This window comes from Thunnus maccoyii, chromosome 13, assembly GCF_910596095.1.
Source record: "Thunnus maccoyii chromosome 13, fThuMac1.1, whole genome shotgun sequence".
Classification (NCBI taxonomy): domain Eukaryota; kingdom Metazoa; phylum Chordata; class Actinopteri; order Scombriformes; family Scombridae; genus Thunnus; species Thunnus maccoyii.
Genome location: NC_056545.1, coordinates 31,305,487 through 31,449,665, shown reverse-complemented (window position 1 = coordinate 31,449,665; position 144,179 = coordinate 31,305,487). Strand labels below are relative to the sequence as shown.

Here is a 144,179-nt window from a genome sequence, read left to right as displayed (position 1 = left end):
AATAGGCCCTAGACATGATGCTGAAGAAAACTTAAAATGACGGTGGAACTGTATGCATACCTTTAAAGTGAACAGCACACAATAGGTTTGAAGAGTAGTGGGAGGAAGATAGAGGGAGAGAAGAACAAACCAGTGCAGACAGTGGGATGAGTGTTATGATTGTGCCCCTAGGCTACACCAGTTAGCGCGAGGCCGCCACTATTTCTTGGTCTCTGTAAAATAGTTTTACTGATTCTAGGAGCCTTAGTGCATGATACCTTGAAAATGGGGTGAAGTCTTGAGCACCATAGAGAATGGTTCAATCGCCATGGCGAAGAGTAGCGGAGATAACAGGCATCCCTGATGTGTCCCCCTGGATAGTGGAATATATGGCGAGTGTATAGAGTTGGTAGTGACACAGGATCACAAGATACTTTTTATTCAAAGTATTTGTGTAATAGTGTCATTCCCTCCTTTTCCATTATTATTTTGGTATATTTCATCATGAAATAAAGGGTCAGGTTGACACATGCACTGTGCTGCACTGAAAAGCCCACTGAGATAGTCTGCATGCATAATCAGAAATTCTTTCTCATTAGTGACACCTGTGGCCGTTAAATGAGCTGTACACTCATCCTGGTGCTCACGCTCACGTGGTTGCACACGTGTTTGCAGCACGAGACTATTGCAGGTGATGTCTTTTTCCTCGCTTACACTTCTCATAATTACATAAAAGATGTCTAATGTGTTTTGCACCGTGTTTCAGCAAAGCATCAGTCAGTCCCCCCTTGCTGTATGTACGTGCACTCGCTCACTCACACGCAAACACACGCACAGAGGCTCCTGCTGCGCTGAGGATGCTGGCCCATGAGAGCCAATCTGCACCGCCCTTCTCGCACAAATATGCGTTAATCAACCACCCGAACCCAACCCGACCTGCACACCGCCACCCTCTTTTTACCAACCATGTTCACTAAACACTGTTAGGCTCAGTGAGCTGTGGTTGGTCAGCAATGAGCTGTGGCTGGGGAGCAACGCGCTGCGGTTTTGTTCAATCAATCAATCAATCAATCTTTATTTATATAGCGCCATATCACAACAGAAGTCATCTCAAGGCACTTTTCACATAGAGCAGGTCAAGACCGTACTCTTTAATTTACAGAGACCCAACAATTCCCCCATGAGCAAGCACTTGGCGACAGCGGTAAGGAAAAACTCCCCTTTAACGGGTAGAAACCTCAAGCAGACCCCGGCTCTTGGTGGGCGGCCATCTGCTTTGACCGGTTGGGTTGAGAGAGAGAAAGAGAGAGGGAAAGGGGGAGGGGGGACAGAAGAAAAACAATGACAACAACAAACAACAACAAGCACAAGCAGCAACAGCCAGGGAAGGATGCCATCAGGACTGTGAAGGACCGCGAAGGTTCGGCCCGGGAGTCAGGTTTTTCTGTGAGATGAGAAAGCACAAAAAACTCCGGGGAAGAAGCAAAGTTAGTGACATGCATTGCTGTTACATGAATGCATACAGATGGAGAGGAGGAGGAGGAGAGAGGAGCTCAGTGCATCATGGGAAGTCCCCCAGTAGTCTAGGCCTATAGCAGCATAACTAAGGGCTGATCCAAGGCGAGCCTGGTCGGCCCTAACTATAAGCTTTATCAAAAAGGAAAGTTTTAAGCCTACTCTTAAACATAGAGAGGGTGTCTGCACCCCGGACTGAATCCGGTAGATGGTTCCATAGAAGAGGAGCCTGATAGCTGAAGGCTCTGCCTCCCATTCTACTTTTAAAGACTGTAGGGACCACCAGTAAGCCTGCATACTGGGAGCGCAGTGTTCTAGTGGGATAATACGGTATTATGAGCTCTTCAAGATATGATGGTGCCTGACCATTAAGGGCTTTGTAAGTTAGGAGAAGGATTTTAAATTCTATTCTAGATTTTACAGGAAGCCAATGTAGTGAAGCTAAAATGGGAGAAATGTGGTCTCTTTTTCTAGTTTTAGTCAATACACGTGCAGCTGCGTTCTGGACCAGCTGGAGAGTCTTTAGAGACTTGTTAGGGCAGCCTGATAATAAGGAATTGCAATAATCCAGCCTAGAAGTAACAAATGCGTGAACTAGTTTTTCTGCATCTTTTAGGGACAGGATGTGCCTGATTTTTGTGATATTACGTAAGTGAAAAAAGGCAGTCCTTGAAATTTGATTTATGTGGGAGTTAAAGGACATATCCTGATCAAAGATAACTCCCAGATTCCTTACGGTGGTGCTGGAGGCCAGGGTAATGCCATCCAGAATAGCTTTATCATTAGATAATGTGTTTCTAAGGTGTTTAGGGCCAAGCACAATAACTTCAGTTTTATCTGAATTTAGTAGTAGAAAATTGCAGGTCATCCAGGTCTTTATGTCGTTAAGGCATGTTTGGAGTTTGTTTAACTGATTGGGTTCATCTGGCTTCATTGATAAATATAATTGGGTATCGTCTGCGTAACAATGAAAATTTATGGAGTGTTTCCTAATAATATTACCTAAAGGAAGCATATATAAGGTGAAAAGAATTGGTCCAAGTACAGAACCTTGTGGAACTCCGTGTCTAACTTTTGCCTTCACGGAGGATTCATCATTCACATGTACAAACTGAAATCGGTCTGATAAATAGGACTTAAACCAGGTTAATGCAGTTCCTTTAATGCCAATTAAATGTTCCAGTCTCTGCAAAAGGATTTGATGGTCAATTGTGTCAAATGCAGCACTAAGATCTAACAGGACAAGTATAGAGACAAATCCTTTGTCTGATGCAGTTAGGAGGTCATTTGTGACTTTCACCAGTGCTGTTTCTGTGCTATGATGCGCTCTAAATCCTGACTGAAAATCCTCAAATAAACTATTGTTATGTAGAAAGTCACATAACTGATTAGAGACTGCTTTCTCAAGGATCTTGGATAGAAATGGAAGGTTAGATATAGGTCTATAATTGGCTAAAACACCTGAATCAAGAGTAGGCTTCTTAAGAAGAGGTTTAATTACAGCTACTTTAAAGGACTGTGGTACATAGCCTGTTACTAAAGACAGATTGATCATATCTAGTAAAGAAGTGCTCACTAAGGGTAAGGCTTCCTTAAGCAGCCTAGTTGGGATGGGATCTAAGAGACAGGTTGATGGTTTAGCTGAACAAATCATTGAAGTCAGTTCAGACAAGTCTACTGGAGAAAAACAGTCCAAATATATGTCAGGATTTACTGCCGTTACCAAGGTTCCTGTGTTTTCGGGAGAGAACGGTGCCTGTTGAGGCCAGGAGATGGTTCATTTTGTCTCTAATAGTTAGAATTTTATCATTAAAGAAGCTCATAAAGTCGTTACTACTGAGAGCTATAGGAATACATGGATCAGTAGAGTTATGACTCTTTGTCAGCCTGGCCAAAGTGCTGAAAAGGAACCTAGGGCAGTTTTTATTCTCTTCTATTAATGCTGAGTAATAGGCGGCTCTGGCATTACAGAGGGCCTTCCTATATGTTTTAAGACTATCTTGCCAGACTAAGCGAGAATCTTCTACTTTGGTGGAACGCCAAATCCTTTCCAATTAGCGATGTTTGCTTTAATTTGCGGGTTTGGGAGTTATACCATGGAGCTAACCTCTTACGTTTTATTATCTTCTTTTTTAAGGGGGCGATGGAGTCGAGTGTTTGTCTTAGTGAGCCTGCAGCACTATCAATAAGATTATCAATTTGGGAGGGACTAAAGTTAACATAAGAGTCCTCTGTAGTATTGAGACATGGCAGTGAATTCAGTATTGACGGAATTGCTTCCTTAAATTTATCTACAACACTATCAGATAGACATCTAGTGAGGACATTTTTATCTAATGGTGTGTAATCCAGTAATAGGAATTCAAAAGTTATTAAAAAATGATCTGATAAAATAGGATTTTGTGGAAAAATTATTAAATGTTCAATTTCAATCCCATAAGTTAGAACAAGGTCTAGGGTGTGGTTAAGACGGTGAGTGGGATTATTTACACACTGAGAGAAGCCAATTGAGTCTAATAATGAGAGAAATGCAGTGCTGAGACTGTCACTATCAACGTCCACATGAATATTAAAATCACCTACTATAATTACTTTATCTGTACTAAGGACTAAATACGACAAAAACTCTGAGAATTCAGATAGGAATTCAGAGTACGGGCCAGGAGGACGATACACTATAACAAATAGAACTGGCTGTAAAGTTTTCCAGGTTGGCTGGGAGAGACTAAGAACAAGGCTTTCGAATGAGTTATAATTAAATTTAGGTCTAGGGTTGATGATTAGGCTTGAGTTGAAAATGGCTGCAACTCCTCCTCCTCGGCCAGTGTCTCGAGGATTATGAGTATTAATATGACTGGGGGGAGTGGATTCATTAAGGCTGACATATTCTTCATGACACAGCCAGGTTTCAGTGAGACAAAATAAATCAATACGATGATCTGAAATTAAATCGTTTACTAAAACTGCTTTAGATGAAAGAGATCTAATGTTCAAGAGTCCACATTTAATTATCTTATTTTGTTGTACTATTGCAGCGGTGGTTTTAATTTTTACTAGATTTTCATGAATGACTCTTCTTTTATATACTTTGGATTTAATTGATTTATGTGGTCGGGGGACAGACACAGTCTCTATGTGGTTTTGGGTGGGTAACTGCTCTAATGGAAGCGCAGAGAAGCGTGTAGGACTGCAGCTCTGCCTCCTGGTCTCAACTCTGGGTTGTCATGGTTTTGGTTTACTAATAAACTTGGCCATATTTCTGGATATCAGAGCAGCTCCATCCAAAGTGGGATGTATGCCGTCTCTCCTAATCAGACCAGGTCTTCCCCAGAAAGTCTGCCAATTATCTATGAAGCCCACATCGTTTGCTGGACACCACCTCGACAGCCAGCGGTTGAATTGTGACATGCGGCTATACATGTCATCACTGGTCAGGTTAGGCAGCGGTCCAGAGAAAATTACGGAGTCCGACATTGTTTTAGCAAATGTACACACCGACTCAACATTAATTTTGGTGACTTCTGATTGGCGTAATCGGGAGTCGTTGCCGCCGACATGGATGACGATCGTACCATATTTACGCTTATTCTTAGCCAGCAGTTTTAAATTTGACTCAATGTCGCCCGCTCTGGCCCCAGGAATACATTTAACTATAGCTGCTGGTGTCGCTATCTTCACGTTTCTGACTATGGAGCTGCCAATAATCAGAGTTTGTTTCTCAGCGGGTGTGTCGCTGAGTGGGGAGAACCTGTTAGAAACATGAACTGGTTGGTGGTGAACCGTGGGCTTCTGCTTAGGGCTATGCTTCCTTTGGACAGTCACCCAGCCGCCCTGGCTTCCCGGCTGCTCGGGAGCTACCGGGGGAGTGGGAGCTACGCTAGGTCGGCCCGCACCGGATACTAGGGGCTGGCTAACTATATTAGCAGCTGATTGTTTTTCCATGGTGCGGAGCCGCGCTTCCAATTCACTAAGCCTTGCCTCCAGTGCTGCAAATAGACTACACTTATTACACTTATCACTATCACTAAAGGAGGCAGAGGAGTAACTGAACATTTGGCACACCGAGCAAGAGAGAGCAGGAGAACGAGAGGGAGAGAGAGAAGCCATCGCTAACTGCTTAGTTTGAGTTAGCTGCTAGTGCTAGCTGCAGAGCTAAAGTGACTAACAACTTGTGCGATTAGCGAGAAAAGTCGTTAAGAGAAAAGCGCTGAGAGTGCTTGTGTAAAACTAGCGAAAGTTTAAATATACAGCAGATATTAATCAACAGTAATGTGATATATATAGGAAAATCAACTGAGATGAGAGCAGCAACAACGCTATCAGTATACACAGTCGGCAACCGGAAATGATACAATACGCTTACCGTAGCACGTACCAAAGCACTTTAGTGAACAATGAGTGTGCAGACTTTTGGCATGTAGCTATCTGTCTCTGTCCTTTTGCCAAAGGAAATGTGTGTTGGGGAGGATTCAACGTCTGTTGAGGTCCATGTGAACGTGCTACAAAGTTAGTATCAGAAGACACATCCAGACATTGTTGTGAAATGTGTGCTTATTACGACCTTTGGACTACCAACAAGAAAAACAAAAGGAGTAAGCTGTGTTCTGCTATCGCTCTGGATTTTGTTTTCTGCTCCTTTGTTTGTTGAGGAAATAATGTTGTTTTAGCTGTGTGTGCTCAGGAGTGGGCGAGTTGTTGTTGAATGTTGTGAAATGTGTAGTGGTTGATGGAGGCAGCTAGCTGTCTCATTAGCCGAGGAGCTAATATCTGCAGGGTGTTTCTAGTTGGATAGCGCCGTTTTTGTTGTGTTGTTGTGTCGTTATGCCAGTTGTTTGTTGACGTTAGCGGGAGAGAGGCAAGGCACTCAGGAGCATGCAAAAACTTCACTACTGTTGGATTTTCACAGAACATGAACACAAATGAGACACAGGAGGTTTTCTGTGAATGATACACATCCAGTGTGTTTTGGAGTCAGTGTAACTCTGAATATTTAGGAGAACAAATCAGTTTTCTTTCATCTTCTGGGGTAATCTGATGTTCAGTCAATTACAAATACTGAGGAGCAACAAATTTCCACGTTTCATATATTGAGGTCTAAACTGTGTTGATAGATGATTGGTTTAAATGTAATTACATAATGAAATTAAGACTGTGTAACATTTAAGTATACTGTACAGGCCCAGCAGAAAATATAACAGTGCTGTGACTCATTCTCAAAATGTTTCACAGCGTTTCCATGTTCACCAGTCGTGTCTTCTCACAGAGCATGGTTGCCATTTTGTATTGACTACACTGCAGAGAGACAGACAGACACTGCATCTGGACTGGTCACATGTACCACCTGGTGGTTGTTGATATGCAGTGCAGCTACTCCTGAATAAATTATCCCACCCCCCTTCACTGCCGCCGCAGCATTACCATGGTATCTTGCGGTATCACTGCAGTAATCACGTCAATTGAAATGAGTTACATCTGCAATTAACATTCTAAATGTGAACCCCAATCAAATATGCAAGTTCTGTTGGCTTGCATTAGGTGACTGTAAAAGGTTTGCGGTACATTGTTTCCATCTCAATCACCACACACAACCTTGTTGAGCTTGTTAGTGGGCATCAGAGCGCCTGTTTCCCTCTGACGAAAAACTGACGAATCTGGTGTTTTGTTTATTGAGGAAGTAACTCTCTGAATGACATGTCCAGTCAGTGACCAGTCCAGTGAACAGTTTTGAATGACTATATGGATGAGGCGGAAGTAGATTATGGTGCAGGAGCAGAGGTGGTTGTTATGAATGTTTCGTTTCCTTTTTCGCTCATGAAAACAGATCATCATGCAATCCACTGGCATTGCAAGGGGTTAGCATTTGATGCTCAAAAGGCAGATTTGGGGTAGAATTGCTTATCATAAGTATGTAAGTAAAGGAAAGGAAGTTAACTCCAGGTGTTTGGGAGGCTTGATGCTTATGGAGACAGCCCTGAGGCCAGAAGCTCACAGGTTCAGTCTGCAGTTCATCTGATCATCCTTCTGCTCTGTAAAAGCAGAAATCCTACCCCCACATTCCACAGTATTTCTGCCTGCAAAAAGATCCCATGTGAGTGGAAATTACTGTCAAAAAAAGGAGTTGGAGAACAAAGGTCGAATGCTGAAGACCTGAAGAATGGAAGAGGGGGAGAAGAAAAGACTGAGGATGTGGAACACTGAGCAGGGGAATTAGGGCTGGAGGGGAAAAGGACTGGAGGTGGAGGGGAGAGTAGATAAGGGCAGTTTAAAGTGGATATATAGGTCATCCACAGGGGTCATGGCAACATTTAGTGGTACTTTGAGACATCTCGGCCTGTCTCTATGGGCTACCACATGGACATTCTCTAACATACACATTGTTCACATGTCACTCCAACAGTTCTTACTTAGAGCTGCACTGATTCTTTACAACAACTACCTTCACATTCAACTTTAATCGAAAATTCTGAGTTTGGTAGAGTTCTAAACTGGATAAATGCTTATGTGTGTCAGTCTCAATGAAAGCATTAACACCATGCAATAAAATCAGCCAAATTTGTCTATATACAATTTGCATGTGAAACATTATATTTCAAATGAAAAATATCCCAAAACAACATGTGCCTATATGTGAATTTCTCATGTGATTTTTTTCATGTGAGAAATTTGTTTTGTTTCATATGTAATACATTCATATGTTCTTTTTCAAAGACTTGAACCCATGAGTTAAAGAATGACATGATTTTAAAAAAAGCAAAAGTTACTCCTCCCCGTGTTTGACAGTAGAGAGCGTCCAGCTTCACTGTCTGTTTGAAGCGTTTGTTCAGGCTATTTCTTCTGCAAGGCTGATGCAACTATCAAAGGGGCACTGAATGGGCATCCTTGTCAGCTCATTAAGTATCTCTGGTGGATAGTTGACCCTTTCTGGGTATTTGGCCTCTGGCTTGACCCTAAGAGCATGTTGTAAACACACCAGTGACTGCTGCTCATCACTGCACATTCACTGAGAGCCTGCAGCGGAAAGCTGGGAGCTCCCTAGAAGTTGGAGAAGGAAGTTGTTGACAGACAGATGGAAATGTTTCAAATGTTTTGTACTGAAGGAAAATGAAGGACAACTTATGGTATGCATTTATCAGATTTACAGTTTTCACCTTACCTAAGAAACTACTGTGGCATTGACTCTAGTTCCTTACATTCTCCTTCGCACTGCAAGGTGAAGTCTCACATCTCTGATATGCATGGATTCTGTCACAAAGATGACCTTTGAACCTGGTGGCTGTATTTACACCTTATCAGACTGACAAATGGCTAACCCCTGACCAGCCTGGTCTTCTGCTTTTCCTGCACTGTGATTTGTTGATACTAATTCAAGTTGGCACTGCAGGGGCCTCTGAAAACACATTGGCTACAAAGATTTGGCATCGTCTGCAAGATAGGCACTTCCCATATCCCAGGTGAGCTGCTGGTAATTGTTAAGTGTTGATATGCAGCTGAATACGTAATTTGTGATAGAATAAAGGGAGGAATGATGCTTTCACAGCAGTTGTGTGGCTGAGTGTGCCCACTCTTCCTTTCTTCTCTCTCTCCCCACCAATCCAACTGATGGATCACTACAGATGGGATTCTTTTTCTGAGGCTCCTCTGGTTTGTTTTGTATTCCCCCCTCTCTCTCTTTCACCACCCACTGATCTGCTTATTCAAAGTCCTTACTAACCCCCATCCTCTTATTCATTTAACATTCATGCCAGGCTCGCAGTCTGCCCACATTGTTCATAAGCAGAGCAGTTTGAATATTGCTAATGATTAGTCTTTTCTTTCTTCTTTCTCTTTTAAATATGCTAATAGTCTAATGCACCTGTAGGTTGTTTCATTTGCTTTGAACCTAAATTGAACATTCACCCTGTACCTTTGCACAATTAAAAGTGAACACATGTTTCTAAACCAAGGTGACATGGATTGAAGTGCATCTGGATTTTAGTTACTTGTCATCTCACAAGGTGGAACTTTCAAATAGAAATTCCATTATGTTTTACTTTATCTCATCTCACGTTCTGATCCCCATCTCACCTCAAACAGCCTTTTCATTTTCATCCATATTTTTTGGCATCGCACTCGATCCTCTCCTCTTAAGTGCTACTGAAAGATAGTCACCATAAAGCCAAGCGATAAGATTTTACTTCCTAGTGTTGAAGGAAAATCCATTTATTTTGGACTCCAAAGTGTTGTCTCCAGCTAAGAGGGCTGATGCCTTGATTACATTCCAAGTGCTATAATACCCAAAGTGCTTGGATAGAAAGGGGATGTCCCTCCCCTCTCCAGAGTTTAATGAAAATAGATCAGGTATGCATTTTAATCACAGGAGGATGGGAGGTAGGAAAAGGGGACAGGGGAAGATTAAGTTGAAAAGGAATGAGTGGAACTAATTTGGATATTAGAATTTTTTCATAAACATTGACATTTAATGAGAAAGTTGTGCTCTATTTTTCTACAATTATTCAACATTATTTCTCCACTTGCTTTCATGTTTGACAAATGCCTCAGTGTTCTGCTTTAATGGCATTTCAGCTCATCTGTTTCTAGTTCCATTCATTACAATATGTCTGTAGGGAGGCCCCTCAGTTTCTCTTCTGTTGATAGATATGTCTAGATAGGTATTGATAGGTATGTCTGCTGAGTGATGTCACTCCAAATGAATAAAGCATTGACCCGGGAGGACTGTCAGTCCAGATCTTCCATCTTTCTCTCTCTCACAAACACAGCCTATTTGATGATAGGGTTCTGGCACAGCATCTCCAATGTTGATTTAGTCTGCTGTAGGGCTTTGGGAGGTGATATGTGAAAAGAGAGCCATGTGGGGAAGTAAAGGAAGTGACGGGAGAGAAGGGAGAGAGGGTTGGGTTGTGTTGGGAAGCTTTAGTCTGACCATTCATCTGGTTCCAATCACTCTACCTCTCCTGCCTCCTGCTGTCAGACCTGCCTGAATGTAGGACAGGAACCGTGATCAGCCATTGTGTGTATTTGTGTGTGTGTGTGTGTGTGTGAGTGTGAGTGGGTTGAGGGGTGGGAAGGAGGTTGTTGTTCATTTGCCAGGGGATGTGTGTTTTTCTGGTGTGTGTCCACATGGTGGGAAGTCTTCCCGTGTGCCAACTTACAGTATGTGTTGTGTGTGCAAGCATAGGGGTTTCCAAATGTTTGTGTTGCCTGTGTGCCAGTAATATCTACAGTGCAGTAGTCGGGGTGTGAAATAAGATGAAGGGAAAAAAGAAATGAATCCACCAGGTTAAAAAAGATTTGTCTCCTTGGTTATAAATGGGATCTGTTATTTTATACAAGGCTAAAAGTTTGTAGCCACACCTTGTAAAGCTGCTCATACACACTGGAAAACAAAATTGTTAGATGGATGAAAAAAAGGAGTCCACAATTTGTTATTCTTAAATTATTAAAACAAATGGGGCAAAAATGTAAGGTGTGCCCGGAAGGTTGTGCTAAAAGAAAGCAAGAGATGTAGCATTTTTTCCCCTTCCCTAAAACCTTTATTTAAAATGAACTTTATTTAAATAGATGCGTCATTAAAGGTGTACTATGCATGATTTTTTAAAAACAATATATGGACTCATACAAAAATAATCCCTCTCATTCATCACTAATGACCCACTAGAAATGTGTGGCGGTGTATGTATCTGCAGAGCCCCTGCTCTCTGCCTGTATTTTCTTATTATTTTGCTGTGTTCGGGACATTTCCGGGTGTCAACCTTTGAGCAGTGGGTGTGTAGCTCCCAGCCAATAACAGCACACAGGTGAGGTGAGGTCAGGACTCATAGCATAGCGACCAGGTAACATCACTGTCTCCGTCTCTCTCCTCTGCTCCACTCTGCTCTCTGTCTCTGTGTCATGGATGTATAAAGAGCTGCAGGTCTGTGTGTCTGTTTGACTGAGGGCGGGCTGAGTTACACACACACAGAGCAGAGAGGCCACAGTGGACAGGATGCAGCTCTGCATTCACACAAAATCCAGCAATGTGGCACCTTCCCACAGGGGTGTGCAGAGGTGTGGGTGTGTCCATTGTGCTTGAGAACGTAATTGCCGTGAAACACCAGGAAATAATGTTTCATTTATCTGATTCACGGCTTTGTCCTTGCCAGTGCCATTCGTTGTCATCATTCAAGTGAAGTGAAGAAATGTTTTTTAAACAATGACAAAGATATAATTTAATATAAACATATGTTTGTATCAATTTTAATCTAGACTACAGTTTGCAGTTAGCAGCTTTAAAGCTGTTACATCATCTCACATTTCATATCATGTTATGCTTCCCCACAACATGTTTTGATAAGCTGACCAACATGTAGCTGCTTCAAACATGTTTAAGTATGTGTTGTCCAAGTTACAGACTCAGGGTGTCATGTCATTCGTCTCCTAAAACATCAATCTGGCTCTATGCATCCAGCGGGTGTGGGGCCCCAGGGAAGACCTTTATTCACCCTGCTGAGTCTAGTTCCTGTCCTGCTGCCTCTCGCAGTGTGAGGAGGACAAGGTCCAGACCACTGGGGCCTTAATCCATCTGCTGAGATAAAGAGGCCAGAAGGAATGTGTGTGTGTGTGTATGTGTGTGTGTGTATGTGTGTGTGTGTGTGTGTGTGTGTGTGTGTGTGTGTGTGTGTGTGTGTGTGTGTGTGAGTGAGTGAGTGAGTGTAGGGGCTGATGAATCTTAAAGATTGATTCAACATTTCCTCACTTACTTACTTATACCTTCAATTCTTGAATTAACTGAATTTATAAACTTAATAGGTTTTAGGTTTTCAGTTGAATGTGTCCACAGTTTTTCTTCAATGTTCGTGGTTGTGTCTGTAGGGGTGTAGTTAGGTATTGGATGCAATGCTTCATCCTTTCAACAAGCCAGGATTGTTTTCTTTTTAATGGCTTTGAATAAGAAATAAGTCATCAAAGTTCTGCTCTGCTCCAGTTCAGTTTCATGCAGCTCTAATTGCTGTGGACCTCAGTCTGTTTTACAGCCATGTATGGTCTAGTTCATGGTTGGTTGGGGTGCCATCCAGCCAACTTCTCCTCCTAATTAGTCATATTTTTACACCATGATGTCTGCAGTGTTCAGGTCTGTTTTACAGCCTCTCTGCAAGTGGTTAAAGAATGTAATACTGTGTCAAGCTGCCCCAGGGCTGTTGCAACAGACTTAATGAAAACCAAACCTACTTTGTGGATTTTGATAATTAGCAAACTTTTAAAACAACTAAGGAGTCAATTGAAAGGTGGTCTTAGTGGCATATAGAGTAGGTTCTGCACTATGACACACATAAGTGCTAACAGAAGTGCTTTGACAGAGACATTATTTTAAATAATATATTTGGGTCTGTGTGACGGCCCCTCTGCTTTGTGCTCCTTGTTGCTGCTGTGTTCTTTGTTTGCAGGGGCAGGTTCCTGAGCACACTGATTAGCAGGATGGGACACACCTGGGCCTGGTGTGCCCCATATATAAAGTCAGAGAAGCTGCCAGTTCAGATCCTCTCTCCTCTCCCCCACACTCTCCTGCGTTGCTTTTTGGTTCCTTTTCTTTTGTTTATACAACACCCACACAGCATACATTCACTCATCCACTCCCTAAATGACTGATTTTACAGACTAACCCTACCTATTGTTATTTTTTGTTTGTTTTGAGTAATTTTGTGTTAAATAAATTTACTTTTGTATTATTGAATACCCATGTGACTTCCCTTTTCCACAGTCTAGAGCCGGGCTGTGACAGTCTGCATAATTAAATAATAACTGCATAAAATCAAACAATTTAAATGTTTAAAGACATTTAAGTATGTAAAAACAAACACTGAACAGAATATTCTTTGCAGTGTTTTTGGACTAGATCTCCAAGTGTAAAGCTGTAACAGTCACCTTTTCCTATGAAAAATCCAAGAAGTCCTCTTAAACAACCAAATGCATCGTATGACCATGTGATTCAAGAAAGACATATAGGAGCATTTTCTAATTTGGCGTCCCTATTGGCAATAATCTGTAGGACAACATAATTTGCCTGTGTTTTCCAAAACCGTTGCACATTACTGTTAAAAATAATGTTTTATGATGTGACAACACTATGGTTAAAGGAAAATTCCAGTTTTTTTCAACCTGATGTATTTCCCATAAATGTGACCATTATTGCTCTATGTATCATGCTAATTTTGCTGTGTCCGGCGACTCACAAAAAGACGTACATCGCACTCAACGATGAACATCAGGGTAAGCTGCTGAGACTCCTACAGCTTTCCAAATAAATATGATTTTTACATGAATCATTTAAAATGTTTATCTCTGAGTCTGAACAAAAGTAAACACAGAAACTAGCAGCCATTATGACTAACTGCATAGAGATCTTTATCTGGGACAACTTACCGAACCATCCACATATTCATCCACGCATACCAATTTGTTGACATGTATGAGGCTGACTTTCACAGCGGTTAGACTGTAAGGAAACTCAAAAACTAAGTGCAGTGACAGATTATCCTGTGGATTAGTATGAGTCATTTCACTTTGATGGCCAACCGTGTTTTTTTGAGCCAGAGTACAGAGAGGAGCTAAAACAACTGGAAGAGGAAACACAAAGAATGAAGGCAGAATGGCAACAGGAATGTCAGGAAATACAGCATACATTAACGGTTACCTCGGAGAAACTGCTGATGTTCCTGCGGTCACTGTTCTCCTCTTTTGTCGAGTGAGGAGGAAAATGGTTGCTGCAGAGAGTCACCTGACTCGGAAAATCTAGAAGTGTCCACAGATCAGAGGAATCCCAGCTGTTTACAAATGGATAGTTGATACATTTGCAGCATGTATCAGCAAAGTCCAGGAGACTGTTTCACCTCCACAAAATCAGCCAAACACAACATTGGCTGGACCAAACACTCAGCCTCACATGGTAAGAAAAATGCGAGTACACTATGTAAATCTCTATTGTCCAGTGGTAATCCATTAAACTGCACAATGTATATCTTGTCATTTTATCCTTGCAGCTTGGAAACTTGCAGGCATGAACCATTTTATTTCATCTACTAAGTTACTACTTCTATAGCAGGAAGTGATGCTGAGCTATCCACAGCCTCAGACGTAAACAAACCAACGTGTAAGTTGTTCTGAATATAGACATCTCTGCAGCCATAATGGTTGCTACAGATGGCTAGTTTCTGTATTTACTTCTGTGCAGACCAAGAAACAAACTTTTGTAGTGATTCATGTAAAAACCATGTTTATTTGGAAAGCTGTAGGAGTCTCAACAACTTGCCCTGATGATCGTCATTTTGTGCGATACGTCTTCTTGTGAATCACCAGAATCTCTATAAAGGAGCTGGAGAGAGCAAAATTAGCATGACACAGAGAACCACAATGGCCACATTTATGGGAAATACATCAGGTTGAAATAAACTGGAATTTTCCTTTAAGGTCTAGTTAGGTTTAGGCACAAAAACCTCTTGGTTAGGTTTAGGGAAAGATTATGGTTTGGGTTAAAATGATCACTTTGTTAAGGTCAGAGAAACATGTGGTGTGGGCTAAAGTTACAATTTCCTTAAACTTAGGTGATCTTTGTCATCATGACAATAATAATAGCAACTGGGTTAAGGTTAGGGGGTGAACGTAGTTCTGTTTTTTTTTTAAAACTGTCCCAATTCACGGCTGAAAATGAAGGTTACAATATTGTGACCCTAGTTCTATAAGCACAGGCAGATCCCTTTACAGGACTCTATTGGAAATACTCTCCTCCAATCACACACATGCAGTCGCCCACTGAAATTTGCATGTATGTAGCTGGCTAATCAGGACACGCCTACTGATTATGTGTGTCTCACACAGTATATAAGGCAGCGCTTCGCTGCCACTTTCATCCCAAAACCATTAAAGCAAACGGTGTAGGAGCAGATGGGTCCATAGTTAGAGGGCTTTGCCTGTGTTTATAGAACTAGGGTTACAATATTGTAACCTTCGTTCTATCTTACACAGGCTCTGCCCTCTACTGGACTCTATGGGAACAGTAGGTGGAGCCAAATGAATGTTTGCCCTGCCGTGACATGTCATCAGACTGCCTCACTGAGTCCAGTGAGGCAGTGTCCCTCTCCGAAACCAAGCCTTGAGAGGTTGGCCCAATGTAGGCAGCGCACCTATCAAGCCCGCCTCCTGGGACAGGATCCCCAGACCTGGGGGAAGGATCAGGGATGGGCCGCCAACATCTGGGTCATCTCTGTGTAGTATCAGGATGACCGACAACTGCTCTTGTTTCACTCTCTCCAACAGCATGAGACAAAGAGAAGGAAAGGTGTAAAGCAGCCTCCTTGGCCAGGGCACATGTGCAAACATGTATACTCCCATTGGTGGATCATCTAGCGGCATCAGGGAGAACCAGAGTGGGTAATGGGTGTTGTTCTGACTGGTGAACAGGTCCGCTTCTGCTTTCCTGTACTACCTTGGGGTGCAGCCTCCACTCATCTGCCAGAGGGCCGCATCTTGACATGAAGACAGTGTCCCTGTTTTCCAGAACTGGAATGTAGACGGTTGTCTGTTCTCATGCACATATTCAAGATTCAAGATTCATTTATTATCATTTTACAACACAAAATGTATAACGAAATGTAGTTTGTAGTCCCTTAATGCTACTCACAAAAACAGAAATTATATAAATGGATTAATAAATAGTAAGTCGTAGAAATAAAATGATTTTTTATATTGGAGTGCAAAGGATGAATTGAGGATTCTCACAGCCTGAGGAAAAAAGCTGCTCTGTAGTCTGGTGGTACCACAGCGGATACTTCTGTATCCCTTGCCAGACAGTAGCAGGGTGAACAGGCTGTGGTTGGGGTTGGCATTGTCTTTTAGTATCCTTTCGGCTCTGTCTAGGCTTTGTGCAGGCTCCTCACCTCACCGATATCACTGATGCTTGGTAGATGGGTACCGATGATGTTCTGGGCAGTTTTAATCACCCGCTACAGAGCCTTCCTGTCTTGGAACATGTACATCCCATGCCAATTTGTGATGTTTCCAGTCAGGATGCTTTCTATTGCTCCTCTGTAAAAGTTAACAAGAACTTGGGACAGGAATTTTGCCTTCTTAAGTTTCCTTAAGAAGTACAGTTGTTGAGTTGAGATGTGTGATGTCCATGACAGGTTGTCTGTGATGCAGATACCCAGGAACTTAAAACTGTTCACCTGCTCCACTGATGTAGACAGGGCTGTATGTCTTTGCCTCCCTTTTTCCTAAAATCAACAATCAGCTTCTTGGTTTTGTTGATGTTGAGCAGTAGGTTGTTCTCTGTGCACCATTCTGCAAGATTTTTGATTTCCTCCTGATATGAACTCTCGTCCAGAAATTTCACAACAGAGTTCTCTCCATGGCGGGGGTTGCAGTCATGGGTGTAGAGCATGAATAGGAGGGGGCTGAGCGCATGGTGGGATGGAGCCAGGTCTCTGCAAAGATGTGGACACAACAGTCTCTGATTTCCTGTTGTTGAGTTAGCCTGAGTCTGTTTTATCCATTTTATTTTCTTGTGACCGGACATTAGCCAGAAGTAGGTTGGGTAAAGGAATAGCCTTGGATCCGAGCTTTGTTAGTTTGGCTTTGATCCCAGCTCCCTCCCCTCTCTTTCTGGGGCAATCGCACCACTTGCAGTGACGTTTGGTCTGGCTTATCCAGCTGGGTGTTCGGGAGACACCGTTGGCAGTGATTGTTTCAAGGTCCACTGCACTTAATCCAATCCCTGTACTTCCTTTTCCAATGTTGATGAGTGTATTTCTGTCATGAGTAATACGCGCTTCATTAATAAAGGTGAAAAAATAGCAAATTAAAATAAAAATGTAGCAAAGTTTTAGGGAGCTACTGGCTGCTGCATCTTTTGATGTTTGGTGTGTTGGCTTTCCCCTGAAGGCCACACACCATCTATCTCTCTCCTCAGGCTGGTGCCTGGCGAAACCAGGTTAGGCGCAGCACCAACTTGGCTGTGTGGTCCATTCCCTCGCCCTGGCCATGACAATGAGGTTGTTTAATTGGAAGAAAACCCTCATAACCTGGCCGTGCAGTGGCTGCAGTGCTGTGTTCACACTTGCTGAATGTGCGGGGAGCCAGGGAGTAGCCAAATGGTAGCCTGTTGTACTCAGCCTGAGGCATTACTCCCTAAGGAGGAGATAAAGCTGTCAGCCGCTCCCTCATTAACCCGAAGGATAAGCTGCGTATGCTGGTCCCTTGACGGATAGCGGTGAGAACAAGATAGGGGTTAGCCCCAGTGACACTCAACACTCCCAGGTTGTTGGCTGCTACGACCAGCTGCGTGCCCAGCCGGAAAATTTTCTCAAAATATTCCAGTGTGTCCCTATCTTGCACCAGTGGAGGAAGCAGCTTCCTGCTCACTGACCAGCCAGTTGAGTGAGGAATCAGGAGGGCTGCAATCTGAGGAGGAGGGGGGGCGCACCAGGACAGCCTGTCTCTGTGTGACCCTGCACTCTCAGGAAGGAAATCAATCCCACAACTGGTGACTTCATTTTCAGTGGCTCCTTCTAGGACACTTCAACACACTGCCAAATGTCCGAGAGAGGAGGCAAAACAAAGGCTGGTTGAGCCAGATGAACTGGCCGTCAGAAAGGTGGAAGTCCTCAGCAGTGCCTCAACCGAGGCACTTGAAACAGAGGAGATGTCCGTCTGCAGCAGAGATGAAGCTGGGGCATAATGGGCAGAAGCAAGTTTGCTGGAGTGGCGACTCCATTTGTGGAGGGGTAAGATCAGTGAGCAGAAGCAAGTTTGCTGGAGTGGCGACTCCATCTGTGGAGAGGTAAGGTCAGTGAGCAGATTCGCTGTCGCTGGAGTGAGAAGGATGAGAGCTGCAGCAAAGCACTGCCTTATATACTGTGTAAGACATATGTAATCGGTAGGTGTGTTCTGATTGGCCAACTACGTACAGGGGTGATTGCGTGTGTGTGATAGGAGGAGAGTATTATCCATAGAACGTAGTGGAGGGCAGAGCTGTGTAAGATAGAACAGGAAACGAACAGCAGTCTTCTGTAGCAAAGTCCACTGTTGGGTTAATGCCTGCATCCACCCCTAGTCCTCCCCTAGCAATGAGGAAAATTGTCAACTTCTATTTATGTCATCTGAAATGCACCGCTGCTCTGGGTCAGAAATACGACGACTGCTAGATAGTGTCCATCACTCAAACATTACTATATGTCATTTTTGGGTGACTGACATTACGATCTGTTGTGTCGTTTTTCTTGGGAGGGCAGTCTCAAAAAATTACCATCGGCTCACAGCGACCCCTGACATGTGCAGTTAAGAACTGATAATTTGTCAGTCTATGTGACAAGCCGCGTTTTACTTAAGGGGCAAAAGGGAGCCTGTGTTAATAATAACCTCTTCTCTTGGCTAGTAAAAGACAGAAGTGACATCTGATGTATTGAGAATATGTCTGACTGTGAGCCATTTTTACATCAAATGTGTTAGTGAGGGAATCAACATTTCTGCCTCCTCAGAGTTCTCTTCATATATGTCACTCATTAGCTGTTCTGATGGACTTTAACACTCAAGATGTTCTGTTACACATGGCTGAATGAGCATGTCTGTGTGTGATCCCTAGAGCTCTTGCTGCAAATGTACGGGTATGAATATAGTCTGACCAGACTGTCTCAGGGACACATCCTGAAGAACACTACAACAATATCACTTATTATAGCCTCACACATGACAGACTCAATCAACTTTTCTATGACACAGTGTCAATACAAACTGAATATTAAAGCTTCAAAAACATAATGTTGTTGGGTGATGGCTATTGTGTTAGATTGCACTAAATAGTACATGCTTTCCTAATAAACTGGTACTGTAAACTGCAGTGTGTGTGGTAAAGGTGGTAAAACTCCTTCTCCTGCAAATATAAAGTGTGATGAAAGAAAGTTTAGACAACTTTGCCCTCAACTACATCCCTTTTCTCAGCAGGTTGCAAGTATGCAACACCTGAAATCTAGCTCTGACAGTAAAGCGGAGGATGTCCTCGCCTGTGGCAGCATCGTACTACATGGAGTGTGACACCTAAAAAAATCAGCAAACTCCAGGGAGTGAGTCTCCCCTGCAGCCACGGTCTGCAATGTTGTGTTATCCCCTATTACTTCCATAATAGGGAGAACTCTCATCTGCAATTTATGTTATAGTATGTGTTAGGACAACACACAGTCAGCACCATTTCCCACCCAATGGGCACAGAACTTGCAAATTGCAGCAAAAAAGGACTTGCAGTTCTAAAGTGTATTACATATATTGATTGGGGAGGGTCAATGCTATATAACCAGCAGTTCTGCTTCCTTGTAGCAGCAGGTGCTGAAAACTCCATATATACAGCAGCAGTGACGTGTCACTGGGTCTCAGACTCAAGAACTGACAGTATGTTATATAGCACTTTTATTTAGTGCATGAAATCTGAGGGACAATTTTGCAGAAATTGTGAATTACACCATCAGTGATGCCAAATGGTGCAATTTTGATCGTAACACATTTCTCTTAATGATTGTTGCCAAGATGCACAGTCAGCAAAATGTATATAAAACTTAGTACTTGTAGTAGCATGTTAGTGCTGACAAGGGCGTCTGGACTTTGGTGCTGCTGAAAAATGAAATAAATGATGAATTTAAGCATCAAACCTAATGATCCATTGGCATGAGAATCCAAATGGCTCTCATTTTATCGCTCAGTGGCAAGATCTTATTGGCTGTGCATTAGTGTGTTAGAGGTGAAGTTAGGTGCTTTTAAGCATGAGCATTTAGGGCAGTGGTTCTCAACCTTTTTTGGGCAAGTGCCCCCCTATCCATTTTCCAGGTCCCTTACCACCCCTATCACTTAAAATGTGGGCTAATTGTCTTCCCTCAGTATTAATGTTGATTATTATTCTGTGTTATAACATTAAAAAGCATGTCACTGGATTCCAAATAACAGATTTGTTTAACTGGATAGTTGGAATATCATTATCATTAGTTTCCCAGGGAGAAAAAAGCCATGTGAATTATATTTATGGGTGTTAACAAATGCAACGGTTAGAAATTTGACATTCAAATTTTAATTAGGTCTTGTTATTGATCACGAACAGCAGCCAATCAGAAAGCGGTAATTAGGTGCTGGTGCCAACTGAGAAGAATTCTTATTAATTGTTCCAACGGAAATCAAGAGCAGCCTACCAAGAAAGAAGTCTGAGACTACTGGGAAAAAAGCAGAAGAATATGTATCTATAGCTAAGGGGTTCAACAGAATATTTCCTTGTTTTGCGCCATTTTGCTGATATGATATGATTGTTGTTTTTTATGATGCTATCCAGTTGATTAAATAATCATACTTGCAACTGTCTGGCAGACAGCGTCAAATAAAATAACCAGGTCAAAGGCCCACAGGGGTTTTGGTTGGGGAGTTTGGGGGTCCTCCTCCAAGAAAATTTGATGTTATTTGACTAAAAACTACAAATTTTTACATATTTTTGGACTATTATCATTACAATATTTATTTAAAAAAAATGCACTCTGTGCCATAAAAAATGATAATCACACATTGGTAGAACAGGCTTATAGTGAATGGATTTGAACTGCAATTTTCTTATCCTCCCATAGTCAGTCCTGCACTTATCAGTCCGATTCCTTACCTCTTATCAGTTCTTTTTCATTGCTAAGGAATTGTTTTTTTTATTGTTATTATCTTTTTAGAAAAATAATAAATTCAGTACAGGATTAGAATAGATTTCTAAATATGACAAAATATTGTTTCTACAGAATTGTTTCTACCATCAGCAAAGTTACTATATAAAAGTCTAACAAACGGCTGTTGTTGTGCTGTGTCGCTCCCGAAATGAGATTTTAAAACTCTCTATACTGTAAAATAGATTTATCTGGCAGTGATGGGCTTAATCAACATTGTGTGAACTCATTTTGCTAGGGCTTGAATGTAACATATGTAAAAGTTCCACATTGAGTTGGGGAAGTTTACAGCTATTTGGGTATTCATCAGGCTTAAAGTAACTGCAGTTTGTTTTTTACGTCCCAATGGAATTTACATATGACTCAGGAATAAAGTATGACTACTTTATATATAGTAGTAGTAGTAGTAGTAGTAGTAGTAGTAGTAGTAGTAGTAGTATTTGTGTCTGATATGGTTTATCCACAGTTATTTCAATTATCTAGTGAAAGTTATTTTTTTATTACATCTCCTTTTCCCTCATTGAAAAATCTATCTATAAATCTGCAAATATTTTTCATTTCAAAAGCTGAACTGCTGAGCACAAGATGTTTCCTTCTTCACTGAAAAGTTGATTTTCAGTATATGTGCACTGAAGGCTTCAAGTTTGCAGTCAGATGATCACACTGGTTGTAAACAAACCCCTAGCTTAGTCAACATTATTTGGAAAGAGAGAAAAGAAAAGAAAAGGTGAACAAAGTTTAAATTATTACTCAAACTATCTGTTTAAACATGCATCATAGTTTACACTTCTTGGTTCTACTGTTTTTATATTAGTTGTGTATTAGTTTCCCCCAGACACACTGTTGTTTTTTTTACAACCTGTCTGATCATCTGACTGCTTGTGTTTCTTGATCCATTGGACTTCATTATAGGGATGCTGCCATGTTTTGGATCCCTGAAATTAGTTTGGAGAGTACAGTTTTATCATAACCAATAGAAATGATGACCAAAGAAACAAGACAGGTCAAAACCTAGTATATGGCTGGACTGTGTATGGTCAATGTGTGTAATTATGGCCAATTTGTTACAGGGATAGTCAGTGGTAGTGTCTATAATATGAATTCCTAGATATTAAATGTTCATCTGCAATTATCTGTAGTGGTCCCAGTAATATTTGTAGTGTAGCATATCACATGACATAGTTAAGTAACTTTCGAGTTTAAAAAAGGGATATAAATGAGTTGCAAGAACAATACTTTCCACTCATATCTTGGCATGTTTGAGTTGAAAGAGAACTCATCCATATGCTTACATAGGATTAGCATGCTAGGCTAACAGTCCATCAGCTGTGTGACTTTATATCCACACTGTGACATCTTTCAGAGCACACCAACACTGTAAACACACCTGTCACCTGCCCAGCATGGTGCTGTTAAACTGGAAATACTGTGGCTACACCTTGATTTTATAGTCTATGGGTTACACACAGCACAACACAGTTATCCATGCTAACTAGCTGTTAGCCGCCATGCAGGCTGGTAAAATGGATCCGTTGCGTCTCTTTGTATCCATGGGTCGGTGCTCCTGTCAATGTTGGAGCCTATATGTGAGACACATTGATCCCAGCTGATAAGTCCAGGGCTGAATTTCTTTCCCAGTACACCCCTCTCACCCCTACACAAATTCCAGCTAAAGTATATCATGTGCAAGGGCGTTGGTCGGTCAATATTTTCAATAATATCATTATGGTCTTAAGACAGGTGTTATGTATCATTGGCCAGTGTGGTATTTCTGTAGCAGTACAATTAAGATAGTTCACATGTCAAGTCAAAATATTTACAGGGCAGATGAACTGGATTTTTTTAATTATATGTATTCAAAACACCATCTGATTTTGGTGTCAGAATCAAAGAACCTGATTTTCTTGAGATGTGATTTTATTCTGACATTCTGCAATCTTACAAAGAGAAATTCATTGGAGGAGAGAGACACATATACTGTACACCAAGATGAGCCTCAGTGTGATGCCAGTCAGCAACACAACTCTACCTTCCACCTCCACAATAAACCCACAGCTGAATTATCTTGCTTACAAGTTCTTATTTTTAGGATTTTTTTTTTTTCTTGCATATACCCACATGCAAACCTAGGATCAAAAAGCTTCATGTCCTTCTCTGGGGGTTGTCAGAAAGTCATTGTGGGAAATATAAGACTGACTGACTGAAGTAGAAGCTGAGGTAGGTTTATGAAAAGAACCCTAAAAGAACCCTAACCCTAACCCTAACAAAAAGTCAATTATCACAACATTTTATCACAAAATAGCTAGCAGACTGTGATACCACAGTGAAAATATCCGTGGATGGACCTCTGCTTTATACCAGAAGAGCAGATGGATACAGTTTGTACTGTATGTGTTTATTGTGTATCATTCTTTGTAAGTCTGTGTATATGGTGGAAGGTAGAGATCACCATTGATTAAACACCCATATATAGCATAAACCTTTGGAAAGCAGAGATATTGGAACTATGATCAAACTGTAAGCCTGAAGTTTCACATTACAACTTATAGTAGAAGGTGGCTTAAATTCTTCTGATCCAATAAGATCTCTATCCAAAAGTGACTTTACACTTGTTTTATTTTCCTTTATGAGCATCTTGCAATTCCTACATTACAAACTATCTGCATAGTTTGACATTGTTGCACAGATAATACATTAAACTGGGATGTTTTTCATTCATTCAGGCTGAAGCAATAGCAATGGTAGCAAGAGATATAAAAGATGATTCATTCTGAGCACTGGTTCCCCTGCTTCTCCTCAAGTTTTCAAAGCTGCAGTCAAATGATTACATGCTTCAGGGAGCAGCTAATGTGCAGAGAAACAGGTACAGCAGGGTGGAGAGACGTCAGATAACATAACATATACATACATTATTCACTGCTTGTCAGACTACCTCCCTGTAAGCTGCAAACATTCACATCTACAACTAATTATTATTTTTTAACTTTTCCTTGGAATCTCCTCTTGGAGGTTGTTTGAGTAAATGTCAGAAATGAAAACCATTTATTTGCAAGATGTACATTAATTCTTTTTATCCTTTTATGTCTCTCTCTTTGCTTTCTGACCTCTCACTCCTTTTCCACCTCTCTCAGATAGTTTGCTAGAAGTTGTCTTTAACACAAAGTTGAAAAGAGCTTATGGATTTATCTCTTTACTGTCAAACTCTCAGTTTCAGTTTAGCAAAAAGTTACACGTGGATTTGGCTGAAATTTGATAGACAGCAACTTTTTTTATTTGTAGCCATAACTATTTGTGTGCTGCTGGGAGAGTTTGAGCTCTGCTTGTATTCCAGAGGCTGCAGATTTTTACAGTAAGTACAGCTGTTAGCATAGGCTTGTCCTCCTCATAGAGCCTTCTAATGTTGATTGTGTGTCTGGTTTCCATTTTTGGGTCATGAAGATACTTGACATTTACTTTCTGTCCCTCATAGTCCTGCGCAGTGTGGTGCAGTGTAGCAACACTCTCTGCACTGTGTTGTGAGGGAATGGTTGCCAGATCTTGGCTGACACAAAATCTTCTTGGTTGAGATGCTGCAGGCGAGTCCATGGTGCACTCTAGTTTACAGTACAGACAGTATGTGCTGTTACTGTTGGCACAGTGTAATGAAAACATCCAGGCTCTCTTGAGAATGTAGTTCATGAAGTATAGTAGGTCTTTTCATGTTTGCTGAGACACCGGCTGCAGTATATCTTCAAATTCCAATCAAAAGTGAAGAGATGACATTGTTACTGTTTGTACATACAGGATATCAGCTACAGTTCCACAGCTTGAAGATAAAAGCAAAGAAATGTGTTGTTCAGATACACTGAAAGCAACAACAAGCAACAAGTCACAGCATTTCAGTCATAACTTAGAATTGGAGCATCAAGGCAGGTTGACACATACACCCATTTAAAACTATTCAATAAATGGCCAGCCTCTAGTGCATTTTGGCCTTTAATGATTTTAAATGTATTGCAGTAGTGCACCAGTTAATTTCCATGCAGCTACATCAGACTCCTTATGAGAAATGTGTGGTTTGTGTGGCATTCATATCATATGTAATTGTCAATTATTTTTTCAGAACTATTAAAGCAAGAATATAAACTTTTTTCCGTCTAAGAAATTGTATCAATATGTGTCACTGCTGTTCAGCCTGTCTAACTGGGATTCCAGCCGCTGCATGAGCAGCTGGAAGACAAGCTGCTAATACAGTACCATTTCTGACCTGAAGATGTATTTCAAGGTAACCCGCTATCAAGAACAATTTTTCAGCCCACCATTGCTATCATATTGTATTTGTGCTTTATTAGATTGTGCCCAGCAGAGAGTGACAGGAAACATGGGCAGAGATGACAGGCCACTGAGGTCATCAGCTGCATTTGAACCCTTGATGTCATGAACACACAGCACAAGCCGTTGGAATCACCTTAACTGTTCTGATGGACTTTAACACTCAAGATTTTATACATGTTACACATGGTTGAGTGAGCACACACACATGTGTGTATGGGTGTATGTGTGTATTTCCAAAGAGCTCCTGCTGTACATGCATTAGTGTGAATACAATCTGAGCAGACTGTGTCTCATGACAAGTCATCAGGCCACTAAATAGACTGCAAAAATAAAATAAAATAAAAAAATTGGATTCTGTTGTGCCTTAAGCTGTTTGCTGTACAGAGACAGATTTATTTTGTTTTACAGAGCTGTCTGTCATCATGTATGTTCTTCCAAAATGAAACTAATTTCACATTTCTGATTGGAAGAGTGTGCCTATGTTAAATGAGTCATCGGATCTGTCCTTGATGGACACGTGTGAGACTGTCCTCACCAGGAAAACAAGAAACAACAGAAATGTTTGGCAGATAAACTGTTGTTGTCCTGACAAACAACCTCTTGCTGTCATTGGAAAAAAAAGTCATTTCACAGTATCAGAGGCAAAGTGCTGTTGTATTGTCATGCTGCAACAAAACCTCCCAGGACAGAGGTGGATGGTTGGGTGTACAAAGCAGTCTCCTGCTTTGTGCATCCTTCTAAGTTTATGCCAAGAAAATTATCTTTCTGTGACCTTCACCAAGTAGTACGGTAGAAAACACTCATGCATTTTCTTTGAAAAGATCATATGAGTTGTTTTGAAAGGAACCTTAGATATGGGGACTTACTGCACATTTCATTCAGACAGTGAAACTAGAATGTGTACTATTTCACCTAACCATACTATACCATAAAAAAAGGAAGGCACTGTAGATGTAGGACTGAATTATCTTCTATCTCCATTCAAGGGCATAGTTGTACTTGGAAATGTGGCCTGTTTCATATTGTGAGGAAATAGTTCCAAGAACTTCATTACCCTGAAATCCTTGATGTCTGCAAAGGGGGAATGCCCACTGTCTTCTTGCCTGATGGGGTTAGCAGCAATCACTGATGAATCTAACTCTCTGGACAGATTGTTCACTCACTGCTGTTTCTCAGAGAGAGAGAGAAGAATCGCTTTAGGGTGTGCATATCAGACTTTAACATTTAATTTTACATTTTAGATAAAACTTTGTCGAATGCAAAGACCCAGGAAATCAGTTTCTGGGCCTTTGGCTCTGCTTCCATCCTGACCAGGCAGTAGAGACATTATAGAGATGCACGTTTCACTTCATTTTAAGTTTAGCATGACTAATATCAGCAACTAATAACCACACTATCAAATTACAGAACAATAGCCAATGAAATAATAGCTGATAGAGATATTTATGTGGCTGAACCCATGGTTTAAACATCCTATCAAATACATGCTGCAGAATATGCTGAGATTTTTTAATTTTTTAATTATCTATAATTTGCTTTTGTTCTTAGTTTAAGCCATTATATGTATTTAGTACTTCTATTGTAGTTTATATTGATGTAGTAACCATGGATTACTGAAGCTTCTGGTTAGATCAGCAATCTTTTATACATGTATTAGCCGGAAAGCTGCCTGAGATCCTCAGGCAAGAGTCTCAGCCATGCAGAGTCCAGGTTAAACTCAAAGAACAATAATGTTTGTGTTGGAATTTGCAATGTGTGGCATGAGAGGATGTGTCTAACCCTATCCCTTAAGCATGAAATGCCTTCCCTTATGCTTTACCCTAGCCATGAAACAACCAGAGTTCTAAACCTCAGTTACCGGTTGTTATGGAAAGCCTTTAGAATGTGTTTTTCGTAGTCCATCTTATATTTTCTTGTACAAGTTAAACAGTGAGTTTCACATGTGCTCAGCTCAACTCTTCAGGGCTCACTGTCTGTCTATACTGCTATTGATTTGATGGGTTATTTATCATTACTACTTGCAATTATTTAATCAGACACCAAACAGCAGGATAACAATAACCAGATTGATTGTAAGAGCTAAAATTACAGCTGAAATATAACACAAGCATGAAAGAGAGAAAGGCACTTAATTTAGTTGATGCTTCTTTTAATAAAAGAATGCATCACCACCCAACAAGAGGAAGAAGAAAGAAACAATTAGGAGATCTTGGAGAAGTGAGCTTGGAGGCTGGAGTTTGTCCTCCTTTCCTTTTTTATTTTTCTATTTTAAGTGTTTTTCCATAGATCAGAGCTTTCTGTGGTACCAACCCCAGAGCAGGCGATGTGCTGACTTGCATATGAGCAAGCAGGCAGGAAGGCGATGTGACTTTCGACAGTTTGAAGGGTAACTGGGTCCGTGCTGCGTCCCACCGGCTCCCAGTGCTACTATAATTGGTCCAGTGAGAAGTCTACTGGGAGGAGCAGGAGTAAGTTTACTGGAGCACAGCTCACTCCAGGGCTTCTTCACAGAAACAAAGCTCTCAATGCCTCTTTTCAGTGAGCCTCCCCACCAGCCAACAGGCTCCAGACCTTTTGTGGCGATAATCGCTCACAGACAGGAGTGTGCCTGCATATGTGCCACATGCATGCACACACAGAGACACACACAGCATAAATATACAAAAAAAATGCACTCAGTGGCATTGTATTCATAAAAATGCACACACATAGCTCATTCTGGACACATGCCTGTTTGAAATTACCCATATACAGTATGTTCTACAGCAAATGGACATATTCCTAGATGTCATGCATGTTCAACACTTGACCTCACCACCACACACACATACAATTGCATGTTGGTACACACAAACATAGACCTGCATATTCTATAGCTAAGACACAAACAGTCAAAACAGAAATATACAAAAACATCAAATATGTACAAGTTCTGTAGGTGAAACACACTAACTGTACACACACTTGCAGAACACATATTCATTCATCATCTGCTGAGGATCACACACACACACACACACACACACACACAGAGAGAGAGAGGCACTGGCACACAGTAAAACTGGAATACATTATTAACACTATTGTGGAGGAATGCTGATCAATGGTCAATTCATCAGGTAGAACAAAGTTTCCAGAAGCCTTGATGTCTTATACTGAGAATATTTATTGAACACTTGGCCAAGCGGAGAACAGAAACAGTAAACATCAAGGTGTTCTGCACTAAGATACTGTCTCTTCCTGTTCTGCCCTCTGAAAGTCAGACTTTTGGTCTTTAACCCCAACAGATCAGCCTACAATATGAAAGATTAGTCTATTGGTTCATTTAGTTTCTAAACAAGGAACTGCACTTTGCCCATGAGTCTATGCATTCACCTATCTGTGTTGTCAAGGGATTCTCAAGCAATCTCCCTGACCTTGGTTACCGGGACAATGCCGGTTCACTCTTTAACAGAGTGGCTGCTGCTTTCCCCAAACAGCCAGACGGTTACTCTGAGTTTCAAGGACAGGAGAGAATGTTTCCTTCTGCTTAAGAAATGTAGTGTGACCTCAAGGCCCATGCTTGACCCAGTGTAACCCACTTTGTATCCCCTAAAGTAAGATTTTTCCATAACAAACACAACACAGTGCCAGTTTATACTCAAGTACATGCACACACTCTGAGGCTATCCACACACACAGACACACACATTTTCTGTTCTATTTTTGCATGCCAGGCACAAATGTGTCTGGCTAGCAGGACATCACAGTCCATACAGTTGATCAGTGTCCAAAGAAAGATAAATGAATAAAAGAGGAAACAACTGGCAGCTCAGGCTTTCATCCTCAGCCTCTTGGTAATTCTACCCCAGTCAGCAGTGCCAGTATCACTCTGTGTCCTGCTGTGGTTGGTAAGCTGATATCCCCTCTGGATCTTACCCATTGTGCTATGTATCCTCTTTGTTTTAGGCTTATTATTAGTGTAACCTGGTGTGGACTGTGGGGTTCTGTGTGTATGTGTGTGTGTGTGTGTGTATGTGTGTGTGTACCAATGGTGACTCTGTGAGGCATTTATGGTTGAAAGTCGATATGTAATATAAGTGGGTTTAACTGTATCTGTTGTGTGGTGGCACTTCATAGAAACTATTTACCATAGGTGAAATGTCCTCCATTCTCATCCACATTGGTTTAATCCCCCTAACTATGCATTTACTGGGTCACCCTGTGATTGGATTTGATCATTTCATTCAAGCTCTTGCCGCTGACCCATGCTATAACTAAAAAAATCTGTGACATAATCAAATACCTCATTTTTCAACATTCAGTTTACAGAAATCATGATGTTACTTGAAAACAATCCATCCAGAAAACAATGTTTCTTATATCTGTTGTCTGGCATGGCATAGCTCATATGTCATTTCCTATACAATTGTACTATAACTGTATTGATTAGGTTGGTGTTTGTCTTGACATGTAAAAATGAATCGCATGGAAACTTCAGAAAGACCAAGCTTGTTTGTAATGAGAAATACAATTTATGTGGACCGTATTGGATTTAAGTCACCATTGAATATCAGTGGAAAAGCATAGATTGTCATGACAATGATTCACCATTTCTTTAAAATGTGTGTTTGTGAAAAAAGAGAAAATGCTATTACTTGCTGCAGAATTACTATGAAATCGCCAGCAGACAGAAGCAAATTCTGCCGTCACATGCTGCTCATGAGCTCTGTAAATCTGTTTACATCAGTGCCTGACACCACTTCCATGCACTGTTCCATTTGTCCCTACAGACAGGCCTCTGTCCATGTAAAGTGACTGTTAATATTTAGTCATTTGTTATGATGAATTCATACGGGATGTGAGGTACTTTTCATTTTAACCACCTAATGTGAAGGTAATATTGTTGGAAAGTGACATTGCTGTGGGCAAATCATCCACACATTTAGCCTGTGAAATGCTAAAACTAAAATAAAGCCCCCTGCCACCTTCACTTGTGTTTGTCTTTCAGCAGTTCAGTGTCTGAATCACACCTGGAGCTGTACTACTCTATCAATATTTAATATCTTATGCAGTAATCTTGAACTGGTCTGTCTCTCTACAGTCCTGCTGGGTGTGCTGACAACATGCGCCCAGACGGAGATGAAGAGGGTTGTTGGAGACAATGCCACGCTTCCCTGCCACCATCAGTTCTGGGTGGGTGATGACCCCACGCTGGACATTGAGTGGCTACTTCTCAAGCCAACCAATAAGAAGAGAGTGGTGAGTGTTGCTCCATGCAAGAGGGTAAACGTTTATTCAGGATAGAACACTAGAGAACATGGTCTTATTTGTTTATGTAATTACCATAAGCAGACAAAACCATGGCCAAAAAGACTGCAATCTCTAGTGGAGTCTTCAGTTTTGCATTTTGAAGCACCAGATCAAGTTTGTATGTACGTGGCATGAGAATCAACACTGCCCTGCAAAGCTAAAACGCAGTTCTACATATGTGGTCAAAATTGAAACTGACATTTTGAAATCTGTTTTACCACATAAAGAATCATTACATCATACACGTGTATAATTTCCTTGAAAATAGCATGTGAAATTTGCATTTACAGAGCCAAAAACCAAACCATACAGCTGGAGTTTCAGTCTGGTTTTGTTAATCTAAACAACCCTCCACCACACTACATTCTGTCACAGAGGAACAGCTAAGTGGTGAGATAGCCTTGGCTTGCCTTAGCTAAAGCTAAAACTAAATTAATGTATTGATTGTTTCCTGCCTGTTATCAGTAGTTGAAATATATCTATTTTGATAAACCAACTTCTCGGTTATTCAGTTTGTTATCCTACATAACTAAATAGGCAGTAGCGGACTCCAGTTATGATGGAGGAAGGCATACATACTACTTCATATTCAAAAGTTTCATTGGGTTTTTGAACATTTACATACAACTTCAAAGCCCCTAGTTCCCAGCTCCCACCCAGTCCCCTGGAGGATGGGCAAACACACACAAACATGAACTCACAAGCAGGACATACAGGAATCTTCTGGACGTTCTAATATAAATTAAAATTATCACTAAATGAAATATACATGTACAATATAAATATCTGTTGCACAGTTTGTCAGCCAGTCTGAAGATGTACTGCCTCTGTAGGAGGTACTGTTATCTGCCTTTGTATAGCAGAACCAAATTTTAGGGACTTACCAACTCTGTTCAAGGACAGCAAGACCTCACATAGACAGCAAAACTGTGCAAAGCATATTGTAAATCATCCATAATATATTGTACATCAAATTGCAAATACATTTAGAATTTAGTGATTCAAGTTTTACTTGTAACACATCTGCTCAGGCATTCTGAAAAGATAAGATGCAAAAAATAATTATTAGACAAAATGAGCATAGATATACAGGGGATTGGAAGGGGTCATGTTTTCTAAAGTAAAAATGTACAGTCTGTATACATTATCTTTACCCATGTTCTATCTGGCTGTGTACTCTGTATGAGTTTAATTACTAGTTGGCAGAGAGATTCATTTTGAAATATATCCTTGTTGTTGCATTTTCTACCTTGTTTACCCCATCACAACCCACCCACCTGTTTCACTTCCCTCACCAGGTGATCACTTATTTCGCTGGACGGGTTTTTGACCCCAATGAAGAAGAGCGTGGCCGCGTGGCTTTCGCTGGAGAGTACTTGAAAGGTGATGCCTCTCTGCTGATCAGTGACTTGTCTCTGATAGACTCAGGAGAGTACAGCTGCAAAGTCAAGACTGGTGCACAATACCACTGGAGCACCATCAGCCTCATAGTGCTGGGTAAGTGCACATTGGTTCAATAAGAGAAACCACAGAGAGAGAGGACTCATGAGAACACTGTGCACATGGAAGCGCCATGAAACCCCAAAGCTCTTAGCACTTGAGCTGTCATTAAATGTAGACCATAGTGTGTGTTTGAAAATTCAGTCCAGTAATATATAGGAGATTATTTTAATGCAGGGGGATCTCCTCAACTTACTATGTATTGGCAGAATATGCAAGAGCAAACAGGGATGAATTGTTTTTCTCATGCTCTGTGATTGTCTTGTCTTGTGTTAAGTCGATAAATATGTAAAAGTTAAGAATGTATAATTTCCTATTTCTACATATTCCTGATCAAAAACCATCACTCTTTAGGCATATGACATGCTCGCTATGCATTTCATTAAAAGGGCCAGAGTGCAGAGTTGGCTCAACAAAGTGTTTAAAATTCAGTTAGAAGACCCCCTCATCAATTAGCTGACTCTGATTGCTTATACAATCTGTTGGTATTAAATCTGTAAAGGAAAACAGCACATCTATAATGCATACAGATCCATAAGAAGAGCAAACACCTCTTTACTATCCAATACATCACTGGCATAAACAAACCCCAGCAGTAACCCTTTTTAAATTATGTATTGCTTTCTCTTCCAGTCTACTGAAGCCACTCCATTTCCCAGAGGCAGCTGGACATTCACACATTAAGCATCGAGTCACTTATTAAAGCAGTGCAACTCCATTCTTTACTCCATCATAGTGATCCTCAGATCTCACATAATAATTGTACACCAGTTTCTCTTCATTTCTAGCTTTATACCAGATGTCAAGCATGCTTCTTGTTTACTAAGCCCCACTCTCCTCATCCTCCTTTCTCACTAAACAAACCCCTTGGTCTAGAGATAACACCTGTAGAATATGAAATCGACCAGCCTCACATTTCCTGGAATATGTATCACCAGTACAGTCTGTTTGTATAAGATTTTATATATAATTTTCAGGTCACATAACTTCAAGATCCAAATGGTAGATTGCAGATCTTACCATATCATAATATTCCTACAATGAAGACACCCTCCCTGAATCACTGGCGAGTGAAGCTCTCCTTCAGCATGTGTTTTTTATATTTCATCCATTCATTAGCTTGCAACGCTAATACAATACATAGGCCATTGTGTATCCTTGCAAAACATGACACACATGGAGACCAACAATTGACACAGCCAAAGGGAAAAAGAGCAATTTTAATTTATTTTAATCAATTACTTTTGGAAAAGGCTAAACCTAAACCTGCACCAAACTTTACACTGTAGCAATACATATGCCTGAACAGAAGCACAACTCATAACATTTTCCAGATGAGACCTTATTTGAGTACAAGGAGCACTCACATTATCCCTAAAAGACACTTCTACCTTCTGCCTACTATCCTGTAAAGTTAAACCAATTCAACGTCAAATGATGTCTGTTAACTTTGAAGGTCTTCCAGTACCTAAGTAAGAACTGTTCATCTGACATACATATGGCCAGTCATCTTACAAAAATAGCATGGTACTGCAAGAACTGGCATGGCAATTTGGTCACTGCCATGATGCTACAATTCCATTGTAATCCCATGGTACACCATGGAACTGTACCATCATGGTACTGACCAAATTACTATGCCTCTGGTACAACAGTAACACTAAACATTTCTGAAGTCACCAAGTGACTTGGGAATTATCTTCTATCTTCCTCTGATACTGTTCATTAACACAAATCAGACCTGCATCATCACTCCAACATATTCAACTTTTTGGCTAAAGCACCGTATAGCTCCTTCTGTAGTCACCTACCTAAGTGCTGATAAATCCTAAGCATCCAATACTTCCCTGAGGAGACATCCACCTAAAGCTCCACTTTGCTGGTCTGCAGCTGCTAACTGACAGAATGTTCTTTTGTCTCAAAAATTAACATTGGTAATATTGATAATGGACCATCAATGCCTATCTGTAACTGGCTGATGTACAGTCTGACTGTTTTACTTTGATGTGTCTACTTTGATGTGATTATATGTCTACAATGAGGAACGAACCCATATATTTGTTTATGTCTGATTGTCTATCCACAGAGAAGCCTTCCAAGCCGCGGTGCTGGATGGAGGGAAAACTGTTAGAGGGCGGTGATGTTAAGATGAGCTGCAAGTCCGCTGATGGCTCTGATCCCATCCACTACAAATGGGAGAGGGTGCTGGACAAGGGCAAGTACATTGGCAAGCTGCCTCCACTAGCCCTGATAGGTATGTCCACTCTAATACTGTTGGAGTATGTGCCTGCCTGTCAGATATACCGAGATTTCTACTTAGATACCAAGTTTAAGGTTAAAATCCAATACAAACAAGGCACTACAGCTAGGAAGTGATTTGGACAGATTTGTAGCAGTGATGGTGTTTTGATTTATCAGCTGGGTGTCTCTCTTTATCAGCTCTATATGCAAAATACTTTTTGTCAGTCTGCTCAGGTGGACAGAGATTCAGTTCAACAAATGCTGGACCGTGTTGTCATGCCTCAGCTCTTTGCCTTTATTTCTTTTTGCGCTGACTTCTGTAGTTTGCTGTCATAAGCTAGACAGAGGTTCTGTCTATTCGAATTCATCTTTGTCCTCTCCTTCCTCCTTCCGCCTCTGCTTCTTCTGACCACCCTCATACAAGACCTCAGAAATGGACAACAAAATCAGTTTCACCTTGCATAAAGCATTTGGCAAAAGCATGTATCTTTAAAGTGGAAATAGACAACTTTTTTGCTTTAACTTATCATAATGAAGTAAATGTTGATTGCACAATATAATGGTTATAGAATAATGACACAATCTGCGTTTAGATTGGTTCCATACAAGCCTTGCTTTCACTATTTCATTCTGTCTGCCACTGGGTATGATCTCCCAGGAAAATGAAGGCTCAATTTACGGCACAAAGGAAGTGCATCGACCATTGTTCAATCAAAAAAGGAAGAGGATGGTGCTTTTGTTTTCCCCGGTAGGTTAATAATTTGTTAGGTGGCCAACCTCTTTCTATTGTCTTATTGCTATATTGCACAGGCAAATCTGATGACACACTACTTATATCTGCGTACGCTATGTTTTAGTTGTATACTACCTGAATAAACTTCTCTGTTGATTTATACAGGGCTTTCTTCCCGTTAGTTACCACAGCTAATGGGAAGAAAGCCCTCTAGAATTCAGTTTGCTAAGCTACCAGCCCTACAGCCACAGAACACTGCATCGGTATCTAGACAGGCTGGATGTCAGGCTGATCTGCTTGTTCATATGGAAATCATATGAACAAATATATATAATAATGAATGAATGAATGAATGAATAAATAAATAAATGACTAAATAAATAAGTTATAAGGAAACCCAGACATCCTTCACCTCAGCAATGCTCTCCAGCTCCTCCTGGATCCAAAAACACTCCCAGGCCAGAAGAGATATGTAGTCTCTCCAGCGTCAACCTGGGTCTGCCCTGGGTCTCTTACCTGGAACACCTCCAGAGGGAGGCATTCAGGTGGCATCCTAATCAGGTGCCCAAATCACCTCAGCTGGCTCCTTTTGATGTGAAGGAGCAGTGGCTTTACTCCGAGCTCCCCTGGATTCTTTCATTTTGTAAAAATATAAAAATGCTACCAACCCAATTCACTTTTTTCAACACATACTAAAAGTTTCTTTCTGCTTTCATGTCTCATTATAGACTAAATGAATGAACAAACTCATGCTTTGCTCCTAATGTTTTCTTCTAACATTACTCCCCCCTCCGCCCTGATGCCAACCCAGGCTGTAGTTACTTGTTTGTGTGAAGCAATAATGTCACTCAAACTATGTTATTACTATGCAATGCACATCATTACAATAGCTTTTGCCTGTATCCCAAAATCAGTACAAAATTGTGACAATTTCAGTTTACCTCTTCCGTGAACATGCTTCTTCTTTCTTTTTTCCAAAGTGGTGTAGGTCATTTCCTCACAGGGCTAGTCTCTGAGGAAAATGGAAAGTGATTCAGTTGTCTTTGCGACATTGGCGCAGACAATAATACCACTTGGAAATGCTAGGGAGGGAAAGTTGAGAAGTTGTCTGTTTCCACTTGAAAAAAAAACAACTGTCATATCTGTAAGCTCAAGTGTACAAACATTTTAACAACACAAATCTAATCTTAAATTTACACCACAATCAAAAACAACAGTACAGTTGTATGTCCTTTTTTCAGATTTGAAAAACCCAGAGATTGTGACACTGAGGAACTTGACCAAGGACAGTACTGGTGTGTATAAATGCACAGCCAGCAATGATGTGGGAGAAGAGAGCTGCACAGTGGAGGTCAAGATGCACTGTAAGTAGACAACACTCACTGAACACTGAACATTGAAGGGCCAAAAAATCTGCAACTTTTAATTTAGAAGATGAGGTTGATTGCACATATGTTCCTTTCCCACAGTTTCTGTCCCAATATTTGCACCCACAAATTATTTTCACACACTCCTGCCCATAATCCCACAGTGAAACATTAATTTAACTTGATTTAAATAATAAACATTTCACTTTGATATGTGGCTGACCACAAACAATGCTTTGGACTTTGGACAGTATTAAAAATAACTTAAATACATTGGTGTCCCATTATCTACAGTCATACTTCCATGGAAACTTAAAAGATAAGGCTGATTATTAATATTGTTTTTCTTTTTGAAAGCCCATGAAAAGACCAAAATCAATATTGTCATAGTTAGTCTGTCAGTACTTCCTAACTTCTCTACCCTGTCTGTGTCGCTAAGTCCCTAGAACATTGGTTCCAACTGATGATGTAAATCTTTAAGAATAGCTTACAAATACAATAAATTTTTTTAAAAGGTTCAGTAATTTCCTAAAACAGCTGGTCACTGTACTTTTCACAAATGTTACTGGAACAGGAGGAAATGGTGCATTTGTTGACTATTTTCAGCAGAGTAATCCAAATTTGGTGCTTGAGTATTTCTGGCAGCAGGTCGGTGTGTGTGGGTCAAAATAAACTACAGTGTGTGTGTTCATGGTAATGAAGGAACATGTCAACCAGTGCAGGGGTGTGGCTCACCAATGTGTTTTTAATACTTTAAGGACAACAATGGAGCATATGGCCCATCCTGTTTTATGAAATTTGTTGACAATAAGAAAAAAGGATATTCACCCAATTCATCCTTTAAACTGTCCTCCAGTAGTCTTGACTGTATGAACATGTGATAATTGAAAATTATCCAAAACATGAACAATGAACACAACTACATTAATAATGGTGGAGTAATAATACTTAAATAATGTTGCAGTGGTAAAACTGACAGCACTGAACAGAGCCTAATATCCAAAATGGTGCTGGATGTAAAATCCAAAATGTTTCTGGATAGATCGCATTTTTCACCAGCACATTTTACCAATGCAAATCTTTTGTACACTGTGGGCTTCACTTGCTTCTCTACTGTAGTAAAGTTCTATTGCTCCCATGTGAGTTTACCACAAGTTACACAATGCCAAACCTCAAGACCCGTAAAGGCAGGATTCTAGAAAACAAAGTACCTGCAAATATAATAACTCATGTACAGTAAGACTTTTGGGACAACTTGTGGAAACTCTAAAGTGTTGAGGTTGTAGTATTCACAGTTAGAATAGTGAAAGCATCATTTGTAATTATTTTACAGATTAATATCCTTAAATAAATATATCACAATGGAAACTGTGTTTAGTGTCATTTTTACCTTTAATCTCAATATCAGCATACTCTTTCTTACATAACTGTGTGTGTTTTGTACTTTTGTGTGTACAGATGTAAGGGGAATGGGTGTGGTAGCGGGGGCAGTGGTTGGTGTATCCTTCGGTGTCCTTCTCATTATCCTCATCATCTGGTTGGTGTTTCGCAAAAAGGAGATGAAGAAATATGAAGAAGAAGAGACTCCAAATGAAATCAGGTTTGAATGAAGAGAAACTTTCTCTACCAGTCATAACCACACATGTTGTCATAGCCACAACATGAATTTTCACATTCTTATGATTAAGAATGGAGAATGGCGATGTTTGTTGCCATATACAAGAGCATCCTCAGAGGTAACATAGCATAAGACACCTGAAGCTGTACAGTTGAGTGAATCTCGATGTTGATCTCTTTTTTTAACCGTTCATTGTCAGTCTTACAATGTTATAGGAATACTACGCTAAATTGGTGGATTGGTAAGTGTAAGTGTCTGGATGAATGATGCAGGCAGGCTGATGGCAAGGCCATCAGAAGTAGGGGATCCAAGGGGCCATTATCCCCCTCACCCCAACTTTAATGTCCTACATTATTTTTATGTCACAAATCACTGTATCACCCCAAAAAGCCCTATATTGCAACATTTATGGTCAAAAGATGTCTCAATCATTACTGTCCACTCTAGAACATTAGGTAAAATAAAGCCAGCCCATAGGCAAAACCTATTTGGCACACGCAGCCAGTCAACACACACGTTTTGAAAGTTCACATGAATTGGTTCATTCATGATATTGCATTGAAATGACAAGTCCAAAGTATTTCCTTTTTTGAGTAAAGGCAGTCAAGGTGCACCAAAAGTTTATTTAGGCTATTGTAGGCTATGACAACACAACACAACAGCATGGCATGTTTATAATTTGCAATGGTGGAGCAGTAGAAAAGTAATATTTTTTTCTGATTTACTGTTAAATATGGATTTAGGGCATGACTGCTTACAACACAAGGACAACGTTAACTTTCCTATTGCCTGCTTGCTGCTACTCAGCTGCAGCATTGTTACTGTCCTATAAACTCATAGTTTTGGGTAATTGAACAAAAAACTATCTAATCCCACAAGCACTAGTTAGCTGCTTTGTATTTGGAATTATACTGCCACCCTGTGGTGCAAGCAAGTTATAGTTACTCTGCAAAAGTTGCAAAAGTGAGAGTCTATCTGCCACTACAGACATACACACACACACACACACACACACACACTACCACACACACACACAGAGAGACTTTTTGGCCCCTGTACTTCTTAATTAATTAGGAATTAATTAATTAAATCTGGCGGCCCTGGCTGGTTGGGATTGCTTCCTATCAATAATGTAGCCAGTGATGCAGCAAGGATGATGATTGAAACATATGTCTGTTGTCTCCAGCTAAGTAGTAAAAATATAAAACAATGTTTGTAATGTTTACTGTATATAACTTAAGACTGACATATACGTTACTTAACCTGAATATGACAATGCAGAGTTAGTAATCATTTGTCCAGGCCAATTTCAATTTCACTTTCACTCTACTAGCAAATGTTAATATGATCTGTTGAGGGCACTCTTTGAAATCATTTCAGGGAGGATGCAGAGGCTCCCAAAGCCAAACTAGTGAAGCCCAATTCCCTGTCCTCGTCCCGCTCTGGCAGCTCTCGCTCAGGCACCTCCTCCACCCAGTCCATGGTACACAACATGGCACACAGAAGCCAACGAGCTTGTGTTCCTGCTGTGGCGGCCCTCAAGGAGAACTGCCAAGCCTCCACCTTCGCTCAGTCACCACCTGGCTACAATCAGATAGTCCCCAAGACCCCTGAACCCCGTTCTACACTCACCTCCATGTCTACCTCCAACTTCAACTCCAACTCCAAGCCCAGCCCTCCCCCTAAACTGAGCCCAGGGAACCTGACCCGTATGGGGGCCACCCCTGTTATGATCCCTGCCCAAACAAAGGCCTTTCAGACTGTGTAGAAGAGATGGAAAGTGGACTGTAATCAGACACGGGCTGCCTCAGGACATGGCAACCAGCTGAATCCAAGAGTTGGTCTTGATAAGGATCCTGTCATATTATCTAGATATATTCTCACCATTCACAATCTGATGGACACTTTCAGCAATTTAACTCTTGGAGAATCTCTGCTTTACACTAACACTATAGGAACACCTTCTTGTGTTGTCTTGTCTGTCATCTGAGCAACATCTCTGATGAAGATCATATTTTATGGATCATGATTTTGAATGACAAGGAGGTGTTGAAACTGAAGCTGCAGGTGGTTGCTCATTGAAGAAGAGGTGCGCACCAACCAGAGAGTAAATGGGATGCAATTGGAAAGTGTGAGACAGACTGGAATCGCATAAAATGAAGACATTGCATGGCAACTTCATTCTCTTTGCAGAGGACAACAGACTGCTCACAGACACAGTTGAAGAGGTTATAATAGTTCAAAAGGTAAAAGCAAAAAAAGAACACTCACCTCTTCTACAGTATGTTCTTACCAATCTAACAATCTTGAACACCTTCCTGCATACAGTACACCACCACTTTGCAAATTAAAATACCCTGCGCCTATGACTGAACTGATGAAAGTAGCTTAACTGTAGGTTGTTATGTAAATGGGATGAATGGCTCTGATTGTATAAACAGACTTCTTGTGCACACTTCATATATCCATCGATCCCTGTGTCAGTCACATGTTGTAACACCAACATAAAGTAAATGATTACCTTTGTCACTGCTTCCTCTACCAACTCAACAATGGTGTACATGTATGTGTAGATGTACACAACTTTCCATTTTCAGTAGTTTAATAATGGATTGATTCTGGACACTTGTATGTTGCCACTGTTCAAACCTGACATGTAAAGATCCGAAGAGAATTCAGAGAAGCATGTGAGTTTTTTTTTGTGAGATTTCATTTACAGGATCATGGAGTACTGATATTTTTGAAGATTGTTACAGGGTTAAGCAGAAGCCCTACTGAGAAATTGTCACATTATGATGGTTTACATTTATTTGTTTTTTTCATTCTGTTTTGTGTGTAGCATAACTTCATTTTTAATCCAAGAATGCAAAGCTGTATGAATGTGATGCTAAATGAGATGTGTTATGTACAGTATTTTTTCTGAGCAATAAGTTGAACTCTCCCATGTTAAAATGTTTTGAGAGTTTTAAATGACTCACTGAATCATTTATATATAGAGAAAATACCATCACCTTCTGCACTCTTAATACATTAATATACTTAATACATTAGAAGTAAAGAGTGCCTTTGGTCATATTTGTGCCCATTGTAACGATTAAACACATACAGTACAATTGTCTGTACAACTCATTGCAAATTAGTTGTCTTTCACAAGGAACATGACGCTAATCAGAGTTAATGTAGGTTTGGGGGGAGAGCTCCATTTATATCTGACCTACTCCATACCAGCCATAGCCAGCAGACTGACAGACGCACAAGACAGAGTGAATCCTGCTCTTGTGCCTCATCTCCCATTCAGGAGAGAGGACAAACCTGATCCTTCTCCATTCCTCATTCTTCAATCACATTCCTTCCCTTCAATACATAATCTGCCTCTTATCCCTTTTCCTCTTTCAACTTGTCTTGTGAGTCTCACCACCACCTCGCCCCTCTCCCATGACACTGTACTTGATTCTAGTTTGCATGGTGGGGGGAGTTATGCAAAGCCTTGATCCAAGGACAGAGCGTTCTCATTGTTGTGTTCAAAGCCAAAGTTGTTGTACAACGACTTAGAGATACGTACTTTTCAGATGTCCATATTGTTAGTTAATTATGGCGTGACTTTGCACCAGTGATGACACCTCTCTGTCTTATACTGGAATGTGATTGCCACCTCTAAACTAGCACCTAGCCCACTTAGGTGGGACAGAGCAATACCTGTGTCACTTAATACTGCCATCTTCATGTCCTTTTAGTGACTCTCCTGCGTTTGCAAACCACAGTGCAGGTAGAATTTACCATCACCAGTGTTGCTACATTCCATACACCCTAGTTAAGGTTTACATATCCTCTTCTTGTGGTTTAGGGCAGTCCAATCAATATTCAGGAACATAAACAGTTCTTTCCCATAGCTAATAAAACCCTGGAGCTGTTCTGTGGACTGTAAATTGGTATGATGATTATATGGACTGAAGAAACGCTGTCAGGTCAGCAGTAGACAAGGTGCCCTTATCCTCAGATAACCTCAAGGCATTATTCTGATGAAACAGAAGTATTTTAGTTCTATCTCTTACAGTAATGTCTTATAAATTATGCCAGTCTCCTAAACTGCCAGATGCACACAAACCATAATTTAAGATTACTCACCATTTAGCTTTAGTGTCTTAACATGGTGCACTGGAGGTAACAGGACAGTTGTGATGGTGTGTTTTCTGTGTTTTGATCACTCATTGGCTGAGGTGACTAGCTGACAATCGACCAAATACTTCAAATATTCACTTAAAGCTCTGCTTCAATGTAATTTAAAAAGTCTGAGTTTTTTAAAAATGTTTTCCAAAGCTGAATGAAAGAACCCACTCTTCTGGGTTGGAGACTGATATTTCAAAACCTGGACAAATATCTGCATGACTAGATAAAATATGAGGTTTTTTTGAAATGTGACTGAAATTACCCTTTCAGACCAACTTCAGAAAAAAAATGAGAACGTCTGTTTCCAGGGACTCTTGTAAGATTTTCCATAAATGCATGGGATATTCATCAAATAACCAGTTAGATAGTACTTCCCTCTTTCCCCATCACCACACATTTGGTCGATAGACAAGCTAGGAGCTCCATATTGGATCAAACCAAGAGCAGAAAGGATTAGATGTGTCATCATAACTAGACAAAATACAACTCATCACTTTAAAAACTTGTTGAGAAATAGTTTTACACCGCAGATTTTTGGATTATATCAAGTGAAATACTACTATTATCGTTTGAGTCATGGGCCATTACCAGGCCAGCTAGATAAAGCAGCCAATATGTGTCTCTGGTTCTCTTGAGTGTTTTTAGCTTGCCTACAACTGGTCTTAATGGCTCTTTTAGACCTGGGAGCTGAAAGATAAGATGACAACACCTGAGGGAGAGCCTCTGATTATCCAAAACAACCTCTGAATTTCCCATAATGCAATGAAAAGCCAACAGAGTGAGGCCAGGTAGATGATTGAATGTGGCTGTTACAGCCATTTGATGTGGTAGGATGCAGGGCATGATTGATTTTCTTTTTATAAGCAAGGCTCAGTTAAATTCACAAGTAGACTTGCTGCCCACCTTGTTCATCCACAGCACATTACTTTAAGATAAAAATCAGAAATGTTTCACTTTTTCACTGGAATGTGTTTGGCATCAAATATATCAGACCAAACAGGATCGATCACTGAAGCAGACTGGGTCACATTTCTCTGAATAAAGTGATTGTCTTTCCTTATGTAGCTAAAAAGAAGCCTTGTATCTCGTTAATGTTAATGTCAATTCCAGCTGGAAAGTAACATTATTATCCATGTATTGGGGGCGCCTGAGTTCCTACCATGCACACAGTGTAAACATAATAGAAATTTATGGGGTAAAATCTTCTGATAAAAGCTGAGGAATGATGGTAATATGCATGTTACAGATACTAAATTATAGGAAGAATTATGTCCTTTTTTTGCCTCAAAGCTTATATAATATAAAATGATATTCCTATAGATAAAATCTAATGGTCAGATAAACCAAACTGTAAATTAATAAATATTCCATATTTTTGGTTGATTCCAGATTTGTTTATTGTATGCATTCAATAAAAAGTATGTACCTTCTTGATAATTCTTCATGTGTAAATATAAAAGTCCTTCTACAGTAGCTCACTGTACAGAATGGCAACAACACAGTGCCAAAAGGGACTCATGTTTTTTTCTTTCTCGTGATATCAGTGTCAGACTTTTATTTTTATGTGGGCTTCACCAAAAAGCCCATGTATATAGTCCTCTGCTTGAGTGAAAAATGTATATTTGTACAGAAAATCAGTACTGTTTTTTTCCTTTTGTTCTTTTTTATAAATAAAGGTTTCAATTGGGATGCACAGAGCACTACTGTCTTTACTCCTGTTAAGACAGACTTTGTTCTTTTTTCAGTCTAACCAGTTTGTGTGTTCAAATAGTCAAACTTAAATAACTAAACCCTCACACATCTGACTTGAATTGCTTTCAACATGTGTTCCTTTTAAAATGTTTTTTCTTAGTTATATTTTGACTACTAAATTTTTTGAGTATAATACATGTAGCTAAGTTTGATGTAGCAGCATAATTTGAATGCAGCTGGGCGTCTCATGACAACTCCATGACAAGTTACTGTGAAAATACAGTAAGAAAATCAATAATTTATCATATTAATTACAATTGCTACTGAACTGGAAGTAACAGTCCTGTGCAGTGACTGTCAGTCATGGTTTTATCAAGCTGCACATAGACATGCAGCTCTGTGCTGTGGTAAGGTTTACTTCTGCTCAGCTAGACTGCATATTACAGTAGAAAGAATTTGTCAGAATTGTACTATTGAAATCAAATGGCTACACATGTACATCTTTAATCTCACCATTTTAATAACTACAAAAATAGTAGTTTGACAAAAATCCTATAAAACTCCAGGATCCAGAGCTTTCAACAGCATTTCAGTTTCATCAGTTTGCTGCAGTGAACAAAATGCAGTCAACAGTTGTTAGTGGTCATATCTCCCATCACTTTCGCTTCCTACAGAAAGAATAATGATTGTTATCCTACTATTTTGGTGAAAATTAGCCATTTACAGCTGCCAGTCGCACATGTGTCCTCCTGATTTAACAAGTATGGAAACTAACAGGCTAGTATCCCTCAAGAAATATTTCCTTTCTTTAATTTGCTTCTGGTAAAGATATACAAGATTGTTGAGATGCTTGTGGCTTTCTTTTTATTTCCCCCCATATATATTAAATCTGAGGTAAATTGCAATTTATAGGATGAAGAGAGTTTTGCTGAAATTCCCCTTTAATCTGCACATCATATATGATGACTTGTGCCAGGAGCTGAATCCACACATGAAGTTCACTGTAAATCACTTCAGATAAAAAAAATAACAAAACAAAACAAAAAACTAGCAAAGTAGAGATGAAACTATTCCCATGAGTCAGAGCAACAGCGGGACCTTCTGTGCTTCAACTCTAGTGAGGTTTGAGGTCAACGGTGGCCGTTATTCAACATCTGGAGGTGTATCCAAGGTAACTGCTGAACAGGTTGACAGTTGACCCTAACACTGATTAGTGGTGAAGGGACAGGGCATTTAGTGTATAATGTCAGCTTTGACTGTGCAGAAGCCAATAGAGACACTATTCATAAAGCTTCTATTATCATTGTCCAACTTGTTGATATTTCAGCCATCTGCTTGTCTTTCAGCCCCAGGCCTGTTCAAAATGTATCATATTCACTGTCCAGAGAACAGCTTTTAAATTCCATTGTGCAGCAAATGTTGGTCTCTAGTGGTGAACAGCTGCAATTGCATTATGCAGTGGAGAAGGATGAGAGGTTACAAAAAAGTCTTCAAATTAACTAGAAAGCATTACTTCAAGACTTATATTATATGCAGGCAAAAAGTGATGACAATTTGAATACAGTCATTCATTAAAATGTGAAGAAATAAAGTCATCATTGTAAACTAATAAAAAAGCAATTGACTGATAAAAGATAATATAGTTGGTAAATAATTACATGTAATGTGAATTTAAAAAGCTAAAAGAATCTGTAATGTAGATGGAAACTTGGTTACATCAGATATAATGGGTTCATATGTCATTTTTGACACTAATGAATAAGGCTGTATGATATAAAAAACATGGATAAAGGTCAATTACTAATGAGGCATTCTGTCTATTTACAGTGGATTTAAATGCTAGTCACCTTTTGACATTATAGCAAGTCAGCATAGAGCACATCTGTGATTGGTGATGCTTTTGCCATTTTTGTTCTCGTCTCCTAATGAGTCAGACACCAACCATTAAAAAACATGAATTTAAATTTTCTACCTAGATTCAGTTTTTTTTGTTTGTTTGTTTGTTTGCTTTTTTCAGCCATTTCTTTCAAGTTCAGTCAGTGAAATGAAATGAACTTGCTTGTAATGTGCAGAGGCAGTGTTTGTGAATCACAGCCTCAGGACAGATTGTATGGCTGTTTGCAGCTTGATAAAACCGTGAATGAATCTTTCACTGTGCAGGATTGTGGCTTCCAGTTCAGCAGAAATGGCAATTAAAACAAACAAATCTTTGTTGAATTGCTTATTGTCACATTACAGGACAGTTATTAAGCTGAAGCCATGCCATATCCTGTTCACAATTAATAATTGCACATTGCACCGTAATACCAGGAAAGCATAGTTTATATAACGACAAAAGGAACATGTAATTAATGTGTTTTGTCCAGATCTTCATTATCATCATGTGGACAGGTAAGCAGGACAAACCTTCGTGAGATCCATGTGATTTTCTGCTAATATGCAAACATTATTGTCACAAACAGTGCTCCAAGAAATATTGAATTCACTGTCCTGTTTGCGGTTCAAGGCTTTAGATTAATAAACTAAAATTTTGCTCTGTTTGTCGCGTCATGGCTCCTCAAGGCTCCTGGCCTGGGCTGGAATGAGAAAAGGTCATAAAGGTCTGAGTTCTGTGACATATTTACAGTAGCCTTTGAGGTACATTTTATTGATACATTTTTTTTACCAGCCTCACATGGAATAAACAGTCAGTTTAATATATTACGTAAGTATGTTACTGCAGTATACTCATCGACTGACACAAGACCATGGAGAGTCTTAGATAATGAAGACTTTTTTTTTTTTTTTACATGAACTAGCTGTCAGTTTAAGTGATTTTCATTGTCACTTTAACTGAGAGACATGGTCACTGGTCAAGAAAATTCTTCTTCTTCCTTCCTTTCATAACACCTACATGTAAAAACAAAGTTGTTTTAGCTGCTGAAAAGTAGAGATATGAGCTTTCCACCTGACAATGAAATTTGTTTCTATGTTGATACAATAGGAAAAGTGAGAAGTACATTGAGATATGAGCCAACATAGTGTTAACTAGTTCTGCTGCTCTAAAATAACCACCAGAACATGTTTTTAAGCTGGTGTGGAATACTACAGTCATTTTTCTCATGACAAGTGACTATATTACTATAGAGTATATAGTAAATGTATTAGTAAATGTTTCTAGAATGTTATTTTATTGAAAGTAATGGTTGGTATCTTTGTTCTACCTTATTTTAAAACAGTAAGACTTGCCACAAGAATAAGAATTTAAAGCAGACTATATGACAAAATGAGTGGTGCATTTCAGACAGTTTTGTTGTTGCTGGTGCTAGTGTTATTTCCATTCCTACAGGAACTTCTCCTACCTTGACACTTTGTCTCCTGTCAACTGTCTGTATGCAAGGGAGTAGGGGGGGATTTATGATCTGATTTCTTATTTAGCATTTACCAGCTCACCAGTTTTAGCACTTTACAAATATGACAGTTAATGTGAAAAATGCAACTAGTTGTCAGGGCAGAAGAGCAGATTCCAAGTCATTTTGTGTACATAAAAATTCACCAATCTTTATTCATCACAGACCTCATGATCACTGTTATGTACACATGAAATTCAAATATTAGGAATGGAAATATTTCTTCAGACACTCGCTTCACATGAATTCTGATTGGTTAGCTTCATCTGTGCGCCACATGCCGGCATAAACCCATAGCAGCATTTTGTAATCAAGGTGCTGTGTGTGCCATTTTCTCATTCATCAAAAATTATCATTGAAGTTGAGACATAAATATTATTCCTGTAAATAAGTCAGACCAACACTAACAAGACTCTAATGCCCTCTATAGGCTGCATTTTACTGAATGTGAGGTCACTGGATCAATGAAAATGTGTTGGGGTGCTTTACAGCAGAGAGGCTGATTTATGGCACAGAACAGAAAGAGAGTGCTGCTCTTCCAGCACCAAGACAACAGAGCTCATGTCTGTAGAATTTCTTGTAAATGACTGAACATGATGATCAGCATGGTTTGTGGTAAATGTGCTCTTAAGTGTGAACAACACTAGCATTATCAATAACACACAATAGAGTCAATGGGTCTTGACCAGAGACTCATTCATATACAGTAATTTATTTATTTTGCCTCACTGTATTAAGATAATAACATGGACTCATGACTTCAGTATTTTATAAATCCTGGCTACAGTCCTATCTACTATCGAACATTGAATTAAAACAAAAAAGTGAAACCTTTTGAATCCTGTGCTTCATTTAGATGTTTTTTATCCAGTGTTCCTGAGTTGTGCCAAATTCCCCCAGTAGTCACCTAAAGCCCCAGCACATTTATTCATGGCAGCCCTCAAGGTCTATTCTGGTGGGAACAAAGGCAGGTTAATGATTTATGACTATGTTAATGTGTTTACGTCTACTGTTGTGTACCTCTTGAAGTGTGGTTTATATGTAACCATATTTCTTTGCTTGCGTATGCATGAGTGTGTGTGTTTGTTTATTTGTGTGCAGTGGGAGATATAATGGTAAAAAGGTCTCAGGACTGATGATTGTTAGTTGATGTTCAGCAAATATTGTCAATTTCCAATCATTTTCTTAACTTTTTTACCTACATATTTAATCTAGTCTATCATTGTAGTCCACCATCCCACAAAATAACCGATGCCGCATTGCATCATTTACACAACTTCTGTCAACAGTTTCACTTTAATATATTAATTCAGTACGTCATGCTCACATGGACATTGTATTCACATAGACTTTGAGGTATACCAGCTCTGCATAGACAGTACATGACAAATGCAGTAACCTTGTGTGAGCATGCAGTGTTTCCCTGTGGGCTGCAGGATGACACCAGAGCAGCATACTTGCAAGTGTGTAGAATGTGTGCACTGGAGTAAAATATAACGGCCTAGAAGAAATGGATCACTTGGAAAGAGCAAAGCGTACCAAAGAGGGAGGGCAGAGAGGAAGGCGGATAGGTGTTGGTATGGTTGGAAGAGAGGGATGGGAGGGAGGTGCACAGAAAGGCAAATTAAGATGGGGAGGTGCAGAAGAGAGGGGGAAGAAACAAAAGAGTCTGCTGAGGTTAGAAGCAAAAGAGAATGTATTTGTGTGATATGGCATGAGCCACTACCAGTCATTCTTGTCCATCCAGTGGGCTTTGAGACAGTGAAACTGTAGTTAATGAATGGGTCACCATTGTGGTCCAGAGTCATGTGGGTATCAAGCAGGGCTGTCATATGCAAGTGTCTTCTCTCAGGAGGAGGCTGGCCTTCCACAGGATCAAGTGAGTGTCACAGCGAATTCTTAACACTGTTTATGTGTTGTACCTGCTTTACCTTTGAGGGTAAGAAATACAAATATGTTTGTTCTCATTGATTGCTACAATTGAATTTTAGAGTTCTAATTAAATTTTAGACTTTTACTTTTGTGTTTTGTTCGTTATGTAATATTATGTATTATATTATGTGGCATCTAAACTGGAGTTTTAAGTCTCTGTGTTGGTTTTGTTCATCCACATCGGTAGTTCTGTCAGAGTAATTCTGCTGCGCTGAAGATATTGTTTTATGCAGTTTATCAGCACTTATGGTTGAAATACATTTACATTTATTCTGGTTTTCTGTATGACATGTGTGCCCTCAACAGTCCTGCAGGTATCCAAATTTGAAATTGAAGTTTGCATCTAAACAGCTCTTACCATAAAAGTAGATTTTTCCATTTAAAGGCACTCTTAATAAATGTGCATAGTGCCTTAAAGGACAACTTTACCAATTTTCAACTTGAGTCCTATGATTCTAATGTTTATGAGTGACATTAAACTTCCCTTTGTGTTCCCTGTATTAAAATATCCCTCTGCCTAAACCAGTAAAATTCATCTGGCTTGAAAAGGAATTCTATAGCAGAGACCTGCTTGGACTACAGGCTGTGGACACTGTCACTTTTGACACTATTGACACACCCATATTTGTCGAGCAAGAAGTCGCAGCAGCAATGATGTACAATTTGTTGCTTCCTGTGGGTCTCACTCCAGCACTCATCTTCCATAAACACATCACCATCTGAAGCCTTTGTGGTGAGTCCCCATAAAAGGAGTGGCTTGGGATCGGCAACCCCATGCAATGCATTGTGGTTGTTGTAGAATTTTTCCCTTTAGAGCAATAAGAAAGTCTACAGCCTGGTTCTCAGTGTTCTCTGGCCATAGGGTAACTAACCGCAGGACTGGAAAGCTTAGGTGAGAAATATTCATCAACACATTACTGCTTATCACGCACAAATGTTTCTTAAATCAGGTCGTTTTTGCTTCTCTGAGGTGCTTAAAAGCAACTATTTAAGTTTTTCCAATTCCTTTTATTATGGAAATGGCAGCTGTCTGGTTTAATGGCAACCTGAGTCTCATCACTAATGCACCTGACTAAAGAGACAGAGATAAGCCAGAGCGTCATTCCACCGGTGTTCACTGTAAGATCACCTTTGCATCTACCTGAGATGATCCAACACAGTAATTTGTTGTTGGCTTTGTGTACTACAAAAATAATGTAACCTCATAGCTCCATAACATACATATTCTGTCAAGTGTCAAGTTATGCTATACTGACACAATACAGGACTCCAGCTAACAGAGCTGACAAAAAACCTTTCGTGTCAAAGTGATGACTTTTCCCTCCTGTCCTCTGCCCTCTGCTGGTATGGAACAGAAACATTCTTAGGATGTCAATGTAAATGGATTAAGGCTGTTCCAAGTTTTACTCTGTTACTTAGTAATCACGCTTCAGCATTCAGTACTCGTTCATTTTCTCAACACTTGTTCTATCTCCAGTCCTCTGTAATTATTAGCAACATATGACTTATTTCTAAATATGTACCAATTTACTGAAATTGTAGCTCCATGCGTCTCGTGAAACCAGCTGTTCATTACACAGTAAAGGCATTTTGTTGCATGCATGGTTTTGACTGGTTTGTAAAGTATAGGTATGGTATGTAAAGGATGATAATGGACATCATGTGAAGTATCTGCCTTCCTCTGCAGCTCTTTACCTTCACTAGAACACAGAGTGATGTGTAACTTGTCTGTGATGCTATAGTATCTGGTGGAGTGTGTATTTAGAAAACAATACATTCTGCTTTATTCCTGGTTCTCAACAGCCCGTCTTATGAATGTGTTTTACATTGCATCAATAGCATGTATGTTCAAGGTGTAATATGATTTTATACTGTATTTTATAAGCAGACAGATATGAGTTTAACTGACAAAGAACACACAAACTGTGACTATGTGTGTAAATTAGGCTATCAGGTTTGTATAGTTTAAGCTGGAGGGAATAATGAAGCCATCCTTCCAAATACTTTGATTTGTCCTGTAGTTCAGTGAAGCAGCTCAACCTTTTCTGACTCCGTGCCATTCTTAGCATAAATTATACTTTTTCATATTATATACCTCGACTACTGTTTGCTGTCCTGTGCTGCTTTATGCATACCATACATACCACGCCTCTTAACTTATTCACAAAGCTCTTTTTAGGTGCTCTTCCAGTCAAAACATATTTGTATTAGTAAATGGTTTGCGGGGTGATGCTGAAATGGCCTTGGTGGAGGATTCTTCTGCCTTCAGCTTTGACCTAGGTTCAATTTCAGACTCACTCCAACATTTCTATTGTAATGTTTCAATTTTTGATGCTGACATTTTTCTTTTTTAAACAAAGATAGTCTTTTCAAAACTTAACTTAATTATTTTATTCACCTAATGTAACCCTGATATTCGGGTGTGTGAAAACCCTGGATATCATGGAAGTGCTGGCACATTCAGTCCAGTTGTTTATGTATGTCCCCAGGTTTTTTTTCTTTTCTAGAAAATAGTAAGATATGCGAAAAAGAGAGCAAGGCAGGTAAACTGAACTGAGCTCCCCTTCTGTCCCTTTTATGAAATGGTTTGTTTGTTCATCTTGCTCTTATCTAACTAGTTACATTCCTGTGAATTAATATTCTGACACACTTCAACAACTTCATCTCTCTCTCTCTCTCCCTTGTTTCACACGTGTGTGTGTGTGTGTGTGTGTGTGTGTGTGTGTGTGTGTGTGTGTATGAGTGCAGGAATGTGCACAGGCAGAGACAGCGGCTCATTTTTTTCTTTAAAAATACTCACTGTACTGTGCCCACACATACTCACTGATGTTGGCACACTAATGTTATGCTTGTGTGCACGAGGATGTAACACTGATTTGATGATAAACATAGAAAACACATAGAATAACAATGTCCCATTTAATTATTTAAAAAATGCAGCTCTTTTCCATAAATTCATAACTACTTCCAACTTCGATAAAAGATATGGAGACAAACCTATTTTAATGGAGATAAACCATAAGAACTGGATGTTAGAAATTTTATTTGTGATTCCCATGTTGGCTGGCTGCTGCTTTGAAACCAGGTTTCCAAAGAACTTATTCCCTTTGCTGCTGCACCTCTTTATGCCTCTGTCTCTGTCATCTCTTTGAAGACAACGTGGTTACAACAAATTAAATAAAATTAAATAATTTAAATAAATAAAATAAAATAGAATTGAGATGAATACAATGAAATTAACTTATCTAATTCAAATAATTGATTACAAACTGATTACATTAAATTAAATGACTGTCAACTTTAATCATTAAATGTAATTTTAATTTTAAAAAATACTAAATTACATTAAATAAAAATATTAAGTTGAGTTTATTTAAATTAATACAATTAAATAAAATAACAATGAAAATGAATTAAATGAACTTTGTTTCTTAATGTAATCAATGGTCAATTACAAAGTCCATCACTAATTTTTTCCCCCAAATTAGCAAAATCAATGAACTCTAAAAACTTATAAAACATTTGTTGAAATGTTAATGATTCATAAATTGGTTGGTTTCTGGAGATGAAATGTTGTGTCATGTGTTCATACAGATCAATGAATGAAAGTAGATAATTAGCAATGTGTGGGACAGTTTTATCCATCGTCAAATGGTGTGAGACTGTATGTGATAAAACAGATGAAAAGGCAACTCGGTACAGCCAACCACTGGCTACTAAATAAGATAACTTATTTTGTGCCTAAAGGTTAGCACAATGCTGAGGTCAGTGAGGCTTTTAACCCGCAGCATGTGGTATGTGAGAAGGAGACATAATACTAATTTCAGTCTGTGGTTTGTCCTAAACCAGAACACCTACTGCAGCATTGAGGAGGGATTCTACATGAATATCATTGGAGAAATCACTGTATTATAAGATTTTAAAATACCATAGGCATTATAAATTGAGTTTCTGTCAGAATATCTTAACAAAATTAGAATGTCAGCTGATTTTAACTTGTACATGTTTTTCCTTGGTTTAGTCTTACAGGATGCTTCAAGTCTGTGTGTGTGTGTGTGTGTGTGTGTGTGTGTGTGTGTGTGTGTGTGTGTGTGTGTGTGTGTGTGTGTTTGTGTGTGTATGTGTGCAGAGTGTGAAGTGAGTCTCTCAAACTTTATACATATTCAATGGCGCCTTTCCTTAGAAGCACTGAAATTTCCTGCCTGAGGGCCAGAGACACCAGTCATTGTGACCCTGTTGAACTCTGGGGGCCAACATCAAGGCCTCCCAGTGGCTGAGATGTTGTGGAGAGAAATGGCCGGCATGTTGACTTTAGAATTCAGGCTCGACTTCCATGACCTTTGGGCGGCTTGGGGGGTTGGTTGGTAGGAGCCCTGTGTTTGGGTGCCCTATCCCTTGGTGTCTGAAAGGCAGGCTATAAACGGACCTGTTGGAGGTGGCCCTGCTCAAAAGAGGAGCTTCTGGCTCTCAAGGGACTCCAAGTGCTGGCTGCAGGGTGAAGAGTGCTGGTGTGCCTTGGTTTAGGCAAAGGTGCCCAGTGTAAGTCAGCAAACTCTTGCTTGACTTTATTCACTTGTGCACTACACTCCAAGGGCTGTTGGGCTGCAGGCCCAAACATCTGGCCTGGAATGACAGGTAGCATGTGAAGTGTCTTCTTGCACCCTCTTATGAGGGGGCCTTGGCAAGCCACACTTGGCGCCGGTCAAAATGCCAAGCTCTCTGGTCATGAAAGCAAATACCTAGAGCGAAGCATCATTCAGGCTCTGAATCTGCGATAGAGCTAGAGCAAGGTGGGAAAGAGAGTTTCCAGTGAGCCCCATCTGAGCTACTATATTCAGCTGGTAATCAGTGATTCTACACTGCAGGTGTGAACAATGGGCATCCAGTCTAAGGGCTTCATCTGGAGATAATATCAGAGAAGCAATGGAAGAATCAATGGCAGGCATTTGGTCTAGACCATATTTGGCAGTGTCCATCGTAGCAGCCGAAGCCCTGCAGTTATTGAATAGATGTAGGAACTCCTTGGGGCCGCCAGGCTGTAAATTAAGAAGAAGGGCTGTAATCTGGGCAAACTCTGAAGCCAGTGTGTCCACTTCAAGAGTTAAAGGTTCATCACCCTGCGTGTACCTGCAGCCGTTAGAACCTGAAGGGAAGAATGCAGGCATTCTTGACGGAGGTAAGCCAGCCTCAGCAATGCTTCTGTCAGACCTGGCCAATCTTGTGGTCCTCACTGCTAATGGCATACAGCTGCAATTAGTGCAAGAATTATATATCAGTGCTGCCTTAGGTTTTAGATGCCAAGACACGATAGACATCTGTCATGGTCATCCTCTGGGCTGAGAGGGACCAAACAGGGGTTTCAAATGGAGGGCATAATCAACAGGATGGAGTTTCTGTAATAAACCAGCAAGGGGTGTAGCCCAAGGGATAAGATGGTGTAATGGGTGGTGGGGGAACGGGCCCACCCACACACACACCACCAAGGTGAGTGCACCTCAGCATGTGTAGTGCCCTACAGTTTGATAATAGCAGTAGAGTGAGACACATCTTACCTACAAATCCGAAGTAAACCAGCACCTACAGTATAATGCCGTAAGGCTAGTGATGTAGTGGTAGAGCAAGAAACACTCAGCTACAAATCCACTTTCTGTTAGTGTCACAGGCAATTTCCAAAAGTCACCCTGGTAGGGGCAATCGCATGTAATTATCATTGACATGCATTAAGTCAGTAGCCCAGGAGGGAATAAAACACTCTCCCCAACCATTGACACAGTCATCGTAATGAGGTGAAAACACCTCAGCGAGACTGGTCAGTCAAGTATAAAAATCACAAGCTAATATAGCACACAATAGTGATTCACCCGCAATGAGCGAAGGCGCTAAGTGGGTAAGTAAGCAAGGCACACCCGCCAGGGAAATAAAGGTGGCTACTTACCTGGAAAAGTCCAACACTTTGTGATGGGAGTTTCAGCAGAATTCCTGGCAGGGATGAGCACTGGCTATGCAGCCTCTCCAAGATAGAATGTAGCTCCAACTGACAGGTTATGAGGCTACTTGGCATAGGCGGTAAAGCACTGATGCTAGCTAATGCTAACAACATACATGACCTGTGCGTTTAGGCGAGAAGATGAAAAGGAGACGACTGCTGGCAAAGCCATTGCTGGTAAAGCCGAGTTACAACAATTTCCTGTTTAATGCCCCAAACATGTTTTGGGCAAAATTGTCCACCACATCACATCAAGGGCGTTCCATGAAAACTAAATAGCTTTGCAATTTGACATCACAACGGTCTTTAGATGTCACCTACCAAATTTGAAGTCGTTGGCTTCACTTTACTTCACTTTAAAAAAATGCAAAGTAGATTCAAAGTCGCAGACCGTTGAGCCCCTGGCACTTTCATGCTCAAGCCCTAATAATAATAATCCCTTCAAAAACAATAGCTTCCTCGCACTTTCAGTGCCAGGGACCATTGAGCCCCTGCTCGGGCCCTAACTATTTAGCTTGTTTGGGAGTCATTCTGCCCTCTAGTGGCTACTACAGATTGATGCAGCTTTAAAATACATAACATCAGGATGTACTAATAAAGTTTAGGTTGTTGAGACAGTATTTTGTCTAAATGCCTGTTTTCTTTATGTTAACTCAAGAAGAGGGACTGTCCTCCCAAGAAAAATGACAGCACTAGTCATTTTCAGCAAATGCCCTAAAACAACATATGTTAATGTTCAAGTGACATAACCTTCAAGGGGCTGTAGTCATGCTGACTCTTGTCTGTGGGAAGCAAAGGAGGAAGTTGTGTAACACTGTTATAGAGCTAAAATATCTGCATGTACAAAGGTTGGTGTGGTTGGATGGATCAACAAAATGTTGGACTTTGCCACTGAAGACTGTGATTTGCTTATTGTTTCTAAGCAAACATCAACATGTTTCATTAAACCATGACTACAATTGTTCCCTTGTTCACAGAGACAGGCAAAGTGGCAACATGCTTCTGGTTCCACCACCATATGTGCACAGTACTCGCCAGATCTGGCATACCCCTGACCAGTTCTCAGGACATTCTTTCTGCATTGGAGCCACTTCCACCACAAGGAAACCGGACAAGGAATTCCGGACAATGTCATAAAAATTCTCGGCCGCTGGTCTTCCCCCGCTTATCTAACTTACATCTGTCACGACCTGGACAACATCAGAAAATCCCACTCCACTTGAAGTTCCTTTGAGGGCTCCATACAGACATTGGACCTCCGAGACAGCTCCTCCACCCTGAGTCTCGACCCCCCTAGTTCCCACCTACCTTTCCGCCGTTGACGCCTAATCATCTAACCACCATGCATCCCCCCATCAACCCCCCCCCCCTTTCCCTTCTTCCCCTCATCCCTCGACCTTCATCCCCTCAACCTTCCATCCAACGTTCTTCGACCCTCAACCCTCACCATTCTCTCTCCATCCCTTCATCCCTCCATCCCTCCATCCCTAATCCTTCCTTCTTTCTACATCTCAGCTCTCTTCCGTAATTCACCAAATGAATAATTTCAAACCATATCCCTGTTGATTATGTAGACACATCATCTGGTTACTGTTAATGTTTCACCTAAAATAATATTTCTTATGACTGATAATGTGAGATAGAGGATAGGAGAATCGTTTAGGCTTCATGTGGCTTTAGGCCTTCCCGCATGGTGTCCCTGGCATTTTAAGAGGTTCCCATAGTAACAGGTGCATCATTGGCTGTGTGACACAAGTTGGCCTTCCCTAATACAATGCATTGTGGGCAATGTGACTCAGTACCATTTCAGTTGTCCTGGGGACAAGGAAAAGGGAGGACAGAACAGTGAGGTAGCACTATTTGTCACTTTTCTTCTCTGTCCCTCCAGATGTGTATGGAAAAAACATTCACATTCTCATGCCTTTGCATGTAAAAATCCTTAATCACAAATTCACTCAACATAACACAGGCCCACAGGAATAAATGACACATAGTTATATATAGAAATAGTGATTAAGATATTCAATTATCTGATTGCATTCATAGCACAAGGCTTGTTTTCTCCTATTTTCATGCATTCTTACACAAATACTTGGTCTTCTGTTCTGACTTTTGTCACGCAAAACATACCCACACATACCCACACACATTAGGAGATTAGAGGGCCAGCTGCCAGGACTGACCAAAACAACACAGACAGTAATCCCTGTCGGAGCATCCAGTGTATGTCACTAAATGAGATAGAGAGAGATGGAGAGACCTTGGCATGAGAGAGTGGCAGTGGTGCTCTGTTAAGTGAGGAGGTGTTTCAGCTGATGGGAATAGGGGGATTGGATGGATGAGAGAAACAAAGCATGCTCAGTTGCTTTCTCTCTCTCTCTCTCACTGTCTCTCTCTCTCTCTCTCTCTCTCTCTCTCCCTCTCTCTCTCTGTCTGTCTGGCAAATGCCTCTGCAGAGACAGAGTCTGCTGCATATGGGAGAGAGAGCCTGTAAGCAGTTGCTGCTGCTGCTGTATCCTCACACACACACTCACCTAAGGCACAAAGACATGAGCAAACACCTCACACACTTCCATCCATGCTCACCTCGCACGCACACTCTCAGATGAGGCTGAAAGCATCCGGGCGAGGCTGCATGTTGAAGTTATAGCAGGGCTGTGCTTTAGCCATCCGGGCATTTTGTGTTCAATCTGCCCCTTCCATGGGCACTGCTACAAGGCCTCGAGCTCCAGGATTGAAACCCAACCCCTTCTACCATCACGACACAACAACAACAGCAACAACAATATGGCATGGGATGACTGATTGGCTGACTGAGGAGACCTGGCGATGGCTTTTGGACCGCACTTCCTGCACTGATGAAAGGCTTCAAGCTCACCTGGTAAGACTGCTAATATACTCTTTTGTACATGATGTACATTGCACATGCACACACATATATGGAATATGTTGATGTTTCAACATGCAAAGTGGATGAATGGAATGGAAGTAAAGGAGAGGAGAGATTTCTTTGTGACATGTTTTGTCTTATGTGGATGGTTCTCTCATACCTTCATTCTTCTCTCATCTCTGTCAGTTCTACCATCTGTTCACCACTACCACTCTGTGACCTTAATAGCAGGCTTTCCTGGCTTTTGTTCGTCACTATCCACCAGTGTAGACCCTGTCCTTACTTCTCCTATGTCTCCCTTTTACTCCTATTTATCTTCATCTGCCACCTGTTTAACTTTGCTGCCTATAACAGTGACAATATCAGCATTGTTTGTATATGACTGTCAGTGATGAGTGTGAGCATATTACACAGGGTAAAATTCTCTCTCTCCATTTTGGTTTTCAAAATGTTGTTCACACTCACAGTTTGCAACAGTGACATTACATTACTCTCTCTAGCGGAAGCATATCTGCGCACTGAGAATAATGAAAATTATGCACTACCACTGCAAGGCCTTGTGCTAACAGTATTCAACCAGGCTTGTGAAGTCAGTGAAGGCTGTCCCCCAATCCTCCATTACTCCAGCATCTAAGCATTTGGGTCATACTCTACTTGTTTCTTGCCTCTTAATCCCTGCTTTGACCGGACTTTGACTTTTAATTTTCAAGTAACTTTTATTTTCCAGATACACATGGACATTGCTGTGAATATCTTTTGTCTGCTGCACTTGAATCTAGAGAAAGAAATTGTGTTAGTTTAATACCAGCTGGTTACAGATGCCCTGTTGAATTCAACATACAACTCTAACCCTATGCTTGTTGGTGGAGTGCCTGCAAAAGCAGCATTACCAGTCACCCAGAGACATGAGTTCTGTGCACTGACAAGGTCACAATGACACAAGTCTGGACTCAGGAGATTTTATGGGAATAATGTGCAGTGAGAATCACTTTCCCTACCACAGTTACATGAAGGAGACCCAACTACAACCTGCCAGTGGTAGTAGTGTGTAGAGTATAGTTAATTTGCCTTAAACTAAACTGTATTCTGTCTTCCAGTACAGTTTTTGCTATTTAATTAAATTGCAGACAGATAAGCTTGCAAACAGCTCAGGTCAGGGTTGAGTTTTCACAAACCACGTGTCCTCTGAAACTACTCTTAAAAAAATAAAAACACCCTCTGACAGGCATAATGCAGGGCAATATATTTAATGTATGATGGAAGAATGGAGGTAGCAAAGTGACTGCCACTGTTCTATAGGTCAACATATAAAAATGAGTTATTGCAATATTTAAAGCTCTATGCCTGAAATCACATTAAAACCCCATAGCAGGCAATAATGCCAACAGCTGCTTGCAGGCTGGTAACATTAGAATGTGTGTGTGTGATGTATAGAGGATGCAGGATTTAAAATGGCTGCATTCAAACGCTTTCTAATTAAGAAAGCATCCTTTGGGACAGCTGCTTGTCATTATACCTCTGCCACTACTCATTAACACCGCACAAAAGTAGAGCTGAGTTACCTAAGAATAAGTGCATATTAAGAACAGTGTCTACTGGGTGTCTAATACCTGAGCTGCATAGAAAGGAGTGTTATAAAGTTAGAAAAGGTGCCCTGCCATTTTAATTCCGTGGAAGGATAGAGACTGATATTGCATTTCCTGAAATAAAAAGAGACTGTGAAGATGGAATAGTCATCTCCATGATTGTTAAAAATAGGATTTGAACTTGAGTGGCTGAGAAAAAGATCAATAAAATTAAACATTGCACATATGATTGGGTTATTGCTCATGTTTTTATGTTTTCATCCCTTTAATGCTATTTCTGGCAGATGAGTAATCTGCTATTTGCTAGGTAATCTGAACGGAACATTAGTCCTCTGAACCAACAGAGACTTAATCTTTTGAGGTAAAGATACTTAAAGAATACTGACTAAGAGTACAGGACAGAGATGCTGGACTACAGACTGGCTGTGGTGTGAAGACCAGAACTAGCTTACAGAGACATAAATCAACTACTCACAATTAACAACTAACATATGAACTGTGAATCAGGTAATGGAGAAACAGGGGTCTCAAATAGTGACAGTGTGACATTCCACAAATGATTGTCGCTCACAAATTGCAGATAAATTTGTGTCCTACATAGTTCCTGGATGCATGGGTCATGATTATTGCTCTGTCTTGATTAGTGAAGCTTGTCAAAATGAGCAACAGGAAATTATTTCATGATGTTGGGATTTGGGTAATTAGCCAGAGAGTTGACTGGTTGTGTGGCAGACACTTATTCAGAAACTTCAGGAAGAGCTCAGCTAGAGAGAGCATTCAGGAGGTACCACAAGAGAGAAACCAAATAAAATCCCACCCTGAGTTACTTGGAAGATGTAAAGAACTCTGAGGAGGCGCTGTGTTGAGCGGAAGCTGGTCTTTGTTGATGAGACAGTTGTTGAATACTTATCTGGCAGGTGCATTATATTTGACTGATGACCAGATTGTGCAAGATCCATGGATCTCTACAGCTTCAGCTCATGGGAGTTAGGAGACCTGGAGCCAGATGCATAAAACTTTGTGTAGATTCATGACTAAAACTGTACACACAAAGCACAAATGCATAAACATTTTTTTTGTCAGATTTATAAAGTTGTGCGTATGCATGATTCTGTGTAAAGAATCTCACTTATAGTGGAATTGGGTGCATGTACTCAGGCTTCATTTCCACTCCCACTTTTAGACATAAATGGATGAAGACACGCCCTTAATCAGTCATTTTCATATCAACATAGGTGAAAAGTGCAGTTTCAGCAACTGTACCATCAGAGCTATCTTTTGCTATTTATAGTGCCCATATCATTAATTATTTACATGGACCTGTAAAACATCATCAGCAGTGATATCTCATCATCATTTTCAAAAGTCAGAAATGTAATCAATGATTAGTTTGTAGCAGTCATATCAAAACCAACTTTACATGGCGTGTCCCAATTAAGGATAAGAGGAAAAATTAACAGCAAAATAAAACAACAACTCCTGTATATTAAAAGAATTATAAAATTGATCACACAAAAGCAATTAATCAATATTAACTTTATAACTGTACCTTTGATTGGCATTTTACAGATTGCTATATAGACCATATAAAAATCAGATAATTAGTGCAGTTGGTTATCAAATCAATGTTTTATTATATTTAGATTCCGTCTTTCACCATATTTTTCCATCTCCACATCATCATATAACCCGCAGCTGGCTCTGGAAAACATGTACACCTGTTCTGAAGTCTGTCTGAGGTATTTTTATGCATCAATTATGCATCTGGCCCCGGGACTCTGATGGTCCAACATTGTATGTTATGTATACATTAATACATAATGGAATCATGTTGTTTTTGTTTGGGTTGGCAGAAAACATTACCTCTGTATTGCATTGTGTCATCTGTCAGATGCTTGTCATCACTATCCAGGTGTTTCTCTGCTCAAAATGACAGTGCTTGTGTACTTGTGTAACTAGGCATGCAGGTATACCATATAATGTTTTGCTACATGATACTGAATGTATGCAAATTGTAATCTGAATCAAATTGATGTTTTCCTCAACACTGGGAAATCATGGATCAGTTTGTGTTATGCTCCTGGTGAGCTTCTGTAGCTCATCTTTTTCACAGCCCTGCAGGCACTGACTCACATTCTCGTTATCCTTCTGCACAAATACAATAAAACTACCATATAGTATTGTATAACTAGCTTTACACCATAATCATACATACAATAGCTTTAGCCATGCCCCCCTTTCTGTCAGGTTAACAAGTGGAGTAGATGAAACCTTCTCAATGAAACAAAATGGGCATCTATGCCATTATGTCTTTAACCTACAGCTAATGGATATCAAACATAACTCTCTGCTGACTGTGTATTAGATTAATCCAGGGAGACCTTTGCTATAGCCAAGAAAATATTACATCAATTCATCTTCAAATTCTGCCAGACACCGTATTTGCAGTAAGATTAAATGTGCAGTATATACAATCATATGTATCACCATGTGTAAGGACTTACTCAGATGTATAAGATTGTAGAGAAGTCTAGCAGACTCAAGTGGCAGACTCAGGGACTTGTTCATTGACTCAAAAAAAGCCAAAAGCACATGTGTAAAAATGAAAAAAAAAAACAAACAACAAACAACTAAATTGAGAATGTCACAGGTTGACACTGTCTGCATATGTTTTTGCCATTGTGTCTATTTATATGTTCCTCAGTACTAACTCGTCTCTCATTCAAGACCGTGTCACTCCACATCCGTCCACCAAGTGTCCCCAGTCCTTCCTGCCATTCCCCTTCCAACTGACTCCCTGCACACCTGCCCCTTGTTACTCATTAGTTCCCCAGTACTTATACATGTCATTCAGCCCTTGTCTTCTAACAGATTGCCTTAGGCCCTAAACATGGTCCACGGAAGTACATGAACACAAATTGCAATGCCTGGCCCTGCTGACCCTGGTGAACATACTCAACGTGCACTGTTACATACCAGTGGAGGTAACAAACCTCAGTCCTTAAAGGGGTGATATAGAGCTAATCAGAGTGTTTCTTTGACTACAGTAGTAAACAAAAATGGCGTCTATGGAGAAGTGTGTACTGCTCAGAGGCGGGCCTTGATGTGCACAGGCCCACTCAGATTGACAGCTTCATATCAGATTCATGAAAACTTCCACTTATGTGACTGAGGTTTCTTGAATCTGATAGGGTGGGCAAGCTGTCAATCTGTCAGTCATGGTGACAGATTTAAATGTCTGTCTTGATTTAATCAGAGAATTTGACTGTAACAAGACGTGATGCTGAATGTGGATAGTATGTGCTAGCAATGCTATAGATAAAGAATTTATACAGGCTAAACAAATGGACATGATAAGAAATTAAAATATATGGCCCAAATGGTGTGGCTCACTTTTCACAAAGATAAAATACTGCAGGGTTTAAACCTGTCTTTTAAAATCACCCTACGGTGATGTGAAAGACAAATCTGTCTTATCAACATAAATCAGAATTGTGTCTGCAGTGGAGAAGAGAATTCCATTTCAACTAAGGTGTACCCAAATAAATCTCTATCTGCAGATGGAAAATCTTGTTGATGAACAGGACATAACAAATAAAAATGTAGGAGCAAATTATAACCATGTCTCCAAGACAGTGAAGTAGTGCTCCATTGAAGAGCAGCACTCAGACGCTGCAGTGACCTTTTCTATGGGACTGTCTCTTCACAGTGGACCAAACAGAGCTATCTAACAACTCAAAGTTAGTAAGGTGTACAGTTTCTCTCATGCCATATGGGCAATGAAATGTCCCAAGCTTTTTAAAAATGTAAATATCTTTACAATCAATCACTGCAGCAACTGCAGCATCCATACTATTGCTGCTGACAGCACTGACATGTACGTGTCTCTCTTGCTCCTTCCATTAATCAAAACATTTACAGTATATTGAGGAAAATATTGGATCATTCATAACTTTTACTCATGTTTAAATTATTTCTATTTTCTACTATTTTATTATTATAGTTAATTAAGTTATTCCAATTTAAGGAGGTTGCACATTTGTTATTAAAAGCCTTAGTGGAAATTTCAGGGTTTGGCTTGATCATTTGGAGAGTGTGGATTTACTGAAAGGTCAGTACAGCATATTTTATTTGTTAAGGTTATATATTTGATACAGTTCATTATCACATCTTGTTTTGGTTGATATGGATTTTTGGTTTCCTTAACATGAATGTATTATATGTGTTTCAAATTCAACACACAAGTAATGACTTATGACTATATAATGATTTATGGTCACTACTATCCTTTCTGGTATACATTACATACATCCCTTCTTTGGTTCCTCCTATCTATTGTACCACTGAGAGAGATATTTATAGCTTCTGCCTGCATCCACTAAAATTACCTTACATTTTCATCATTTTCTCTGACTGCACCCTCCACTGGCCGCATCTCAAACAACTCAGCAGTGAAGCGCTCTGTGATTGGCTGCTGAATGGCTCAATGGGCTGTACAGTGCATCACAATTGGCTGCTTCTGTCTCAGACCATATCATAGGGATCTGTCCCGGGGGAGATTAGGAATCTGGGTTACTTGACAGAATGGGATCGGCTGTATGCAAGGGATGGAGGACTGTACAGGAGGAAGAACAATATAGAAAATGTTCAGTCTCAGTGTTTATAAGGAAGAGGATACTACTCCATCACATGATCTCTCATATTCCATACAGATCTGATTCAAGCCACAGTATCAAGCTAGAGCAGAATGGTGTCTATAAAGGATAATACTGATTGAAGTAAATATCCAATACAAATATGTGACTAGGGTTTGTTTTGATTTTAACAAACTGAATAAAAACATGTTTCTGTCCACCAGTTAGTGGGCAGTCAGTATTAGCTGTGTAAGGTAGCAATTATACAAGCAACAAAAATAGAGAAGACAGAAGTAATTATCATGCTACAGCTATCAAATAATATTTTCCTACTGACTATAACCTCATTGGATTTGTTTTAATCTCTACAGTCTCTTTATTTGTTGTGATTTTTTTTTAAATCTGATCCGTCATTTTAAATGGTATTTAAGTATTTTAAACCAATGTGTCATAAGTATTGTCCACTTGGCAATGAAGCAGTACTGTGAGTTAGAATAAATACTTGGTGTTTATTCAAAGCCATCATATTAACTCGTTGGCAGCAGCTCTGATCCTGACAGCGAGCTGGTAGAAGTCAGTTGAAGTCACAGGTTTGTGTCTTCTCTCACTCTCTACAGACAATGCAAATGCATCACCATGCAGTCTGCTGACTTTGTATGTAAACCATACAGAGACTGTGTATTATTTAATTTGCAAACATTTACATCTTTAACTATCAATCAAGAATAACAGCCCCAATATTACTGTAGGAACATCAAAGAGACTAATTGATTGTAAGTAACTTTGACTGCCACTACAAGCTAACATGTGAAAACTGAAAAATTAAAACATTGACTTTATCACAACATATATTTTAAAGATAGCATTGGCATATTTTAGAGGAATAAAAAGTTTGATTCCAGTTTTAGAAAAGACAGATTCTTTAAACCAATGTTTATATGACAAAGCTGCTGACCTCTGGCTGTCACATTTCACACCTTGTCAAGTTAACAGCTTTTCATTTTCCATGTGTTTCTGCACTCTGTGGACCCTTTGACCCTTTGTGAAGAGGCATAAATTGTGAAAAATATAGCATGCTTATCATTTCGAAAGGTTGGACCACAGATTTATAAACCAAAAAGAAATACCAGTATTTCGTGTGGGTGTCTGTGTGTGTGTGTGTGTGTGTGTGTGTGTGTGTGAGCATTTGTGCGGTCTGTTTAATGGGGAGGGGCAGGCAGCATGGTGTGAGAGTGAGGGTTAACCCACGTCAGCAGCTTTCATTCATAAAGCTCATGAATTAGTGAGGAGAGGGAGTGGCCCTGTGCATATGATGCTGAAGCCCAGTCACCAGCACTCTCCTTTGGCATCCAATCATGGCATTCGGGGGGGAGGATGACAGAGGGTGGACAGAAAGAAAGAGGGGCATTGCAGGAGGAGCTTGTGAATCATCCTGCAGGAAGAAAAAGAGAGGGAAACAATAAAGGAGGGAGGGAGACAGAAAAGAAGCATAAAGCACTAGCCTCTTTAAACCACTGAACTGCATTTCTTGAAGGGGGCAGTGTAGCTGTCTGTTTATGACCAACCCCCATGCACGGACTCTTTGGCAAGGACTCTCAGAGGCAGCCCCATCCTCCTCCTCCTCTCTTCTCTCTGCTTCCTTGTCTCCTCCTCTTCTCCTGCTGTTGCTGTCTGAATGAGTGGATGAATGAAGCAGGTAGAGTCTGATGCTGTGGGCTGAGGTCTTCTATGGCTGCCAGGTTGGTTAGTGTCTCCTAATAATGCCTTGTCCCTCATCTCTGTGTTGCTGTCGCTCCGTGCTTGCAGTGTTTGTGTTTTACTGAGGGAGGATGTGTCACCTTGCATCAATTTAAATCCCACCATGTCTGCTGCATCAGATGATTTAGCGTTGAGTTAGTGAGACACAGATCAATTCATTTTCGCTGCACCATGCTGCATGATCACTGTGTTCGCATCTGCAGACAGGAGAGATTGTGATGTCTCGCTGGCATGTTCTGGCTGTGATAGCTGCACTGACAGATTTTACATTCAGATGAATTAGCAAATATATCAATTATTGTTGCATATTTATTCAACTTGCCCACAGGGGAAGCATGAGGATTTAAAGTAAGTGATTAAGTCTGATATGAGGTTTCGTATTCTACAAGTTTATAGTGTTGAGTAATCGAAAATTGCACATCTGTGGTGTTATAGTTACAGGAGAGATGTATTGAGTCAATCAATGTTCTCTGTGAAGTAAAAACAGACAGTCAGCGTCGTTTGTCAATACTGGCATCACATCATGTGCTTTTTACAGTGGAAGTAAATCAGCTGTTGAGAACAAATGCACTGACTGATGTAATAATATTGTTACTGGCAGGAAGGCTAGATTGACCTCTATACAGTAGGTTGCTCCTGTAATTTGACCTTTGAATGAGGGCTGCAATGCAGGGGGAGATGGCATCCAGACTCACTGTGTATGTGTCAGACTCACCAGTTCTCTGGGTTAGGCACCTTGACTGAGACAGAGAAGCGATGGGATGGTCTGGAGCTCCTGATGGTAGAATGAGAAGCTCTAGGCACAGGGGTTGAGGCACATTTGATCTCACTACCCGGATAAATGATTCTACTATTTATAGTCTTCATATTGAGTATTATATAAGGGTAAGTGATAGAGAACTGCAGTACTGTGATAGTGTTCCTCTTTGTCCTCTGCTTGCAAAGGCAATCCATACGCACACAGCAATATGTGATGACGTCTTTTACAGATGATAGTGTTTGCGTTACTACTCATGAGGTCCCATTTATACTTATGTCCAGAGTCTTGACTTATACTTACATTAGTATAGTTTGATTGTATGTATTTGTTATTTAATTTGTATCTTAAATAGGACAATATCAATTTTCTGGGATCATGGAGTGGCAATTCACCTTGTTGTTGCTATATTAGAGCCAGCTGCTGTTTCAGATTGATGTGTTAGTCAATATAATTTTACTACATTACAATTGTCCATCTCTGATTTGATTAGTATACTTGCAATAAGCTGATTGTACAGTTATAGTAAGCAATTTGCCATTAACCTGAATTTGTTCTAATTTGTTACGGTTTATTGATCAGATACCACACAAGTATGAGTCAGCAAGTTATTGTTAAGAGTTGTAGTGTTCCAAGTTTCAGAAGTTTTCCATGTGTCGTATTAAAGCTGCACTAATCATCATAATATTATATCAACAATGAACCACATGACTGTGCGAAATGTGAAAGGTGTTGCTCATAGTCACGAACCCACAGCAATTGATGCAGCTTTAAGCTTTGGACATACAAGGGTAATATATGTAATTTTTTCTTTTGCCAGCATCACTATTTGAATATCAGTCCAAAACCCTAGGAGCAGCTGTGACCCTTGCTGAGTGAATTCAACAAAAAAAAAAAAAACACAAGCTTCAAGCTCTTTCTCTTATTTTCAGTACTGCCACTAACTCTAACCAGAGCACCCCTGCTTGCTCACCTGTCCTGCGAAAGCGCTCCCGCTCGTCCACGCCCCAGCTGAGCCCCGAGGTCAATAGCACCATGGTGGAAAAGGGTTCATCAGACCAGGCCTCAGACCGCTCCCCCACCACCCCCGAACAGCAACAGACCTCCCAGCACCAACGCACCTACTCCCAGTCTGTCCATCCCACCAGCAGCCGCAGCAGTGGGAAGAACTCCAAGGTGAGCAGACAGACGAGGTGACAGCTAAACACTTATGTGCTCTTATTTGATGGCACAAATACACTAAGTAGAGGTCAGTCACTTTACTTGTCCCTGTAAAAATGGTCAGGCAGTGTTCCAAGTACATCATTAGCTCTGTTAGCATACAATATGTTTGAGGCAGTCAGCAGCTAGCATTGTGTCATAGATATACACACAAAGATACAGCATCTTGTCTGTAGGACGTGCCTCAGCCACCATCATATTGCAGTGGGGATCTGTAATCTTTACTCACTAGAGAATGTCAGACTATTGTGCTGTTATTAATATACTGACTTTCCTGTTTGTAATTAGTGAGTGAAGTGAACCTGTAACTTGTAGCAAACCTGGATACAGCCACATGCATACATATGAGCCAACCAGAGTTCACCTACCTAATGATCTCCCTCAAACACTCAAAAAATAAACAATATTTTTTACATCTCTCTTATACACAAACATGCAGCCCAAAACTCAATTTCATATTAGACTTTAAACATCATTTTTGTAGTGTGAGAAATGTCAATAGTGTGTGTGAAAATATGAATATCAAAAAACAGGATTGTGAAGCATGTCAAATATAAAAAGAAGAAAAAAAAACTATTGTCTATTTTATGTATTTCAAAAATCGTCATAGGAGCCATATTACAACACAATAAGAAAATAGAATATACTCACAAAATAATTAAGGAAGGCTCAACTTTGATTTACAGTAGTAATTTCAGCTTTCTTACTTTACATTTAAGAAAAGCATTTTGGTATGAAAACCATCAACCTTGAAGTATTCTGTATTACGCATAAATGTCTGCTGAAAAAGTGATTGACAATTCAGTGAGTTGTGACAGCTGTAAGAGCAGACTTCTTCCCACAATATACTTATATACATTCAGAAGGACCACTACACTGTTGACATATTAATACAATGACTAGCAGCACCCAATCCGGTATTTACATGTATATATCTATGGCATTGTGTAATTAGACTGTTTCATAACTGGAAGAGAGCACTAACACAATATCACTAAGACTCCCAGATTATGTTGCAAATACCTTAGGACAGTAATTTAAAATGGAAACATGCAACTAGTTTGTTTGTCTTGAAAAAACTACCACAATATAGACCCTCCACTATTACTGGTAAGATAATCATGACTAAATGAGCTGATAATGCAAGTGCCTGACTAAAGTAATTTAAAGAAGTTCTTTATGTTTAAATAGTGAATGTGGATTGATGAGAAAAATTGCAACCTATATATTTTCAGATGATCTGGCTTTTTACACTGAGGATTCAGTTGTAGCTCTTCCTGTATTGTCTTCCTGTTGGTTTTTAAAATATACAACCAAGGCTGGTTAAGGTTAACCAGGATCCACAGTGTAAAATACATTTGAACTAGAAATGCATTTTCTGTGGAAAATGTGTATGAATGCTATGGAAATACTACAGACTTCTTCAGCATCCCAATCCATACAATTTTGCAGAGTTTGATTACCATGGCATATTAAATTTAAGAGATATGGCAATTAATAAGTAGTATGGTGGTGATTTATCAATGACCACAAGGTGCGGTTATTGGTGCCATGATTCAGTATATCATGCAGATTCTCATGGAGAACTTGTGTACCAAGTTTCATTTTATTAAAGACAACAGAATTGTAGAAATATCATGTTATAAAATTACTTTAATGCCCTTATGGTAGAAATTTATGAAATGTTACACACTTGTGCAATGTCACCTTGTGTACAACATCCCCAAATTTGGTTGCAATCCAATTCAGTATTGAGGAGTTACTGCCTATTAAGTGCATTAGGCCACGCCTTCAAAAGTTTGGTAACCAATTACAGACAAACTGTGAGTGATATCCAAAAGCGAATTAATAAGTTTTGTTCAGTGTCCTCACATTATGGTATGAATTAGGTTTGGTGAAGATTAGATGAAATATGTGAAAAAAATGTGTTTCTTAAAAAATCCAAAACGGTGGAAAACCTTTTAGGCATAAATGGACGTAGCCTATATGAGTCTAATCAGCATCACCCAAGGAACTTCCTGTCCAAATATTGTTTTTATAGACCTTACTGTTCATGAGTTATTAGCGAAAATGTAAAACACATAATACCTAACTACATGGTGACACTATTGGTTCCATGTTTTAATATGTTAAGCATTTCCACATGGGATACCTATACTTCAAATATGAACAGTTTTGCTCTTTTAGTTTTTGAGATATTAGCTTTCAAACATTTCTCCCATAGACTTTCCATTATAAATTTTAATATTTAAAAAGACTATAAAAAATCACTGGAATATGCTAGAAATATGAAAAATAAAAATTAGCATAAATGTCCTTAAAGAGCTGAACATTTTGATATTTGAATGATTTCTGTCACTCAGTGCTAGAAAGCACTGTGTAGCCAATATATAAACAGTTTATCTGTGGATTGATAAAGAGAGGACCAAAGTTAGTGTCTTGCTCAGGCCAGAGCTTGTTTATTTCTGTATACAATTGCATACACTTCCCAGTCACGTTATATCTATGCTCTTTGATTGAAACGCATGTTAAATTAATACCAAAAGATTTCACAAATTAAATAACAAATAGTGTAACCAGACTGATGATAAATAATATAAAACATTCTGCCTAAAGGAAATAAGTGCACATGAATTCAAAATAATTTAACATATATTCCACATAAACAAAAAGTGGCTTAATCCAAAATAATACTATGTACCAAAATAACAAAATAACTCAGAATACACATTCACTTTACTCTAATTCCTACAATCACTCACATATTAACACATACAGTCCTACTAACACTCATTCAACATTTGCATAATATACACAAAACCTTTCTACAACATTCTTACACGTCACACTCTCTCACACACTTGCACTTAACAGCAGCACTGAACAATATGGCGTGACCACAACATGGTAGTGAATAACAGGAAATGTGATATTAGTTTGAATATGGTATCTCTCTCATCACCACTTACTTACTACTGGTTGGCTAATATTTAGAACATATTTTATTATGTTACAGAACTAATTACTTACACTTACAAAACTACTGTGCAAAGCTGAAGTTAATGGAAAGAAATACTCAGCATGACAACGCTCGCTGTTTAAATAAAAACTGAAAATATAGCAGTTCCAACCTACTACACCCAAAACAACAAATTTGCTTCAGATGGATCTCATTGTCATTGTCATATTCACTACAGTCTATCTTGGCATGTTACTCACCAGTCATGTTCCTGCTGAAATGTAGCTGTTATGATGTTGCTACCAAGTTGTTTAGGGGTTGGCCTTTTATATAGTGAGGACTAATCACTGCTAACCTAGCTTAGTTACACACTGACACATTTAATCAAAGGTAAGCCATGCTGTTCGCTTGATTTGATTGCTTAAAATCCAGAATGTGAGTTTATATTTGAAAACATGTCCTCAATTATCATCATTATATAAGCACAGCATCATGGTGCTCTTGTGGTCAACACATAAAGAACAATTCATAAAACATTTCAAGACTTACAGAAGACAGGAGGAATCATCTACCACTGACCATTTAACCAGTCCTCCAACAAGCTTGGCAGGTACAGACACAAATTAATTAGAGATTAATCATTTGGGATACTGGTCGCTCACTATTATGTACTGTGTAACATACACAACAGAAAACACTAATCACCTTGGGGTTATAGTGTATGAGATTACATGATTTCAGTGAAATTCTCTTTTATCAAATATTGTCTTGGGTGACACATGAGCCAAACTCCAAAAGGAAAAACACCAGTCCTGCAACACTGCATCTCAGTCAGTACTGAAATAAAACAGAAAGCAATAAAACAATAACATTATCAATCATGACTGTCTCACTCTCATGACTTCATTCCATGCCAGTGTTGTTCTTTGCTTCTCACAGGATGTGATTTTGTTAAACATCACCTTTTAATTTCTGCCCATCTTCTTTTCTTTCTTTTGTTTTTTCCATTATTTTAGACTGACTGCAGTTGTATGACTTCTACTGATTATCACTCAAAGTCATGGACTCTTTAATTTCATCCTTTTGTATTTTGCCATGTCTTTGTTTTTGAATCTCTTTCTTTCTTTCCTTCTCATGCATGCAATAGTCTCACAAGCGGCATCTGAAAGTAAGCATCATTCTTCTCTGGATATTTTCTCTTTCCTGGAACTTATTCTGTCTGAGGCCAGCCAGCTAAGCTATTTCTCCTACTATTATGAGTTGCCTCAAGCTGCTTGAATATTGCAGGAATTAATCTGAATGAATCCACCATAATGTGCCCACCACTTGTGCAAACCACCAGAAACAACTATTAATCTCAAACATAAACATAACAGTTCATTCAAATCCAAAATAACATTTGAAATATGTTAAAAAACAAACAAACAAAAAAAGAAAACAATAATAAAATAAATGGAAAAGACTGTGACAAAGTTTTACAGCTTCATCACACTGTTCCTAACCAATCAAAATATGCAGAGAAATATTTAGCCAATCAGGATGCACATAGAGTATGACACTCCCATGTGGAAGTCTTATTGCTCTGGTTTTGTTACGTTTGTGTTTATCATACTACAAGAAAGGACAGAGCAGAGCTAGATGTAAGTAACACTACTGTATATTTAATTTATTTTGTATTCATTACTTCATTACCTCACCTATATAACATATACATCTATAGCTACCTCTACCAGATTACTTCTGCACATATTTTGCACAACTTTTCTATTTTTACAACCCACAAGTCAGGTCATGTAGCCTAGTATTGTAATGTGTATAATGCTTATAATGTATATAGATTGAATTGCATTTACTTGACTTTTTATTTTGTTGTGTTTACTACTCCTAGTTCCTCCCCTGTTACCTTATTTCCTGCACTGCTGTAACATATGAATTTTCCCTCCGGGGATCAATAAAGTCTTATCTCTGTAAACAATTAAACATTTATGACTTGCAGTATGAACAGAGACAGACTTAATAGATTTACAGAATACTTTGTATGTTGTGTATCTGCTACATCAATTTGAGTCCTCTATTTTAGACAAACAGGTCATGATTACAAATCAAGAAAGGTCTGCAAAGTTCTGGGTCAGTATATGTGAATCCTACTTTGAGATATATGTAATTATTTTGTTTTCAATGATGCCTTTTCTTTTCCCCTGAATATATCAGCAGACCCCTGATTAAAAAGTTAATTTCTATTAATGCTGTCATTTTGTGGCAAGTATGAATAATGTGTGGTATTATTTTAAAGGCACAATCTCATTGAGGACAACTGGATGTTTCTATGACATAAAGAGCTCAAACTATTTCAAATATGTCATCTTTATTAAAAAAGAAACCTTTCAAATGTGATTTTGTACCTTTATAGTATCACATGCTACACTGCTAATAATGTATTTTAAATTGTTTTGTTGATTAAATGATCTCTTTTTATCTTTGCCCTTCTCGCTGCCTTGACCACCTCATCAATGCTTTGATGTGACAACAGAAAAGTCAGAGCTGGTACAATGTAAGTTCATCTACCTTCTGCTTTTTAAAGTGATGTGTAAAAGTTATTTTGCATAAAATAAAATATTTGTCTTTAATTTATGGCTTACATTACAACAATAACTCTTTACTACAGTTACTTTGAGATCTTAGAAAATTACTGTAAATGACGTGGACCATCTGCATAAGAGCTTCATTGTGTACCTCCCTCTTTATGGAGGCTGGAATGTTTCAATGCACTGAACAAGAAGAGGGCGCTATTCTTTCAGAGCAAACACAGCTAAAGCCTTCCCAGTGAATAGATGTCTATTGTTTTCAGTATAGCAAAAGAGAAAATAAACTGAGAAAAATTCCAGGGGGAGACAAATAGTAACCACTCTATTCATAAGAGAAATTATAAGAATTGTAGTCTTCGTTTTTAGAAACAGTAACCAACAGATCAGCAGAGTGAGATAATATGTCATGTGTTGTTTGCACTTGTAAGATTTAGAAAATAATTTGACATTTATATATTAAGATCTGTATATAGCAACTCCAGATTGACTGCAACCAATAAATTCACTTGTCTTTTTTACCAGTAAAAAGAAATTTCTATATTTTTTACATTCCCATTGGAAAGGAAGAATTGAAGGAAGCTCTAATCTGTGTGTGAATATTTGTGTTCATATTTCTGGGATGTGAATGTGTCACAGTCCATACTGTAATTGTGTGTGTGTGTGTGTGTGTGTGTGTGTGTGTGTGTGTGTGTGTGTGTGTAGATTTCCTCGGGCTTCCTTTCATAGCCAGTGTCATAGTTCACATTGTTTGTGTTTAGCTTCAGCAGAAAAGCAGGGGAACAGACAAAAAGAGACATTGTCCAGCTGATCAGTGAATCAGTCCTGGTGTCATGAACTGCTGCTGATGGAATGATCAGTTTCGCACAATGTGTCTGTTTCCCTGAGAACAGTGCTGCATGTGAGAGATGTTTTTTTATTACAGTTCTTCTCTTTGGCCTCTCTTTTAATCCTTAGTCACCTCGCTTTAAGCCGTTAAATTATACTGTTACTGATTGTGAGATACAGTGCAGTAATGTACAAGGTCAGAATCTTGCTCCAGGCTACATGGCGGTACATGAAACATATAGAACCCTCTATACAAGCATTAGAGTACCCTGCCCTCTGAACAGCACAGTGAGAGGCTATGTCTGTACTGAGAGGGTATGGTTAGCAGTCGCTGATAGTGGGACACTGACATATTAGTTCAGAATCTGGAATGAGTGTGGTGCTAGCAGAGCTTGGTTTGGAGAATTTGTTGTAAATGCCTCTAATATAAAAATCCACATTTCAGTCAGGAAACGGACATTAAGGTTTTTAATCATTTATTGCAACAATATACAATTTAATTTAGCAGTGTGTCTCTGCTCATGTGATGCTGTGGAAAAAATCTGAGCAAGCTTGACATAACCTGTCCCTGAGCTCACAACCCCCCCGGTAGAGCCTGATATACACAGCATTTCATGAACATGAACACACGACAAAAGGAACATTCAAAATTCACAACTAAACACTAATACAAGAGGAGGCTGGGGAGTTGTAGAGAGTTACATTTCAGAAAACAGGAAGCAGTGTAGTAGTCTGGATACAACAACTCAGCGTATTTGTATGCAGACAGAATTAGAAGCAAACGTTCATATGGTGATCACTCATTGAGAAAGAGAGGTTGTGGACATTAATGTGATTGGAGGGTGTATGGAACATGTGACTACAAAATAACTTCCACGCCATGGAAGTGGAAGTGCATTCATGGTTTTATAGTTTTACGGTTTATGGTTTGTGTGTTTGTGAGGATGCACACTGATACCAATTGTCAAGCAGACGTTTACCACAAAGAATTAGAGACTGTATGGTTGGATATAATTTTTCCTAAGAGCAAACCAGTAGTGGCCAGAGTTTGTTATAGGCCTCCCGACCAAAATCATTTCTATTAACTTCTTAAGGACATCTGTGCAAAGAATATCACAAATTCTCAGGCTATTATTTTAGGCAACTTGAACATGGACATTTTAAAAAAAGGACTCTTCTTCATATAAAGTATATGATAATTTCTGCCAAGTGTCTGGCCTAACTCAGCTGATACATGAACCAACACATGTTACCTGTACCACTGAAACTATTATAAATTTGACTCGTTTCAAATAAAGATAACATTTCTAAAAGTGGAATAGTAAGTTATAGCTTGAGTGACCATAATATCATCTACCTTAAAGAAGATTAGAAAACCTGTGTTTTTAAAATTACATTTCTAGATATTTTAAATAGGGTGGCTCCAATGAAAACAGTAAGAACTAAACAGAGATTTGAAACATGGATAAACCCTGACATACTAAAGGTCATCAGACCACAAAATGCTGGTTGTGTGGAATTTAAGCCACTCAAGCTTTCAAAAGTTTAAAAGTTTGAGTAATGAGGTAAACAGAATGGTCACTCAGGCTTAGAAAGGTTTTTTCAGTGAGAAAATCTTAGAATGTGGAAAAGAGCCAAGGAAGCTTTGGAATTGACTTAAGGAATTGGGGTACAGCAAAAGTTTAAAATCTAGAGCAAGAAATATCAGTCTAGATATAGATTGAAATAGCACATCGGAGGGAAATTTTGTGGTATGGCCATGCTGGATTTGCAGGAAGCATTTGATACAGTAGATCACAGCATTTTATTAATGAAATTAAGAGCCATGGGTTTTAGTGGGCTGATCCTAAATTGGGTCCAGTCATACCTATCAAATTGTACTCAAATGGTTGACATTAATGAGTCAAGAATCATGGGATGTGGGGTGCCACAGGGTAGAGTCTCTCTTCTTTTTATTATAAATGACTTAAAAGCAGCCGCCTCATGCAACCTTTTTTTTATATGCTGATGATTCTTTTTTATTGGTAGATCATAAAGTAAAAGCATTGGTTGAGAACACTCTAAGAATTAAGTTTTTATCCAGAAAAGCTACCTTTCTGGACAGCTCAATTCTTCACACACTATCTGGAGCCCTAGTTCAAAGTCATTTTGATTATGCTCAAGAGGCAACCTCTGGGGCTGAAAAATGAAGAAACCTGCATTCTATCTAATGGCCAGCAGGAGGTGACTCCACGGGCTGCAAAAAGAAGTCTGATTGTATGGAAGTCCATGAGAAGATGACCCTATTTCTCTCTTGATTTATTACCTCAGTAAACTGTTTCCTAATGAGTTTATGGTCTAAATTGCTAGTTTCAAGTCGTCTTCAATACAGCATGATGTTCATTTTGTAAATTATGGCCCCATGTAGAGTAAAATAAACGATAAAGCAGCATATGCTTTAGGGCGTGGCTACGTTGTGATTGACAAGTCGCTACCACAGCGACAACATTGCTTACGTAATGTAACCATTGCGTATAGGCATAGCTGCTGCTAAAATTGTGTTTTCAATTCACTTAAGGTAATTCTAACATTGTAGTCATTTGGTTGTAATAAAAGACCCATCAATGAATAGGATGATCAGTTTATCCGGTGAGTACATTTTGTTTTAACAGTTTTAGGTCTATTTTTTGCTAGTGAAAATTAGCATCAGCATTAGCATTGCCACTGTCAACCATAGATTGTAAATGCACCGTGCTAACCAAGCTAGCAGCTAGTGCTATGGTCAGCTCCACCCTCTCGTCCAAATATGGTCACTTCTGGCTCCAAAAATCAAACATGGTGACGGCCAAATCCAAGATGGCGATGGTCAAATCACTTAACTCGAGGCTTCAAAATGGCAGTTCGCAAACCAATGGGTGATGTCACGTCACAGTGACACATATTAAAAAGCTTAAATGGTTGACAGTGGAAAAAAGAACCATTTATATTAAGATGCTGCACATTTACAAAATTGTTAAAAATATACCATAGTATTTAATTAATTATTTCTCACTACTAAGAGACAATCATAGCTACTTTACAAGAGGTAGCTTGACAGACTTCATACCTTTTCGATTCAATAGCCTAACGGGCAAAAACACATTTCTCTACAGTGCAGCAGTACAGTGGAATAATCTCCCCCCAAATATGAAATTGAGTGTTCCACAGAGAAGTTTTAAAGTGGCCTTAAAGAAATGGTTTCAAAGTACCATGAAGCATATTCAATTTTAATTCTAACTTTTTATAACCAAGAAAACATGAGCATGTTGACATAGCTACCCCACTGCCTGCTATTAATATGTTGATTGTGTTGTCTTCCCTTGCTGTCTTCTTGTTTTGCTTGTTTGTTTTGTGTCATCAAATAAATTCAGTCATTCATTCATGCCTGAGTTTTATCAGCAGCAGTCCCGAGAAAAGAGATCTGACAAGGAAGAAAGAAAAATTCAGTGCCCTATGTTGCTATTTTCCAAGCTACACATAATACTTGACATATACATACATACATAATGCTTGACTCAAACTGTTAACTCATAGTCCTTCAGAATTAATGCTTTAATGTTGAATTAATTAATGCTGAACAAACAGTTAGGAAAAAGCAAGCTAGCGGTGCGAGCATGGGTGCCTGGCCAATCCTAGTACTTGAATGCTACACAGGGCGTGTCTTGCCAAGAAAAGCAGTGGGGTCTATAGTAATGCCTCTGGCACACATAGGGTGCTAAAATAATCCTTTAACATGCTGAAATTTAATGTTTTTAGCTAGCCACAGGCATTTTGTCACTGATAAAACACTGTCAGCGTAAAAAAAAACAGTCACTGAAAAAACAGTCAGAGTAAAAAAAAAAACTGTCAGAGTTAAAAAAACACACTATCACTGAAAAAAGTCAGCGTAAAAAAACAGTCAGCATGAAAAAACACTTTCAGTGTAAAAAACAGTGTAAGAAACACTGTCAGCGTAAAAAACCAGGGTCAGTGTAAAACAGAGAAAAAAATCAGAAGATTGTCACTGAAAAACACATCAGAATTCAAGAAATATCAAAATGAAATAATAGTACATGGTTAAAAAATGAACAAGTATAATACATCCATATTTTATTAAAAACTTGATTTTTTATAATGACTGCATTTTATTTTTCAGTGCAATGTTTTTCAGTGCCAATACAACTTTTTCCAATACAAGTAAAATACAAGTGTTTCAATGCAACTTAAAGGCAGTGTTCTGGTTCCATACATTTCTAGCTGTAAGCGTGTGGGAGTTAGGTGCCAAAGGAACAACAACGGAATAAAAATAATAAAGAGTGAGAAGAAGAAAGCGTGTTTGCTGCTATGCAACAATCACACAATAACAAGTAGAACAACAGAATTCATACAAATGCCCTGGGGAATGACTTGGACAGTTTTTATGGTAGGTTTGAAGTTTCTTCTGCTTGTGTGAGGCATTTTAACAAATAAAGGCCTGAATTCTCTCCATCTCAATCTTACCCGATAGGATTTTATACACAAAACCGTGATTGAGACTGTGAATCTGCAGTCACATAATCAGTCCCTTTCCTTACCTTCCATACCTCTGGTATGAAACCCATACCCATAAATCTGATCCCATAGTAGAATTTAGTGGAAGGAGATTTCCAAGACGAAAGGAAAAAAGAGAGGGTGAGAGAGAAAAACAGGAGCTGGAATAAAAAGGCTGATGAACAAAGAGCAACAGAGGGAAGTGAAACACTGAAAGATTGAAAGAGAAAGAAAGCAAGCGGAGAGATGGGGGGCAGTTGTTTACATCAGAAATACACACACACACACACATACACACACCACTACTACTAACCACTACTTGCCTAACTCTAACCCTTACCCTAACCTTAACCACTGACTCAAAAATCAGCCTTTTCTTAATATGGGGACATGACTTTTGTCCCCAGTTAACTGGGTTCTGAAGTCTGAAATTTGTCCCCAAAAGTAGCCTGTCACAGACCACATATACATATTCATTTTTTGTGTCCTTCATGGAAAGAATCTGCAGTGACTGTGAAGAGAACTAGTTTTTCTCAGAAGATCAGCCATTTGGCACACACCACACACACATAGATGCACACACTTGTACTGCTATATTTATTAAAGTCATATCTCAAACATCCCTTTGAGGAAGTGGGGACCAGTCTAAATGTCCTAATTTTCCAAATATACTATACTACCATATAATAATTGGTAATAATAATTAATTCATGGTTCACATTTTAAATGAACTTTGGTTTGTATAAGCTATTTGTCAACCCTGTCTCTTATAGAAATTATGTTTATGTACAACTCATTTACAACAGCAAATACATGTATGTTTGGTAAGAGACATAATGTCACCAGGATTACATTTTTATTAACATAACGAGGAAAAGTTTGAAAGGGAATTGCCAAGTCTTAAAAGTCTGAAAAAGCCTTTGATTGACTGGAGTGGCCTCATCTGATCAACACAATGAAAAAAGTGGGCTTTGGTGAGAATTTATTTAACTTGACTATGTTATACAACAACCTAAGTGTCATATTTCTAACAAGCAATCAGTGGTTGCACTGAGCATGACATGTATTAAGGCTGCCCAGTCTCTGCTTTAGTGTTTGCTATATCTTTAGAACCTTTAGAATCTTGAATGGAAAATAAGATCATCTGATGAGGTGAAACAGATTGTGGTTAAAGGTACTAATCAAAACATTTCTCTGTATGCTGATGATTTGTTACTGACCAGGTTCTTATTACACCATGTTCTAATGATATTAGTAGTTTAATATCTGTGCTCAAGATTAATTTAAACAAATCATTCTTTTACCTCTGAAAATGCAATGAGAAAGCTTAAATTAAACACAGAATTACAGACTGTTAAAAATGTCAGGTATTTAGAAATTGATGTGTGTGCTTGAAGAATTATAAAAGAATTTACAAATCTGGTAAAGAAGGCCTTTGTCATAATCTAATAATATCACCAATATTTCATAATCAATGTTTATGTATTGGAATTAAAGGCATCAAATGTTCTCATAAATCCTACACACTGATCCTTTTTCTGGCATGACTGCAACCAAGAAAATTCTTGCTGTAAGATGGAAACACAGGGAGAGTTCATATATAAAACAGTGGGTGTCCTCTTTTTATAATCTTACAATCGTTACAAATGTTAGAATGTTTCATATGCTCGATTGGAGTCCAGGCCTGAAGACATCAACACGCCCATATTGAGTCTTAGTTATAGCGCCACCTACTGACAACAGGAAGTTGGCCTTATGTGACAAACGTCATCTGATTTACAAGAAATTTACATGGTGTGGTCTACACATGATAAACAGCAACATGACAAATTATTGGTGAATGTTCTCTAGTGCCACAGTGGAAACATTCCTTCTCACAAGGTCTGTGTCTGTATGAAGTTCTATTAGTATGGGCATTTACCAATTCAATTCAATTCAGTTCAATTCAATTCAAATCAGATGTATTTGTATAGCACTATCTCATACAAAGCAGTTCAAAGTGCTTTTAAAAAGAAGAAAAAAAAAGAAAGAAGAAACAGCAAAACGTTCATCTGGCCAATATTGGGAGGCCTAACTAATTATTTTGCAATTCTATAGTAGTACATGCTATTAGTTGCAATGTGTGCATTCATGCTAAAACTATGGCTAATTGGCTACTAGAAGTTATATGTTTTGTGCTGGTCGGCCATCGTACCATATTCTGTGTTGGTTTGTTGTTCTCATCAGTTTAGTTATTTTTTATGTGTGAGAAAACAAGGATATAACTTTATCTTTATAGAAGAAAAAAGAAAAAATAGAGTCTCTAGTCAGACTCAGTCTCAAATTCTCCAGCACCGTGCGGGTTCAGCCGGGTCAGGTCTGAAAGGCGCAGATACGGGCTGGGTTTGGATCTTGGTTTTAGGCCCGTGCAGAACTCTACAACACACCGCTCTCATCTGCCCTCTTGGCAAGCAATCAAAATGATGAACAATAACCCTTGACCTGTGATCTTTTTTCTACTAATTTTACCATATTGTAAAATATCATTCCAAACCTCCAAGAGCTAACATACATATACACACACACACGCTTGAGCTTTTCCAGGAAGTGGATTGGTTCCTCCACTTCCTGTTGTCTTGGTTGCTGTTGGTCAGAGTCTGTCTTTCTGACTGGACAAAGGAAAGATTCAGAGAAAAGACAAAATAGCAGGAGAGTGGTGCAACTGCACATTTGGAGGAGGCCTAACATGCACTGGGCACATGTTAGCAAAGACAGAAATACACACACACACACACACAAACACACACACACACACAAACACACATTCTCCCGATGAACTCTAGTGAACCCAGACTTTCCTTGGACCTCCCCCCCTCTCTGCCCTTTTTCTCCTCTTTCACTCACTGTAGACCACAAAAACACACTCACACTGGCTCCTCCCACCTCTATGACTATTTCCAAACACTTGAGGCTGTCACAGAACAAAGTCGAAAGAGGAATCTTGGAATTATGTAGCCATACACTGCTCCAGTCATACCTGATCTTTTACTTAACAAGACTGGCAGTTGGATATCATGAGTGTGTGCTGGAATCTCGTGAGTGGAGTTATGGAGTAGATGGACTGATGCAAAATAGAGAACCTTCTGCATAAAGTGATGTGTTTCTGCTGCTTTAAATCAGGCTGTTCCTTGGAGATGTGATCTAAAGAAAAGAATCTACAATTTGTGAGATACAGCAGAACATCATGGACAAACCAGTGTGTGTCTCAGCATGATGACAGCTCAAAACAGCACACTGAGACTGTGGATTTACCATCAAACATTGTTTGGAATTTACTTACTTTAAAAAGTGTATGAATTGTTCAAAGTTTCTCTGTTCCTTTGGGATATTTGTTATATCAGACTGGACAACTAAAGAAGTTCCTTTCCAGGTTTTTGCATTAAGAGAAAGCGTTTGCTGTTTGTGTGTATTTATATCAAATCTCTGATCTGACAGGCATTTGAAGATAATAATTTGGTACTCTCAGGCCTGATACTGCTGTCCCACCAGGAACTACCTGAGTGTGTGACAGAAGTGTGTTTGTGCATGTGAAGTGATGACCTGAATTACTGCTTTTCACACTTTGAAACAAAATGAAGGGAGGGAAGGCAGATGCAAATAAAACAAGTTGGCACAAGGACAAACCCATGAGACAAGACAAAAGGCGGATAAAAAGAAGAAAGAGGATGGCGGTGCAGAGTGAGAATTTATCAGCCCTAGACTCAGAGACTGAAACAAACTGGAAGCATGGCTTGGGGTGTGGAGAGGAGCAGCCAGCCAAGTGGCAGCAGTGGGACTGGGACACAGAGCAGGTCCCTACTGTAAGTCACTTTATATGTGTAGTGGACCACAACACAGCAACAGGGATCTGATTTATAAATCAGAAGTGCAGCTGAAAAGACAAGATAATTTGATGCAAGTTATCTAATTAGTTTGGGAGTTCAGAGAATGGGTTTAAATGTGGCCAAATGTTTGGTTTAGTGACTACTGGGAAAAATATCGACTATGTACTTCAATTTAGAACTACTGGTATACAAATTTCAGAGCAGCCTGACCTCAGCTGAGAATGCATCAACAACCTGTAGTCTAAAACGTGTGTGACTCACACTCAACTTTGTTTCACATTCTGAATGTAGCGTACAGATCTGTATATTTTAGCTTGTAGCTACTGTATGACAGCCTGTTCGCCTGTATGGCCCCCTGGTCTTTCCTGACAGACAAGTACAGTTTAACTGTCAGAAACAGCAGGTTTGGGCTTTGCTTTGACCTGACTTGTTGAAGAAATCCATTTTCAGACATTATTTATGGAAACATTTCGATGATTACAAACACAAAGGAGAATAGTAGAAAGGTAAAGAGGTCTTTTAGAAAGTGAGTGAAATGTGAAATGTGAATGTTACTTGACTTTATAGTTACAGTAAAGCATGGTCCTGTTAGAGAAGACTGTATACAGCCATGCCAGCCCTCTCAGTTGCCTAGAAATTACCTTCATATGCAACTAAATTACAACAGCAAATACATTTCACTAGAAATGTAATACTGGCCTGAGTTTTCTCTCAACATAATGAGAAAAATGTTGTTTATTAATGTATTTAGCAAGCCACAAAAATGTTAATACTGAATAAGTGAAACGTTCAGAGACAATGTAGTTCTTTTTGTTCCACTAATATATCTGATCTTGCAGGATAATATCAGCTGGTAGAAACTAGAGCAATATTAAACTTTATAATTATGTTTGGGCGCAGGCAGCACTTGGTTAAGTTTTGGGAAAGATCGTGGTCTTGTTTTAATACAGAAAAAAGTCTGCAGTGACCCGAAGCTCAACATGTTTATTCACATTTAAACAAAACCATGATCTCTCACTAACCAACCAAAGTGCTTTTGTTGTATAAACCTAACCACATGCGGGACTCAGGATGTGAACCCAGGTCTCTGGGGTCGGGGGACCCTCTAACCACATCAAAGTTCACTGACATCAAACTGTTCACAATGACTTATACATCAAACTATTGGATAAATGAAAATCATTGTGAAGATGAATGTAAACTCAGGGTATCCTCAGAATGATTAGCATTCATTTGCCCCCCTTTATGTGTGCTCACTCCCCAGTGTGGGGAGGACATTCCAATGTTCCTCTAAAGGTGCAAGTTCACTTATCAGAAACTGTTTACCCTACACTTTATTTGCAGTCTCATTTCTGCCTCATGTCTGTTTTTATTTTAGCTGAGAACACATTTTTAATGTCTATCAAAGGCATTTTTATTGATCATTCACTCTGCTTGAAACTACAGTTTATATGGGACCTATCATTTCTTAATGTTCATTTTTGCCTGAAATCTGAGACATTCCTATCATTATTTATAGTATATTTTATCAATAAATTCAGTATTTTAGTGTGTTAGTGTGTTAATATTTGCATACATACAAAGTAGCACTAAACTAAGTACAGTAGAGTTTGATGGGAATGTCACTCATTTTGCTGGTAGGTCATAAATAGAAGTATTGGACACACTGAATCTGATCGGATGATGGCACTACAGGAAAAAGCAAGAGGATTATAAAAGTCCAACAAGACCATAAACCAAACGTTTCACTCTGAAATGACCCTCTGGAGGACGACAAGTCCAAAGTCAGCTGGATACGTCCTCTGGGGACCATTAATGCCAGTGCAAAATTTCATGATAATCCACCAAACAGTTATTGAGTTATTTCTGTCTGGACCAGAGTGGTGGACTGACCAACTAACATAATATTGTCCTCCTTAGAGCCAAAAAAAATGTTGGTCATATCATTTCTGTTCTTCTATAAGAATATCTACATTTGCAAAGTTTCTCTGGCCAGCATGAAAAATGATTTTTAATGTGTGTTTTGTATGCATGTAAACACTGTCTTACAATGACAGTAAATGATGACAGTAATGTTTACTGTCATTGTGCGTCCTCTGCAGGTATTGAGTCCCACCTACAAGCAGCGCAATGAGGACTTCAGGAAGCTTTTTAAGCAGCTGCCAGATACTGAGCGCCTCATTGTGGGTGAGTCTACACCACACTGATACACACGCACTCATCTTCAGTGTGAAAATATATTTTAATAGCAGAGCAAATATGAAATATATTCCTAAATTGTTGATCACATTTAGGGCAGTCCCGCTATTATCCTTTCCACATGATCTTTTTTGTAATTAACATTGTCTCTTGCTATGGAATGCTGTGGACTTGTGACAGCACTATTTTACACCATTTCCAGACAAAGTTGTCAGTTCTTGACCTTCAACTTCTTCCAGACTATTCCTGTGCCCTGCAGCGGGACATCCTTCTGCAGGGACGCCTCTACCTCTCAGAGAACTGGATTTGTTTCTATAGCAACATCTTCCGATGGGAAACCCTGGTGAGGACAGTAACTGGAAAATTCCTACTGTGTATCCCTTGTAGTCTTATTAAGTTGCTTTTCATATAAAGTACTGTACATACTAGCAGACTTTGTGACTGATGTTGTTTATCCTATGAATGCTCCTTTCCCACACATGAGCATTTTAAATGGTAAAAGATCATCAACTCCTGAAGTGACCTCGTTTTCTCTCAACTTTCAAGCTCATGGTTCGATTAAAGGACATCTGCTCCATGACTAAGGAAAAGACAGCCCGTCTCATCCCCAACGCCATCCAGTTGTGCACTGACAATGAGAAGGTAGACAACTCTACACCTCTGCCTTTCATATACAGTACACTACTGTATAAACTGAGCAGTTAATTTAAATGTTAATCTTCTAAGTATACTGCATCATGTGGTGCTTAGTATTGAATTAAAAAGCAGAGTGCCTGGCACATGGGCTGAAATGACACATCCAGTTAAAAGCATAAAAACCTAAATGTGTCAAATCCAGAGGAAACATCTTGATTGATTTTCATTTAATTTATTCATTAGTTTAGTTAGTTAATTAATTTGTCATTGGCTCTATTTTATTTTCATTTAACAAAACCACTTAAATATGTATTTAGCCCTATAATATTATAGAGAACCGTAAACTGCTTTTGATGACGATAACCATTTAGAATACAAATGTCCTTTAAAAAGTCTATTTTTGACTCATGAATCCATCCTTCATCTTATTGTTAACTTTGTTCCTCTCTCAGCACTTTTTCACCTCATTTGGGGCGAGGGACCGGACATACATGATGATGTTCAGACTGTGGCAGAATGCTCTCCTAGAAAAGGTGAGACTGACTACTGTAACTGCCCTCTGGCTGTGCCATGGCCCTTAGGTTTTTGTCTTGCCCTGGGCTGCTGTGATTGTGTGTTTTTCCCTTCAGGTCCCGGTAGGAAGAGACTGTATTAGTGCAACTGGGTGCACCAGACCAGTCCAACCACAATGCATTTAGGATCAGCCATCCTCATTCCATGCTCTCTCACTTTATCACTGTCTTTCCCCCTTGCACCACGTTTTCTTTTGTTTGTTTGTTTGTGTTGCACTTTAGTTTACACCTTACAACACTACGCATTCACATGTCCACTCACCTACACCACTGATCTACTGACTGACCATTTCCCATATTAGATTAATATTTTATTGCAATTTCTTACAAAAATAAATATAATTGACTGATTTTGAGTAGAACTCTTTGTACTTCCCTTATTTGTCATAGCCTAAGAGCCAGGTCATAACACTACATTGACATTGTCTAACCATAGAGCTGATGTTGATTACATTTACTTTAACAGAATTGTGTTAGATCTGCCATCATCTTGCTTCCTGGGTGGTAGAATTATAATCAGGTAGATAAACTGCATGTTTAAATTTCAGATATTAGCACACCCAAGATGTTTTTGAACACATTTTTAAAAAGAGTACCACAGAATTTTGTGTCCAAAATCAGTGAATGTAATGAGCCTTTGTGCAGAGATTTAAACCAGCAGGTGCACTCAAATTACAATGTTTAATTGAGTTAAAACTGAAACATGCTTGTCAAAGTGGGCTGATACTTGTTCAAATGAAAGACTCTCTCAGATATGAGAAATATATTAATGGAATGTTTTTTTTAGATATTTCATTGAGAGAACAGGTAGAACACCATAGGTTTTTTAACTTCGAAAGACTTCACAACCTTAATTGTAGAACCAGGTGTATACATGCCAGTTCCACCAAATGAATCAAGCTGTAATCTGACAAAAGTACTGTACTCTGCATTTGAGCATTTCATTTTAAGGGTGTCTGGATCACAGGCTTTCCTTGACCAGAGAGATTTTGTCTGTGTGGTCAATTCTTGTCAAGTAATGGGAAATCAAGGGGGTTTCGGCTGTGTTTAATTGTTTATTTTAATATTTGGAGTTTTTCTTTTATAATACATTGATCTGAATTAATTAAATTTATTGGTATGTCTTTGTAGATTTTCAAAATGTGCTCTCCAGATGTCATCATTTTGGATGGGTAACACTTGTGGTTCCTTTGTGTTCAAGTTTTTTCCACATATCCCAGAACTGATTTTGATTAATGGCGTTCTCAATATCTTCAAGTTTCATGTGGGTATAATTTTGTTTTTTGTTCCTAATTGTACATTTATATTTGCTTAAATGCATAAGGCTAGTTTGTTTCATTGGCAATGTTTTTGTGTGACAAATTAAAGGAAAAACTGGTCCAGGTCTGAATGCTTGACCCTTACAATGAGGGAATCTGGTGGCTCTGTTATGCTGTGGGGGGCATTTTGCTGGCATGGTTTGGGTCCACTTGTCCCCTTAGAGGGAAGAGTCACTGCAAATCGATACAAAGTTGTTCTGAGTCATCACCTTTATCCTATGATGAAACATTTCTATCCTGATGGGTGTGGTTTCTTCCAGGGTGACGATGCCCCACTTGACAGGGCAGGAGGAGTCACTGAATGGTTTGATGAGTTTGAAAATGATGTGAATTATATGCTATGGCCTTCACAGTCACCAGATCTCAACCCATTTGAACACCTATGGGAGATTTTGGACTGACGTGTTAGACAGCACTCTCCACCACCATCATCAAAACACCAAATGAGAGAGAAGAATGGTGTTCCGCAGCTTTGGCATTGATTCTACAAGTGTCTGGAACTCTTCTGGAGGGATGAACACCATTCCTCAAAAAGATATTCCCTCATTTGGTGTTTTGATGAAAGTGATGGAGAGCGCAACCTATCTATTCAAAAAGAATATTTGGTTTTTGTGAACATGTAATTGTCTAGAGGAGCATCTGTATTTTTTCCTTAGGGATTTCTAAATACCCTGGTATACCGTAATACATTGATATTGCCCAAGCCTAGGTCTGGAATGGCCTCTAAAACTCTTAATAGAGTAGGGGGTGGAAGGCCTGCGTCCCAGCGCTGTGTCTTTGAGGGTCTTTGCAAATATCCTCACCCTCTCTCTGTGTAGACGTGGTCCAGATGCCAATGGTAGCCACTTGTGGGGCTTGCTCTTCAGGCTGAGTGGAGGGAAGCTGGGATGGGCAAGGCTGGCTGTTGGCAGCTGGCTATGTAGATGTATCAGGAGGTGCCAAGGTGTTGTTTGGCTGGGTGACAAAGCAGAGAGGGTGGGGACAGAGACAAGGCAGGGGTTTTGGACACTGGCACGGAGAGTCTGTGTCTCTGTACTTGTCATTTTGGGGACTGATGAAAGTTGGTCTGTCAGGTGTTGGACTTGCCTGGTGAAGCTCATTTCTCTGTTTTCAGCATAATACTTCACTTTGGCTAACTGAGCACGGAGCACGCTGTTCTCCTGTTTGAGTGCCTCTAGACATCCTCTGAGGTCAGATGCCATGGCCTGGTTGCCTGTCTTGAGCTGCTGGAGCGCCTCTTAAAGCTGCTGCAAAGTGTTGTTTGTCAGTCTGGCCTGGGTCAGAAAAGTCCAGCTCCAGCAGGGCCATACTCTCCTTCAGCTGGTTGGAGGAGCTGGCAGGTGTGGGAGGGGCAAGGACGGAAAAGGTGGTGGGCTTCTCTACTGGGCTCTCATCATCTTCACTGTCAGAGGGGACATTGATCTTCTTGGTGTCCACCTCGGCTTTCAACAAGGGAATGACACCGGGTTGGCTTCATTCCCTTGGACCATGACCTTTCCTTTGGTGTAGTATGTGATGATAAGCAGAGGGTCATCCTTGTCAAGGTGTTCATCTTTACAGATCTTTAATCTGCCTCCTGAACTGATGCCAATACTGGATACGTATGCATAATTGCTGCAGAGTATCTTTCCAGATGTAGATGGAATCAGTGAAGAATATGAAATTGTTCTTCTTCCTCCTTCTTTTTGTTGGGTGTGTCTTCTCTTTGTGTCTCTGCTTAGCTGTCCTTACATTTAGCAGGGTACCCAATCTCCCTGCTCCCCGCTCTGAGAACCGTGCTGTGCTTAGCTGCTGCTTACCGGTTTCCATGGTGACTACTTGTTTACTCCAAGGGGAGCTAGGCTGACTATTTACTTTGCTAGCTTTTCTAGCCTACAAACACTGGCAAACAACAACGACAACAACAACAACATACAGTTTAACAGATATATTAATGTTTCCAACAAGGATCATTTATCTTTTCTTCTTGTCTTCATAAAATAACTCTTCTGTTAGCTTCTTTAGTGCAGTTTCTCCTTTGGAATGTAGATAACAGTGGCGGGTGCCTTATATTTCTCATCATAAATTGAGATTACTAGTTTAAAATATCTAATTCTTATCTGCCACCCAAGTTTTGGTATGATAAGCCTCTGATGCTTGTTATATCTTTCTTTTCTCTCCTATTCTGTCCACCACACATTTGATCACTCTGCTTTTCTCTGGTTTCCTCTCTCCACTGACTTAGCCATTATGTCCAAAAGAGCTATGGCACTTTGTCCATCAGTGTTATGGTAATGAACTTGGCCTGACCAGTGATGATGAGGACTACGTCCCTCCTGATGAAGACTTCAACACCATGGGGTGAGTTTAAAGCACTCAAGGTGCATTCATCATGTGTTCCATTTCATGATACACTTTCCTTACTTATGGTGAAAAATATTTGTAGTGTGTACCATGTTTTTGTTTGTGTACCATAACAATGTCTCCATGTCTGGCATGATGGTTTTCTTCCTTACTTTCACCTGAACAATAATACAGTTATAATCAATTAAGTCATTATTAACTTTATACCATGGCCTGGGTGAATACTCAATTCTGAATGTAGTATACATCCGGGTATTTCTCACGTACACAAAATCCACATACTATGCAGTTGGAATGCACCACATACTCAATTTGACGTCATACTTAGTATGAATAGTATGTTAGTATGCGATTTCGAACACAGCCACTGGCTGTTCATTGTTCTAAATTAATGTGCTGGCTAAAATGAGTAACCATAGCAACAGGGACGCAGACAAAGCCTCTGTTTACAATTTATTGCAACACATTAACAGGCTAATATCTAATTATCACAATGAGTGACTTCAATATTTCTTTTAACCTATTTGGAAAATATGACAACTTTGATGACTGAGATGCAGCTGAAGAAAGAGAAATTGAAAAGAAAAGGGAGAAACGGCACAAGTTCACACCGGGAGTATTATTTAAAAAGACATGCTGACACCTCGACATTAGATAAAAAGTAAATGAAATAAAAAATCTGAATATCTTATTTACAACACTGAGTGTAGTCCTTCAGTTCCTCATCCTCTGAACACCAATGGAAGTCGACTGTAACACACAAACTGCAAGCAGAACACTGCTTCTCTGAACTTACTGATACTTTAAAGTGATCATCTCACATCCTATACGCTGTTCAACTCACTACTTCATGGCCTATAATTTGTTTGTGAAAATTTGATATTGATTTGGGGAAAATGACATGGCTGGATAGCCAGCTAGTCTTGTTGACTTTGAATCTTGCGAGCATAACGTTATTTTTCTGGCTCATAGCTGAGCCAAAGGGTTCTATGAGCTGAGTGGACTAGAAGTAGACACAACTTATTATATAAGTTGTATCTACTTCCTATTTACTGGAGTAGTGAACAATGTTTCCATTGCATAAGAACCTTATGGGATGGTAATGATTGTAGGTATTAGTCAAACCTTCAAGTGTTACCAGGGAAACTGAAATATGGCTTATGAAAAACTTTAGATTTTGATTACAAAATGCATGAAAATATGAATTAATGGCCTTTTTTTCATTGGCAAGTGACCATGGTATAAGCAGGATAATGCCCTTTGAGGTGTTTATAATCAGGAATTAATGGACTCTGCAGTGGCAACATTCTGGCCTCCTCATTGTCCATTAAATCCTGATAATGGACACCTCATTGGGCATTATCCCTTGTAAACTTTATGTATAACCATTTAAATGGTGATATACCTGAAAACTGTTGGCAGAAAGTTAAAGAACGAAAGTGCCACTTAATAATTCAAATTAATTATTTCTTCTTCTTTTAAATTCTTAATTAAGTTCAATTTCAAGCTGCAAGTTCACAAAAAATCAAGCTTTATGACTTTACATTATGAAAATTAATGGTAGGCTAAAAGGTTGATCAAATATTCTGTAAATAAAAACAGAGGTTATGTGCGTTTGTACTTTTCTACAACCCTGCACAGGGTGAAAAATAAAACACCATATAAGGAAAGCCTTCAACATTGAAGAGTGATGTAGTGATGAACAGGTAAGTTGGGTACTTATCAGGGATCCAAATATTCAGTGTACATCTTACATGAAAATCAGTCGTGAAAACAGAGGAAATGTTTAAATTACAGCCAAAACTCTCAATACCATGACCACCTGCATCACACCCTTGCACATGCATGTGTGTAGCCCAGTGCGGGCAGTATGCAGCAAGCTGGTAACCTTGACCTACAGCTGCTGTCCGTCTCCATGGTGCAGGTACTGTGAAGAGCTGCCCGTGGAGGACAGCAATGAGCACAACAATGACACCAGCAACACCCTCACCAAGAACACTGAGGCCAAGCCTGACGTCAGCCCTGTGCTGCCCCACAAAGCCTTCCCCAACAACGCTCTGCCAGAACTAACCAGCACTGACTCTCCAGTCCCTGTGAGTAGGTTGGACAACCACTGAACTGTGCTAACTGCAGGAGTTCACACACTTTGTTAGTTAGGAACTCCTGTACTGAGAGTTCAAACCACATGCTGTCATTAAATTACTGTTTAAGAATCTGAATTAAATTTATTGGCTAATTATGTTCAAACATACAAGTTTTTGGAGCTTGCAGTGTATTTACCCACAGTGCAAAGAACAAATGAAGAACTGATACTGTACTCACACAGTGGACATGCAGCTAAATAGCCAAACATACTGTATCTAGGGACATGCAGAGGACATTAGAGGGGCAGGGGCCAAAATTCATGAAAGGCTATTTTTGCAAATACAGTGGAAACTGCTTATAGTGATCACGGTTGCAGTTATCAACTGCTTATATGGATCAAAAAGCACAGGACAGAATAATTCCTATACAAATGCTGTTTAAATAATTTGCTTATAATAATTAAGTAGTCTGCTTACAATGTTCATTGTGGGTCTTTTCGTACATGAAAACATATGGGGAAAAAAATTAAAACCACGGAAATTCTATTTTCTTTTTACGTTACTCCCATAGTACACGTATGATGTGTATTTAGTGGCTGCAGAACCATTATCAGCATGTGGCACACCTCTGCAGGTTTGTGTGGAGATGTGGGGTGTGGGTGTTTATTTGTAACCACCATGAAACAATCAGAAAATAATGTTTTATTCCTCTCATTCATCAGCTTTCTTGCTTCCACTGCTTTCTCTCCTCAAGCACTCTCTAGCTCTCTCGACCACTGCTTCTCTTTCTCTTCCTCTCTAGTCTTTTTTAAAATGAGGTGGGAAGCCGTCAGCAAAGCCTAACTTTACTTTTTAACGTGATCAAAAAAAGAGAAATGTCCACCCCTCTTCCTAGTAATGTTTTGTCTTCCCTCATGGTAGGGTTGTACAGCGTTACAGGTTGCATTTCTCCAAAAGTTGATTCTGTTTCAACTTTCTCACTGTGGCGCCCCTGCAGCTCAATAAAATTTATTGAATAGCGAAGTTGCCCGTTTCATTAGGTTATATTCATGTAATAAATATACAAATATCAATTAGATGGTAATCTGCATGAGAAATTAAGAAAAAAAAATCAGTTATAATAATCATCTGTTTATAAAGATCAATTTGACCAGGACGGATGTGATCATTATAAGTGATTTCCACTGTAATTAAATAAATGGAATGACTACATTTAAAACAAACTTGAGGTTTGGAAGACGACATGCATTTAAACCACAATTCTAAAAAGCAACACAAGCTTTAGATAACGTGTATTAGACGCTGGTTTATAAAAGATTTTAACAGTTAACATTCCCTCATCCCTTCCCTCCCTCCAAAAATACTGGAAATACACTAAAAAATTGCTTGAACTTAACTATTTGCCTAAATATATAATGACATTATTAACATTGTTAACATTCAACATTCATGTAAATGTAGCTTCATTCACCGTCCTTATACATATATTCACCTGTTAGACAAACATAACATAAAATACAAAGAAAGAAAATATGTATGCTTACTGTTGTAATCTTACATTAGGTGTTACTTTAATGCCTGACGTTAATAACACAAACACAATGACAACATCAATGCTGACTATAGTTAATGCAGATCAGTTTGAGGCTAGAAACTCAGGTTAATTTGGCACTAATTTAGCAGCAATTTAGCAATAATTTAACATTAAACACACCTTATTGGCTGCTTGTTACAGAAGGGAGGAAAATGTATTAAGTGTATCATATCGTCATTATCATGTACCTTGTGGTGGAAAGATGCATGCCTTTTTCACAACTTTATAACTAACTTAAACAATTTGAAGAAATGTGCTGTGTGACAATATCCATACCTGCTGCGGTAATTAGAAAGTAACTTCTTTGAAATTTCTTTGAAATTACCCCAAAATTTACCTCAAATTTCATGGTAATTAGGTGATAATTAGCAAGTAAGTTATTTTAAATTTTCTTGAAATTACCACAAAATTACCCCAGCATTTACCTCAAATTTCATGGTAAATAAGTGAGTTGTTGCTGCCTAATTTCCAAGTAATTTCTGCCTAACTTCTGTGGATCATACCAGCTTGACTTCCAACTAGTTTCTGTCTAATTTCTACTGAGTGGACCCCTTAATTGAAGTGAGTTGTTGCAGCCTAATTTCCAAGTAATTTCTGCCTAACTTCTGTGGCTCATACCAGCTTAACTTCCAACTGCTGATGGGCATTCACTGTGTGGCTCATCGTTTGAAACTTGCATGCAAGAATGCATTCCAGGGCACTTATTTCAGTCAAGAGGTTGATGGTTTCTTGTCTTTCTATACGGCTTTTTATGGAGGATCAGGGAAATGACTGAGGGAGGTGGACCTAATGGCAGACCTTCTCAAGCAAAGCGCGATGACACCTACAAGACTTGATGGGGTTTGATGGTTGGACCATCATAGAAGAGCACTTAAGTCACTGGAGGCCAATATCCCAGCTGTAATTACCCATTTGAGTGAAATTGGAAGTGACCAGTGCCAGGATATAAAAAAATGTGATGCTGCAAAAGTGAGAAGCTGGATTAATAAAATTGGGTCTCACAATTTCCTTCTACACATGGGCCTCTACGTTGATGTTTTGACCAAGCTGGAAAGGATGGTATCTCTGCCAGCAGCTGTGGAGGCAGTCAGTATCACAGAACAAGTTTTGAGAGACATGGCAAAGCATGATGGACAGAAACTAAGAGACTAATGCTGAAGTTTGACTCAAAGCTCTGGCTTGAGGCTGATGATGATTTAGCTACTTACGGCAATGAAGAGGTACCACTGCTGCTGGAACACTTCAAGGAGGAGCTCATTGCCAATGGATGTGTTACTGAATGTGTAATGCCTGAATGGGCATGTCTCAAGAAAGTAATTAGAAGAAACTACAGGAGTTTTAAATAGGGAGAACTGTGGCCTCAGATCTCCCATATCTAGTCTGAGCATTTTCATAACTTGCTTCATGTAATCAAGATCATTCAGGTCTTTTCAGTGTCCACATCAAAAGTTAGGAGAGCTTGCTCTCTTCTGAACCGTGTAAAGACAGACTGGAGAATTAACCTCAAAACTCACAGTAGAAAACCTCATGTACATCTCTCTGGATGGACCACAAGAAGAAGATGCTGTTGGGATAATGGAGGCTGCAGTAAAGAACTGGTTCAAAAGTGGACAAAGACAAAGGCGCCCAACAACAAAACCATATGTGCAACAGGCACAGCCCTCTAAATCAGCTGCACCAACAGCAGCAGCAATGGAAATAAATGACAGAGTCTGAATCTAACAGTGAAATCCATGTACAATATGAAATCCACTTGAGTAGCTCATGAAGTATGTCTGGTTGCTGTGACTGACTTGTTGAATAGTGTATTGTTTAATGCTGTTTGTAAGGTTTCTGGTTTGCATTTACAGTTGTGAAACTATACTTTTATTTTCCCAAATATTTTAATACAACTTCCACAGTTTCTAAAGAGGATTTTTAAAAAAGACCTCAAACTGGTACAGGTTAAAGACTATGATGGACATCTCTCAGGTGGGACCACAAGAAGATGATGCTGTTGGGATAGGAGAGGCTGCAGGAAAGAGCTAATTTAGGGGGAAAAAACAAAGGCTCCCAGCAATGAAGCTGCATGGGAAAAGAACCAAGCCTCTAAATCCGCTGCACTAACAGCAGCAACAATGGAAATAGATGACAGAGTCTAACTCTGACAGTGAAAACCATGTATAATATGAATATTTGAAGTTTATTGTTTAATGACTATTTAGCAATTTGCACTGTTGTTACATGAATACAATTCTGTTAATGTTGTTTTTTGTAAAATTACCGGCTTGCAGTTGTGAAACACTGCCTCTCATTTCCTCGAATATTTCAAATTGACCATCCACAGTTTCTAAAGAATGTTTTAAAAAAGACCATAAACTAATGCATTATACATATGTGAAGGATATTAGGAAATAAATAAAAGCCTAAATATTTAGAATTGTCTCCTGCTCTCTCTCACACATACAGATGGTATCTATACACATACAGATGATTACACATTTCTCTTTGGAACAGCAATAGTATGCTTTTTATTTACTCATACTGGCACAAGGTGGTGCTTACTGTATGCATTTTAATCTGGGCTCATTTCACATTAAAAACAGCAACTTTAAGCATTAATTACTATTTTTTAAAAGTGTCCCTAAAATTTTGTAAATGCCCCAATTTTTGTCAAGGGCAAAAATTGCCCCTCAAATATTATTTAAATTTGCTACACTGCATCTAGCAGTGCAAATTTGTGCAAAGAGATATACAAATTTAAAATGAGCTTGATGTGCACACATATATTACAAGTATTACACATATTCAACTGTTCATAACCTTTCAAGTGTGTCTTAAAACAACAGTCAGGTGCCCATATGAACAGTGAAAGAGGTTTTCTTTGTTGTAACCATTCCTCCTGTTCACACTGGTTATTAAAAGATCCCCTTCAAATGTGCTTTCAATGCAAATGATGGAGGCCAAAATCCACAGTGTGTCCACACAGTCATTTGAAAGTTGATGTGAAGCTTATATGAGTCTTCAGCAGTCTTAGTTAGTCATATCAAGTTGATATCTGCCACATTTACAGTCTTTTTAGCATCAAATTCCCTCTTTGTGTTTCCTCGGACAGTGTTTCCCTGTTGAGCTGCGGTGGAAGTATAGTAACAACAACGTTGAAAGATATCTACGTGATTTGTATCATTTGAACGGCTGAAGCTTCATATAAGCTTCAGATAAACTTTTAAATACATTTTTGCACAGAAGGAGGACTGTGGATTTTGACCCCCACCACTTCCATTGTAAGTGCATTATGAAGGGATCTTCTAATGGTTGGTATGAACAGGAGGAATGATTACAGCAAGAAAAACATGTTTCACTGTTCATTTTAGCACCTGACTTGATAAAACTGTGAACCCGTCCTTTAATGATAAGATGCTATGGGCTGCATTATGGGGAATGTAGTATCTGGTGTTTTTGGAGCTTTACTCATACCACGGACTATAAGTCAGGATATTGCTGCTCTGCTGCTTCAATTATTGATCCATACTTTTTTTTAAATTTTCTAAAACTTTGTGGGAGTGGAATACTGAATCTCTGGAACACCCCTTTAAACAATGGAGATCCTTGTTTTGACTGTCCAGTGTTTTTTCCTCCTGCTCCAGCAGTATGACCTGCCCCCTGTGGAGGATGTATCCAGCCCTCTCCCTGACACAGACCTCCTCACCCTTCCCGTGCCTGAGAGCCACAGCAACCAGCATAGCAGCCACGCCCTTTCACCTTCACTGGACCTCAACGACAACGAGGACCTCCCCACCGAGCTCAGTGACTCATCTGAGACGCACGATGAAGGTGTGTGTATTATATCACCCTGTCACATACAAAGATACATTTGGATATTTAATTGAATATGCAGTTGTCCCTCTCCATAGAACCTTAAGTGTACATGTTGATCGCCCTTGTTTTTTGTGTGGTTTATCAGTGCAAGTTTCACCCCACAACACACACTCACACACAGAAATACTCTTTTGTGCAGGAGAGGTGCAGGCTTTCCACAAGGACCTGAGTGGCAGGCAATACATCAACGGGGTGTACAAGTTTGGTGTGGACAAGATGTATGACTTACTCTTCACTGAGTCTGAGTTCATGAGGGAATTTCGGGAACAGAGGCGGTTCTCAGGTAAACTCATTATAGTACATTCACCTCCTGTCTCCTCCCTATGATGATGCTCTGTAGAAATGGATGTTTCTTATCCTCCTCAGTGCATTTTCTCTTTTGTGTTTTACTTCCTGGTGGGATAATTAATTCTCTCTGTTTCAAATACAGTGCAGCTTAACAAGTGTCACACTATTGAATCAAGAGAGAATGAGGCCATCAGTCCAATAAAGTCAAAGTAAAGTGGAGCAAACTGATGAGCACAGAGAAGTGTTCAGAGTTCATAATGTATCTTTGTTCATAATGTCAGAGGATTTGTCACTGATTTTATAATGGATAGACAGGACTTTGGGTGTCTTATGTCATTCTTTCTGTTTATCAGTTAATACCCCAGACTGTTTTCAACATTTAGATATATTTAATTTGAGATTATTAAGAGAATGACCACATCTTTACATCGTGCCAGCATGGTGTTTTCGTTTTGACGTGTCCTATCTGTATTTGTGCAGCACAAATCCCATATTTAACACCATGGTCCCTACCTACTGTATATAATAAATTCTGTAATGTGGCGAGAGCAATACTATTTTTCAGTTATTTAATAGATGAAGTGACATGTTGAGCTCCAACATGATCTGCAGTGATTAACCTCTTACTCACTGTAACGAGGCAAACACAGAATCTTAATCAAATGTAATGTTGGAGAGGGGAGTGTTTAACTATTTAAACACTGAATGGTTAGGAAGCCAGTACTGCTGCTGTCTATGATGGATAAAACTATAAACACAATCGTGTGTCATCTTGAAACTGTTAATCATGTCCATTTGAAATTGAAGGTTTAATACATAGTTACATTTATCTGCTGTATCTCAGGCTTGAGGCAAGGATAGTTACACAAGGACAATGGCTGAATGCATATTATTGTCCTGAAAAATGCCCTCTGGGTTTTGTGAACAAACAAAAGTTCTGCTTACATGCAGTGTTTCTCACCAAGACATTTTGGAGGTAGATTTACAAAGGTTCTTCTCTTTATTTATTAAAGGGCCACACCAAGGTTTTGTGCAGGTAAAATGGAAGAAAAGTGGCACCGCTGAAAATTGTGTTTAGCCCCATGCAATATGTATTTTAAGGCATTTGAGGTGCAAAATATGGGAAGCAATGAACTCCACAGACTATTAAGTTTAAGTTTCTTTTCATATTTTGTCTTGCAGATGTGGTATATCAACCATGGAAGAAAGAGCAGGATGGGAACCAGACCAGAGAGATCATGTACACCATTGCTCTGAATAATCCTCTGGCGCCCAAGACAGCCACAGTCACTGAAACGCAGGTTGATGGACATTTCATGAGCCACAGCTCTAAAAAGGCTTAATTTAGTATGAATGAATAATTTTTTTACTTATTTGAGTATAGTTAGAGTAGCCTACTGTTCCTCTAAATTCTCACTTGAATAATTTTTAGCAGAAAGTTGCAACTGATTGAATGCTGTTGTGTGTTCAGACTCTATATAAGGCGAGCCAGGAGAACGAGTGCTACATCATTGATGCAGAGGTGATCGCCCATGACGTGCCCTACCATGACTACTTCTACACTCTCAACCGCTACATGCTCACCAGAGTGTCCAAGAACAAGTGTCGCCTGAGGTATTGGGGGCAATATTTCACTCTCCTTTGTGTTTTATTACCAGCATAAAGAGTACTAGAAAGAAGTGTACCTCTGTTTTAACTGCATGAAAACCAAACCTAAGCTCTTAAAACCACTGACTTAAAACATCTCAATGAGCGCTTAGCAACAAGAATGGGAAAAAATGAAAACAGCAAAGGTTTGATGAGTTCAAACATATATTTAGTCAAAAAACGAAACACTGAAGTAATTCAATTTAACTCTGTCACAGGAGTGTACTGATTTTAAACAAATTCCTGTGTTGGTCTCTGTCATTCCAAACGTGCTGCATCCTCTTGCTCTTGAGTACTTCACAAACAGTGTCACATGAATCATGACAACAGTCATTGCAAAGTCAAAAGGCTGGGAATTTTCACTAAAAACAATACCTAAGATTGAATGACGCAGATTTGTTTAAACAGATATGCACAGCTAGCTGCCTCCGTCAACCACTATACATTTCACAACAAAACAAATCTAAATCTAAGGGAATAAAATCATCAGGATATAAAATCTTCATTAAACATCATCATCACTGTGGCTGTTTCTGCATGTACTATTCCTCCCTGCGTTATCATAACTGATCCATTCAACAAACAGCTCCACATATCTCGACCGGTTTTTAGCACCACTAACAAAGATCAGCTAATTCAGTGAGGAAAACATTTCACTTCCTGTAAATTCTGGGCTTAAAGAGACAGGAGCTAAAACGGCCTGGAAAGAGACAGAGGCTGACCTCAGGGCCAGTATAAAATAAATAAGGAATTTTTTGAACTGTGAATAATGCAAAGCTACTCTTGTGGAGTCCCAGAATAAAAATATAGAGCTGGAAATGAGCATAATAGGTCCCCTTTAAATTTATTATGAAAATCAGTGAGTGGTTTTTCTGTGCATGTGTGTGTCCTTCAGGGTGTCAACGGAGCTTCGTTACAGGAAGCAACCATGGGGGATTGTGAAGGGCTTCATTGAGAGGAACTTTTGGAGTGGCCTGGATGAGTACTTCAGAAACTTAGGTTAGCACTACACAACAAAAAGTTCAATGTTACACAGTGTAACTATGAAGAAATCAGAAAAAACTGTACTAACTCCTCTCCAAACATGGTCACAAAATCCATTTGATCATTATTCTGAATCAACTAAAACTTTGTAGACTATTTATTTACACATTACAGTATATGTAAGGAAAATTCCAGTGTTTTTCAACCTGAATCCTATTCTCACAATTGCAGCCAGTCTGACCCAGAGAGCAGCCTATGAAGAGATTTATGTGCAATTAAAGCCTATTTGGACAGCTGTTGGAGGCTCATGCTGCTTAACCCAATATATACATTGTTTTGCCAGTCAATTTCTCAAATCTACATTGGAGGTGGCAAGTGCAAATTCAGTATGACCCATAGTCAGAATGGCTACAATTATGAGAATAACATGTAGAAAAGTAAAGTTTATGCAGTACTTCAATTTCCTTATTTCTATGTAAACTATAATTTTACCATCACTTGAAAAGCAATCATTGGAGATTTACAGTAAATAAAGAATACGAAGTGATCACTCAGTTTGAAGTCTTCACTACATGTAAGTAAACAAAACCAAAGAAACCAAATAGGGTGACCAACTCTCACTTCAACCTCTAAATTCTCAAAAGTCCCATTGCTCTCTCTCTGGTTTACTCCTGTCTAGAGTTGGAGCTGAATAAGTTGGATGTGGTGTTGATGGAGCCCCACAGTCAGTCACCCAAGAGCAAGGCTCTAAGGACAGGCACCAGCCACAGGAGGAAACAGACGCTGGTCCATCACCTGAGGCCGGCAGGGAACATTGAGGAGGCCTTGAGCCCCGTCTCCACACCTGAGGATGAGTCAGACATTCACCACATCAAACATGTGGCAGGTCAGCCAGCTCCTGGTCTGTGGTCAGTGAAATACTGTAGGACTGGCAGTGAACAACAGCATCTAAATTTTAGGATTTATGGGAAATGTAGTTTCACTGTAACTTTGAGAAAGACAAAAGTCAACATATAACACCTGAACAGTAAAATAATTTTGGAAATTGTGTCACAGTTCCTTTTTTCTGTTTCTTGCACTACTGCAGGTTCCACACAGACCAGACACATTCCTGATGCTCCAGGAGGCCTTGCACTTTACAACTTCTCCAAACTGCTGCTTCTCATCAGCCTTGTGTGAGTGATGGAAGCACTAGATTGCCATTACTCCCTGCATTGCAATAGACTCTGGCTACTGCATCCTCACTCAACTTCAAACATCAGCTAGTAATTTACTCTGTTTAGCAATCAGCAAATCAAGCAGCCTTGACAGGCTGTGCTCTTACCATCAATTTACTCACTAAAATCCAAGAGTATGCCTTCAAATAGAGTTTATGTTTATTGTTTTTTCAAGAGTAAATCAATTGTTTTGCCCTAATAAAATAATGCCCATCAACATTTCCAGTGTCCAAGGAAACATCCTCAAATGTCTTGTTTTCGTTAACGATGATATAAAACAGAGAAAAGCTACAAATCCTCATGATTGACAAGCTGGGAAAAGAGAATGTTTAACATTTTCAATTTGATAAATGACCTCAATGATTTATCGATTATCTGAATTGTTCTCCATTAAGATTCTGTTGTTTGATTAATGTTACCTCCACTAAGATAAAGTCAGTTCTTCTGACATTTTATATCAGCACCTGCAGTCAGCTGTTTTTGTTTTTATCACTAACACATCTGATACAATTTCATAGATTGATATACCAGGGAATATTTGAGGATGTGCACTTCTTTCTATCTGTGTTCTTTTGTTTTTGTGTTGTTTTACTCTGTTGTAATCTACCTGTTTTTCTCTGTCCTCGTCTTCAATTGCATCAAATAGGATCTGTATAAGGTATTCTCATTTCAGCCATGACCCTGATTCATTCCAGTAAATGGCATTAAGTGATGTACTAGTTGAGGTTCTGTGTTTTCTCTCTGTATCTCTCTGCAGCCTGATACTACTGGTATTTCTCAATGTGATGCTGTTCTACAAGCTGTGGATGCTGGAGTACGCCACACAGAGTCTCACTGCAGCACAGACATTACGACCACAAGAAAGGTACTAACATGTTTGGACGTGGAGAAGGGAGAAAGGGAATCATGGTTTTAGGTCTGTGTATATATTTATCCTGTTATTCATGTTCTTGAACATATATAGATGTATTTCAGAAGTTTCAATTTTGAGTAAAGAATGAGAAAAAGAAGTGAAATCCAACTACTATTGTTTGTTTATGTAGCTACCTTTAAGGGTTATGACTTTTCAGGAGAACAGCAAGTGACCTGAGTCACTAATTATCCTGTGTGTGTATGTTAGTGTGCTTTTTAATTAAATCTGTATGACTGTGTCTCATCAGCAAAATTCCTCAGACCAAGTTGGAGTGGGTGCAGCTCCTGGACTCCCAGCAGCGTTACCATGATGACGAGCTCCAGAAGTGGAAGGAGATAATCAAATCATCAGTGCTACTGCTCGATGAGGTGAGACATCAGGTCAAACACAGGTAGTGTGCAGAACCACAAAATGCTTCCTCAAGTTTGTACCACAACAAACGCCATTTTATTTATTTTTTATTTTAGCTCCATTTTTAGTTTTTATAAAGTTCTCTCTGGCTTTGTGTCCAAATGACTCTATTTAAGACATTTATGACGCTAAAAATAACATTTTAAGGAGCTATTAAAGAAATGATCAATAATAAAAGAATTAGAAAAATAGCTGCAGTGTCTCTCTCACAATAACAGCATCCACCATTCAAAAGACACACGCAGTTGAGTGGTTTGATGAGCAAGAGGATGATGTAAACAGTGTCGCTGTTTGAGTCACCAGATCTCAGAGCAGTTGTACATGTATGGTGTGGAAGACTGCAGGGCTGTTTCCAGCAATAAACAAAACATCAAAAGGAATTTATTTCTCCTGGGCGTATGGTGTCTTTTCCCTCCATTAAAGTTCCACACACTAACAATGTTTAGATACATTGAAACTATTTATCCCTTTACTTACACACTGACACACTGACATCAGCGCCACACACCAGAGGGCAAGTTAAGAATGTGGGGAGGCTTATTTGGTCCCTATTTCATTGTGGTTACTTACTAAATTAAAAAACCTTCTTTGTAACACTCAGGTAGTCGCAACACTCAGATTTGTTCTATAATTTCATTGTCCAGAGTGACAAAATTAGCATGTTTGATACAGAGGGGACTCACTCCAGATGTAGTTGTATCACTCAGGAACAGAGGGGGTCAACTATGTCCTGCCTGTCTGAGACTCATCATGAAGGGTTGATTCACCCAAATTACAAAACACATATTTACTCACTTATCTGTGCTGGAGCCACACAGGTGGTTTTGTTTTTTTATTTTATGCTATATCTGTCATTGTAGATCACCCAGTGTTGTTTACAGAAAGAATCTCCTAATCAATATTTTAATATGAACAATGTGTTAGATGACTGTGTGTAATGTGAAAGATGTTGCTTGTAGAGATTAAGCCACAGAGAATTATCACCAACTCTGCAGTTCCTCTCAGCTCTACAGAGCCCCTTTCAGCTCACTGTTTTGGTTTTACAACCCACATCTTCAGTCACACTGCTCTGATCAGCGTGGTTTCCAGCTGTTTTGAGTGAAAAAGCTTTGATAAACCCACTGTACACTACATGCACAGCACACAACAGCTGACAGACACATTTAGAGACTATCAGATGAACATAGTGGAGCATTTAACAGCTAAAGAACCAGATATTTTTCTCAGGAGTTGGTGGACACCAAAGAGCTAAAAGAATGTTGGACTTACATTGACCAGGTGGCCAGAGACACAACCGGCTAACAGCAACTGTTTGTTAAGGCTTTCACCATATCAACTTTATAAACTAATAATATGTCCATGTTTTGTTTACAGCTTGTTGCACTGCCCCTAAGTGGCCAGGAAATCAGTTCATGCAGGTTTAAATTGTGTAGATTTAATTTTGTTGTTGCTGTGAGCATCAATATTCCACTCACACCCATTGCATTGCAGTGGAGACAGAAAGCTCAGAGACAGACATCTGCATGACTATACCACCAGAGGGAAGAGAGAGGCTCCCCCTAACATGAGGAGCTATTGCTGTTCAATTTTTAAACAGAGTAGTCACTGACTGCTGTTAAGGAGACAGATTCAGTTCACGGGTTCTGATGTATGTTGTGAGATATGGATACTGGTGGGAACATGTAACAGTAGTCAAATGTATGTATGTATGTAAATTCAAATGTACTTTCAATTAGTGAGGATTGAATTCTGTTCTCTTACTTTACTGATACTCTTGTAATATATCTGACATGTTTCTCTTCTGACTTTCCATCCAGCTAAGAGACTCCCTTCTTAACCTCCATAAAAGCATAGGACTCAGGGACTACAACTCTGAGACAGAGGAAAAGAGAAACCAGTATGACTGATTGATAATCTCAAGGCATACGGACATGATGTGCAATATTCAACCTACCTTTTCTGAGCCTGTGGAAAGAATGTGGCCTTTTAAAGGCGAAGAGAAGAGGATGGAGTTCAGTCAGAGAGCTTTTCAAGGAAAGTAACCCCTGTCTCAAAGTGACCTCATCAACCTGCAGTGGGTGAGAGTGCACTAACACACCACAATGCATCCTGCAGAGAGACAAAATCAGTGGCAAGGCTCGTCTGTAGCTTTTACTGCTCTTATACATCTTCCTGCCCCCAGCTCCACATTCCTTCTTTGCACACAAAGCTGCATTACTGTCTTTTTTTGTTTTGTTTTGTTTGTTTTGCCACTTACTGACAGAAATCAGACTGACCCAAAGCTTACAACTTCTTCTGGCTTCTGCTGTTTTTCCAAGTACAAATTCATGTTGGAATCATATGTGCATTCACTTTGGAAAACTCCAACAGCTGCTGTATTCATCTGTTTCTATCTTGGAAACTGGGAAACATGATAAGTGACTCTAATAAATCCACAGTTTGCAGTATTTAAACCTATCGTTTGTTCAACAGAACACTGAGGAATCAAAATGTAATATACATATGTGTGTGTGTGTGTGTGTGTGTGTGTGTGTGTGTGTGTGTGTGTGTGTGTGTGTGTGTGTGTGTACTTGTATGGCTATCATTATGAGAACTAATTTGATTTTTAGACCTGGGAAGTGAGGACATTTTAGGAGAGTGAAGACATTTTGGTTGGTCCTCACTTTCTGATACACCTTCAAAGGGCTGTTTGAGGGTTTTAGGATCAAGGTTAGAATTGAGTTTAGGTTCAGTTTAGGGTAAGGGTTGGGGTTAGTTGTGATGGTTAAGGTTAGGGTTATGGGCTAGGGAATGCATTATGTCAATGAATAGCCTCACTAAGATAGCTATACAAACGTGTGTGTGTGTGGTTATGTGTGTGTGCGTGTGTCATGTGATTTTTAAGATGTATATGGCAGTCAGGGCTATTTTTACCAGGCATATTCAGCAGATCAGGGCTGGTTTCCCTGACAGCTTATGCCATACTTTTGTGATTCTATGTTGTATGTTTATGTCTTCTATGGCATAAAATATTCTGAACTGGCTGGAGCATTGCTCTGCAGTTTTGATTTAGTGACATGTTGATAAGGGGCATTTGATTAGCAAGCAGAGAGAATGTATGGAAAGAAAACAGGAATGCTTAGTTGAAGATGGCACATCTCCAAGTTTCCTAATGTCTTGCCAAGGGAATAAAGAAATGCTTTGTTCACAGCCAAGCATTAATGTCATTCCAGTGTTTTAATGATTTTCTCCGACACATCTCCACTGCTTCATCGCTGCCAAGGCTTTCACGTCAACAGCTTTATCCTTTTTTGGATACTCAACCTTATTTAAGCCATTTCTGTGCATTGCATCAATTCATGTGTGGTTGCCATGTAAAAGATGTTTATACTGTATGTACTGTGTACCAGTAGTCCAGCCATGAAGTAGGCTAAATGTCAGATGCAGTGAACATAAATGTGTGCAACCTTTCTGCAGTGGTACTTTCTGCAGTGGTACTGTATGTTTGTTGTTTGTTGTTTTTATTGAGACAGAGTCACAGTTTACTAAAGTACAAAGTAAAAGAAAAGAAGCTGACACTGACTTCATGCTGATAATATTCATGACTTGGGAAAGTCAACAATTAGTCACATGTAATTCTGTCACTTTGTGATGAGAGAAAACATCGGGAGACAAACATCTGAAATTATGTAATCCACCAACAACAATCCACCAGTTCTTTAAATCTTCATTAAACTATATTTTTTTATACATTATAATGGGTGAATGTGCAAGGTGTTGCTGACAAACCCACACAGATTTATCACCAAATTCTGCAAAGATTGTTAAACTTTTTTAGCTAATTGTTTTGGATGTGCTGTCACAAACTTCGCTAATGTTAACTAATATTGCTCTGTGTCTGCTGGATGTGAAAATAAGCAACTGCATTTTTGATGTAAGAACTTAATAAGGTGATAATAGTTTGTCAAATGTGGTGTTCTCAGCCTGTGCTTTAAAAGCTTGCAGTTCATGCTGCTGATATCCCATCATGCACTTATAGCACCAGTTGTCTCCACAAAAGCAGCCATTTAATTTGTTTGGCCACACAGACCAGTAGCTGGCTAATTTAAATACTTAACTGAAACTGTTAGAAGTACCAGGTCCTCTCTCACTCTGTGACTTTGGTTTCAGTCAGTTTTCAAGGACTTTTTGGCTCTGTTGAAGCTAACCTTCCTATGGTTTCTGCCTCTAAGGAATGTTTGTCTAACCAAACACCACACTGGTCACTGTTCACAGAATGTTTGTTCAAGCTTTTACATTTAAACAAGCTTTACTGTTGATGTCTTGGTTTCTATCAGTGCAGAAATGTAATCACTCAGTCATGGACGGTGACACAGCTGTATGAACTTGTCTGTGGGTAATTTCATGAGTCTGTTCACATTTCACACCCTTGACTGAACTGTTAGGGGTCAGGGTGATAGCACATGTCATACAGAAATCCTGTATTCCCATGTTTGCCTTTTTTTATATACTTGTCGACATTGTAAACATATTTTTGACATGACAATGAAAGCCAAACTTTTGAAATGTGTGACAAATGTTTACATTTAAAAGATATCACATGAGAAACATCTTGAAACATGGACTTTTTGGTGATACAAGGTTGGTGGATTCTGTTTTATTGGTAGGTTTGGCTGTGATGACAGGTTTCATTGCTGTTCCACAGTAAAAAAATCTTCTACAAAGTCCTATTTGAGAAAAGAAATATCAAGGAAGCATCACACCTAGGAACCTTAGCTGCAAATGTCCTGCAGTGGCAGAAAGCCAAACTAAAGTGAGTTGAGTACTTACAGTATGAGTACTTTGTGCTGTGAATTCGGTATAGAAAATGAAAAGGCAGATATTTATTTATTATTATTTGTGTGGTGTAGGAAAGAAGAATGCATTTAAAGATGTGAAAAGCTGTCAGTGTTACCAACTGTCTTCCTGATGGTGTCAGTGGCTGATGCTGAGTTAACATAACTCATTTCAAATCAGTTTGTTTTCCATGCAGCTGTAACTGTTTATAGAGAGGAACATTTGTTTTGATTAGTATTAGAAGGTCTGTCAAATGGCTCAGACACTCAGCTGTCTTTGAGAAAAGTGTATTGTAGGTGGAGTGTGTGCAGAAATAATATAGCATATATTATATATAGTGCACAACACAACTTCAGTTTAACTTTGCACATTATTAATGGGATTTATATGGAGATAAAAATAACACATATATTATCAACATGTGCTTTACAATATTTACAAATGTAAAATAAGGTTTTGTGAAATGGAAAAAATCCACTTCATTTCAAATCTATGTCTGAATATGTGTTCACAACAAACTAACTTCATATTTCTCATGTACAAAACTGGGTAAGGTAAGATCTTGATTTGTGTCATCCTGTCGATGGATGTATTAAGAGAATCTCACCTGCGCCTCAGCCATGATGATAACATGAGGACCCTGCTGTTCATCCTCACTCCACCAGCACTTGTTTACATTAAACTGTCAAAGGTTTGGTTTTTACAGTGTCTTGCTCCGATAGGCTGTAGAAAACATTGATGTGATTGGTCGATACAGATGTTTATTTTATTTTATTTTTTTGCTCCCTCCCATAGTGTGGGTTTATCTACAGGATGACACTGACAAATGCACAAACCAAAATCATCAAATGAGCAAATAATCTCTACTCACAACAGCAGTTTTGTACTTGACAGATGAATTTGTGCACAGAAATGTATGAATGTAAGTTTGACTTGTTGCACACAAATATTCAGATTCAAGTGTACAAAATGTTCAACCGTTTCACAAACCTTTAATTAGATGTGTAAATCTTATAAAACATGTAAATTATATATGCACTGTTTTCTCTCCATAAATCTACAACCAAAGCTGTTGTCCAACTCAGAGTGTTTACGGTGCTACTCTGACCTGATATCAATGACTCAAAAGCCATTTTTAAAACATTTCAGTTGAGATGATTAACTTGTAATTTAATTCATTTAATTTTTTTTTCTTCAGTGGACTCTCTTGTATAATATCACTGAAGCCATGTGGTTCCTCTACTGTATATGAAATGCACAGCTGTCTGATTAATGCTAGTGTCAAATTTTATGCATCTATTATATAAGTCTTACTTTTATGCATGAGTGTGAAAACACTGTAGATGACCCCAAAAAAGACCCCGGAGTTCAGGTCGATACAGACACTAAGTGTTCAGTGACAGGTGACACATCTTTGTGTGGTGCAGCCACAAAAAACAAAGATTTACCAGCTGATCTCTAAATGAAACTGCTGCTTACAAAAGAAGTTTATTTTGAAACTGTGATCATTTAAAGGAAACAGGATGTGGAAGTTTTAATTATTGTCAACTTTACATGACAATCCCAAAACTGCACCCTCAGCTTCAACTCTCAGCACTCAATCAGTAAACACACACACACACACACACACACACACACACACACACACACAAACAGTATTACCCTCATTCAGCTCACTTGGTGGTGTAGCATTGTATACTTCTGTGTGTGCTTACAATAACTGACCTGTCTTTGGAAACTTACTTTGATCTGCATATATGAATTCAAACTATACAGACATGATAATTTAATGTATATTGTTGTGTAGACTTATAGTACAGATTATAAGGCCTCAAACCATGCTGGCAGTGGACTGAGGCAGAAAAAAGTGCTTAAAAGGAAATTATTGTTCTAAGAGGCCTGTGAGTCAAGACCGAAGAATGAATAAAAGGAAAAAATATTATGACAGTTTTTGAATTTGTATCATCTGTTTATGCCCACAGTCACTCTATTTTGTTTATCACTGGGGTTTGATCAATATTAGCTGGTCAAGTCCAACCTCAGTGCACATTCCTTCATTGTTCTAATAACTGCAAACTATACAGAGCAAATGCATTGGGAAAAATGCATTTTACACATATATCTCCAGAAATAGACACACAGACATACAGATGGGTGACAAATTAAAGGAAAAACTGTTCCAGGTCCGAATGCTTGACCCCTATAGTGAGGGGATCTGGGGGCTCTGTTATGCTGTAGGGGGCATTTTGCTGGCACGGTTTGGGTCCACTTGTCCCCTTAGAGGGAAGAGTCACTGCTAATCAATACAAAGTTGTTCTGAGTCATCACTTTTATCCATAACGAAACATTTCTATCCTGATGGGAGTGGTCTCTTCCAGGATGACAACGCCCCCATCCATAGGCGATGGGTGAGTATGAAAATGATGTGAATCATATGCTACGGCCTTCACAGTCACCAGATCTCAACCCGATTGAACACCTATAGGAGACTTTGGACCAACATGTTAGACAGCGTTCTCCACCAACATCATCAAAACACCAATGAGGGAATATCTTTTGGAAGGATGGTGTTCATCCTTCCAGTAGAGTTCAGAGACTTGTAGAATCAATGCCAAGGTGCATTGAAGCTGTTCTGGCAGCACGTGGTGGCCTAACACCTGACTAAGACACTTTATGTTAGTTTTTCCTTCAATTTGTCACCTGTCTGTAGATACAATAGAAAAAAAGCAAAATAGTATAAAGTAACAAAAAAAAAAAGAAAATGCTGAGAATATAAAGACTGAAAGTAGGACCATAATCTTTAACTATAATATGTACTGAATATACACCGTACAATGATAATGCCCTGTAATATACTGTACATTTGTAGTGAGGATTAGTATATAATACTATGCATGATTGTCCTTGAATTTTTAAACAGAATTAAATCTAAAAAATGACAGTTACTGCAGACACTTTGAATGGCCATACATTATTCTGAACACATTTTGAAAATGTATGTTTTCAACAGGATCAGGGAAGGATATTTAAATGAAATTCTAGGTGAAAAATTCTCTTTGAAATACAGTTTACAATATATTTGCATGTGTAAATGTATGTAATTCTGCAAGAACGGCAATAATCTGTTCATATTACAGTAGTCTGGTTAAACCACAGGATGGCGTCCTGAGCTTTAAATCTACATAGCCTGTTGTGGATGACTTCCCCAAAACACGGGAAACTTTGTATTTGTTGTTTAATGTTAATGTTCATATCCCTGTTTTTTTTTTGTTTGTTTTGTTGTTGTTTTTTTTTTACCATAATTTCCTAAAGGCGCATTTCTTGGTCATTGAAGTCTCTACCACACAGTAAATGCATCATCTGCTACAGGTTAGCGGAGTGACTATGCACTGTATATGTCTGTACAGTATGTACGTATATATATACAGCATGTTCTGTATGCACAGTACTCGTCACACATCATACAGTAGGCCTGCGCATCCACGTGAGTCTGAAGGCAGTGACCAAAGATTCACTGTTGACAACAGGTCATCCAAAAATATATAGTTTTGACGAGGCAAAGAAAGTAAAGATCTAACTAATGATCACCACAAACACGCCGGTGTATGCCCTCACATAGCCTACATATTATGTCTTCTATAACTATTTCATGACATTGGTCTACGTTGTTAATTTTTATTCAGTTAGGCTTTCTGATACTTTGATCAAATTTGTTATTCTTTTTTGTAGCGAGTCTACTGAGGGCTCGGTGGATTGTGGGTGTCTAGCAGAGCCAACAAAAGGCTGCATGCCTGCATAAGCTCCACCAACAGCTGTCCAAGTGAGACAGCACAGCAGAGCGCAGGCTAGAGGAGGGGAATGGGTCCGAGTCCGACAGCGGTGAGTTCAGCAGCTGAAGCCTACATCCGATGCCGCTCCATTGTAGGTATCCTGAGAATAAGACGAGTCAATCGAAGCATAAACGGATTCATTTAGCCTCACATTGCTGGGAAACAGTGAAGAAGAAAATTGGAGGGCAGGATGTCTTTGCAAGAGCTAGGCTCTTTTGGAGTCATGTTCCCCTCGTTCTCTCTGCCCATGAAAGCTGAACGCAGTCGGAATAAGGAGCGGCTGGAGGCCAGCCTGGCTGGCCTGTGTGAGCTGGAGCTGCTCAAACAGAGGCAGGAATCCCGGGTGCTGAACGCTCTCTGCCTCGGGGACTCCCCGATTCCCGGGCGCCAGGCTTGGGGAGCTTTACGGGCACGTTGCGCCCCGGACGCACCAAACAGCGACGCGTCGGATGACTACGGCCTCAGGCTCCATACTGTAAGTTCTATTTATGGAGGTTATTTTATATTGAGGGGGGTATAATCAAGCTGCTGGCCTTGCAGATGTAAACTACTGTATAGTGCAGTAAAAATTTGGCTAACGTGCAGTGTGGCGTGCGCAATGGGATCTGTTTCCAAAACTTTGCATATAAAGAGCCCCGAAATGTGATCCTTGTTTGACCACAGAACCCCTAATTGATAAGATTTGGTCTTATCAGAAATGTTTTTGTCGTCAGATGTGACATGAGAAAGCGTGCACAAAGAGGAAACTTGCAGCTCTAGATCAATTCTATACATTTACTTTATATGCTAACTTCTAGAGAATAAAACGTGACATAGTTTTGAAACATTTTCTCACTTTGGAAACACTGGAGCTCCTGGACCTTTCTGTGGCAACTACTGGGTTAGATTACCAAGCACTGAGTGTATGTGAAAAGTAAAACAAAAGAAAATCCCCTAAGCCTGTCGTTGACCTCAGTGTGCAGTTATGAAAATGCCAAATCAGGAGGGCCCTTAAAGGCACATGTTACCATTTAAGGGCAAATTTGGGAAGAGCTTCATTACCTTACTCATTTCATTCTGAAGAAAATTGATTATCCAGACATTTCTACCCCTTGAGTTTGGATAAATTATCTACTGAATGGGATACATAATCAGATAAAAGCTGAGGTCATTGTTTTTGTGACGAATGCTTCACTCTTCCAGATTGCACGCAGCCATTTTGCACTATTTTAAGTAGATTCTAAAGTCAGCATCAGTGTTTTCAGATTAATTGTTTTTCTCAGGAAAAAAAGCAGAAACTAACCTATTTTAAGGCAGCTACATTACCTATAGGGCCTGTTTTCCATCTGCTTAATGTCCTCAGCAGATGATGCTTCCCAATGATGGCCTGAAGATACAGCAGCTTGGATTCTTAGGCAAATGCCAAATATTTAGCATGTAATGGAAATGTGTATGTAATATCAGTATAATTCACATTGTAGCGCTGAATAACCATCTGCAGTCTGAGACATCACAGTACATTTAATTCCTACAAGCTGAACTCTGGCTTGATTTTCACAAAATCACAAAAGTGAAAGTGTAACAAATGTGTATTATTTACATGGTTTCTGCTGGAGTTGTACAGCCCCAAGCTGCAACAAACACAGTCATATTTGCTTAAAGAAATCATGCAAGTTATTGCTATTTAAAACAATTGTAAGCAGGAAACTTTGGTAAAAAAGTGGGTACAGAGGAAATGCAGGTATATTAAGAGTTTGTGTTTTAATGGGGAAACACTTTGTAAGACAGATACTTTCAGTGAATGTCTGAAGTGTTAGCGTGAATATTTATTTTGCATTTTAAAGAGCAATAACCATGAGATTTCCTCTCAGGATCAAGCTCTGCATGATATACTGTTATGCAGAGCCTGCTTTATATCAGCTGTGTGCAGAGACAAATGTGTTCCTGCAAAGGGTTGCAGTGGATACAAAGATGAACTGACCACTCCCCGCTATTGCAGGAATGTCCACATGAAACAAGATGGATTTCGTCTGATTCTTGACAAAGAAATATTTTGAGTATCATGAGTGCTGCATAATGCAGAGACTTGGGCATGAACCAGCTGTCTGATTGGCCAGTTGAGACTAAAGTGTTCCACAAAACAGAACCAATGAACCAACATTAATATAGAGGCTTACTGTAGAGAAGAAAACAGAGAGTCTGACTTTGTCTTGTTATCAGTGGAAAAACAGTTCAGTCTTATGACTTTTCATCAATCTAGAGAATTAGGAACATTCCCCAAATGTAAAAGTTTATGTAGGCCTACTGTGCAGTATAGTAATCTATAAAATACTGTACAGTACAGTATGAAAGTCCTGCAGCTAGAGAAGACATTGTAACTGTAAGATTCAAATGCTGTGATGTTGTTCATGTTATGCTTGTGTGAGTATTTTGCCTGCTTTCCCCCCCATCCTAATTCCTAAGCCATGACACCAGATATCTAATTCAGTGGTATTAAGGCGGTCTGCACGGCTACACAACTGTTCACTGTGGACTGATGGATGTTTGCAATGGCAGGCATTCCTTTTGAATTTCATCTGTGAAGACTTGAGGACATCACCAGTGTTTAGAAAAATCTGTAATCTGATAAAGGCTTTCAATTACAGCATATTTCATGGACATCATGTCTGAAAAACAACAAACAAATCGAAAAGATATATTGCGGTTTGAAAGCACAAAACAACTGAACCACATGATTGACCTCTGATCATCAACTGAATTCTTGTTTAGTAGAACGGTTTATAACAAAAGCACATAAACCCATAGATTTGATTGCTTCAAATTTACCTTTATAGTCTCTCTAAGCTTTTTACTCTTACAGTCATTGATTTTATACTGCATCCTATTCTTTGGTTAATCAGGCAGGCTCACTGAGATCAGGACTTTGAAGAGAGAATTGAGAATTGAGTCAGTCCTTAAATACAGCCAAACAAGTATCATGCAAGAAACAATGACAACAGTCCCACAAGAATGCATTGAAACAATTATTGGAAACATCTAAAATAACATACAATCTCCAAAAGAAATAATTAAAATTTTCCTTACTGTCAACAAATCTCATGTGTAGAGCCAAATCAACAATGTACTCATCCTAATTACAAGTAGTGTGTGTGTAATCACCAGGTTTATCCAGCTATACCATTAAATTTACTGTATTTACCTTCTTGTCAATACTGAAGGGCAGCACCTATATGTAAAGGAATAGTTTGACATTTTGGGAATACATGTATTCGTCTTCTTGCTGAAGTTGGATTGGTCACTGCCTTCATATCGGTTAATGGAATAAATTTAAGCAATTGTTGTGGCTAAAATTATAAGATGGATGTATATGTGACAGTCTTGCCCCATAAAGCTTTAAAGGTTAGGTTCACATTTTTTCAAGTCAATCTTAATAAAATCATACTCACATACCTGTATGTGTGTTAAAAGTGTAAAATCTGTAAACATTCTTCCTGTCTATAACAACCCATGAGCGATCCATTCCTACCATGATGCAATTGATGGGGGACAAAATCCACAGTCTTCTTTTTATGTAAAAATGAATTCTGAAGTTCAGCTAAAGCTAATATGAGGCTTCAACAGTCTGAGTTAAACAAATGGAGTGGAATTCTCCTAAACAGTGATCACTCCTCTTCATTTGTTCAAAAGTACACCTACCAAAACCTCTAAATCTCACTGATTAACTCGGTCTAGGAAGAGTTATGTTCTGGAAGTCTGTCTTAGCCAGCTGAATGTCACTGTGAAGTTCAAGCAAATAGCCGAGACTCCAGGAAGTCTTTGCACCCTGATAAAATCCTTCAGCCTTTTAAAAAACTTGGAGCTGCCAAAACTCATCTACTTGTAGGAATAAAAGTTGGAGGTAGCCACAGTCAGACAGTCTGGAACAGGATCTGACTGGTCATCAGGGTGTTATGCTCCCTCTGAGACTTCTCTGTGGTTTCCAAGGCCAGCCTCAAATTCTCAGCCATGACTGCAGATCCTGAAACATTTCACTTCGAAGTTGCTCCATTGGACTTGTTGAAGGATGTATGAAGGTGTACAAGAAATGATGAATTCCTTATTGTCTTTTATTTCCAAAAGCATCATACTGATTTTTTCTGCATACTTAATTTCAGTCTGCTTCAGAATCTACTTTAACATATGCCTGAGTCAACGACTTTTCCATTCCCATAATTCTTTTGGCTACAAGTAATATTCATCAACGTCACAACAGTGTTGCTTTGGGGGTATGTTGACTCCCATGAAGTCTCCGTCATCATAGGATTATGATGAAACAATCAGATTCTTTTGGAACACATTTTTGGCATGTACACACATATGTGTGTGTGTGTGTGTGTGTGTGTGTGTGTGTGTGTGTGTGTGTGTGTGTGTGTGTGTGTGTGTGTGTGTGTGCTGTATGGATACATTCCTGGATCGTTTTGTCCACTTGTTGATATTGCTGCATATGGCCTGTGCTTCCAACTGTTTGTCTCTGGGTTTTACATGACACATACCTTTCAGATCAGCTGAAATTTCTAGGGGTTTGTATATGCCAATATATTCTTCATTCAGTACCAGTTCCTCTGAACTTGTGTATGTGTGTTGATGTTTGTGCGCATGCGATGAGAGGTGCTGAGACAATGAGAAAAACCTTTGCATCTGTGATGCTGGACAAACAGAGCAGGCAGGGAAAGAATGCACGTATGTGTGTGCATGAGAGAGAGAGTATTTATTCCTCAGCAGGAGCTGCTGACAGCCATGTGACAGTCGGCAGCAGCTGGGGAAGCAGCACAACCTTCACTGTGGCCTCCTGTGTATGGGGACTAATGAGAGGGCATGTTGAAATGTGGAATCGAAAGGTGTATTCACGTTCTCAAACTGTCTCCTAATCACACACACAAACAAAAGAAACACACAGTTTACAAGTATTTAATTACTGCGAATATAGAGATTAAGATAATAGATAGATTAGAGTCTCTAAATTATTCCACCTAAAAATTATGTAGGTTACCATGGTTTATCATAGGTTAGTTACACAACATAAACATTACAAACAATAAATTAAAGTCATTAAAGTAAACCAAAATTTCATGAGTACACACTCTAAGGTTATATTTCCTTAATTCTGTCCACACAACTAAGTGATGGTAATGTGGTGTTTAATGACTGAATAGTAGTATGTCTGACTGTAAAGACAAAGTGTGTGACCAGAGTTCCACTATATACTTATTACATTCCTGATAAAAAAAACAACAATAAACAAAAAACAAAAAACCTCAAGTCATTGTAAACCAGGACATTCTCAGATCAGAGCAATAAGTGATGCTGATGATCCAGAAGTTTATTTTTATCAAGTTATCGCAGTATGTTGATTTAAATAACAGCATCGGGCATAGATAGACTTCAAAGGGGGCTTGAGCACCTGCCTGTTTGGCCTCCTAGAGAGAAAGTTCTCCTTTTTATAGGGTGTTTAATAAATGAATAAATTCCTGTTATTCCTGTTACATCCAGCGTGACACAACAATATACTCAGTATCAACATCCTGTTTCTGAGTGTAGCTGACAGAGAATTTATGTTAGTATATGTTAGTGTTAAAAGTTTACTCATATACACTTCCTGTCTCCTAAGTGGGCATGATCGCCTCTCCCCCCATCTCCTAACCTCATCTAGACACAACCCATGATAATGGACTAGCTTCGCCTTCTCAGCCCCGCAAACTCAACCTGCCACCACCCAGGACACAACCACAGCCTCTGATGGAGTTTAGTTATTTAAAACAAGGTGCAAATTCACAACATAATCTACCTTGTTGTGTTTAATCTTTATTTAAATTGCATCATGTTGATTATATGAGGCAAGAAGCAGGCAGATACACGGCTGAGCTAACGTTAGCACTGGTGCCTGAATAGTTTGTCTTTCAGCAACCCCCCATGATGAGAGAAAAGGGGTAAAACCGTTCATGAGTTAATTAACAGTTAATTTTCTCCTGAATTGTCTGTCTGAAAAATGCCAATTTAGTGTCAGAATATTTTGGTTTCTGAAAAATGTGTCCAATATTTACTGCGGTGACTACAGGGCGAAAGAATCGGCCATAATCTATGCTCACATTTCTCCCATTGGAGTGAATAGACTCAGACCCTGCTGCTAGTCTCCTATGTGTTGCTTTTTAATTTGACATTAAACTTACATTAACATGTGAGGAGAATTTACTGAAATAAACTTCATTTCCTTGCATGTGTCATTAATTAACTGTCATGTAGCAGTGTCTGAACCAACCTCAGTTATGGGTTTGTTTTAAATACATTCATTTTAATATCTCTTTAACAGTGTTGCAAAAATTGTCATTCCAGGCATATATCTATTTAATTATTTGCAAAAATTGCCTTTCATGAATTTGAGCCCCTGCCCCTCTAACATCCTCTGCACTTCCCTGAGAGCAGCTGATAAAACACGATGAGGCTGCTGTTGAGTTGCCCTTGAGCAAGGCACTGATATGCTCAGCAACCAACAGTGGAACACTGTGGCTTTGCTGGGCTGAGTGCATGTGTACATTTGGTATGGTGGTGTATGTGTTTACAGCGAGAGTGTTTGTGCTGTCACCTGGCACACTGTAAGTCTCCAGTAGAGACCTTTGCAGCTGTGTGGCCAACTTGTCACAGAAGCCAAACACAAACATTCTCAACTGTAATGGATGTGTTTTGCTTATGTTTCACACCTTGCTGTGTTGTGCAAACACAGTAGCATGTCTGTGGTTGCTGTTTAAGCTCCTGGTGGGGTAAAGAGTTGGGACATGGGGGCTTCATTGAGCTGACTGCTCACTTGTGAGGTCTCCAAAACAAAGAAACACCACTTGGTTACTTTAAGTCACAGCTGTGCAGCCTCTGGGGTGTCAAGGAACAGAAAAATGTACTAATTACTGCAAGCCAGGACACAATGGCCACAGAGTTTATCCTATCATTACCACCAAAGTGAACATATCTCCTGGAGTACAACCACACTAAGCTGATTACATTTGTAAATGCATATTTTTATCTCATCTTCTTCTTTTCAGACCTCCATCCAGACTAAAATTGTGTTTTGTTATCTAAAATGACCGCCAGAGTGTGTAAATCTTAAACACCGCCTTGATGTATCACTTTGTATGGAGCTTTTGCAAGACGATGATGTAAGCTGCCCAGCAAGGGTCAGGGGCTGTGTGGCAGTGAAGTTAAGAAGGGCTTTCTTCATCCTCTAACTTTGTCTATGATTGGTCAATTTAAATGATCAATATAGCTGAACACACATCACAGCTGTTGCCATTAAACTGTATTCATATTGATTTTGTCAGACCACCTCTTGATAAAACAGTGGTTTATTCAACCAGGCTGTGCGTCCTATCAGATTCTATGATGCACAATTTGATTGTTAAAGTGGACAAAGCAGAGATTCAGCCATTTTCCAATTGTTCAGGTGTTTCACTGTGGGTAGAGGTCTCTAGAATTCAACCAAGTCTACTTTTGTCTGTGCCTGTTTGGTAATTTCCAGGCACCAAAGGAGCGCACTTGCATCAACTTGGGAGGAGAGACGTAGCTGAGGCTGTGTTTATGCAGATTAGGTGGCGCAGTGCAATTTTGGTGCTCATTTTGGCATGAAATTGCATTTGCGATAAAACCTGCTCAGACCACCTCTTATTGCACATGCAGACACAGGGCAACTTTTGTAGCTTCAGGTGGCAGAGGTGCACACACACAAATGTCTCCAAAATCACAAAACACCTTTAAACTATGTTACATTTTTGCCCCTATCAGTTTACTACATGTTTTTTTCATTTACTGCAGACTGAAATGAGAATCAAATATATTTTTAAGGAAGATTGTTACCAATAATATATGAGCAGAATTCAGTGACCCGTAGTTAAGAAATACGTTCTGTCGGATTCTGTTTCCCGCTACAACTTGTAGAATGTCGGCTCTTTCCCAGGTTTATTAAACAGTTGTAGTCATTACACAGCTGCAGGAATGATACATGTTTCATCTACAGTCTCTGATTTGAGAGAGGGACTGTGCATCATTTTACATGTGGATGGCAAAGTAGAGGAAACCTCATTAATTATTTAAACCTTCTGACATGGTGACAGGATCAGTCAGGATCAACTAATATAAGTAATTAATGTTCTGCATTTTCTAAACATCAGACTTGGAAGCTGTTACTCAGATTCCAAGTTTAACAATGAAATAGTTTGAAGCAACGTGGCAGTCGTCAGGATGCGTCCTGTGCTCCATCAAATCTGTCTAGAAAATTTTATTAAATAAAAGTTTGAGCTCAGGTTAGATAATAAAAATGTTTTTTTTCTGTCATGTAACAGTGAGTTTTCAGTTATACTACTTACAGTCAAGTCTCAAAATATTTGCAGTTCTGCGTATGGACGTATAATCAGTGTGTAAAATAGCCCCTGACAACCAGAGGTCGTGTGCTATGCGTGCTCCTTCCTAAACAGAGTAGGTTTTCCTTCAACATCGTATATACCGTAAATAAATCAAACATGTTCGTGAAAACATTTTAAAACAGGTTTATACACAGTCCTGCTTACTTTACGCACAGCTGGCACAGTGTTAATTCCTTCATTTGTCATTTAAATATTTCGATGAAACAATGATAGAACTTGTGCTCTTTTCAAACACTAACCTGCAAATTTCCAAACCCAATTTTATAGATCTGTTTATTTAAGGATATGTATTGGTATGATATAGTATGGATTGGTATGATATTGTATGGATCTTAGAAACATAAATGTGGCAAACAGCCACAACGCAGATGTATTATCTTGTAGGTGTATGATCTTTGGTAGATGCGATTGTAGCGGACAAACACAACACTGACGCATGCATCTTGTGTGCGTATACTCTTTGGTAGAGGGGGTATGATGCCATTGACAGGCGACCAAATGAAACGGACTGTTATCTTGATTAAAATTACAGATTTTGCTGGATATGGAAATTGTTGGATACATTTGGGATAATGTAAGTACACAGCTCAACAAAATATATAACATAGGTCTAGTTGTTTTCAGACATTTTAATACAGAATAGTTACATAATATAGCTTTAAAGGATGACTCCAACTGCATTCCCCAACTCCAGGAGTGATGTCCAAATAAGGAAATGTGCGTCATGTAGCAGGTGGATGTGACTCCCCTCGTTGAGACCTGCTGATAGATGTAACAGCGGAGCAGAGGAGAGAGACTGAGGTACCACCTGCGCGCTGGTATTTGACATGTTTGGGTTTTTTTCTTCCCAAAAACAAATCATTTTTAAAATATTTGTATGAAACAAATATTCATTAAAAAAAAAAACACTGTCCGTGCTTTGCAGAAAAACGTATTTGTATTCAGGCACAACCCTAGGAGCAATGCCATCATGCAGAAAGCTACAACAGGTCACGTTGGAAAAAGTTTGTAGAGGGGCTTGGGAAAATGGCATTTTGATGCTAAAACATAAATACTTTGATCAAAATTTGAATTTTCAGATTTGAATACATATGGAACACTAATGTGAAGCTACAAAATTATATAAAAACCTAAAAAAAAAATAATTGAACTGTCCTTTAACCATGTCGTGTGATATGCTACTTAAGTGCACTTAAACAACAAATATTACTGGGACCACTACAGAAAATTGCAGATGAACATTTGATATCCAGGAATTCATATTATAGACACTACCACTGACTATCCCTGTAACAAATTGGCCACAATTTCACACATTGACCATACCATGTTTATCTTGAAACAGATAGATAATGTTAAGTATGTTAAACATCAAGTAAAACTAGTTCATGCTTAGGATTAACCACCTGATCCTCACACTGCAAGACAACAGCATATCTACAGACTCTGCGGCATTAGGAGTAAATCCATGCTGCAAACAAACAAAAAGTGAGACCAAAGAGGGCAAAATACAGAGCTCTATTCTGTTCCAGCTCTATTCAATTGTATGTGTTTGTGTAATTCAGGGGAAATGGTTACAAGATCAGTTCATCATATATAGTGTTCACTGTCTGGCTTTAATCAAGTGATAGCAAATGACCATAATCTATCCAGGATACTGTAGGAGATTTCCTGTGGTAATCAATATATTTTTCCAAGAAGGGATTAACTCATTTCAGTGAATAGAGGAAGAAGCCATGCCTTAAACAGCTCCATCTGACTGATGAACTCAGAGCAATCAGTTGAAGAACATTGTCACAGTATGGATCCTGCGCATAATTGGTCCGGAGCTTCAGCTGGCTGCTTGGCAGCAGATGCCAGTCCTGCACAGCCTGATGACTGCTCTTAGCTGATCAAACTCCTCCAAAGTCCTCCGACACTGCTGCAGTAGTTCCAGTTCAAATGCATTTGACTGTATAGGGCACACAACAGCTGCGAACTGCCTTCTTAACCTTGGTGTGAAACCTTAGCTGGAACTATGGATGTTTAATTTCATGGCTGTTTGTCAGACAAAGATGTAATTCCAAGATCATTAGTCGATTTGCTGCGCGCCGCCGACAAAGATGAACAGGGAACCATATTTGGCCCATTGTTACAGTGCCTTCACATCAAGCTTAAACAAAGCTGTGCTGGCCAGCAGTCCATGGCAAACATGCCACAGTGACTTTGAACATGAGCTTTAACCATCTCATGTGCATTGATTCAATAAAGATCAATCTGTTAAATGATATTGTATGATCATTTATAATAAGAATATAAATATAAAAGCGCTTTAGTCAACAGCCTGTAGACATTATTGGATTTTGTTTCCTGAATGGGGAGTGCAATATGTTGACCAAAACACACTGTTGCACTGGGGCATTGTTTTATCATTTGACACCAAAGTGTTGTGTCAAAAGAAGAAAATATTTACTTGTTGTTTAATCTTACACTACTGTGTAATTTATCCTCACAGTTGAATACACAAGAGAAGAAAAATCAGCACTGACTAGCAACTAAAGTCAGAAATATTAGGATTTTACTGTCCACATACAAAACACATACAAACAAAAAACTCTGCTATTAATTCCATATGGCCAGAATGTGTATGCAGCTTTACTCTGACAAAGCCCTTTTGGCTCTGTACTGATTACTTGTGATGCAAAGGTCTGCTTTATATCATAGTTAAAAGTTTGTTTTTGTACTAGAGTGCAGAATGAACAGAAGAACATGAACAGATTTTCCAAGAAATGTGGAGATCCCACGTCTAAAGAGTAAATCCAATAAATCCAAGCTGTTTACTGAAGATGTATCTCTCTCACACACACACACACACAAAGAGTGTGATTAGGAGACAGATTGAGAACGTGAATATATGGTGTTTTTATAGTAACGGGATTGGGTAATGGTTTGAATTATTGATCACAGGAAATAACGACTGAAAGCTCTCAGTGGGGCTGCAGAGGGGCTCTTTGTTTTCAGTCAGTCTCAGTTTGTTTTTACTCTTTTGAAACATTACTCCCATTACTCCATGTTTCCTGTCTCTGTCGCCCTCATATGTTTTCCTCCTTCTCTTTTTCTCTTTCTCTAATCCCCTTAGTTTTAACAGAAAGCCCTTTCTCTCTTTTTATCCCAGTATTTACTATCCCATCCATTACCCCTTTGTTGTCATAGTGTCAGCAGTTGCTTTCAAACATTTCTTAAATAGCATTATTTTTGGAGTTTAATGTTCATGGCGCCTGCTTATCAGCACAAACACAAATACATTGACTGCATAACTGCAAGTCCACTGTGATATGACCTTTCATTGTGATGGCCTGCTCAAAAAGCATTCCTACCACCACACCCAACCACCCACTATATACACACACACACACACACAGTTTATCTATTTATCTGTGCTCATGTTTCAAAATTTCAAATTTAAATCTGTAGATAGTTCAGTGGTGCACATCTCTGTGCCACGCCTTAATTAAATAAATCATGCTTCATGCAAAATAATGAAGACGCTTTTGCAAAATCATTACACTCTGACATTCTTAATTAATAGTAGTTTGTATCAACACTAACTTCATGGCTGAATTTATTTGTAAAATGTGTTTATCTTTGCTAGACTAGTTTCCACATGAAATCACTATGCAACTGTGCCTAATTGAAGCTTATTCAGTGAAGTTTCAGGAGTAGGACCACACCTCAACTATGCTACTTCTGGCATTCCTATAAATACCACCTAATCCTCTCCTCCTCTTTCGCTCTCGTATTCTGCGCTTCACATGCATGCAGTCTCCGTCTAGTTTCTCAGAAACAAACTCAAGCTACCACCATATATTAGCAGTTTTGTCTCAGATTTCTTGACAGACAAACCGTACTCATGATTGCATTATCAAAAAACTTGGACAAACGCTGGAATTTTGATTTCAAAAAGTCAACTCACCATGGATCATGAACTGCAGATCAACAGATCAACAAGACTGTTTGAAACCAGTTCTCCTCCAGCCAAGACACAGCATTCAGACCAAACCGAGTGTCCCAACGGAGCCGCCGCACTCAGCAGTGCACATACCGGCCTCATGGGCACCTCCACTCATGCTCCCCTAACATGACTCTCCACTCCTGGCAGATCTCAGGCCTCCTCTCCTCCATCAACGAGGGTCGAAAACCGTGGACGCAACAGTTATAGCTATGGGAGCAGGTAGTTTCAACTTTCTCCTCATCAGCTGCCTCTCTACAGTCTGGGTTACTATCTATCAAAGTGAAGCCACGGTGCGCCCTCCTCTTGATTCAGCTGTCTTTACATCCACAAATGGAGCGAGACATTAGAGACTGAACTGTTGCCCACCTCCAACGATTCCTGTAAGGGAAGGCATTCCCTGCGACAATAAAGCCAGTCACTGCCAGAGTTGGCAAGCATGACGTCACAGAGCCTCTGCTGCCATCATGGCCACAGCCTGCATCATCAGCAAACCCTTGTGGGGGCCTGGTTGTATTTCCCCCTGTGCAGCAAACATCGCCAAAACTTTTCCAGCAGCCTCAAGTTCCTCACTCCCAGTAAATAAACCACTGGCACCGGGATGCCGGGTTTGCATCATTCCTCATTCACCTCAGCAACCCTTTTCTTAAGTGATCAATTTAAAGTCATTACTGGCAGTAGGATACCAGGCTCTTATTATTCCATCTTATTATTCCATCCATTTATCTCTGGTTTCTGTGAGTGGCACCAGGTTGCCAATTTCTTATTCTACTCTCCATCAATTTCATTTTAGAGGAGAAAAGTTAGCTATTCTCACTACACTTTAGCAACATCCTGCCGTTTCAACTATAGACACGGGTTGCCAATTACCCACTTGGCTATTCTTACTATTGTCACTTCTCTAGTGCCTCAGTAATCTAACGCCTCCTTAGTACTCTATAGTTACTGGCACTGGGTTGCTAGTTACTAATACAACTAACCTAACGTCACTTCAGTAACGTCTACCATCAGTTGCACCGGGTCGCAAGTTACTTATACAACCAATCTAATGTCACTTCAGTAAATCTATAGTTACTGGCGCCGGGTTGCCAGTCACAAATACAACTTATATAATGTCACTTTGGTAATGCCTACCGTCACTTGCACGGAGTTGCAAATTAGTAATACAACTAAAGTAATTTCAGTAACTTTAATTATTATGTGCGCCAGGTTGCAAGTTAATAATACAACTTGTCAAACATCATTTCAGTAATGTCCACCATATATGCACCGGTTTGCAAGTTACTAATAGAACTAATCTAATGTAACTTCAGTATTTTATATTGTTACATACACCGGGTCACAAGTTACCAATACAACTACAGTGTTTCCCCTAGGCTGACTGCCTTGGAGTGGCAGTGGCGCCGGGGGGTGGGGGGTGGGCCCTCTGTTAAAGAGCGGCTGACATTGACACTAAAATGAGAATTGCTGGTCCACCTTAAAAGTCAGTCCACCTTAAGCGAGCCTGGTCAAGTTAAGCTAAGGCGTTATTGCTATCTTTGGGGCTAACCCCCTTCGATAGATGAGTATCTTCTTTGTCTTGAGGAGCTGCAGCATTTATTAACTGACAAACTGCAGTCTGTACTGTACATTTACTGCCAGATTGACAACTTACTGCTAAACTTTTCCTCTGCTCCGCACGCGTTCACGTCATGTTTCTGCCGCTCGCTTGACACACACATACATACACGCACTGCCTTATTCCTTAACGGAGCTACGCTACTCTTGTACCTTTCACATAGATGTCCTTTAAAAAATGAAGAGAGGGAGGATGACTAAAAAAAATCCACAATAACGCAGGGTTTTTGTGCTCACACAGTGTACGAGTTAAAATCATTAGTAGCCCGTTGATATTAATGATCGTATGAAATTTTCTGTGATGGCCATCAAAACACATACCATCCATATTTACCTTAGTGGCATCAACTTCTTCTTTAAACTCCTAAGCGACAGACGGGCCTGGTCTCCAACAATTCTCATTTGACGTCACTCCTCAAAGGACTTCTACGCCAAGAGTGAGCTAAAAATCCTTGCCGCCTTCCTCTTACTGGCGACTTGCTGTCAGTCAGCATCCACACAATCTGCTCCAGATATTCCATTCCTCATGTTGTTCGTAATTAAGAAGTCACATTCTCAATTGCATTCTTCGGTTTGCTCATATGCTCTGAATTCACTGCCTCAATTCTTCACTCCAACCCCAGCCGCCACACCCGCTTTTCAGACTTATCTTATTTCTCAGATGACACTGTCTCCCTCTCTCTCAATCCAACCAGTTAAGGCAGATGGCCGCCCACCTAGAGCCTGGTTCTGTTCAAGGTTTCTTCCCAGTAAAGGGGAGTTTTTCCTTGTCGCTGTCGCCAAGTGCTTGCTCATGGGGTAAAGTTTGGTCTATGTAAATTAAGAGTATGGTCTTGACCTGCTCTATATGAAACACATCATGAGATAACTTAGTTGTGATTTGCTGAATCCTCCTGAGACCAATGCAAAATACTTTGGTGGTATTTTATCATTGACAGATCCTCTCTTCATCTTTGAGTCCGGACAAGTGGCTACTCGTTTCTGGCTCCACCAGCATTTACGCCACATAATGTACTTATCTGGCATTGCTGCCGTTCATTTCGCCGGACATTCCTTCAGGGTCAGAGCTACTACTTCAGCCTCCCATAAAGGCATCCCAAAGCACTTCATACAACTCAGGGGCCGTTGTTCCTCCCAAATGTATCATCACTACACCCATTCAGATCTCGAAGATCTCAGATCTGCTCAATCTCATCTACGGTGGATTCCCCATAAGCTTCTCCACAACGCAGTCAGCAACCGGAAGAACTATACACATCAATTGTTTTCCTTAATAAATCATTCAAACGCATCTTGATGGTGTGGTCCTTGCTAGTGAATTGAAGTTTATTCAGCAAAGTTTCAGGAGTAGGACCACACCTCAACTATGCCACTTCCGGCATTCCTATAAATACCTAACCCTCTCTTCCTCTTTCGCTCTTGTATTCTGCGCCCCTCCACCGCACAATATTTCTCTCTTCTTGTTTCTTCCTGATTCTTCCTCTCCTTTGTAGGGTCCTGAGGGAGTCCGTTGTTGCCCGGATGCTCTGGCGGATTCCCCATAAGCTTCCCCACAACACAGTCAGCAAGCGGAAGAACTATGTACATCAACTGTTTTCCTTAATAAATCATTAATACATATCTTGTTGATGGTGTTGTCCTTGCTAGTGAATCACACTTTACCGTGCAGAGAAAGCGACAAATCAACTTTGCTGCCTTATAAAGTACACTGTTGTCAAATGCATTCCTGTGAAAAGAGAGCGCTTGTGTTTGTGGAATGCAGATTCTGTTCAGTCTTTGTGCGAGGCTGGTCATAGTTTAGGTGTCATTAGTCAGCAATGTCAGTGTAATGACAACGTGTCTGTCAGAGTGCTGTTCACATATATGTGTGTAAAGTTTGCAATATTTTCTATATCCTCCTTTCAATAAGTGTGTTTTTTTTGGGTTAGTCTGATGAGTTGACAGGAACAATATTTTCAGGAAAGTAATGCAAACTTTACACACAAATAAGCTTCCATGCCAAGTCTGACTTTGTTCAAATTCATGTAGCCAATGAGTTTAAATCAGCTGGACTATACAGAGTGTTAATAATCTGAGACGCAGTCGTTCCAAGTGCTTTAGAGTTTGACCCCCATAGAACCACTGAAGGCCCGACTGTCGGTTTTACAGCTAAAGGCCTCAGCAGGACTGAAGGTGTGTATATGTGTGCATGCACAAATGCAAATGTGTTCATTCATGCATGACTGTGTGTCGGTGTATGTAAAAGCATGAGCGTGTGTGTGTGTGTGTGTGTGTGTGTGTGTGTGTGCGTGTGTGAGCGTGCACTTACATGGGGCAAACAGGCATCCATTGAGCCAGTGTGGTCTCACATAAGTAGCTGCTTAAACCCACACATAGACCCTTTTATTCAGCGCATGCCTGACATAAGCCCAGCTCAACTTTATAAGCACATGCGTGTACACACACACACACACACACACACACACACACACACACAGTCTGAATACTATGCCTTCATGTGTTGAAGAGTCTTGTGATGCTCAGACTAAGTTAGTTTACGGTTTGGATCTTTAAGGAGAGAGGGCAGCATGAAGTCCTCTAATTGCTTTGACTTTTCTTAAGTGATATTTGCTACAAAAAAAGACAGGTTCATTAGATTAAGAGTTATGACGAACATGGATTTGTTCCAAAATCATCATATTCCTGGAAAAAGGACTGCATTGATTCACTTCTAGGTGGAGTTCATATGCTCTCTTATATCTATTCCAATCACCATTTTCAGCCATGATGTTGATGATGTAACTGTTAGATAAACCACAGATGTAAGCCCTCTAACTCTGTTTATTATGTGTGGGCTGAATGCTGCAAATGAATACAGCAGGTCCTTGGAGACTGGCCCATTGATGAACTCACTCATTAAAATGACAGAACATAAAATCCAAAATCAGCCATGTATCCCTATAGCAGACTGCTGGCAAACACAGTGCTGTAGATCCCTACATTATAATACTGAAAGGAAGCTGTGTCAATTTTTTACAATTTTGACCAAACTCCGTGCAGCAGAGCTGTAGCAGTCAGACTTGAAACTTGAGCCTTGGACATGAGTCAGATTAAACTCACAGAAATGAGGACTCGGACTTGACTGCTGTGAGATGATCTGACTTTAGGCCTCTGTCCTCAATTGTCCATACAGAATCTGGGTGTCTTTTCTGATTGTTTTAAATTTCCCTCAGATCTCCTGACCAGTTACCCCTCACCATTTCACATACCCAGTCAAAGTCCAAAGTTGTTTTCCACTGATGCTCCCAGACTGTAGAGGAGTTTACCTTTGCCAATCTATTGCCACTTTTAAATCCTGTCTACAAGATCTATCTTTATAAAAATCATTATAAAACAGCATTTGAGTCCCCTTAATTATTGATTTGACTAAATGATTACTTCAGTTGTCTTTTACAGTTATTTACCTTATTTATTTACATTTTAGTTATTTAATTGTATTCAAAAATTATGACAGTCAACATTGTTTTCTAAAATTTGGAATTTGCTGAAGAATATCTGTAACTTGATTTGAGACCAGAGCACACCAATTTATTCACAGCCTTTAATTGCGCAAACAGACTAATGTTACTACTGTCACTACTGTCTTCATCAGAGTCAACATGGACAAAGACATGAGGCAAACAACTTATGTAATCAACCTAGACCAGGTGTGTAGTTGTAATTAGATACTTGGTTGAACAGGGTTTCAAATCTATTGGATACTGATTCTAAGGGTGGGAGTTGCCATTGTCAACGTCCAAGTGCTACACTCCTAACACCATATCAGTAACAAAAGAACATAGACATCTCTCAAAAGTAAAATTGAGTAAAATTAAGTTAAATTAGAGGAAACATGACATATTCAGTTCTTCATTTATGCCAAAGGGCTAACACCATGTCAGAAACAAAAAAACACAAATCTCTCTAAAAGTATTAAAAGTATCTAAATGTTTTAAAAGTACATAAAGTACAAATATAAAAGTTATATAAAACATTATAAAAGTACATAAAGTACCGATACAAACCTCCACCAAGTATGACAACTCAGAGGAAACATGACAAATTCAGTTCCTCATTTATGCCAAAAGGCTCCACCATGTTGAGAGTGTAAATCCACTATGCCTCTTTGTGGAGCAGCGAGTTGATGATGTCACCACCTCTAGAAGGGTGACATTTTTCCTGTTCCCCAGAACTTTAATGATGCTGCTGTGCTGATGTTGAGCAGTAGCATAGTCCGTGTTTTGTGTACGTATGTTACATACATGTAACGGTGTTACGTAATTATGATACAAAAAAAGGTAACTGTTTTCTGTTACAGTTACATTTAGTAAAAAGGGGGATTATTAGCAGGATTACAATTTGCTGACCGTCCACAGCTTGTCGACAAACCTTGGACAGTCGGCAAGAACACTTGTGCTCGCTTGCAGCCATGTCTCTCGCTCTGTCACCATGAAAGCTGCAGGTTGCAGTTGCACGCCCACTATGCCTGCAGGGAGTTGAAGCAGAGCGCTGCACACACACTGCTGCCCCCCCGTTGCACCAATAGTAACTAATATTATAGTCATATAACAGCATGAGAAGATGCGCTCTGTTGTAGTCAACGCTCAGCGCAGTTTGACATTTGCTAAGTAACAGAGGTGGTTTCTTTGTTGTTTTTTGTAGTCCACAAAAACCTTGTTAATGCTATATTTCCTGACCAAGCAGCAACCTCCTGAAAAATGAAGGGCTGAAAAATTAAGCCAATGCAGAAGTGCCAAAAACTGCAGTTCCTTGAATGGCCACTTGAGGCTGGCTCCAAAAGTGAGTCAATCCCCATAGACCCCCATGTTAAAATGCCCAACTTTACAGCAGAAATAAAAATGTTTACAGCCTTGTACAAAAAACGGTTTTGGTCTCTATAGCTAGATTTTTTTTATAACTCACCTGTTAAAATTTTATTAAGCTGTAAACATATACATAATTAAGGACATGGCCGCTTTGAGTGACAGTTCACTAGCTGCTAAGTGGCTTGTTTCATCAACCAGGCTTCATTCAACTTGCCTCAGAGCCACCTCTTTGCCCATTTTGGATTAACAGGGAGTTAGGCGGAGTCAGGCACTGCCAAGATGGCGATGGCCAGAGCTGCCCACTCTGAGCTTCAAAACTCCTCTTCAGAAACCAATGGGTGACGTCACATGGCTATGTCCATATTTTTTACAGTCTAGTTTGTGAAAGCAAGAAACTATGATATCCCCATGTGACTATATGGAGATTTAATCTCCATATGATTGCCATCATATGGCAATATGATCTCCATACCAAGTTGACTGGCTTCCTCAGTAATATTTGCCACACACGTGATAGTTTAGAATATAAATCTCTGACTGTGCTGTCATTTGCTGGCTGAACACTGAAACACACACTTGCTCTGGACCTGCATTTAAACTGCCATTGATTGTTCTGCTGTCATACAGAATTAAGTAAAAGTCTTTATTTGCATATTTGGTATTGAGGTAATCCAAAAGTAATGGAAAGTAATCAAGTAACATTACTTTAATTATAATTTTGATACTTGGATTAGGTTACTAATTAAATTTTTTAACAAGTAATTGGTAATTGTATTGGATTACATTTTAAAAATAACCCTCCCAACCCTGTGTATGTATTGCAGTTTTATGTTAGATATGCAAGTCTTTAAAGCTCTTATTGTTTGTCTGACATAAAACAAACCACAGGGACATTTCAACATATAGACAACATGTGCTGTTGCAGTTAATGAAGGATTTAATGGCATATTTTTTTACCAGTATGTGGATGTGTAAAGTACTTGGTGTCTGACGAGGTAGAACATTGCGCACAGTGGCCACAGCGAAAAAAGCCTGTAGCTTGATTCAAAGGCAGCCAGGAGACAGTGACCACGTTTACATGTACACTAATAGTCCACTATTATTCCGACTATGATAATATTATGAATTTGATACAGGTCATATAAATAGTATTTTCTGTATGGATTTTCCGAATTAGGCCTTATTCCGAATGTAGCATTTTCCGAGTAAGACATGGGGACATGGGATATGCTGATATTATTCGGGTTTTAGGAGCATTCTTTGAACGTGTATACAGCGCATTCGGAATATGTGTCTGAATTGCGTTTTTACCACTATTTGTGACACACGGCCTCTTGCCTGTTTACCCCTGCACAGGCAAAATGATATATGCTGGAGCATACAACAGGGACAGGGGGGATTGGTTATTATCCTGACATGCAGCCATGGACTGTGACAACTTGATGTGATGCACCAACAGGCTCAGCTCTAGACAACAGGGGGCCCCAAGCAAGACTTACTTTGGGGACCCTCCTTAAACTGAAATTATACTTTCTGCATCTGCAAGTAACCGAGGGTCTGCTAGGGTCCATGTGACGTAACTTTCCTCATCAGAGGTTCTACATGACATCATGTATCTTTGCTAACTAACTTTTTGGCTTACCATTTGCTATCATCAATCATAATTTATCATCATTCATCATGATCTGCTCCATTTACCACTGTCCTGCTTTCTTTTCTCCTCTTCCCCTTTCTTTCTCTTTCTTTTTTCACTCCCAGACGGATAATTCCTCTCTATTTTGCGTAATCAATGCAAACAAACTTGTGTGTCTGTGACTCACAGAGACACCGATGAGATGGGGTCCCTTGGGGGGGGTTCTTAGCACTGGTTGTCACTACAATGGTACCGCAATTAAGGGGGACTCCCACATTTTGAGACAGTGTGAGTCAGCCCTCGAGGGCCCTCTCATGGGCGGCCCTAAGCAGGCGCTTAGGTTGTTTATGTGTTGGGCCAGCTCTATGTACCAAAAACACTCAGCATTGTAGTAAATATTATGGGACAACCTAGGTACTGGATGTGCCTGTAACTATAAATTTATATCAGTCATCAATATCACTTATAAATATCAGGCAGTAGCTCACTGATGACCTTGCTGGTTACTTCTCTGCCTGCAGAGATCTTGTGATTCCTGGTCCCACTGGAGCAGAGGGAAACCCTGGAAACCCTCAGCATGTGAACAGGAATATAAGTGGACTATTAATTTTCATTAGCCATGTAAGCAGCTTAGTAGGAATATTGTCTTTTTTGGAATAAGGGCAAAAAATGTAATATTTTGTGCATGTAAATGTTGTCAGTATTAGGTGTTTTTTTATTTTCAAAATGAATCAGTCTGTCTCTCAGATTGTTGCAAAGTTTCAACAAGATCAGGGGAGGCACACAGCTGAAATTTTTTAGAGATGGGTCACTCTTGAGGAATATTTTTGACCCTGCCTGCCAGAGGAGAATATTCAGTAGAGAAAGTAATCCATGGGGAAATGGTGGTAGGTCTAGTTTTCTTAAGTAACAGAGATTCCATCTCTAGGCTGAAGAGATGTATGATGTAGGGTAACCCCTGTTTTGGAAACACCATAATTTTGACAGCTTTAGACTGGAAATTTGTAACAGTACTGCAGTTTCTGCACAATCTCAAAAACTGACTAATACAAATATTGTGAATGAGTTGTTTTGGATGGTTACTCTCAGCCTGTAGAAGTGTGTTTCTGCTAAGGGGTTTACGATAGATTGTGGTCTCAATAATACTGTTGTTTCCCTTGTAATAAAGGGCTAGGTCTAGAAAGTGGACAAAGGTTTTATGCTGTTCCATAATGGAAAAAAAGATAGTTAGTAGTGAAATTTATATATTTCAGCAAATCAGACTGCTCTCCTCCATACATCAATCCACTATCAATCCCCCCCCTCCACCTGATTGTGGCAAGTATTGTCTTACTGAGCCTCTGTCACGATTTGTTGACTTCTTCGCCAAGAAATTTGTCTCAAGCCTCCTTCCTTTTCTTGGGTACAGTGTTGATGTACTAAATACTATTAAAGCTGATATCCTGGTAACTTTTGATTTGCAGAGCCCATACATGCATACCTCATGAAATAGGCCTTGATGCTCTCATCCATTACCTCAACAAACGTCCCAATGAATTCCTACTTAGACCGTCAGAAATAATTCTAACCATGAACTTCTATAAATATTAAGATTCCTATTACCTGCAATCCTGTGGCACAGCTATGGGCAGTGCTTTTGCCCCATCCTATGCTTGTCTTGTTATGGGTCTATGGGAAGAGAAATTCATTCATGACCCACTCCAAAATACATTTTTGTCCAAGATTGCTTTGTGGAAAAGATACATTGATGTTATCATGGTCATATGGAGAGGTAATAGAGGAGAACTGTCTGATTGTCTGAAAACATGGACTATGCTATTGCTCGATATTATGCACAGACTAACCACAGCTCTGCAGTGTCATTGAAGTTCTGAGGAAGAGAAAAATTTTCACCCTCTCCTATAGGTAGTGATGTCATCAACTCACTGCTCCACAGAGAGGCATTGTGGATTTACACTCTGAACAGGGTGGAGCCTTTTGGCATAAATGAGGAACTGAATGTTTCCTCTAAGTTGTCATACTTGACAGATGTTTGTATCTGTACTTTATATACTTTTATCTTTGTAACTTTTAGAGTGATGTGTGTTCTTTTGTTTCTTACGTAGTGTTAGCCCTTTGGCATCAATGAAAATCTGATTGTCATGTTTCCTCTAATTTGTCACATTTGACAGATATTTGTACTTTTACATTTTGCACTTTTATCCTTGTAACTTAAGACGTTTATGTTCTTTAGATTAGAAACCCAATAGATTTGAAACCCAGTTATCTAATGACAACTGCACACCTGGTTTAGGTTAATTACATAAGTTGTTTGCTTTATCTTTGTACACTTTGACTCTGATGAAATGTTGAAAGTAAATGTTAGTCTGTTTGCACAATTAAAAGCTACGAATTAATTAGTGTGCTCCAGTCCCTTTTGTTCAATGGAAGTTTCCTGTCCTCAAACTGAGAAGCACCTGATTCAGTTGCATTTTGCTGGAAGATGCACAGAGAACCCTGTTTCAACTTGATTTGAGACTGCCTCTGACAGACATGGGACTTGAGCTGGACTTAAAAACATCTCAACTATGCCATACAGTCCCCCATCAACAACCACCTTCATCTCCACTGCAACAGGAAAATTAGAAGGTACTGCAGTGCGTCAAAACATTATTTCAGCCAATATTTCATGGACATCCTACCAGACTTAGCTAAATAAACACTAACTGACTTAGAGTACATATGTATCTCCTCAATGTCCAGGCTTCTGATTTCAGAGGTGATGGAAAATTGGATTGGATCTAAAGTTTGAGGCGGCTTCTCAGACACCACAATTTACTGAGACTTTCCAACAACAACAGCTATCTACTTTCTGAAGTGAAAAGGCAGATGTGAATATGTACTGTAGGAAACATTAAGTCATTTCAAGACATCCATCCACATTAATATGTATGTTCCACCTCTGCGTAGCCTCCAGTGGATAAATCATGGAGGCTGTTATTTTGTGATACCTGTAGGTTCAGTGTGGAACAGCTGCAATCTGCACAAAACTCATCGTGTGAAACAAAGTGGGCCACAAGTGTGTGCAGACACAGTCCAAACTCTGTTTTAGTAAGGCAGCTAAAGTGTGATATTTGGTTCTCTTGGTTCAGCTAGTATATGTTCCTCCCTGAAGATGTTATTATGTCTTATATTACATTACAGCACAAAAACAGCCTTACAAAAATAAATGTGGAGCTCCTGCATCTCGACTCAATACTGGTGCAAAGCTTTCCAGTAACTTCACAGTGAGTAAGTGGTAGTGTCTCTCTCTGCCTCTCTCACACTCTGATGATGATGTAACAGTTAGTCAAAGAGGAGAAAATCATGTGGTGCCACGGTATCAAAATCCTTAGTACCCATCATAAATATTGCATAAGTGTATAAAATGAGACAATATTTACGAACTGAGGCAACATGCCCATGAGAATATAGATGTATTGGTTTTACGAATATACTGAATATAAAAGTTTTGTCAAAAGGAATAGATTATCCAAAAGATTAAAAATCTGACATTGGTGACTTGCCCTCAGCTCCCACAGAGAAATATTTAGTACACACCTAACAGCACCCAAAGGGTAGCTGTTTGAGCTCAGAAGATGTGGAAATTGTGACATATGCTGTTTGAGATACTTTTTATTGCCTTTTTGGAAATCTTAAGTGACTGGTACTTAAGATTGAGGATAAGGGTAGTAAAACGAATGGCACCAGCTGATATTCTGTGTTTTAAAACACAATTTAAAATTGTGGTGAAGAGATAATGAAATAATTTTGGGTGAACTGTTTCTTTAAGGTGGGAACACTAAATGATTAAGTAATCCCTTTACCAGTGTAAGATGCCAGATGTAGCAAAAAACAATGGAACATGAGGAATAGTTAAAAGAAAAAAAAATCAACAGCTTATAACTAATTCCAGCCGGTTTTCCTCTTGTCTTCATGTACAGCTGTTGTCCTGTAAGTGTGTGTCATCTGAGGGGAAAAAGAAGACTTCTCACAGTCTCCATGTTTGGGCACCTTCATGGCTCTGGTTTGCATAACAGCGTTTTATAGATGTCCTCTCCACTGAAAACATAAGCACAACAGACACTAAATATACTGTATAATCTTTGCTTTATGATCATTTTTATCTCCTACATTATTACTATAGGGTTTCCTGAAGTGTATCCTGTTTGACAAATACTGTAGTAGCTGCACCATAAAACTAAGTTTAACTATATAGTTATACAGTGTCCTTCTATTGTTCATTACTGGTTTACAACAGTACTTTTATCTGAAGACAGTGCTATAAAACAGACTGTATTTATAACCCAGAGGCTGAAGTTTGATGGATTTTCTACACTAAGCAGGTTTTGGAATTTGTAGTTCTCAAATGTGAAACATGTGGGTTTAGTTAAACATGTGAGGGCTTCTATAGAAATCAGCTGACCAACTGCTGTGTCCAAGGGGTTATCTGAGACCTCTCTGTTTTTGAATCCCTGTTGACACAAGTCGTTTTTATTTATTAGAAGGTAAACTTTTATTGTCTTTTTGCAGTGAAAAGTATTGTGAACGAGAGTGGTCTTACAGTATTTCTCTTTCTCTTGTGTGTTTTCTCCTCTTTAAGCTTTCTATGTGTCTCTGCTCTGTCTGTTGTTTAGACAGCTTCAACTGGGTGGGGGTGGGGGAGTGGGGAGGTGTTGGTGAGAGAACTGTGTGTTATTGTTCCAGTGTTTTGATAATAGGTGCTTGTGGTCATAGCTGTCTGTGAATGTGAAGGCTATTGCTCTCAGTATCTCTACCTCTTATCCTGGGAGATGAACAGGGAGTTGATATGTGCACTCCTAATGAATGACCATCATGTGTATTTTAAGTGTATTCATGTAATTGTCCCTTTGCAGTTTGGGGTGTGGGTGTTAGGTTGTTCTTTTAACTTCCAAATTAAAAGATAACCACAAAATGTGACAAAGTCTTCACACATTTAGGTGTTCTTTCTGTAAGTTATAGGGTTTTTGGGGTGACTTAAATCATGTTAATATAAATGCAAAAATCATCCATGTGTCAATCATATTAAGCATACACCATTATGAGTGATAGTCGGCAGAATGCAAACACTTCAGTGTGGTCTAATTAACATTAATTACATTATCTCAAAAGGGTAAAAGTAATATTTGGCCAACCCTGTTATTTTTGTATAAGTATAAGTATAAATGTGTATGTAAATATGTATTTCTTTGCTTTCATGAAAGGGAAGATGGTAGAAAAGAGTGGACTTTACACAAATTTGAAATGTTGCTTTTCATACTTAGAGTTTGTGCTGAAGTGTTAAAGCATGAATATAGTTTCCCCAGAAGACAAACGTGTGTGTCTCTTCTGTGTGCGTGATTAGTGAAGGTGTTTTGATCATGCTGTTGAGAGAGATTTCCCATCTAAGTGCATTCTCTTGACTCTCGCTCTCTCTCTGTGTATTTCAGACCAGTCTCCAGTGTACTCCCTGGGGTATAATGGCATCTTTAGAGCAGCAGGTGGCACAGCTGACAGTCAACGCTGAGGTCAAATCAGCAGATTCTCCTGCCAGCCTGGACGACAGCCGACTCAGTTCAGGTAAAATCTGCCTCTTCCAAACAGCCAGTGGTTTATATATATATATATATATATATATATATATGTTATATATATATATATATATATATATATATATATATATATATATATATATATATATATATATATATATATATATATATATATATATATATATATATATATATATATATATATATATATATATATATATGTATATGTATGTATATGTATGTATATAATATTTGGTGTGAGCATACTTTGCCTTTAAAACAACAGCTGTTCTCCTTGGTACTCCTGCGCACAGTTTTAAGGTATGTGGCAGGTTGGTTGTTCCTGCATCCTGGAGAAGTCACAGTTCTTCTGTGAATTTAGGCTTCTGAGACTTCTGTGTCTTCATGTAATCCCAAACTGGCTAATTGATGTTGAGATCAAGGCTCTGTTGGGGCCAGACCATCTGTTGGACTCCTTGTGCTTCTTGATGCTGAATATAGTTCTTTATGACTTTGGTTGTATGTTTGGGGTCATTGTCATGCTGCAGAATAAATTTGGAACCAATCAGATGCTTCCCTGATGGTATTACATTATGGATAAGAATCTAAGACTCTAAAGTTCCTAAAACCTTTGCACAGCACTGTAGATATATCTCAGTTTGCTCTACAGATGTTGAACAACTCCTCCAGCACTTAAATGAATTCATCTCTCACTTTTATTTTTCCTAATACTGACCTCATTTGTGTAAATGTCTGCATGAGCTCCATGCTACATTATGGGAGCAAAAGTCATTGTATGTTCTAGTTGCACCAAAACATAGCGCACCATGTAACTCAGTCACTCTCAAGAGCAATAATTCTTTCTCCCTGCTGCAGACACTGAGGTCATTAAGGATGCAGTTTAGTGTCTGGTAGACAAACATCAAGCAGACAAATCTATTACATGCCCTTGGTGGCTAAGCATCCTTCATCACTGAAGTCTCGCCGCATCTCAGCCTGTACTTCATGTTTATAAAGCATGTGAGACACGAATCTGAGCACACTGGGATTTCAGAAGACAAATAGTCCTGTCTTTTGCACTACAGAGTAACCTAATGGTACTGGTTACACATGACCATAACTAAACTACACTTGTGTTTGGTAAGACCACAAACGGCTTGAAATGTCTGTGTTTCTTACACTGTCGGAAAATGGATTGCTCTTATGTAGCAAGTGACTGGTTTGGGAAAATTATGTGTGTAACATAAACTAAAAAAAAAATAATGGCCTTGAACCTACATTTGAGATGGTTAAAAAGAGAGAGTCAAATTTAACACTTTCCCCTTTCCATTTTCAAAAAGTCTGAAGCATTCTCTACATTCTAAGTGTAATATTAAGAGTATAATTCAAAATTACAGTAAGGTAGTGAGTAAATCAACATTGCCAAGGTAACATAGTACTCTAAACTGAACATACAAGATGATAATGCACATTAATCATATTTGTTACCAAAGGGGTTGTTATGAATAGGGAGAATAATTTTACTAAAGTAGTAACAGCAAGAAAATGCCAAAACTTATTTAATGTTGCTAATGCCACTGATTTGGAGTTTCTCATTTTTTGGTTACACAAACCTTGCTTAGTCTGTATAAATGTAATTACAGTTAGGTTGTAGGGAAACAGTTTCAATACTTAAATGTTCCCACTTTAACACATTTCACATGTGATGGTGCCACCCTCATCCCAATTAGAAAAACAAGGCAACATGCATTTTACTTTCAAGCCTCATATTCTTGTAAAGCTTTGGTCTTATTTCATGTTGTGCATGATTCTGATCATTTTCTTTGTGTTTGCTCTGTTTATTAGGAGAGGTAGCCAAGCAAGATGGATCTCCTGAATCAAATTACAACATAGTGGTCCCTTGTTCCCTCTCAGCCCTTGAAGGGACAGTGGAGACAGAGACAGGAGAAACATGGCTGGCAGATGCAACAAGGCGGGCCACGGTTACAGATGCTTTGGGGGAGATGAGGGATGTTGACCCCAGTCAAGACGATCATCAACAATCCCAAAAGGTGGAGACTTATATATTTGGATTGATCCAGCGCAGAGCCCTACCATCACGACCATCAAAGCCCCGCACCAGCCTGGCACATGATGCCCGAGCTGTCAGTGTGGTGAGGCAGAGTAGCTTATGCCGCAAAGAGGAGAAACATTCACCGAAGCAAGTGTCTGTTCAAGAAATCTCTACTCTGTCCCAGTGCTCAGAGGGAACTGCTCCACAGGCTTGCCATAACCTGGATCAGGAACGTTACACAGGGACAGGGTTTCCTGAAGATGCGCCACCTCCTTACCACCACCACCTCCAGCAAAGTGTTCAGCATCAACCAGGGCTGTACCACAAGCCCAGGCAGGCCTCCATGATTAACACCTCTCGCTCAACCTCGCTAGACTATCCATCTAGCAGAGTTCTACAAACCCACCCAGACTCCAGCAGTAGTGAGCCTGATTCACCCCAACATTTCGCCAACTACCCTTCCCCTCCAGCTCTATCAAAGCCTCACCAACTACCTTCACCTGATGAGCAGCTGGTCAATGCAGAGTATATACCAGCCCAGCCATGCCGAGCCTCCACCAGAGCTTATGCCCATCACCATTCCAACCCCCACAAGGGCTCTGGGGCACCCAAACCCAACCGAAGCACATATTCTCCAGAGAGAGGCCATCATCATCAAGAGCAGCAACCCACTGCATCTCAGATCCAACCCTCCAGATCTCGAGGGGGCCCCAAGAAATGTCGCTCCAATGAAGACAAAAATGGTGCCAGTAAGAAGCAGGGGAAGAGGGCTTGTCGGTCTCAATCAGAGAATAGCCTGCAAAGGGTTCCAGAGCGCAAGTACAATACAGTAGAGAGGGATGGTGGAGGAAGTGGAAGTGGTGGAAGGGGAAGCCGCAGTAGTCAGTCCAGGAGCAAGAAGCAACAGCAAGGAAGTGGAAGCTACCGGCGCTGGCAGTCCACCCTGGAGCTCAGTCAAGACGAGGCTGACCAGCCACCCACGCAGGCACCCATACACAGCTCTTCAGCTTCAAACCAAAGGGACCATTGTGCAAGGCGCACACGCAAATCTCGCCCTACACACACATCATATGCCTACCCACACCACAACCTTAACCACCACCACTCCCACCATCATCAGCACATGGAGTACCATTTGGAGAGGGACCAAGTGCCAATGTGTCAGCCTAGCGAGGGCTACCCTCACCCAGGACATGGGGAGTCTGAGTCCAGCATGAGTGAGGCTGACTCTCCAGATTCCAGCTCTTTGTCCAGTGACTCAGATGAAAGTGGAGGTCTGGTTTGGCCCCAGCAACTACCCCCACAACTTTCCCTCCCATCACCCCCTGCCCCACCTGGAGCACCTCTGCAGCCCAAGGCATTTGTCAAGATTAAGGCCTCCCATGCCCTTAAGAAGAAGATCCTGCGCTTTCGCACTGGTTCACTGAAAGTAATGACCACTGTATAAAGTGGAATATTGGTCAAACTGAACCCAACAATATTGGATAGCATGAGTTTGTGGCCACTATGAGACCCCTTTTGTTTATGCTTTCCTTCAAGGAATATCAGCTGCTTAGTTTTGGACTACGTAGAATGATGGACCACAAACTGCAGTAAATATAAAAATCAATGTGTACATAAAAGTGATCTATAATCTTGAGTGACTGCATTGACTGGATGGATTTAGCTCAGCCTTAACAAGCAATGAAGGAAGCAGCTGTCACCAAACCAGCCTTTTTATTTCAAAAATGAGATGAAAAATTGTACAGGAAGTGTTGTATTGTACTTAAAGTCTTACATTGATGACTCATGTTTTGTCTAAGGGTACTCTAAATTGGCCACATTGGCCCATAAATATTCCCACAGGCACACACCCACTGATTGACCTGAAATTGTCTTTCAGGTCACATATAGTACCAATTCAGTTTTCAAGTGAATGGGAAGGTGTGTCCAAACTTTTTACTGGTACTGTAGCTGTTTTCCACGACGGTAAGAATCCCTAAGGTCTAGGTTCTAGGTTCTTCCTTGTTTTCCGCTACGTTTTACAAACCAGAATATTTTGGATATACGTCAAAAGGTACCAGTGTCGCACATGGGAACAACATTACAAACATCATAATTTTTATGCACTTGTTGGTAGGCAAGTGTGGTGAGTGCAGTTCAGTTCTGGGACAAACAACTGTAGAAAAAGTGGGGCTAATATATTAACATTTACATTTACCTATGATGACTTTTAAATGTCAGTATCATTAAATGAATTTAATGGAAGAGCCCTACTTTTAGTAGAAGGTCAACAGAACTGGTACCAAACCAGCTCCCACATGCTGACCAGCTCTCCAGTGCCAGGTGTAGCCCTTGGGACAGGCTAGCTTCCCTGAAGGGCACACTGGCAGCTCTTTCTCTGGCCCATACCATCAAAATCCCTCCTGCTGCTCTGTTCTCTCCTGATTCAGAAGACAGGGAGGTGATGCTGAAGAATCCAGTGAAATTCAAGAAACAATAAATTATAGGGATGTAGCATTTGATCACTCTGCCCCGCTACCTGTAGTTAGTGGAAAAAATACCTACTGGAAATGTCACATGATTTTGGAAATACCAATGCTACCTGAATTATTGGGAAACATAATTAAACTTTTAACATGCCCCCCAATAGTACTAAATCTACACTTTACATTTGCATAAGAAGGCAACAAAACACATGTTGGGTATTCTGAATCATGAGTATTGTCTGTATATTGAAATAAACTTCTTTGCAGTGATCATTTTAACACACGCCCTCTATTATTAATTGCTGTGTTTGTACCAAACCAGCTGTTGCATTCCTTCCCGCTGAAAGTACCTGGAACTTGGATTGAGTACCTTCTCCCTAGGAGTTCCCAAATTTAGGCTCAGGAACTTGCACCAAAGTGGGGGGAGTACAGTGAAAACAAAAGCAGAACCCCTGAAAATAGCTACCATAAGCTGCAGGTCATTACAGTCCTGTAGTGGAAAAGACCTAATAGTGAACTGTATTTCATCAGTTTGAGTTCTGAATAATCCCCAAAATATCCGCCTTTGTAATGTTATAACTGAAAACATGAATTTTTTTATCGAAGTGTCCTTCACTTGGCAACCCACGCCAAGTGAAACTTTGCAGATTAGTAAAAAGCAGCCTAATATGTAGTTTTAAAAGTATGAGAGAGTTGCCATGCCCCATTCAAAAGAAGGACCCCTTTGCCTCCAAGTTTACCATGTCAGTTTATCTCCTATTTAAAACATTCTTCAATACTCTGCATATTGGGAACTTATTGTTGAAAAAAGTAGCCTATGATACTGAGACAAGCCACAGTTTCCTTATAGTTGGACTGTGAAATCGTCTTGTGTTGCCGAAATGGTGCATAGTCATCATTATGTAATTGTAACGTCCTACTGTAATTAAATGGGAGGATAACTTAAGACAGACAACCAAACATTAATACTTGCTACATGTTTTTGTGTTGTCAGTAGAAGTAAACATATCTGTCAGACATGGGGAAATGTGACCACAGTAAATAAAATGAGTAGTTGTTAAGGAGTGGATTGTCAGTACAGTACAAAGTGCTTGTGAGACATTATGTCTGGAATTTGTGGTTGAGATAGTAAATCTCATTGGAGAAAGAACTGACTTTCAGCAGAAAAGAAGTCTGTAAATCTTTACTGTAGCAGCAAATGCAATCCAGCAAGTTACCGTAGTAGCATGATTTAAACCATCTTTTAAAAGTTTTTGTGAGATTGAATGTCACATTCACAAAGAGTATTCTTGAAGGACCTTGAATAAAATATTAAGTAGCAAATTACAGTTTCTACTGTTGGGTAAAGTTGACAGTAGGCTACTTGCAGACTAATAAAAATTTGCCTGCCCAGAGAATGTAATTAATGTTACAATGTCACTTTGAGTGTTTGACAGTATTATCATTTAAAGTGCACTAGTCAACTCACTATTAGCTTCTTTTTGTATGAAATGTGTTCACCAAAATGCAGTGTATGAAATTAAAGTGTTTGTTTTAAACAAATATTTGTGTTTCTCTAAATTGCCAGGAAAGCTAAATTAACATTTATTTCATCAATGAAGGCTTGTTCATTGCATTATGGTAGATGTCACCAAATGGCCATGTAATTGTCAACAGTCAGACCCCACACAGTGACACAGGTAGAGAAAACACACATACACACACACTAGTCAGCAGGCCTAGTGTTAGTGATGTAGTGTTGAGTAATTGAAATGTAAAGGAGTGGGGGGAGGTGACAGAGAGAGGTGGATTAAAGTGGTAAGCTAAGGGCTCCAGGGGAACATTGGCTTGTTTAAGGGTA

At 39.5% G+C, this 144,179-nt stretch overlaps 3 protein-coding genes across 3 annotated transcripts in view; all 3 read left to right on the top strand.

Moving 5' to 3' along the window:
• Window positions 1-44,110, top strand: part of LOC121910773 (CXADR-like membrane protein) — a 108,809-nt gene extending 64,699 nt beyond the window's left edge. Inside the window, exons 2-7 of the mRNA XM_042432096.1 lie at window positions 30,595-30,752; window positions 32,102-32,300; window positions 34,390-34,557; window positions 36,519-36,641; window positions 38,103-38,244; window positions 39,643-44,110. Coding sequence (XP_042288030.1) covers window positions 30,595-30,752; window positions 32,102-32,300; window positions 34,390-34,557; window positions 36,519-36,641; window positions 38,103-38,244; window positions 39,643-40,030 — 1,178 coding nt within the window. The 3' untranslated portion in view covers window positions 40,031-44,110. The remainder of the gene's footprint in view (window positions 1-30,594; window positions 30,753-32,101; window positions 32,301-34,389; window positions 34,558-36,518; window positions 36,642-38,102; window positions 38,245-39,642) is intronic.
• An 18,676-nt stretch (window positions 44,111-62,786) lies between these two features.
• LOC121910196 (protein Aster-B-like) lies at window positions 62,787-105,783 on the top strand. The gene is made up of 19 exons (XM_042431284.1): window positions 62,787-62,888; window positions 67,986-68,229; window positions 73,764-73,784; window positions 85,136-85,220; window positions 85,472-85,575; window positions 85,779-85,874; window positions 86,321-86,401; window positions 89,984-90,099; window positions 92,027-92,195; window positions 97,407-97,593; window positions 97,778-97,921; window positions 99,109-99,227; window positions 99,398-99,540; window positions 100,469-100,572; window positions 101,237-101,443; window positions 101,645-101,732; window positions 102,532-102,639; window positions 102,935-103,055; window positions 104,916-105,783. Exons 2-19 carry the CDS (start codon window positions 68,089-68,091, stop codon window positions 105,003-105,005), a joined length of 2,124 nt encoding a protein of 707 aa, XP_042287218.1. The 5' UTR covers window positions 62,787-62,888; window positions 67,986-68,088; the 3' UTR covers window positions 105,006-105,783.
• A 5,311-nt stretch (window positions 105,784-111,094) lies between these two features.
• LOC121910967 (dapper homolog 3-like) lies at window positions 111,095-143,878 on the top strand. Its single transcript, XM_042432378.1, has 4 exons — window positions 111,095-111,282; window positions 111,643-112,218; window positions 137,717-137,846; window positions 139,664-143,878. The coding sequence occupies exons 2-4, from the start codon at window positions 111,934-111,936 to the stop codon at window positions 141,316-141,318; spliced, it is 2,070 nt and encodes a 689-aa protein (XP_042288312.1). The 5' UTR covers window positions 111,095-111,282; window positions 111,643-111,933; the 3' UTR covers window positions 141,319-143,878.
• The last annotated feature ends 301 nt before the right edge of the window (window positions 143,879-144,179 follow it).

Bases quoted from the DNA above. Each gene is read 5' to 3' on its own strand.
- LOC121910196 (XM_042431284.1), top strand. From the start codon at position 68,089: ATGGTGGAAAAGGGTTCATCAGACCAGGCCTCAGACCGCTCCCCCACC. The intron at 68,230-73,763 runs GTGAGCAGACAG...ATGTGACAACAG, and splicing joins GCAGTGGGAAGAACTCCAAG to AAAAGTCAGAGCTGGTACAA. The intron at 86,402-89,983 runs GTGAGACTGACT...CCACTGACTTAG, and splicing joins AGAATGCTCTCCTAGAAAAG to CCATTATGTCCAAAAGAGCT.
- LOC121910967 (XM_042432378.1), top strand. From the start codon at position 111,934: ATGTCTTTGCAAGAGCTAGGCTCTTTTGGAGTCATGTTCCCCTCGTTC. The intron at 112,219-137,716 runs GTAAGTTCTATT...TGTGTATTTCAG, and splicing joins ACGGCCTCAGGCTCCATACT to ACCAGTCTCCAGTGTACTCC. The intron at 137,847-139,663 runs GTAAAATCTGCC...TCTGTTTATTAG, and splicing joins CGACAGCCGACTCAGTTCAG to GAGAGGTAGCCAAGCAAGAT.